This window comes from Hypanus sabinus, chromosome 13 (genome assembly GCF_030144855.1).
Source record: "Hypanus sabinus isolate sHypSab1 chromosome 13, sHypSab1.hap1, whole genome shotgun sequence".
Lineage (NCBI taxonomy): Eukaryota > Metazoa > Chordata > Chondrichthyes > Myliobatiformes > Dasyatidae > Hypanus > Hypanus sabinus.
This window is the reverse complement of record NC_082718.1, coordinates 36525811-36669989: the sequence shown is the minus strand read 5'-3', so window position 1 is coordinate 36669989 and position 144179 is coordinate 36525811.

The following is a 144179-nucleotide window of genomic DNA, read 5'->3' as shown; positions in this document are numbered from 1 at the left end:
ATGTCCAGACACACTATGTTCCTTGGGCTTTACACATTAATTACATTAAAGTTTACACCTATAATTGATAAACCTGAATCCAGACAGACATTCACATTTTAAAGGTTACTCTTTTATTTTCTTATTCACTCATGTCCAGACACATAACTTTTCTTGGGATTACAAAATCAGACGGAGTTAGGTTGTCATTGACCTGAAACATTCATTCAATGTTTTACAAAATCTTTATGGTTTTCAGTGCTAAATTTTCCCACTATTTCCTGTGCCCCCAGAATGTCCTTTCCACCGAACACCTCCATTTGGCAAACTGCTCATGCAGTTATGCCGGATTTTGGCTCTCATTCAGGCATTCAGTATGTCCTAAAGATGCTTTACAACAAACAAATGCAGGTTCAATGTGTAATCACTGCATATATCTTGGATAGGCAGGAATCACAAGAGATGTGGATTTTTAGTGAGGCAATAAGATATATTTTTATTTTTAAGTTGCTTTCAATTACATTAATTGAGTTTTAGTTTCTGAATGCCCTTTTAAGCTTTAGAATCAGGTTTATTGTCACTCTTTTATATGATGTTGAATGTATTGTTTTGTGGCAGCAGTACAGTGCAAGGCCATAAAGGTATAAATTACAAAATAAATAGTGCAAACAAGGCAGGTTATAAAAGTGAAGGGAAGAATATTATTTAACTTACTACTTAGTGCACCCTAAAATTGCTGTTTGTGAATATCAGATGTTTAATAGCTCTAGTAATGAGGATTGTTTTGAATATTTTGAGTCTGCAGGTGCTGACTGTTCAAGCCATTCTGTGAGTGTAGCACACTGTACTGAGGCAGGGTCTGTACTGTGCTGGGCCAGGATGCAGTCTCTTGGATAAGAACACAAAAATGGGGCGAGTATTTTCATAGCAAGATTAAATGAGTAAATATGGAACCTCCAGATAATGGGAAACAGTACTAAATATTCATAGAAATTGTTAAAATATTGGATTGGCCGTGTTAGTTACAGATGATCAGATATTACTAAAGAAGGGCTTTTCTTTGAAACTAACAACAGCATTCCCTCCAGCCTGCCTTTCCTTGATTTCTTGCTTTCATTTTGTTTCTTTCTACTGATCAACAAAATTGTCAACCTGTTGGATCCACAACTATACTATTAATGAACTTCATTACTGTCGGTTGAAGGATGAATGTTAGTGAAGAGCAGATTAAAATCAGAATCAGAGTCAGGTTTATTATCACAAGCATGTGCTATGAGATCTGTTAACTTAGCAGCAGCAGTTCAATGCAATACATAATATAGAAAAAGAATGAATAAATAAATAAATAAATAAATTACAGTATGTGTATATTGAATAGATTAAAAATTGTACTAAAACAGAAATAATATATATTTTTTAAATGTGGTGGTGTTCAAGGGTTCAATGTTCATTTAGGAATTGGATGGCCGGCGAGAAGAAGCTGTTTCTGAATCGCTGAGTTTGTGGCTTCAGGCTCCTACTTGATGGTAACAGTGATGGTACCCTGGGTGCTGGTGGTCCTTAATATTGGACGCTGCCGTTCTGAGACACTGTTCCCTAAAGATGTCCTGGGTACTTTGCTGGCTAGTACCAAGATGGAGCTCGCTAAATTTACAACCCTCTGCAGCTTCTTTCACTTTGCTTTTTAGATGTTTTACTTTAAATCTAACCTGGGCTTGACTCAGTGTACATTGGCCGCTTAACTTATTCTTATTCTGCTGATATGGAAAGCAGCCATTAACACTTCCATCTTGGATTCATCAGCAGCAGCGCAATTCCAAATAATACAGTTAATCATGGTCTCATGACCAGGATTGTTTTTGGCAAATTTTTCTGAAGAAGTGGTTTGCCATTGCTTCTTCTGAGCAGAGTCTTTACAATATGGGTGACCCCTGAGATTATCAGTACAGTCGGCCATCCTTATCTGCGGGGGATTGGTTCCGAGACCCCCCACGGATACCAAAAAACACGGATACTCAAGTCCTTTATTTAACCTGGTCAGAGCGGAGTTCTTTAGGACCCAGCGGAACCCCGGACTTTATTTAACATGTCTCAGTGTGGTGGACATTAGGACCTGATGCAGCTCTGAATCCTCAGTGCTTCTATTCATGAAAATAATCATGATCACGAATGAAAATAAGGTGGAAGTAATAAAGCAATCGGAAAGAGGTGAAACGCCATCGGTCATTGGAAAAGCGTTAGACTACAGTCGGTCAATGATTGGAACAATTTTAATGGAGCATGTGAAAGGCCCTGCCCCGATGAAAGCTACAATTATTACTAAGCAATGCAGTGGTTTAATTATTGAAATACATATATTTCTTAAGTGTTTTATATGCATAGAAAGGTAAAATATGTACTATATACCAAGAAAATCATTAGACTGACTGACGCTAAATAATACCGGATGTACCTGTTCCGACTTCAAATCTGACTTAAAGGAGGACTCAGGAATGGAACTCATTCATGACCCGGGGACTGCCTGTACTTTTAAGTCGTCTCTAGATTACTTATAATACCTAATACAATGTAAATGCTATGTAAATAGTTGTTATACTGTATTGTTTAGGGAATAATGACAAGAAAAAATAGTCTGTACTTGCTCAAACAACGAGTGCTGGACAGCGAACTTCTGGGTTTTCCCGATCCGCGGTTGGTTGAATCCGCGCATGCGGAATCTGTGGATAAGGAGGGCCAACCGTAGACCTCAGCAATAGTCTGCCTGGCTTCAGTGTTCACATAATCTGGACTTGTGATCTGCACCAGCTGCTCATACGACCATTAACCACCTGCTCCCAGGGCTTCACGTGATCCTGATCGGGGAGCTAAGCAGGCTCTATACCTTGCCCAAGTGTGACCTGCAGGCTAGCAGAGGAAAGGCACCCTAACACCTCCTTCTGTAGAACATATCTGCACCCCACCAGCCACATCTTGGATTACATGCGCACTTCCATCCAATAATGTTGAGAGCTGGCTGTGTACAAGCATTGATTGGGAGATCAGCTTTCACAATGTCAAATTCTAATAATATTATAACTGGTGACACATTTCTTTCTTTATTGCATGCAAACCAAGCATTAGCTAATTCACTTACTCATTCTTTCTTGGGACACAGAGAGTAAAAAATAAAATTTCGAAAGATGAAAACAGCTCAGAAAACAGAACTCAGCATCTACTAGCAGTGGTTGTTAACAATAACTACCAAGTGTGGAAATCAATATTTAGTATTGTCAACAGCAATTGTTTACTAACATGCTGTGAGTTAAGTTTCCTTTGGTATAGGAGACTGACTAATGTCTTGTACTTTTGCATAGAAGTTTTCCGAGATGAGAAGCTTTGACAATTTATGAAATAATTCACTTCCTTTTTACAAATAACTTTCATATCATCCAAAGAGAATGCAGAATTACTCTGCAAAGCAGCAGACCTGCTGTTAACATAAAATTTTGCAAATCTATTTTACTACTTTGAAATGTGATATGCAACACGAATGTAGCTCATTCGGTGATTCCCAATAAAAGCACATTTTCATAAGGCTAACACCCAATAGAGGTGTGTGTATATATACTTAGCTAGGATGCCTAAAACTTTTGCACAATGCCATATTCGTCAATGTGGAGCAGAGAGCGAGTTTGTAAATCTGGTGGGAGCAAAGGATATTGGGAATCGCAAGGGTGAAGCACCATGGGAGGGGCGTGAGATGAATGGTAGGGAAGGTGTGCCAGAGGTGGGATGTGGCATGAGTGCAGACAAACCCAGCTCTGAGACACCAGGCAAGGTGATTTGATTCCAAACAATTGGTTTATTAATCATTACAGAATGTCTCTCTGGCGCTTCCTGCTCCCTCCCCTTTCCCTTCCCTTTTTCCCAACCATGATTCCCCTCTCCCTGCATCCTTCCCACGCTCAGTCCACAATAGAGACCCATATCAGAATCGGGTTTATCATCCTCACATATGTCATGATTTTTTTCATGGCAACAGTGCAATGCATAAAATAACCTCAGTACTGTGCAAAAGTCTTAGGTATATATATCTAAGACATTTGCATTGTACTGTATTTTTCCCAAAAAAATGACCATTTTGTGGTTTTGAGGTCACAGTGAATTTGTTGTGACATCTTATGATCTATCTTTTAAAATATTTTTGAAAAATTCTTCAAAGAACTATAACTATATATTTCAGTTTTAGGTTTTAACCTGTCATAGTTGAACACAGTTGGATTAGTCAGTGTGAGTGGAAGTGAGAAACAGGAAGTGAGCAATTACTCTATTAGGGGTATTCTGTAGATCCACCAATAGCAACAGAGACATTGAGGAACAGACCAGGAGGCAGGTTTTGGAAATGTCCAAAGGGTCCAAAACTAGTAGGGTTATTGAGGGGCTTCAATTTCCCTAAAATTGGTTGGTGCCTCCTCAGTGCAGACAGTTTGGATGGGGTATAATTTGTTAGGTGAATCCAAAAAAGCATCCTGATTCAATGTGTATGCAGACTGACTGGAGGAGAGCCCATACTGGATGTGGTACTAGGTAATGAACCATGCCAACCATCAGATTTCTCAATGGGGGAGCATTTCAGGGACGGTGACCACAACTCCTTGGATGATGGGAGCAGACAGTATGGGAATGCATTTAATTGTGGGAAAAAACTGTGAAGCATAAAATCTGGAACAAATGTACTCAGCTGTTTAAAGGGGCACTTCCCGGGGATTCTGGATATGTAGTGAAGCTATTAATGAATAGCTTGTTTCAGTATTCACCAGTGGGAGTGACAATGATGTTTGTGAGGACAGTGCAACACAGGTTGATATGCTTGAACATGCTGATGTTCAGAAAGAGCATGTGCTTCTGGAAAAATATTTGGACAGATACGTCCCTGGGGCCAGACAGGATATATCTGGGTTACCATAGGAAGCACTGAAAGAGGTTGCTGCACTTTGGCAATGATCTTTGCATCCTCACCGGCTACAAGAGTAGTACTAGACAATTGAAGGGTGGCAAATGTTATTTATTTGTCGAAGAAAGAAAATAGGGATAACTCTGAAAATTATAGACCAGTGAGTCTTACCTTAGATTATTCAAGAGGATTCTTAGAGACCGGGATTACGAGTATTTGTGGAAGCATTAAGGATAGTCAGCGTAGTCAGGTGAATGCCATCATTGCTTACAAGGTAAAACTAAATGATGTGTATGACACAAGGTTTCACTCCAAGATGAGGCCAATGCCTTTTATACTCACTTTGACAAAACATGGAAGTATTTTCATGAACTCACAGAGCCCCCAACGGCCGTGTGACCTCAGTGATATGAGAGCATCCTTTAGGAGCGTGAAACCATGGGAAGTATCTGTCCCTGGGGGTCCTTAGCTGAGTACTAATGACCTGTTCTATTTAACTGCCTGGAGTGTTTACTGATATTTTAAGCTCTTGCTTCAACAGTCCAAGGTACCCACTTGCTTCAAGCAGGCTTCATCTTTACTGGTGCCCAAGAAGAATGTGGTAACCTGACTCAATATTTGCCATCCAGTAGCACTTACATACATGATAATGAAGTCTTTTGAGAGGGTGGTGATGAAATATATCAACTACTACCTGACGGGCAACTTCGATGCATTCTAATTTGTCTACCATTTGAACAGGTCAACAGCAGATGCCATTTTATTCATTCTCCACTCAACCCTGGAGTAGCTGGACAGCAAAGAATACATCATACCTCATGTTGCTCTTCATTCTCTACAGCTGTACATGCAGCACTATTATCCCCTTGAAAGTGATCAATAAGCTCCAGGAACTCTGCCTCAGTCCATCCTTGTTCAACTGAATCCTTGATTTCCACACTCGCTGACATCAGTCAGTTTGGTTTGGTAACAACATCTCCTCCACAATCTCCATCAGCACAGGTGCACCACAAGGCTGTGTGCTTAGCCCTCGGTTCTACTCGTTTTACACTTGTGACTGTGAGGCTAAGCACAGCTTCAATATCATAGTTAAATTTGCTGATGACACCACTGTTGTGGGCCGAAATACATGTGGTGACCAATCAGGAGGGGAAATTGAGAATCTGGCTGAATAGTGCCACCATAACCTCTCACTCAGTATCGGCACAACCAAAGAGCTGATTATTGACTACAGGAGGAGGACACTGGAGGTCCAAGAGCCAGTTTTCATTGGGGATCAGAGGTAGAGATTATCAGCAACTTTACATTCCTCAGCACTATCATTTCAGAGGATCTATCCTGGGTTCAGTGTGTGCCATTAAAAAGAAGGTATGGCAGTACCTCTGCTTTCATAGAAATTTGAGACCATTCAGTATGCCCTCTAATACTTTGACAAACTTCAATTGATGGTGGAGAGTATACTAACTGGTTGTTTCACAGCTTAATATGCAAACACCAACACCCTTGAACAGAAAAGCCTACAAAAAGTAGTGGATACATTCCACTTCATCACAGGTGAAGCCCTTACCACCGCTGATTATATCTACAAAAAGTGCTGTAGCAGGAAAGCAGCATCCCTCACCATCTAGGCCATGCTCTCTTCCAGCTCCTGCCATCAGGAAGGACATAAAGGAACCTTAGGTTGCACACCTCCAGGTTCATAGAACATCGAACATAGAAACCTACAGCACATTACAGTCCCTTCGGCCCACAATGTTGTGCTGACCATGTAACCTACTCTAGAAACTGCCTAGAGTTACCCTACCACATAGCTGTCTATTTTTATAACCTCCATGTACCTATCTAAGAGTCTCTTAAAAGAAGAGACTGTTCAGGAACAATTATTTCCCATCAGCCATCAGGCTTTTCAATCAGTGGGGATAAATTAATTCATATCAACACTGAACTGATTCCAAAACCTGTGGGCTCACTTTCAATGACTCTAAAACTCATGTTCTTGATATTTGTTTTTTATTATTTTTGTATTGCTCAGTTGTTCTTGTTTTACAGATTTGTTGGTTGTCAGTCTTTGTTCTCTGCAGTTTTTCACTGATGTCATTGTATTTTGTTGTATTTACTGTGAATACTCACAAGAAAATGAATCTCAGGGTAGTATATGGTGGCATGTATGTATTTTAATAATAGTTATTTTGAACTTTGAAATTAATTTCACAATACTTCAACTGTAAAATGACCTAGTACCTCTACAAAGGTATAACTGCTGGAAAGGAGTCTGAAAATAATTTAAATCCTTGAAATTATCAGATCCCTCCATATGATCATGTATTGAGCATAGCTCTTCCACAACATATTGATGACCAGAAAATGTAATAACGTGATAACATCAATGATAAAGATATTTTAAAATGTCTTTGCTTTTTTGCAAGTATTTTTGTTAATGTTACAACTTTTAGCTAGAAATCACACCTAATTTTAGATAAATGTATTGTTCTGTCACTCTCTGCTTTCTGTACAGAATTTGAATTGAGTGCATTCTTAAAGATTTAACTGATTGTATGAGAAATTCAAATCAAATCAAATTCAACTTTAGTTATCATTCAACCATACATGAATACAACCAAACAGAACAGAGTTCTTCTGGGACCAAGGTGTAAAACATACCCTACACATTCAAAACCGTGAGCACACATAGAGTTTCAGAAAAAATATGTACATAGCCCAAGTCCCTGAGTACTGAGTAACATGTCAGACAAATTGATGGTATGGTTCCCAATAGTATGCAGACGAACACACACACACATACACATACCTTGTCATTCCACCGATCAGAAACTGGGGGAAAGCAGCCATGGGAGGGGCTTGCCCTCAACTGAGCATGGACACCATACTACACTGCCTCCAGCATCTCCTCTCCTGAACTGCAACAGCAAGAAAGCCTGAAGCTTGAGGCCTAGTTCTCAAAACAACCCAGGCCACGCAGCTGCACCACCCACTCACCCCCACTTGTCTGTTGCGCCACCAAACAAGGAAAACAGGCCTGTGCATCTTACATGCAATCGCAAATAAGACATAGGAACAGATTTAGGTCATTTGACCTATTAAGTCTACTCCACTATTACATCATGACTGATCCTTTTTCCTCTCAGCCCCAGTCTCCTGCCTTCCCCTAATATCCCTTCATGCTCTGACTAATCATGAATCTATTAACTTCTGCCTTAAATATAAATACATGGCCCCCATAGCTGGGCTGTGGCAAAGAATTCCACAGATTCACCATTCTCTGGCTAAAAAAATTCCTCCTCATCTCCATTCTAAAAGGACATTACTCATTCCTGAGTATGTGTTCTCCAGTCTTAGACATTCCCACCACAGGAAATATTCTCTCCACATCCACTCTATCAAGGCCTTTCACCATTTGGTAGGTTTCAATTGGGTCACCCCTCATTCTTCTGAATTCCAGCGACCACAGGCTCAGAGCCATCAAACACTCTTCTTATGGCAAGCCCTTTAATCCTGGAATCATTTTCATGAACTTCCTTTGAATCCTATCCAGTTTCAGCACATCCTTGCCAAGATAAGGGACCCAAAACTGCTCATAATACTCCATGTGAAGCCTCATCAGTGCTTTATAAAGCCTTAACATTACACCCTTGCTTTCATATTTCAGTCTTCTTGAAATAAATGCTAACATCACATTTGCCTTCTGCACCGTAGACTCAAGCTGCAAATTAACCTTTAGGAAATCTTGCACAAGGACACCCAAATCCCTTTGCACCTCAGATATTTGTATTTTCTCTCCATTTAGAAAATATTTTATTTCTTCTGCCAAAGTGCATGGTCGTGCACTTTCTGATACTGTATTTCATCTGCCACTTCTTTGCCCATTGTCCTAATCTTTCTAAGTCCTTCTGTAGGACTCAAAACTCAAAACTAATTCCTAAAAACTACCTGCCCCTCCACTTATCTTCAAATGACAAGAGAAGCGTGCAAGACAATCACCCATTCACACTGAATGCCGTCTTTGCGCACCAAACCTGATGCCTTCAAATCACAAAACTGTTAAAATATGATGTGAGTTGAAGTTTTAAGTTGAACCTTCATCTCCATTCAACTTACTAGCTAAGATTACCCAAGTGTACTAGACAATTCCTTTTTAAAAAGTAATACTTGCCCTTAAACTGTCAGATTAAAAGCTATGATCTAGACATGATCATCTTGGAAGATTGGCTTATTAAGTGGTCTGTTGGGAATCTCTAACCCATATCTGTTCAACATGGAGAAGGAAAATTCAGGAAGGCAATGAATGCCTCCGTTTCCATGGGGAGGAGGCTTAAACACAAAATAACTGTGCAAAAATTGTATTACCTCCCACCCTATCTCCTTCCTCCTCTATTGTGTATCTTCAACCCCACTTGTGGTAGGAAATATGCATACCTCTTTGGCCTCATCACTTGCCTCCGAACCCACAGATATGGAATGCAGTAAAAGTATCATCATCTCCAGCGTCTATCATAGGAAGGTAACAAGAAAAAGGAAAGCAGGTTTAATGATCCAGCAGCTCTGCACATTTCTTTAAATGTCATAACATTAGAAATTAAGAAATGCTACGATTTTATAATAGAAAAAGACTGCTCCTTCATATGCAATAACCTGGTTAAGATTTCCCCTGCTATGCTGCGGGGTAGTTTATATTAGCAGTTTTCTGTAAAAGCAGTGTGTCATGCTCGAAGGTGTGCTTTGGTTTTGGCTAAGTTAAGGACCCATGTTGTCCACCTTAGGAATGTGAGTCAGCCGATCAGTACTGTGGGATGTGAGAGAAAAATCTAGAGAGCCATGGCAATGAATTTTTAGAAGGACAGGAGTCTGGTTCGGGGTCTTTTGGCAGGAGCCACGGAGCGGGGCATGAGGGAACATGTTGCAAAATGTTGTTAGAAGGAGAGTCCCCGTTGCAAGTGCTTTGTGCAGATGGATGGCTCCAAGGAGGAAGGGCCAATACTCCTGAGAGACAGAGCCAGTTTTCATGAGATGGCCTTTGAGGGGAGTTCAAAATGTGATGAGTGTTCTCGCGCAGATTGTGGGTCCAGTGCATACGTAAGAGACACACCCCTGAGTAATCAGTATGAGCTCCAGTGTTGATGTGCATTTTGGACTACTTGGACTATAATGTGCCCTTTTCTTTTTCTGTAACTGTTTATTAAAGTTTAAAAATTTGGTAAATCTACTTTCTTTATAATTTTATGCTGGTGTATGATCTGTCATTTCTGGACTACCGATAACAGTGTATGGGCAGTACTTAGTGAGTATTCACTCAAATTGTGGTTTCTTTAATCGGAAAATCACAATGGTCTTGCTTGGTTGAGCCCCAAATCATACTGACACAAGATGGTTATTATTTATGAAAGGTGGCCTTCAGACCACTGAATCACATGGCTCTTAGCAGAGTTAGCTACTGAGCCAGGTCTGTATATGAGTCCCAGTGAGAGAGTAACACATGGAATAGGCGTCACTATTAAAGTATCTTCTAAGTCCATTTTTAATTCACTTGTACAAACTCCTTTTGTGATTTCACTCACACAAATTTCATTAATCCTCCTACCACAACATCCCCAAGGAAAATGGCAAAATATAAAAGGTTTTCTTTGTTGAGCCTCTTCCTTGCTTTGATATTTTTTATTCCTGATAATGAAATTCACATCCACCACTTCATTTAAGTCCACAGTTAAAATACAGCTGGGCCTTAATTATACAAGCAGGCTTCAATCTGTTTGCTTAAAGAAGTATTCTGGTATTTCTGCATATGATTCTGAAGCATGCACACTGCAGGATCACAGTCATAAATCCAAGACCTAATTTTATCTCTGTCGTTGGGATATCCCGTTGTTCTGAAACATCCTAATTTATTGTTTGCCCCCTCCTTACTTCCACTACATAGGCAGAGTTAATTTTCAAAGTAAATCTTTGCTAATAACCTGTCCAAAAATATATAACATGTGACTTAGTAATTCAAACTTGCATTGCTGTTTACAGCAGAAATTTTCAATTTGAATATATCCTTTTGTCAGAAAGAATCCACTAATTCCAGTCAATTGGTTGGCACTTCAAGTTCTGCATGAGGCAGTGCAGAGGAAGTTCACCAGGTTGATTCCAGAGATGAGGGGATTAGACGATGAGGTGAGTTTAAGTCTCCTGGGACTGTACTTGCTAGAATTCAGAAGAATGAAAGAATGTCTTATAGAAACAGATAAAATTATGAAAGGGATCGGTAAGATAGGGACAGGAAAGTTTTTTCCACTGGTATATGAGACTAAAACTAGGGGACATAGACTCAAGATTTAGGTGAGTAGATTTAGGATGGAGTTGAGGAGGAACTGCTTTTCCCAGAGAGTGGTGAATCTGTGGAATTCTCTGCCCAATGAACCAGTAGAGGCAACCGGAGTATATATATTTAAGGCAAGGTTGGATAGATTTTTGCATAGAAGGGGATTTAAGGGTTATGGGGAAAAGGCAGGTAGGTGGAGTTGAGTACATGGCCAGATCAGCCATGATCTTATTGAATGGCAGAGCAAGCTTGGCAGGTCAGATGGCCCACTCCTGCTCTTATTTCTTATGTTCTTATGCACATCCATAGACTTTAAATGCTGGATTTGAATCAGTCATCATTAGTACTTTGTGTTAGTAAAGGAGATTCATCTAGAGTGTTCTGATGAACAACTAATATAGATGAATCCTGAGATAACCCATGATTTTATTGCAGAGGGCAAAACCTCCATCCTTTGTGTCACTTTCACAATATTGATGACCACCAACAGTACCTATCCCAGCACACATGGAAAAAAACACATTCTGATTAAAGGCAAGACGAGGCAAGTTTATTTGTATAGCACTTTTCAAACACAAGGCAATTCAAAGTGTTTTACATAAAACAAGATATAAGGATCAAACATCAAATTTCAGATAATATGAAGAGAACAAAAGCACACATAAAAATAAAGTGGAAGTTACAGTGCAGAAGATTCTAATTAAAAACTACAACAAAAAGAAAAGTTTTAAGCTTCTATCTAAAAGAGCTTAAAGTTGAAGCAAACTTCAGATCATATGGAAGGTTATTACAGGTATGTGGAGCATAGTAGCTAAAAGCTGCTTCATCATGTTTAGTTTTAACCCTGGGGGTGGTAAGCAGACCCACCCAAGATGACCTGAGAGCTCGGAAAGGTTCATAAGGCTACAAGAGAACAGAGTTGTATTTTGGTTCCAGGCTATTCAGTGTTTTATAAACCAGTAGTGATATTTTAAAGTCAATTATCTGATGGACAGGAAGCCAGTGGAGCAACCTGAGATATGTCCTACTTTCTTGTTCTTAGTGAGGACTCTGGTAGCAGGGTTATGAATGATCTGCAGCTGTCTGAGGAGTATTTTACAGACACTTGTGAAAATGCCCTTACAGTAGTCAAGCCTACTTAAACTCCCAAACTCGTTGACTTTGGACTATTCAGCCGAACAATGAGATCGGCTTTCGATCTCCCCAAGTTCCTAATGGTATTAGAGTTTGGAATAGTGCTAGATGGAAGACATTCCTATCCTCAGATGCTCCAAGACCCAGATCGGCTAACCATTTGATGTCCTGGTGGCACCAAATATCACAACCTCTAACTCTTCACCCTACAAGGGATCCATTGGCCTGGAGGATGCTGTTCCTCTCCAATTCAATGTAGCCCTTTCTGATTTTCCATTCCATGACCTGGTTTTCTAACTACACAATAGAAACCCACAATAGGACTTCCACAATCTGCCAATCCTTAGACCTAATCTTTGACACGGGCAAAGATTGCTTTGGCTTCCATAAACCTGTATTTTTCTTTGTCTTCCATTAACTTGTACTTGTTTCTAGACTTCTGTCCATTATATGTAATATTCCTCACTTAGCATAAAAGTTTAACATTACCTTGTAATGATAAATGATCCCAGGATACTTTACAATAGCAGTTAAGACTGAAAATTAATACAAAGAAAGAGCACCCAGTGCTTTGGTTGATCAAACTATAATCAGGTTTATTACTTGCAAGGGAAGGTCTACTTGTTATGTTGCTGGGTAGCTTTAGTTTTGCAGCTCAGAACAAACCATTTTTATACTTTTAAAGACACCAGCAATTCATCAACAGTAAGTCTTTGAAGTTGTTCCATCCTATGATGGCATTCCTTACTTATCTACATTTGAGGCATCTGTTCTTTAATCAGTCCATTTATCTTTTGAGCTTCTTCCCTTCATGACAGCTGTATCCTGTTTTTCTCTATTGTAAAAACACTGTCTGCCATAAGCACACCCCTGCTATAAAACACACACAGGCTTTTTGTATGCTTCCCTTTCAACAAACCAACAAAGCACTCTGGGGTCACACAGGTTCCATTTTGTCACATTATGTTTTACAACCATTATAAATTCATTAAGAATTCAGGGTTACAGATACAGTATATTTTCACCTGTGTAAGAGCAAAGGAAATCTAAAGCACATAATGCTCAAATATCTTTTGATAATAATTCCTCAGTCAACCTCTGCGATTTGCCTAGGTCAGATTTTGGATACGTAGACGTCTGCATTCCAAATGTGGAAAATTATACAATATTGTAAGATTGGACTGCCAGAAATGGTAACAATTTGATTACATGAATGCCAAAGGAGCATAGTTTTCATGTCTATGCAGAATTTTTTTTAGGGAAAATTTATCTGTGGACACTTATCATAGAGATAAGATGATAGTGTAATATATGTCTGGAATTTAATGAGAGTGTGCATGTCATCCAATTGGTCAATAAAGATGAAGCCCTCTGTGTTTTGAATGCTAATGAATTCTCAGGGACACATGGATAGCTTTGTGAGCTGAATCTGATCTAATCATTCCACATCTGTGAACCAGAATATATTCTTGTTTCTTTTTTGCTTTAGAACAGTTAAAAAAAAACACAGAAAAACTACTGTCAATTATCCTTATTGTAATTGAATGCAAAAGAAATACTGATCTGTAATTTATTTATATTCTGTAAAGGAATGTTCTTCTCAAGCAACACACACAAAATGCTAGAGGAACTCAGTAGGTCATGGAGCATCCATGGAAATAAATAAGCAATTGACGTTTTGGCCTGAGACTTTTAATTGGGTATGGAAAAGACTCAAAAGATTCAAAGACAAAGCACATTTATGATCGAAGTATCTATGCAGTATGTAACTCTGATATTGGTAATCTGACAGACAGCCACAAAACGAAGAAATATCATGGAACATGTTCAAAGAAAAAATCAAACATCCAAAGTACCAAAAAAAGAACAACTTGTCCAAATGGAAAGTACAGGCAAAAATCACAGAATATAAAACAACAAGCCACAGAGTATTTGAAATAGTGTAGGAATGTTCAGTTTAGAGTTCAGTTCAATTTTGACCTGTCATTTGCTGACTGCAGGTCACAGTCTGCACAAGTGAATATATCACAAAATAGCAACTAAAAAAAAGGGTAACCAAAAAGCAGAAACACATGATTATGTGAACTACAGAGTCAAATCCACAAACCGTGTTGATTAATCCTTGGCCAAGATCGAAGACTCCAGCACTATACTCCAGATGCATCGAGTGAGAAAGAGATAGACCAGTCAGACACAGGCTCCTTCCTCTGGCAGAAATGAATATGAGAGAGAACAAAATGATCAAACACAGGCAGACTGCGCTGAACACCCACTCACCTTCTGCTTTCATTCTCATTGATTTCAATCTTGCTGGACACTTTAATCAACTAGATCAGTGAGAAATTGAGTTGATCATGAGCTCACACCCCATCTCCAAGCTTCTTGCCCTCTAGGCTGCGCTCTCCACTAGAAACCTCATCGAAATCTCTAGGAGATAGCAGTGCGCTAGATTGCTCAATCAGTCTGAAAACACATCAGCAGAATGTAACTTGCAGGTTCCAAGAGTAGCAGATTCATATTTGAAAGAAGGAGAAGTAAAAGAAGTCAAATAAGTAGTTTTGTAAATTATCTGAATGGCGTCACCTTTGGTCGTGTTGTTCACTAGCGTCAACTTCAGAAGCGGGAAGACAAAATTCTTCTCAATCTTTAAACTTGGAAAAAAGAAAATAGAGCTACAAGGCTGCATTTTTGGAAAGAAAAATCAATACTCTTTTGAGATTATGAGGATGATTCAGTGGACGAATTCCTTACATTGACAACAGTTAACTAAAGTAAAAATAGCCAAGTTAATTAGAACTTGAGGTTCTAATGCTTTGATTAATTGGTGATCAGTTGTTTTAAGGACAGTGCAGAGTTGGAACTAGTAACGTTGCTTCCTCACAGTTTAATCAAAATCTTTGGTGGAGTCTGTGTGGAATTTAAACATTCTCCCTCTGACTATGAACAATTTCTTCTGGTGCTCTGGTTTCCTCCCATATGTGGGGTTGGTGGGTTAATTGGCCATTGCAATTAGCCCCAATACATATGGGTAGTTGAATCATAGGGAGAATATGTTATAAGGAAAATATATTGGAGCATAGGGTTAATTCCATGAGTCTGCATAAAGTTGATAAGCTAAATATCTTCTATGTCCTAAGGAAATCCGGAAGTGATATGAAAACCGTAGTTATCGATTGACTCTAGATCAAAGTGTTTTTGCGGGCAACTGGTATTGCTTACATGGTGGGAGTGAAGGTGGGGGGGGTGGAGCTTCTACTGGTATAAGTGGAGGAAGGGGGAAGGGAGGAACTTTACTTCTGCTGCTGCTTGTGCATGAGATTGGGGAAGGGGGCTTTGGCGTTCTGATGTTACTATTATTCAATCTTTGGTGTTTCTTGCTTCATGCATGTCTCTGTGAAGAGTAAGAATTACAAGTTGTATACTGTATACAGTCTCTGATATTAAATTGAACCATTTGAACTATTTGAAATTAGCATGGAATGAATGGGTGGACCAGGGAGCTAATGCCAAGGCACAAAATTAGCTTTATATAGTCTGTTAAAGATTTTTACAGCTGAAAAAATATTTATTAATTTTTTTTCAAAAACATACTCAGAAGACAATGTAATAATTTGTAAAATAGTTTTAATACCTATCTATTAAGCTGCCTTTCCTGTACATACTTACTCCTATATTCCTACATATAATCTGAGTGGTTACCCTTTGAATTGTGTGTTTTGATGTTGTATGGAGTGATAATGTTGGATTTAAATCTGCCTGTGCTAACTTCTGTGCAGCCTAACTAGAGAACGGCACAGCTGGCAGGACCACTCAGTGCTCCCATCTTCACATCAGGGTAAAGCAAATGCTCACAGCATCAAATTAGCTTTATAATTCACTTAGCCATCTGCTATTTTCCTGGTAAGCAAGAAAACAAATCGCATGTGTTTCTGCAACATGACTAATCTAAAACAGAGCATTTGTGCATTCGGGGCTCGGTTGTTTGTCTGTTTTGTGCCATGGCATATGATGTGGGCAGTCATGGTCTTTCCATGACCACGATTGTTCTTGGCAAATTTTTCTACAGAAGTGGTTTGCCATTGCCTTCTTCTGGGCAGTGTCTTTACAAGATGGGTGACCCCAGCCATTATCAGTACTCATCAGAGATTGTCTGGCATCAGTGCTTACAAAACCAGATCTCGTGACATGCACCAGCTGCTCATATGACCATCCACCACCTGCTGCCATGGCTTCACGTGACCCTAATCGAAGGTGGCTGGGCAGGTGTACACCTTGCCCAAGTGTGACCTGCAGGGTAATGGAGGAAAGAAGCACCTTACACCTCCTTTTGTAGAGACATACCTCCATCCTGCCACTGTTCTGGGCAACTACATTATGGTTCAAAATACATTTATTATCAAAGTATGTATACATTATACAACCTTGAGATTCGTCTCCTTACGGGCAGCCACGAAGCAAAGAAAACCAAAGGAACCCAAGAAAAAAAGATCGTCAAACAACAAATGTGTGGAGAGAAGAAAAAAACAAATCCTGCAAACGGTAAAAGTAATCAAATAACATTCAGAACAAAAGTGAGCCCATAGCCACAAAGCTCAGAGCAGCAGGTGCAGGCCACAGCCTCAGGTCAGTTCAGTGGAGAGCCAAGTAAATGTTGCAGCACCCTCAGACATGGAGCCCGGAGTGGCCTCTACAAATAAGCACCTTTACAAATTTACATTCCACATCCTAAGGTGAATTTTCTGCTTTTAGTTAGGTTGAGTTAGGTCTTCAAAATTTTTACTTGTCCAGTTCTTAAATTGCCAGATGTCAAACTAATGCCAGGTTCTGATGCAAAATTAGTATTCTAATGTACAGTTGAGAATATATAATGGATATAAAAACACTAAATAAATAGTTAATTACAGATTATATTACTGGTGAATTTTTGAAATCTCTATTTACGATACAAGCCATTAGGCTCCCCATCGATAGGGTAATTACAAAAAAATTGATCAAAATTTTAAGTATGTTTAAGAAATGAACCATAACATCAAAAAAGCAAAATTCATCTTTGAAACATCAGTTGAATAGATGGTGTTGAGCCATTTGTTCCAGATTGTTCTTTTTGCTCTTTTGCAGGATAGGTGTATCTCTGAAATAGAGTCGATAAATCGGTAAAGTTGGTTATAATGAAAAGTAAGTCATACAGAAGCCTGATTCTAATCAAGCTACATCAATTGTGTTAGCATTGATAGTACATAAAAGCTGACAATTCATTTCAGATTTGATGGTGCATACCTAGAAATGTCAATATTTGGAAAATTTTAAATGTGCAATTTTCATCAACTGCACAGAAATTAAATCAATGCACAGCTTCTTACCAAGCATATAAAACTCCTCCATATTCCCTAGTGGAATGTTATACTTTGTGATTGTACACTTGCCTTTAAAAATGTAAAATCAAAATTGTATTGCAAAGGCTTCAGCACACAGATGCTCCTTCCTGACTACACAAACAGCTCTGTTACCCTGAGAATCTCTTGGCCAAATTTTTAAAATATCATTCTTCCATTTCAAGAAGAAGAGAAGAGATTTTTCAACTTCTCAGCCAACGTATATCAAAGGATCTGGACAAACCAAATGAGTAAGCAAAACTATTGAAACCAAGCATGACTAGAAACTCTTAGGGTTAATCTTAGTTCATGCACCAACTCTGGAGAAGGATCTGAGGTTTCAATGGCATGATGGGACATACAAATTAGAATGCTAAGATAAAGGTAAGAATTTCCTATAGATTATGTGTCCTTTTTTAATTATACATGTATTTAATTATTTCTGTTCTGTGTGCTTATTTAACTTTATTTCTAAGTATTTATTTCATGTTTACTATTTTGAATGGGTGGTGAGGTACGTCTCTACCAAAGGAGGCGTATGGTGCTCTTTCCCTCTGCTAGCCTGCAGGTCACCCTTGGGCAAGGTTTAGCACCTGCTTAGTCCCCTGATCAGGGTCACATGAAGCCACGGGAGCAGTTGGGGGATGGTCATATGAGCAACTGGTGCTTATCACAAGTCCTGGTTATGTGACCACTGACACCAGGTAGACAATCTCTGAGGAGTATTGATACCGGCTGTAGTCACCTGTCTTGTAAAGACACTGCCCAGAAGGCCACACTGGTAACTGCTGTGGAAAAATTTGCCAAGAACAATCATGGTCATAAAGACAATGATCACCCGCATCATATGATGTGGCACATAGTGAATGATTGAACTATTTTGAAATGTTTCAGCTGGTAATGCCATTTACAGTTTTGACAGGAGGCAAAGCTTCATCCCGAGCTGAGCTTGCAGTCAATGGTTATAGAACTGTTCTGGGCAAAGCACTACAGTATTACACCAAATAACATCTACTCATGCACACTTTAATCTTTGGTACATGATTTGAGCATGCAGAACCTGCAGAATAGCCTCACCCCCAGATTACGTGAAAGTGATGTGCAGGGACCATGGGTGGTGACCCAAGGAAGTGAGCTGGATCCCACATGGTGCAGCCCTGTTAAGGGTGATGAAAAATTTAGACCATAACACATGGGGAAAAGAATGAGGCCAATTGGCCCATTGGCTACATTACACCACTCCATTACAGTTGAGTTATACTTCCTCTCATCCTCATTCTCCTGGCTCCTCTCCATAACCTTTGACACCCCGACTCATTGAGAACATATCAACCTCCGCTTTAAATAGACCCAATGACTTGGCCTCCACAGCTATCTGTCACAATGAATTCCACAGATGCACCACCCTCTGACTAAAGTTTGGTCAAAAACTCCTTCTGAGGAAGGCCCGAAGTGGCGAGAGAAATTGCGGAATGTTAGGCGAAGAAATTCTGCAACTTGGAACTTTAGTATCTGAAAGCACAAGATGTTTGGAACAAATAGCCTGTTCTCTTTAAACAGCTATCGTAAATGCATGGGAGTTATTTTTAAAAATGCTTACCCCTAGCATAAAAGTATTACAACAGCTTCAAGATAACACTTCACTCACAGATCAATGTATGCTTTAATTAGCCACAGTCACTTCTTGGGCAATTTGCTGAAGGATTTGTTTTTAATGTTAGGTTCACTTCTGATTCTTTCTTGGGACTATAGTGTTGTTGTTGATGCAGCATTGAAGGGCTGCAATTGCTTATTGGTTTAGAGCCAGAAAGACATCTTTAGAGGCCTCAATTTCCACTGGAGTGGCATCCAGAAATTCCAGTGGAGGTTCTATTCACATAGTTCACTAAACAACTAATGCAAGATATAAAATAATTCTGGATGGCGGGATGGAGATACGTCTCTACCAAAGACAGTGTAAGTCACTCCTTCCACCATTAAGCTGCAGGTCACCCTTGGGCAAAGTGTAGCACCTGCTTAGCTCACCCCACCGATCAGGGTCACGCGAAGCCATGACAGCAGGTGGTGGGCAGTCGTATGAGCAGCTAGTATGTATCACAACTCCTGGTTATGTGACCACTGATCCCAGGTAGACAACCTCTGAAGAGTAATGATCACCTGTCCTGTAAAGACGTTGCCCAGACGAAGACAATGGCAAACCATTTCTTAGAAATAGAACAATCACGGTCACGTAAAGCCTTTGATCACTCATGTCATACAACATGACATAACAAAATAATGGATAAAATGATTGTCAGATTTTATACCACCACAAAAATGTGTTTCTTCCATTGGGCAGAATGTGTTTCTTCCGTTTTTCCAAAATAGGAAGCCGGAGAGAGCATAATGCAATGATATGGAGGGAGATGTTTCATTCAATTGGCTCAAATATTACAGGCCTTGGTCAGAAAGTGCTGAGTTAGTTCTTCTGAAAGGGAAAGGTTTGTGTTAAATATTTTTGAGTGGCTGGTCATCGGAAATATGGACTCAAGCCCATTTTGTTTACTGCAGATGTATGGTTTACTAGTGATGAACTATCAGCAAATTAACTAATCCTGCATGGAAGTATTAATCTATTATATCATTTGTAACTGTTAATGAATTAAAGACATGAATCCATATCATACCTGATGTGTTTCTTTAGAATATTCCAAAACACTTTACAACCAATGATAGACTATATTTTAAAGGGTGCACATGTTTTTCTGGGATGAACAGTAGTCAATATATACATTTAACCCCGGTTTAATGGTAATTCATTTCAGAAATATTGATTGGTGGTCAAATATTATTCAGGGATTTTACACCTGCTGCTCCTAATTAAAACATCAAGGCATTGCTTATGACCAACTCAAAGTAATTTAAAGTTCAAAGTACTTTTTTATCAAAGTACATACATGTCACCATATACAATCCTGAGATTCACTTTTCTTGCCAACATACTGAATAAATCCATAATAGAATAATAACCATAACAGAGTCAATGGAAGTCTGCCCCAACTTGAGTGTTCAAGCAGTGTGCAAAAGACAACAAACTGTGCAAATAAAATAAGGAAGAAGTAATAATAATGAATAAATAAGCAATACATATCAAAATCTAGAGTTGAAGAGCCCTTGAAAGTGAGACCATAGGTTGTGGAACATTTCAATGGTGGGACAAATGAAATTGAGTGAAGTTATTCCCTTTGGTTCAAGAGTCTTATGGTTGAGGGGTAGAAACTGTTCCTGAACTTGGTAGTGTGAGTCCTGATGCTCCTGATAGCAAGAAAAGACCGTGTCATGGGTGGGTGGGGGTCCCTGATGGTGGATGCTGCCTTCCTGCAACACCGTTTCACATGTCACCCAGACAGATCATTCCTTATATCGGCACATCGAATCAGAAAGGTGGCACCACCAACACTATTATGCTCCATCAGCACTCTATCAGAATCTCAGGCTAGGTTTACATTGAAGACTCTGGAGTGAACATTGAACCATTAGTCTTCTAATTCCCAGAGAATCCCAAAGAAGACACAATTATTTTGTCTAGGTATGGATTTAAAATTATAAATTAATGTTTCAGATTTAATATTTTATATAATAAAAATACAGGGTTTTTTTGTTTTGCCAGATCTGCTCTCTAGATTTCTAAGCGTACTTTTTTACCATCGCTATTTGTAAAAAAAAAGTTCCAGAGAGTTACTCCATTAATGGGTTTTAATGACTCCCCTTGTGCAGGGGTCAGGCCCATTGATTTAAACCATAGAAAGAGGTTGTGACATTAGGAATTACCTAGGGAACAACTCTGTGATAACTGGAAGATCTGGGCATTAGTGATCATTGAAGTGGATCTTCACTGTTAGCAAAGCTAAATCCTCAGGATCAGCAGAAAATCCAAACCTAACAGCTTTTGGAGATTTATTTATAACAAGATCCGTGACAATCTTTAGAAAGCTTTGCTTCTCAATAACTAAGGAATTGGTGCTCACCAATAAATTCCCTTCTTTACAATTTCAATCATTTACAGAATAGATATGAGTATGTACAGCTGTGCTTTCATTTAACACATACTAGTATAGAACTTCTTAGCTTTAGCAGTCTATGGAGAAATCCCAACCAACACACTAAAATATTAGCTGAATTATGGATCGTGGTGTTGCTATCTGTGCTTATTGTCATAATGAAATTAATTAGATAACATGGGAGGCACAGTAGATAGCCCTGAGGCTTCAAAGCTTCAGTGACTCGAGTTCAGTCTCAACTCTTCTGCCTGTATACATTGTGCATAATCATCTGGTTTTCCTCAGTCATCCAAGTTTCTTCCCACACCCAAAGACGTGCCATAGTTTAATTCACTACTGTATTTGGTGTAGGTGGATGACAGGAAAAATATGGTGAAGTTGCTCAAGATATGAGAGAGAATACTTTAAAGGGAGGGATAGTATTATTAGGATTACTCTGTGACTATCATAAATTGGATGGTTTGTGTGGACTTCTACGATGCCACACAACTCATCTTGGGTTGTGTGGCATTGAAGAAGTCCACACAACATAAGAAATCCAAGAAATGGAAATATGATGATTTTCTTTGGATTGGTTTCAGTTTTTTTTTGTTTCATGGCTATCTGTGGGAAGGCGAATCTCAGCATTGTACACTGCATACATACTTTGATAATAAAGCACTTTGAGTCTTTGAAGCCCTTCATCATCTGCTCTATAAAAAGACCAGTGATGGGTACAGCATTGAAATCCATGTGACAATATGATATTTTAATACTTTCCTAAGTTACTGTGAAATTAGAGCCATCTGTGAAATAAAGTGGCCATAGTGAGCTCCACAACAAAGTAGATGAAAAAATTGATAGTCACCAAAGTCACACCCCCAGCCTTTCTAAATCTCAAAACTGTCCAGATTATTGAATGAACTTATTCATTTCCATAGATGCAGCGTGATCCGCAGGGTTACTTCCGAATTTAATGTGTGTTGCTCTGGATTTCCAAATGTAAACAATGTGAACTGTCACCAGTCTGAGCTCCATTGCTAAAGGGTATTGAGCAAATTCATTATGAGGTTTGAGCATCTGCAGACTATGGTGAGCCTCCATCCAGAATATAATTTTGAAAGCAGCCGTTTTGAGTTGTTGGTTAAATTAGCCGACACTGACTCATTTAATTATCTTGTAAAGAACTTGAAATGACCCAACATAAAGGGTTTAAATAGATCATAACTAGATCAGTATTTTTCCATGGAGATTTTGTTAAGAATAATTTATCTTTTACACTTCGAGACCATTCTAATGTTCTCTATTTGATGTCATTATTAGAGCAAATTGTAATTCCGCGATTTAAGAGAATTATTATTTATTGTTCACTTCTTACATTGGACCCCAGTGCTCCCATTATTCTAATTCTCAGACTGCGGTTCATTGAAGTAACTAAGATGTAATGGCTAAATCTGTCACTGTTACAGAGAGATCCTCCATTTACTAAGGGGAGATAAGATCCAGTTAAATCACTGTACCTTGAGGAAAACACTAATACTGATTCAGTATTTTCATAGGACTTCAAAGTTTCCTGAATAAAGCAATAACTAATTAATTATCCATGAATTAATTTGAAACTCTGAATGGAAGACCAAGCAAATGCCAACAAACCTGTATTTAAAAGCTATTCAATGAATCAATGGCAGCTTTCGTAGGTGGAATTGTTGTTGATGCTCTTTGAACTAGAATGTTTCTTCACTCTTGTAAATTCAGAATCAGAATCAGGTTAAATATCAACACCATATATCATGGAATTTGTTGTTATGTGGCAGCAGTACATTGCAATACATTATAATAAATAATGTAAATTAAAGTGTGTGTGTGTGTATTTTTCAGTTAAATTAAATAAGTAGTGCAAAAACAGTAGTGAGGTATTGTTCATGGTTTCAATGTCCATTCAGAAATCAGATGGCAGAGGGAAAGCAACTGTTCCTGAATCAAAGAGTGTGTGCCATCAAGCTCCTATACCTCCTCCCTGATGGTAGCAATGAGAGGAGGGCATGTCCTGGATGGTGGAGGGTCCTTAGTGATGAATGGTGTCTTTTTGTTCCTCAAAAATTGTTCCTCAAAGATGTCCTGGATGTTGGAGAGGCCAGTGCCCTTAATGGAGCTGACTGAGTTTATAAGTTTCTGGAGTTTATTTTGATCCTGTGCAGTTGACCCCCCCCCCCCCCCACCCTGCACCATACCAGATGATGATGCAGGCAATTAGAATGTTATCCAGGGTACATATGTAGAATTTTGTGAGTTTTTAAGTTACCAGTTGTTCAAATATGATATGAATGTTGAAATTACTTTGCACTATTATTAATTGAAATGTAATTTTCCATACATATTGAACCCTGTGAGTCGTGTAAAAGGATGCAGTGCAAAGGCCAGCAAGAGTAGCTAAGTAATATGCAAAGGAAGAATTATTTGTTTAAGAAATAGAAGAGGGAGCTTATGCTAATAAGGTGGATGGTGTTGGTTTTCTGTGCAAAGCTGTGCAGAGCACTCACAACAGATCAGGCCACTTTGCTTGTTGACTGTTCACTTCAATTATCAAATTTCTTTGAGCCAGTTTTTGGCCAACCTCAAGTTAGTTGTCATTTAACCACACATGAATACCCATTGTTGTGTTTGTTAATCGGTGGGTCCTGGGTTCAATGCCATTGATCATGGACCGAGGGTCAACTCAGAAGTCCAGAAATCGAAGTCCACTGGCTGGAGCCCAGGTCTGCAAATCCACTGGGGAAGTTGAAGGCTGCTGGAGGTTGAAGATGGCCTGGGCTGGGGCTTGAGGACTGAGTATGTGCATGGGAGGCCAGGAGGAATGAAGGCTGTTTTGCCATTGTTGTTGTTCTGTTGTGTTTTGTGCTTTGTTTTGTTGTGATCTGTGTTGTTCTGCTTTGAAAGGGAGAATATAACTACCGCTGTGAAGATCCCTGCTGCACGTAATGACCTTGTGATCTCTGTCTCAGAGGCCGATGCTAGGGTGTCTTTAAAGAGAGTAAATCCTCACAAGGCAGAAGATCCCTGATGGAGTATCTAGTAAGGCTCTGAAAACATGTGCCAGCCAACTGGTGGGAGTATTCAAGGACATTTTCAACCTCTCACTGCTATGGGCAGGAGTTCCCACTTGCTTCAAAAAGGCAGCAATTATACCAGTGCCTAAGAAGAATAATGTGAGCTGCCTTAATGACTTTCGCTCAGTAGCACTGACATCTACAGTGATGAAATGCTTTGAGAAGTTGGTCATGACTAGACTAAACTCCTGCCTCAGCAAGGATCTGGACCCATTGTAATTTGCCTATCATCACAATAGGTCAACAGCAGATGCAATCTCAATGGCTCTTCACATGGCTTTAGACCATCTAGACAACACAAACGCCTATGTCAGGATGCTTCATAGCTCAGCATTTAATACCATCATTCCCAGAATCCTGATTGAGAAGTTGCAGAACTTGAGCCTCTGTACCTCTCTCTGCAACTGGATCCTCGACTTCCTAACTGGAAGACCATAATCTGTGTGGATTGGTGATAACATCTCTTCCTTGCTGATGATCAACACTGGTGCACCTCAGGGGTGTGTGTTTAGCCTAGTGCTCTACTCTCTGTATACACATGACTGTACGGCTAGGCATAACTCAAGTACCATCTATAAGTTTGCTGATGATACAAACATTGTTAGTAGACTCTCAAATGGTGACGAGAGGACGTACAGGAGTGAGATATGCCAATGACTGGAATGGTGTCACAGAAACAACCACACTCAACGTCAGTAAGATGAAAGAGCTGATTGTGGGCTTCTGGAAGAGTAAGATGAAGGAGCACATACCAATCCTCATAGAGGGATCGGAAGTGAACAGAGTGAGCAGTTTCAAGTTCCTGGGTGTCAAGATCTCTGAGGATCTAATCTGGTCCCAACATACTGATACAATTATAAAGAAGGCAAGACAGCAACTATACTTTATTAGGAGTTTGAAGAGATTTGGTATGTCAACAAACACACTCAAAAACTTCTAAAGATATACCTTGGACAGCATTCTGACAGACTCCATCACTGTCTGGTACGGAGAGGCTACTGCACAGGACTGAAAGAAGCTGCTGCAAAGGACTGTAAATTTATTCAGCTCCATCTTGGGTACTAGCCTACAAAATACCCAGGACATCTTCAAGGAGCTGTGTCTCAGAAAGGCAGCATCCATTATTAAGGACCTGAAGCACCCCAGGGCATGCCCATTTTTCACTGCTACCATCAGGTAGGAGGTACAGAAGCCTGAAGGCACACACTCTGTAATTCAGGAACAGCTTCTTCCCCTCTGCCATCCGATTCCTAAATGGACATTGAAACCTTGAACACTACATCACATTTTAAAATACATATTCTTTCTGTTCTTGGCACAATTTTTAATCAATTCAATATACGTATACTGCAATTGATTTACTTATTTATTTGTTGCTATTATTATTCATTTTTCTTCTATATTATGTATTGCATTGAACTGCTGCTGCTAAGTTAACAAATTTCATGATACATGCCGGTGATAATAAACCTGATTTTGATGATTTTATGAATTTTTGTTTGTACTGTTGCATTTAAGAACCTAAAGACTGAGTCACAGTTTCTAATTCATTTTAGTAAGTTATTTTTTTCAGACTTATTCCAAACATAATACAGTATATGAAATTAATAGAAATATATTAATAAGGATACAAGCGTATGAAGATTTTGTTTTCTTCTGGAAAATCCATAAGAAATAAAATGTATTAACAAAATTGGGCCAATTAGGCCCATCCAGTCTTGGCTGATACATTTTCAACTCTATTTTCATGCATTCTCCCCATAATCTTTAACCCCTGTACTGATCAAGAAACTATCAATCTCTGTCAGAAATACACAATGACTTGGCCTCCATAGTCCTCTGTGGCTATGGATTCCACAGACTCACCAATTCAACTCAATTGTAATTGTCAGTCAACCATGCATGAATACAGCCAAGCAAGACAACTTTACACTGGGGCCAAGGTCCAAAACACAGTACCAACAGTCACACAGCACAAAGCACACACAGCACGTACAAGAAACCGAACACATAAAGATATCAGTAAAATACAGCCACACAAAACACCAAAAACAAAAGTCCAGACCCAAGCCATGAATGCCACAGAAATCCGCAATCCAGTCCCTAGCTGAAGAAATTCCTCTTCATCTCAGTTTTGAAGGGATATCCCATTTACTCAATGGTTATGTCTTTGGATTATAGATTCTCTTACCATTGGAAATACCCTCTCCCTGTACACACTATCTTAGCCTCAATGGGTTGTCCTCCCCACACTCATCTCCATCAAATACCGGCCCAGAGCCATCAAACCCTCCTCAGAAAGATGGTGTCACACAGGTGTTTGACTTGGAACCATGCTTATTAAAAGATAAACATCATCATCATCATCATTATGTGCCATGCCATATAACATGGCCAATCATAGTCTCATGACTATGATTATTCTTTTCTACAGTAGTGATTTACTATTGCCTTCTTCAGGGCAGTGCTTTTATAAAATGGGTGACCCCAGCCATTATCAATACTCTTCAGACTTTGTCTAGCTGATGTCGGTAGTTGCACAATCAAGACTGCTGATATGTACCAGCAGCTCAAAAGACTATCCACCAGCTGCTCCCATGGCTTCACATGACCTTGATCGGGGGGCTAAGCAGGTGCTCCACCTTGTCCAAGCCTGATTGACAAGCTAGCAGACAGAAGGAGTGCCTTGCACCTCCTTTAGTAGAGATGTATCTCCACCACACACACCGCCACTCATATCAACAGGAATAATCCAAAAGATGAACGCCCTTTCCAAGTATTTGTTAATTGACTGCATCTGTCACCTGCATTCTCAACCTACCTATATCTAGAGTGCCTAAGTCTTTTGCACAGTACTGTATTTGTCAACGTGGAGTGGAGAATGAGTTTGTAAATCAGGTGGGAACAAAGGACATTGGAAATGGTGAAGGTGGAGTGCGGAAGGAGGCATGAGGAACAGGTGGCAGTGCCAGGGGTGGGGTTGATGTGGGCGTGGACACACCTAGCCCTCAGCCAACAGGCAGGTCATTTGCTTCCAAACAATTGGTTTATTGTTCATTCTAGAATGTCTCTGGAGCTTCCTGCTCCCTTCCCTCTCCCTTTTCCTTTTACCAAGCATGTTTCCCCTCTTCCTGCCCCCTTTCTACTGTGAGTCCACAATAGAGACCTATATCAGACTCAAGTTTATCATCACACACATGTGTCGTGAAATTTGAATTTTTTGCAGCAGCAGTATTACAGTGCAATACATAAATTACTAAGATACTATGCAAAAAGTCTTAAGCACCCAAGCTATATGCATGTGCCTAAGGCTTTTGCACAGTTCTGTGTGTCCTTTTGCAATCTGAATGTTCCATTATTTAGAACACCCTTCAATTTTGTACTGACAGTTTTTTGGTAGCTCAGGACATGGTAAAAACAGATTGTTCCAAAGCAGAACCCAGCAGAACACCGCTTGCAGTTCCAGCGCAAATGACATATTTATAATCACATCTTTGCATTTACCATCAAATCAGCTCTTCATTTAAATCCACTAAGTTTGATGTGTAGGTTAAATACTTGGGCAAGTTAATTTAGCCTAAAAATTGATGACTAATTTTGTAGCTACCTGTTAAATGGTTCACAAAACAGTGACATTTCAAATTAGATCTGCACATGGAATCACAAAGTATTCTTGCATAAGTTTCTGCGTGACGGTTGGGGCATTAGGATTCGTATCATACTGGTAGGAAGGCAATGTGAATTTGTTTGTCCAGAGGGTGTGAAGCTGATAGATGCATTAATTCACCATAGCCATGGGAGTGAGTTCATTGAACGATCCGTAGCATTGTATACAGGGCATGGAGGCATGAATCCATACATTGTTTATCAGTGCCATCACCTTCCACTGTTTTTAAGAATCTTTAGGAGTGTCTGGAGCACCTCCTGGCCTTGGCAGGTATGAAGCATCATATACACAAGAGATGTTAGAAATCCAAAGCAACACACACAAAATGCTGGAGGAACTCAGCAGGTCAGGCGGCATCTATGGAAAAGAGTCAATAGTCCACATTTCAGGCTGAGACCATTTTTCAGGGCTGGAAAGGAAGGGGGAAGATGCTACAATAAAAATGCGGACGGTGGGGAAATGAACAGTGAGAAGGTGATAGGAGAAGCCAGGTGGATGGGAATGGTAGAGAGAAGGGAATCTGATAGGAGAGGAGAATGGACCATGGGAGAACAGAAAGGAAGAGGGGGCCCAGGGGGAGGTGATAGGCAGGTGAGAAGAGTTAAGAGCCAGAGTGCGGAATAGTAGAGGAGTGATGGAGGAGGAACTTTTTTTTTAACTGGAAGGAGAAATCGATATTCATGCCATCAGGTTGGAGGCTCCCAGATGGAATATAAGGTGTTGCTCCTCCACCCTGAGGATGATCTCATCTTGGCACAAGAGGAGGCCGTGGACCAACATGTCAGAATGAAAATGGGAATCAGGATTAAAATGTTTCCCCACAAGGATGTTCCACTTCTGGCGGATGGAGCAGTGGTGCTTGACGAAGTAGGCCCCCAAGGTCCCACCAACGTAGAGCAGACTGCATTGAGAGCACCGGACACTCTAGACGACCCCAGCAGTTTCACAAGTGAAGCATTGCTTCACCTGGAAGGACTATTTGGGGCCCTGAATGGAGGTGAGGGAGGAGGTAAAATATCTCTTGTTCGCTCCCTCCCTACCTCCTTCATCAGCATGTCCAGCGATATGCTTTAAAGTAATGGAGCAAGTTATCTCTTCCATTCTTGATTCAGCAGGTCACTGTCACCTCCAAACGACTTGCACTGCTTGCTGCAGCCACAGTGCGCCTTTCCTCTGAATGATACAGGCTGGTTTTAATCAGAGATGCACATTGACAAAATTGAGCACCACGCTGGGGCAATGAGGTAATCAACAGCATGGTTAGAGCTGTCTGGCACTGAAGTCATTATAATAATCAGGCAGCATCAATTTGATGCGATCCCTGGATCATGTTAAACAGGCACGTGTTAATTATCCATCTCAACTTCTAAATCTATTTCTGGGTCTATCCAACTCATGTTGACAAGTCCATTCTAGCAAACCTGTAAAGCTGCACACAGCAAACAATATAGCTCAAGTTTTTTTTTGATCTCCAGTTCTCTTGATATTTAGTGCATCCACATATGGAGTAAACATTAACAATAAACAAAATTAAAGGAAAGTAATCAGAATATCTAAATTCTGACAAAAGAATTGTTGCTTTGGATTTGACTTGCAGGACTGGAAAATTTCAACAATGAGGAAAGTTGTGGGTACTTTACCTGGAAAAAGGGGAGATTTACTTGAAGTATATACAATTACAAGTACAATAATGGCAAAAAATGGGAAAATCAGTTTTTCTCATAGAATCTTGGAAAGTATGTGATGCAGAAGCAGGTTTCTTAAGCTAGTGTGTTCCTGCTGGATTTATAAAAGAGCTATTCAACCTAATCCCATCTTCCAGTACTTGGCACTTAGCCCTGCAATATTGGTCCTTCAGCTTCAAGTCCAAGTACCTTGTAAGATCATCTAAGGAACTTTGCTTCACCCAATCCTTCAGGCAGTGACTTTCAGCCCTCTAACTTCCTCCAGCCTCTTGGAAATGTTTTTTTTAATCTCAATTTTAATCCTTTTACCAATTCCTGTACAACTTTCTCTTTGGATTTTGGTTCATTGGTGATGATCCACACTTCTTTTTTTCTCTCTCTTTAATCTATCTGTTTTGTGATTTTATACATTTCAATTAAGACTCCTCTTTTTCCAAAGAAAACACCCACAACTTTCCTCATTGTTGAAAATATCCAGTCTTGCCAAGACACATTGTTCAAATCAAATCGAGAGCAACACACCTTTTGTCAGAACTTAGATGCTCTGGGCTTGTTTTCCTTTTACTTTGGTTAAACTTTATATAAAATAAGTAAGTAATCAGTTCATCTTCCCACTTCTGAACTTCAACCACTGTACTCCTCACCGAATCTGGAACCACGTCAGATTTTGATGACTCATTGTGTCTATTTTCTTTGCGAATCTTGAATGGTTCAATATCATTTCCTTCAGTAGAAACTTCCTATATACCCTCCATTTCTGCACTTTACTCAACCACCAACACCAATGGTCTATTCCAATTACCCTTCGCCTTTGCTCACTGTGACGGAGAGCACGTGGTAAACAAGCTCCTTACTTCCGTGCATTTGCATGCACGCGAACATTGTCTTGTCATTCTGATGTCATTGAGCCAATTGTATACACTTCAATGTCTTCTCCAGTGTATTCTCATAATGAGTCCCAAACTGGCTGATATGATCTGGCTGGCTTTATTGTGCCATTCCTGCCATAGACGGCAGAATATTCCATTTCTTTAGTAATGGGGATGTGTAAATATGAATATGTTGTTTGTATATGACACTTAAGGTAGATACTTCTGTTTACTTTTGGTAATAAGAGTGTAACTACATTGTGAGGTGCATCATATTCATATGTAGTCTTAAGTGAACTTTGTTGGTAATTAAAGATGGCATGTTCTGGTGCTGAATAAAAAAGAGCTGCCAGGAGTTCGAATTGGACAAGAATCTAAGTATGTGGATATTTTGTGCTTTCTTTTTGTAAATATTAGCAGTTTTCTTTTCACTATTTTTGCTAATTTTTGTAAGTTTGATTTTTGACACACCTAATAAACACCCTGGCACTAAAGTGCTAAGTGACTCCAGCCAGTTTTCTTTTGGTCATAATGCACATATCGAACACTCACACATCACATTAAAACACCTGTCTTTTACATCAGTCTTCGCTGTGGAAGACACTAGCAGTGTACTAGATGTTGTAATGTGTGAGGGAGGAGAAGTGGGTGATAAGGGAGAAGGTGCTCAAAAAGCTAAAAGACTTAAAAGTACATAAGTCACACGAACCAGATGAACTGCACCTTAGGGTCCTGAAAGAGGTAGCGTTAGAGATTGTGGTGACATTAGAAACGATCTTTCAAAAATCCTTGGACTCTGGCATGGTGCCAGAGACTGGAAAATTACAAATGTCACTCCACTCTTTAAGAAAGGAGGAAGGCAGCAGAAAGGAATTTATAAACCACTTAGCCTGACCTCAATGGTTGGGAAGATGTTGGAGTCAATTGTTAAGGATGAAGTGATAGAATATTTGGTAGCACAGGACAAGAAATGACAAGGCCAGCTTTCCTTCAGGGAATGCTGGAAATCTGAAATAAAGTGCCAGAAACACTCTGCACATCAGGAGGCATTGCAGAAAGAGAAACAACATTTCAGATCAAAGATCGATCATCAGAACTAGGAAAGAAAGATTAAAAATAAAAATAAATATAACTTTACAGAAAGTTAACAGAAAGGATGGATTAGACAAAGACAATATCTGTGATAAATTGAGGCCAGGTTAAAAGGGCGAAGGAGGTCAGTTCAACAGTGATTATATTTCTTTGTCTGTATTATGTACTGCTGATAGCTTTGGTCAGTGGCAACAGGTTAAGCTGTACTGATGTTCAGACTCTCGTTTCCTTCTCCAATTTGGCAATATATAAGTAATGACTTCATTAAGTAATGACTTCTACACTGATGATTCAAAGATTCAAAATACATCTGTTATCAAAGTATGAATGCAGTATACAACCCTAAAATTCATCTTCCACAAACAGCCACGAAACAAGGAAACACCGTGAATCACCCCCTACACACACACACACACACACACACACACCAAGAAACACAAAATGTAAAACACAATATTGAAAGAGTCCAGGCATATTCAGTTATATTCAGTTCAGCTCAGTGTTTGTTATCTGCAGGCCACCCCAATTCAATATCAGATGCAGACTCAGTTTATTGTCATTTAGAAACCACAAGTGCAATGCATTTAAAAAATGAGACAACGTTCCCCCAGAATGTTATCACAAAATCATATGACAAAACAGACTACACTAGAAAATCCATGTAACATTTGGCAATCCCCAATCCAGAGTCCGGAGAGGCTGCTGCATATTACTATCGCACCACCGTCTAGCACATTCCCCGGAAAGGAGCTCCAAATCCACCAGACAAAAACAAGACCAAAAACTAAAGCTACAAGACCTGCACAAAACCATATAATTACAACATATAGTTACAACAGTGCAAACAATAGCATAATTGATAAAAAAACAGACTGTGGGCACAGTAAAAATAGTCCAAGATGTTAAAGGGCTGTAAGTTCAAAAGAAATCACCACAGTTTCTACAAGTCCCCAGGGTCCCGACAGACTCGCCAGTCCACGCCAGTGGCAGAAGGGTTTTACCCCGCTATGGACTACCAAGACGCCGCCCGACTCAGCCTCGCAGACACAGCACACAAAGGAAGCTCTGTCAAAACCAGCCTCACAGATGCAGCACACACTGAAAGCAACCTGAGTCCGTCAAACCTCCGAGCCGACGACCATCCCCTCCAACGCAGCTTCTCCGAGCTCCATCCTCTGCCGAGCGTATTAAGATGGCCCCGCCCACGGCCATCAGCAACGCGACCCCAAGGACCGGGGGCCTGTTCTTCCCAGCAGAGACCTGGACCTCACAGCAGCAGCAGCAACGAAGAAGGTCTTCCTGGAATTTCCCGATGTTTCTCCGTGCTTCCAAATCTGTTTTCAATCGATTATGATTGCGCACGGCACCCCACTTCACAGATAACAGATAATCAGCTCCGGAGTGGCCTCTGCAAGCTGCGTCGCGCCGCCATCTTGGATCAAGATCACCCAAAGTAGCAACAAAAAAATGAGCCAGCAGAAATCAGACGCACATCAAAACCTGAACTACAGAGTCCAATAAACAAATAGCATCGATCAAATCATGCTTCGGCACCATCCTCTGACAGCATTGAAGAAGAGAGAAATCATTCGAATGTAGGGACCTTCCTTTGGGAACAGCGAGAGAGAGAGAGAGTCCATCACACACAGACACTTTCCTCCAGCAGCACCTAGCGAGAGGATGGTAGAGAGCACTGAACAGCCACTCACCTCGTGAGTTCAATCCTCCACAGCATTTTAACGGCAAGAAACAGTCAATCATGGGTTTGTGTCCCATCTCCATGTTCTAGACAGCCATGAAACAAGGAAACACCATGTTTCTTGGCCTCAAAGCCATATGCTTTCCTTGAAGCCTCATGGAACCCTCTCGGAGACAGACACACCGCAGAAATGTATATCACAGGTGCTGAACAGTAGATCACAGACTCTAACAGTAGCAGAACCACATTTGAAAGGAAAAGAAAACAGAAAAGTATTGAAAGAAGTACAGTTGGCCCTCCTTAACCATTTGACTAACTGATGCTAAATAATACCGGATGTACCTGTTCCGACTTATGTACAAATCTGACTTAGGAATGGAACTTGTACATAACCCGGGTACTACCTGTACAACTTTTGAAAGTATGTGGAAAATTTATAGCTCTCCTCTATATCAATTAGCTGTAGATTGAAATATTCTGCCAAGTCCTGAACTGGCTCGAAAAATCTGAAGAAGGGTCTTGTCCAGAAACATCAACAATTTTCATTCATTTCCATAAGTCGGATCAGTTAGTCAAACGTTTGTCTTAGTACATAGTATATATTTTACCTTTCTATGCAGATAAAAAATCTAAGAAAGTATATTTCAGTGCCGGGCTCAGGAAGTTCCCGAGTTCGATCCAGTGACGGATCAGTTTCGAGTGCACGCTCCACTGTGTCGGGTTGATGTGGAGGATCAAAAACCCAAAAGCCCAAAATCCAATAATTAACCCATTGTGTTGCTTAGTAATAATTGTAGCTTTCATCGGGGCAGAGCCTTTCTCACTTCATCCTTTAAAATTGTTCCGATCGTTGACCGACATAGCCTAGCGCTTTTCCAATGACTGATAGCATTTCACCTCTGTCCCATCACTTCATTATTTCCACTTTATTTTCAATCGTGATCGTGATTATTTTTGTGAACAGAAACACTGCGGATTCAGAGTGTTGCCGCCGGGTTCTAATTTCCACTGCACTGAGACAGGTTAAATAAGGTCTGCGGTTCCACTGGGTCCTGAGGTCCACCATATTGAGACAGGTTGAATAAGGGACTTGAGCATCCGTGAATTTTGGTGAATTGGTTCCGGGACCCCTCGCGGATAAGGAGTGCCAATTATAGTACTGTGAACCATCTAGAGGATGTTGATCTTGGTCATGTTGTTTGCTGGAACCGTCTTCTTCTGGAAGCATAAAGCAAACATTATGAGACATCTTTCTTAAAACCTTAATAGATGATCTTTGTTTAGTTACTTTTTCCTGAGTATACCACTTTATTATATTAGTTTTCAAAATCTTGAGTGTCATGTTGAAATATATACGTGTGTGTGTATATACACACACAAAAATAGTAAAGAAGGCATATAAGTTCAATAGTAGAACGCTTTTCTGGCATTGATTTAAAAGATTTAATAGATAGAAATTTTCCTTTGGTCACTTGCCCAGAACAAATAGTGCAGTGTCACCTGCTGTTCCTTACCAGGGTTCTGTATAAAGAGCACACAAGTGCAAAATGCTGCTGCCCATAATAAAAAAAAAACATTGTCCCTCCAAGGGCAAGGTGCAGGTAGACCAATAGCTTAACACAGGTCATTCAGTTTCAAGGTTCAAGATTGCTTAATGGCACTTCCAGTACACAAGTATAAAGGAGAATGATATAATTGTAACTCTGGATCTGATGTCTCGCAAAAATAAACAATTAGATAAAGAAAATGATAATAAAAAGTGTAATGAATAGCTTATATACTTGAATGCATGTCCATAAAGTGGAGCTAGGCAGGGAGGAAACAGTACATCAGGTGACTGGTTAGTGGGTAAAAATGTTGATCAGCCTTACTACTTAGGGAGAGTAACAGGTTTTGGTGGTCCTGGTGTGGATGCTACGTAGTCTCCTCCCTCATGGGAGTGGGGCAAACAGTTCATGAGCAGGGTGGTTGGGATGCTTCATGATATTGCTGGCCTTTTACCGGCATCTTTCTGTATACATGTCTTTGATGGCAGGTAGGCTGGTGCTGGTGATGTGTTGCTCATTGTTGACTACTTGTTGTTGACCCTTCCTGTTCATCTCAGTGCTGTTTCCGTACGATGCAGTGATACAGCGTATTAGGATGCTCTGTACCGCATGTTTGGAGAACCTTCTGAGTATTGATGTGCATAGCCCAGCTTTTGTCAGAGTCCTCAGAATGTAGAGGCATTTCTTGGCAAGATGCAGTATTATTCCATGAACCAAGATCCCACACAGAAGATAGCCAGAGACCCACAGTAGTCTGTAGCTCATTCTGCCAATTTACCAAAGGCTCATTTACATGTTCTTGTTATGTGTTGTGTCATGTGCCTTGGGCAATCATAGTCTTTCCATGATCATGATTGTTCTCAGCACAGTTTTCTACAGAAGTGGTTTGCCATTGCCTTCTTCTGGGCCGTGATTTTACAAGACGGCCATTATCAATACTCTTCAGAGATTGTCTACCTGGTGTCAGTGGTTGCATAACCAGGACTTGTGATATGCACCGGCTACTCATACGACCATCCACCACCTGCTTCAATAGCTTCACATGACCTTGATTAAGGGCTAAGTAGATGCAACACCTTGCCCAAGTGTGACTTGCAGGTTAGTGGAGGGCAGGAGCATGTTACACCACCCTGCCATCCCACATTCATATGTACAGTCTGTAAATAAGAAGTTGCATTGTAACCTGGGGAGGAACTGTGTGCTTTTTCAAAGTACTGTATGGCAAGAAGGGAAAACATTGTTGAGCAAACAATATGCCTCAATGGAGTAGATTTAGAGTGCATGCTTCTCATGGTGGGGGGAGGGGTTCTAAGATCAGTGGACACAGCCTGAGACTAGAGGGATGAACCATTTAAAATGGAGATGAGCAGGAATTTATTTATCCAGAGTATGGTGAATCTGTGGAATTCGTTGCCACAGGTGGCAGTGGAGGCCAAGTCATTAGGTATACTTAAGGCAGATGTTTATAGATTCTTGGTGAGTCAGGACATGGGTGAATACGGGAAGCGGATCAGAGATTGGAGCTGAGAGGAAAAATGGATTAGCCCTGATGAAATGGCGAGCAGACTCGATGGGCCAAATGGTCTACTTCTGTTCCCATATCTTATGGTCTTATGGTCTAATAACACTTAGTTTTATTGACTGGCAACAACATTCCGGTACTAACTGTTCCTCAGGCCACACTAAATGATACCAAATACATCTTTAGAATTATACTTTGCAACAAGTCATCACTTAGAGCACCCACCATAGTTTTAAAAACAGATTTCCACCTGGTGGTTCCATGTTCCAGAATCTTCATGAATACTTTCAGAATTATGAACTTGTACTCCACAACACCTACAATAACATAGAAATCAGGGTGTAAACCTTTTGCTCTGAATTGTCTAAAGTTGGTATACCTTATTTAATTATATAATTATAATTATATATATATATATATATATATATATATTATATATTATAATTATTTAATTATAATTATTTCATCCACTTAAAAGGATGAAAAGATTAAAGCCATCTCCTGACATGTTAGACAAGTAATGGTCCTTTGATTTTCATTGATTTTAATTACACTCTAATAAATCCATGAATACTTAGCTCAGAGACCTATCTGCTTTAATAGGCTTTTCTGTTTGGATTCAGAAACAAAGAGACGTGTATTTGTACTTCATCTTTCGCACTCCTTGAACACACCCTGAGCACACAAGTATTAACACAACCTGCCGTATTCACCTACGCAAGTCTTAGCATTCTCTCAATTATATTCTTTTCACCCCCATCTACTTCATGGTTTATAAAATCTCTTCAAAACCTTTGACAAATTTTGTGACCCTAGATCCTACATTGATCGCATTTGTTGAGGAAGTTGAAACATTCTGCGACATAATGGGTATCATAATCTTCTATTTCTTTATAGGTAGGTAACTGTAAAATGTAGGGAAAATATAGCTAAACTGTACCCAAAACAGTAATGGGATGAATGACATTCATTTGTTATGTTCTGTATCTTACAAAGTGGGTAACCATGGTCATGACTATGATTGTTCTTGACAAATTCAACAGAAGTGGTTTGCCATTGTTGGCTTTCTGGGCAGTGTCTTTCCAAAGCAGGTAAGCCTAGCCATTATCAACACTCTTTAGAGATAGTCTGCCTGGTGTCATTGGCTTCATAACCAGGACCAATATGAGTCTCAAACAACCATTCACCACCTACTCCCATGGCTTCATGTGGCACTGATGATGGGACGGGGGAGCAGCAGCTGAGCAGGTGCTACACCTTACCGAAGGGTGGCCTTCAGGCTAATGGATGGAAGGAGTGCCTTACACCTCCTTTGGTAGATCCATATCTCCACCCCAGCACCCAGAAATGAAGGACAACATGGTGGAGAAAAAAATAATGGACAGGTTAATAGTAAAAACATTTAAATAGAATTTTAAAAGATCTAATTTGTTTTAATTTGAAAGACGTGAAATAATAGGTTCACACACACTCAAACATCCCCAACTATCTTACAGATGATATTTCTTCAGTATTGCTAGGGAAGGCTACATTACACAATCACCACCTTTTATGATATCTAGTTACCAATCAGAAGAACCACATGGCACTTCTTTGGGTAATGGAGCTAACTGACAATACAGTCATAATTAAAATTTGTTCTGGAGCTATATTGGGAACCTGCCTGATGTAGCGAATCAACTGCAGAGAAAAATATTAATAAAATTCCAATCAAATTGTCTGTAAACAAGCTGAACCCATTGACCTTGATGGTCTAGAGCAGATGAGTTATGATGTGCTACCTTTTCAATTAGCAAAACAACAAATGTATTCATTAAAAATATATACAATTTAGAATTAGAGAGGGCAAGTCTTGTAAGAGATGATTGTTGTGAAATAAATTGCTTTGAATTGGTGCACACATAAATTGTAAACAGTATTGCTGGGCAATAATTATTTGAGGCAAATATGGGAGAAACACAGAATTAATAATTGCTGCAGCAACTTTCCAATCTAAGTAATTAATAGACTTCATACATTACAGTATCACATTACTGATCTAACATAGAAAAGAATGGTGCTTCAGAAATATTCCCTCACCAATTGTTTTTCAGTTACAGCTGTGGTTTATGTTTATTATCATAAAGTCAATGTGAAAGTTAAGTTGTGTGACCTTTTAAATATTTTAGGTTCCAGGATAGTAGAGATTTTTAGCGCATTTATTGATGAGCTTTTATGTTTTTCTCTCTGCATTTTGCCCGTTTGCAAAAGAATAAAGGCTGTATGAGAGTGCCACCTAGGGGGCTATAAGAGTTTGAAGAATGTTTCTGAGTGGCTACTTTGAGAAATTTCAGAAAGAACCATCAAATAACAGTATGCATAATTCAATGGCATAAAGTACTGTGCAAAATGCTTAGGCACATATATATAGCTAGGATGTCTAAGACCTTTGCACAGCACTGTAGTACTTTTATGTATTGCACCGTACTGCTGTCGCAAAAAAGAAACAAATTTCATGATATATGTTAGTGATGATAAACCTGATTCTAATATGGGTCTCCATTGTGGACTGAGAGTGGGAAGGGGCAGGGAGAGGGGAATCATGGTTAGAAAAAAAGAGCAAAGAAGAGAGGAGGGAGCGGGAAGCACTGGAGAGACATTTTGTAATGATCAAAAAAACCAATTGTTTGGAATCAAATGACCTTGCCTGATGTCACAGGGCTGAGTGCGTCTGCACCCACACCACTCCCCACCCCTGGCACTCCTTCCCTGCCAACTGTCCCACACCCATCCCACGGTACTCCACCCTCGCCATTCCCAACATCCTTTGCTCCTGCCAGATTTACAAACTCGCTTTCTGCTCCACGTTGACAAATACAGTACTGTGCAAAAGTTGTAGGCATCCTAGCTATATATATATATATGTGACTGAGACTTTTGCACAGTACTGTAATTGTTTCAAAACTGTTTATTTGCTTAGCTTCTATACTTAGCTCAGTAATTTTGTTAATGCAAATATAATCAAATATGAATACAAGAGACTTTGCAGATTCTGGAAACTTGGAGCTGAGGACACAAAATGTTGAAGGATCTCTGCAAACCAGGCAGTATCTTTGAAAGGGAATAAACAGTTGATGTTTCAGGCCAAGACATCGATGAACAGCATTATAAATATAAAGATACCATTGGTGGCAGAGAGACATTTTCTTAAATAAAAATAGGGAAGAATTTAAAGATATGATGTAATGTATTATGTTATTTGTTTATATAGAAGGTATTCCTTCATTATTATATTCCAGAGTATTTCAGAGCATTCATGAGGATGTGTTTGGAAAGCATTTTGCATTCCAAAGATTTCATGAATACTTCCTTATAAGAATATAAGATTCATTAACCATCTTTAATATGATTTTAGATCAAAGCTGCTAGGAAGTTACAACATACAGTAATTTAAGGATGATGCAAAAAAAACATTTACATATATATTTTTCACTTCATTTCTTTGCATGACTAGTATATTTTTTCTTTTTCTTGCACATCAGGTGTTGGCCTTTCATTTTTCTTTTTCTTTTTTTAAAATTGAGTTATTTGTGGTGTCTTGCTTTGTGGCTATCTGCGAGCAAGCAGATCTCAAGGTTGTATGATTTATACAGTACATTCTTTGCTAATAAATGTACTTGAATCTTGAAACTATAGTGACAAGATGAAAATAGTCTTGTCTCATCATTTTATTCTGTTAATATAAAATTGGTAAAGTCAGTGATCATTTATCTATTATCATTGACAAGTAGATTATTTGGAGAATCAGAAGTAGCAAATGTTTTATTTATTTTATTCAGCGATTTTAAACTTGCCTGTTAAGTTCATTGAATCTGTTGGTGCCAGTCATTAGATGAAAACATGACGGGAGCTTGAAGTGGTAAAATTTATTGATTTTTAATTACTGATACAGTGCAGACTCTGGCTCTGTGAGCCATGCTGCCCCAGTAACCCCTGTCAAACCCAATTAGCTCTAACTTAACAATGGGGTAATTTACAACGACCAATTAACTTACCCGATACTTCAGTGGGCTGTGGGAGGAAACCGGACAACCTGGACAAAGCCCACATATTCCACGGGGAGGATGGACAGAGACTCCTCATAGAACAGTGCTGCAATTGATCTCCGAAATCCAGAACACCCTAAGTGGTAATAGCATTGCACTAATGTCTACCCTATTTTATATGCTCTATGTGGTCTATTCTTTCTTATATGATAAACCAATTTTATCATCTGAAGTTCCCCTTAAAATGTTAATGCAAATGTTAATTTGGGAATTTCATAGGCCAAGCATTACATAACAGTTGGAGTAAATGGTTGTTACTTCTAATGTGCAGTGTCTTCAGTTCCTAAGGAGACTGAGGAACGTGATACTCTTCAACACCCCTGCCCCGCCACCCACATCTTAACTGCATTTTATCGGAGCACCATTGACAGTCTCATCTGGTATGGGAGCAGCTGAACATCAGACTAAAGGCCCTGCAAAGGATTATGAAAATGGCTGAGAGGACCGCAAGGGTCTCCCTACCATCCGTCGGGGACATTTATCAGGAATGCTGGGTATACAGAAACTTCGGTATTATTAAGGATCTATCCATCCACCCAGCATCCTCTTTGACTCTCTACCATCTGACAGGAGATGCCGATGCATAAAAATAAGAGCAGTCAGGATGGGAAACAAGCAACAGAGTCAAGATGCTGAAGGAAATCAGCAGGCCAGGCAGCATCTATGTAAAAGTGTACAGACGATGTTTCAGGCTGAGACCCTTCATCGGGACTGAAGAAAAAGATGAGGAGTCAGAGCAAGAAAGTGGGGGGAGGGGGAGAATGAACCATAAGGTGATCTGTGAAAGCAGGAGGGAGGAGGGATGAAGTAAAGAGCTGGGAAGTTTATTGCTGAAAGAGATACAGGGCTGGGGAAGGGGGAATCTGATAGGAGAGGGTAGAAGACCATGGAAGAAAGGAAAGGGGAAGGAGCACCAGAGGGAGGTGGTAGGCAGGTAAGGAGATAAGGTGAGAGAGGCAAATGGAAATGGGAATAGTAAAGGAGTTGGGCGTATTAACGGAAGTTCGAAAATTGATGGTCATGCCATCAGGTTGGAGGCTACCCAAACGGAATATAAGGTGTTTCTCCTCCAAACAGAACATGGCCTCATCATGGCAGTAGAAGCCTTGGACTGACATGTTGGAATAGAAAGTGGAATTAAAATGGGTGACCATTAGGAGATCCAGCTTTTTCTGACACACAGAGCATAGGTGCTCGATGAAGTGGTCTCCCTATCTGCATCAGGTCTCACCAACATACAGGAGGCCACACCAGTAGCACCAGATAGAGTAGATGACCCAAACAGACTCACTGGTGAAGTGTCGCATCACCTGGAAGGGAAACGGTTTCTTCCCTCAGGCCATTAGGCTACTGAACTACCTGCCGCATCGCATTCAAAGTGTCTCTGGTTAATCTGTTCTGTACCTTACTTTCATAAGTTACTGTGTGTTATATGTGTATAATGTATACTAAAGTGCTTTACACCCTGGTTCAGAGAATCGTTTCATCTGACGGATTACATGTATACAGTATAGTTAAATTAAATTCGACTTGACGCTTTTTTGTGTGCAAGATGGATACAAATGCTGCAGGATCTGTGCATTATCACATTAAGGAAATAGGAGTGGGCAATTTATTCTGAGGTGGGGCGCGAGGGGGGAGGAAGACCAATAACAATGCAAGTCAGAGTCTTGTCATTGCAGTTAAGCTCACTGAGTATCCTGTTGGTATACTTGTTAACACCCAGCTGCAATTATGCAAGCAGGTCAAAGATTTACCATGTAGGTAGCTGTACAATGCAAAGTGAAAGACTGCTTCAGACAATATTGTGAATAAAGTGCTACTTAATTTAGATGATAAATCCATACAGATTACCAGTACTGATCTTTGGCACAGGTGGACCAGGCAGTGATCCATTGCTTCCAAATTAAAATAGTATAAATTTTAGGACTTTGTGTTTTAATGAGCAATTCCAAAACCTCAAAGCTTTTGGTATTCTTGCTTATTGGTAAAATTATCTATGTTGAAGCATTAGTTTTAATTTGATTTTATTTGTGGAATTTACAAAGACTTTGATGTAAAATGATTTGAGTTTTTGGTTGCAATGTATGCATTCTGCTTTTTGAGAGGCATTTAGAAGTTACCTTTTACTGACTGCTGAAACAAAAGGAAATGTCATTTTTATTCTGGTGTAAGGATGTTATTCCTATGCATTTAAACTTGGGGCAAATTACATTTTCAATCTCTTGTGTCAACCTTGTCTCTGCCCTAGAATTGTTGTCACTGCATCTGAAGGTCATTGTATGTTTAAGCCCTTCTCTGGAGACCTGAACACATAATCTAGCCTGGAATATCAATGGAGTACTGAGAGAGAAATATACTGTCGGAAATGGTGTCTACTCAAAATGTCATCACATTTTTTGTTACAAAAATAATTAATTCACAATTCATCATTTTAAATCTTTGAAAGTAAGTAATTTTTCTTGCCTTGTTTCAGGGCTCTGTCAAATCTAGCCATAAACTGGACCAGTGTTTCCTTTGATCTAGTGCAGAAAGAGAATATGCAGTCAGTTCACACCTATTGCATGAGTTTATTTTGTGAGGACATCAGAATCAAAATCAAGTTTAAAATCACTGGCTTATGTCATGCAATTTGTTAACTTTGTGGCAGCAGTAAAATGCAATACATAATAGTAGAGAGAGCAATAACTGTGAATTACTGTAGGCATATATATCTTAAATAGTTAAATTAAATAAGTAGTGAAAAAAGAGAATTTTTTTAAAAAAGTAGTGAGGCAGAGTTCATGGGTTCAATGACCATTCAGAAATTGAATGGCAGAGGACAAGAAGCTGTTCCTGAATTGCAGAATGTGTGCCTTCAGGCTTGTGTACCTCCTTCCTGGTGGTAGCAATGAGAAGAGAGCATGTCCAGGGCGACAGGGGTTCTTAATGATGGATGCTGCCATGTTGAGGCATCACTCCTTGAAGATGTCCTGAATACAAGTGGAGATGACTAATTTTACAACTCTCTGCAGTTTACTTTGATCCTGTGCAGTAGGCCACCCCCCCCCCCCCACCCCACCCCATACCAGATGGTGATGTAATCAATTAGAACGCTCTCCACAGTACATCTGTAGAAATTCACAAGTGTTTTGCTTATGGCTGCATTGAGACTGCATTGCTGGAGGAAGAAATAAACTGCATGTGTTACAACGTGAGTACAGCTTTGACGTGTGGATTTGCTACTTACTTCTTTTTTGAAAAGGTTGGTTGATGTCTTGGTGACTGAACTTGCCACTTAGTGTTATAATTACAGTGCCTACATTTATTTATGCGACTAAAATTGTGTGATAATACCAACCAAATGCTATCTTGAACATTTTCTTAACAAAATTCTGTATTTTACTTTAAAATTGCTTTCAAAAGTATACCCCAGACCAAGTTAATAATGCAGTAGAATTGAAGCAACATTAATGGTCCTGTCACACCTTAATGTCCTTTTAATGCCTTGGGTAACTCATTTCAGTTCGACCTCTACAGCTGGGCACTGCAAAGACTGGTGACTCACCATGTAGAAAACCTCAGCCCACTACAGACTTGTTCACTGGTCCGCATTTGAACCAAAATGCAAAGTTAACACAGGGGGGCTGCTCCAAGCAGAACAGATTTTTCTGACGGTCCTGCTTAATGTGATTACAGCCGCCTTTTAATTTCTTTTTCATGGTCTTTCATTTGGGAATAAAACCAGAAAATGCTAAGCAGGTCAAGCAGCAGCTATGGAGAGAAACAGAGTTACCATTTCAGAAAGACGACCTTCTGGTTGGAAAGCTTGCTTCATCAGATTGTAGTCTGCAAAACTTACTGGGGAAGTGGAAGAGGTCATTGTTGATTTATTTATTAAGGTAAAGTGCAGAAAAGGCCCTTCCGGCCCTCTGAACCGCACTGCCTGGAAACCCCCTGATTTAATGCTAGCCTAATCATGGGACAATTTACAATGTCAATATGTCTTTGGACTGCGGGTGTGGGTGGGGGATGGAATCCAGAGCATCTAAAGCAAACTCGCTTCTAGGTTCAAATGGTCTCTCTCTCTCCCTCTCTCTCAATGCTGTCAGAGGATGATAGTGAAGTTCTTGGCCTGCTGTATATGGATTGGACTCTTTCAATTCTCATTTTTTTTATATTCTGTGTTTTCGCCCATTTTTTTGTTGCTTTCTTATTGCACGATTTGATTTTTTGCATGAGGGGCGGTTTATCACCGCTTGCATGATTCCTATTTTTGCATATGGGTGAGTTCATGTTCTTGTTACCATTTGGACAATTTGTTTCTTTTTACGTGGGGGTTTGTTGTTTTTCTTTGAAAAGCTTCAATGGCTTTCTTTGTTTCATGGCTGTCTGGAGATGTCGAATCTCAGAGATGTATACTGCAGACATACTTTGATAATAAATACACCTTGAACCTTCATCCTTACTGACAGCGGTGGGAAGAATTGAATTGAATTGACTTTATTATTTACATCCTTCATGTACATGAGGAGTAAAAATCTTTATGGTACATCTCTGTCTAAATGAGCAATGTGCAATTAATAGTAATTTATAATAAACCTGGAGAGGGATGGGCTTTGCCAGGTTTCAGATGCCCGAGACATGCCGGACGATGAGCAATCACCAAAAAGTTCAGTGCAAAAAGCTTGTCTTGACAGTGCCCCAATGACTCCACCAGGAGTTAAGTGCACGTGCGCACACACACACACACACACACACACACACACACACACACACACACAATAAATATTATGTACAACAGGATAGTCAATATAAAATAGAAATATGGTTGCTTCAACATAAAATAAGCAGTCTGATGGCCTGGTGGAAAAGGATGTCCTGGAGCCTTTTGGTCCTGGCTTTTGTGCTGTAGTACTGTTTCCCAGATGGTAGCAACTGGAACAGTTTGTGGTTGGGGTGACTCGAGTCCCCAGTGATCTTTCGAGCCCTTATTACACACAATTTGTGCATATGATGATTTCAGTGGTTCTAACACTCTTGATCCACTTGTTGAATCCCAAATGCATGATTATGAAATGCAAATTTAAATGTCCTGAATAGTGGGAAGTTCACATCTACAGCTGCGCTGGGCTGTACACACTACTCTCTGCAGAGTCGTGCAGTTGAGGGAAGTACAGTTTCCATACCAGGCAGTGATGCAGCCAGTCAGGATACTCTCAGTTGTGCCCCTATAGAAAGTTCTTAGGTTCTGGGAGCCCATACCAAACTTCTTCAACTTTCTGAGGTGCAAGAGGTGCTGTTGTGCTTTTTCACCACACAGCTGGTATATACGGATCACATGAGGTCATTGGTGATCTTTATGCCAAGGAACTTAAAGTTGTTCACCCCCTCAACCCCAGATCCAATGATGTCAATATGGGTTAGGCTGTCTCCATTCCTCCTGTAGTCCACAACCAGCTCCTTTCAGGGCCGGATTAAGCTAGTGCAGGGCCTGTAGCATATGTTATAAAGGGGCTCTAAATTTAAAAAATGCACATAAGTATTAAAACATAAATTATTTACATGCATAGTAAAGTAATTCCATCTTTTCATTTGCTACACAGCCAGATTATATGACAAATGTCTGATGCTTCAGTAATAGTATTACTTACATGTAGGTATCAATTTCAAATGTCAAAAATAACAAAACTACAATTTAAAAGTTACATTTTCTAGATTTAGCATGAGTAAATGTGTTGATGATACTGGAAATGTCTATTTCATGCAGAAGTTCATGTTCAATGCTTATTAGAGTGTAATTGTTCAATCTGTTTTGACCCATGGTGCTCGTCAGTTCATTTTTAATCCTCTTCAGTTTTGAAATTGAGCATTCTCCACTGCAGTTGGTAACCATGAGTGACAAGTAGATGCGCAAGGCATTTTCTACATTTGGAAAAGATGACTCCAAAGAATTGTCAGTTATCAAACGGTACAACTGTACCTCTACGAGGTTTTGTTTGGCACCAATATGAGAAACAAGATCAGTTTTCCACAGTTCAGTAAACAGCACAAATTCTTCATCAAGACTTTCTTCCCGATCTTCCGGATATGATTTAGTAAGATTTGATGACCTCTTTACGATCTCTTCAGGTGTAAACGACTGTAACTGATGAAGGAATCCAAAAACACCATTCACCTTTAGATAAGCTTTTTGCCATTTTGACAGGGCAGAAAGCAAGCTGTCAATAATGGCGAGAAATGATTGGCTTTTAAACTTCTGAGAAGGCATTTTGGATTCAACAAGTGGATCAAGAGTGTTAGAACCACTGAAATCATCATATGCACAATTTTGCCTGTGTTTTCTTCAAGTTTACTGCTGATAATCTTCACACTTAGTCAGATCCTTGGCTTTTTGCTCAATGTCTGAAAAAGTAGACTGCACAGCTTGAATATATCCATGCACGGATTCATAGAGTGCACAAGTTGTGTTCAAGTCTTGTCTAGAAGATTGCAAAGAAGCACTGGTCATTTGAAATTGGTGTAATACTTGATCCCACAACATGACCATTATTCCTGTTTCCAACTTCATCATGGTTGAAAGCAGTCCACGAGCCTGTTGTCGACGCTTTTCCTTCTGATCATTGTTATTTGAAATGTCATCCAAGACTTGTTTTATTGCAGAAAAGCTGTGTAAATGTGCTTTTGTTGCATCTGCACGAGCTGACCACCTGGTATCTGACATTCTTTTCACAAAGGGCAAATGAGCACCACCACCAGATAATGCAGCAGAACGAAGATCCCACCGATAAGTAGAAGCAGAAAAAAATGTGTACAGGCTTTCTACAAATTGAAAGAAAATTAATGCTTCTTGACAACATTCAGCAGCACATTTTCCAACCAAATTTAGTGAATGTGCAAAACATGGAATGTCATCCACAAACTCATTCAGCTCTTTAATTCGTGCTTGTAAGCCACTCACGTTGCTGGCATTGTCATAACTTTGACCATGGCAGTCTTTTATATCAATGTAATTTTCCTTTAGAAGGTCAAGTAAACTTTGAGCGAGCTGTTCAGCACTATGACCTTCCATATCCAAAAACTTCACAAATCTTTCAACTGCTCCAGACAGCAAAACACAGTGCACAGTCAAAGTCAGCTGGTCCACATTAGATATATCTGGAGTAGAATCCAATGAATGAGAATAATACTTGTATTTCTTCACTTCACCAGTAATGTGATCCAGTTTGCTGGATCCAATCAGATTGATCAATTCCTCACATGTTGTTTTAGATAGGTATGATTTATGTCCCCTTTCTTTGCTTGCATGAGCATTTATATGCTCTGCCAGCAATAACAAATTTATGTGACTGTTGTGGCTATGAGTGCGTGTGGATCACATGCACTCAACAACCAACTAGGAACAATGTTCTGAGAATTATCTGTTTAGGTGCTTATTGAAACTCATTTCAGTTGGGAAATACAGGTTGAAACTCACAGTCTAATCCGATCTTGTATGCTCCTCAGCTGGTTCGGACTACATAAAATCAGGAAAAGAATGAGGAATCATGAACTGGGTCACATAAAACTGTTGAGTCACACATCCCTTGCCGTAGGCTCACCGCGGTGGCACACGCTGCAGCGGCTTGGGAGCATGGGAGATTGCACAAAGGTCACCAAGACACAGCAAGAAGCCAACACATGCCAGGCAGCATGCAGCTCCCCTGACATGAAAACAACAGCGTTGCCGGATCGTCGTGAGAATACAGTGAGATGCTGATTTCACCAGTCTGCAGCTTGCAAGCATTTAGTGTGGGGCCCGTAGCATATGCTACTTTTGCTGCTGGGTTAATTCAGCACTGGCTCCTTTGTGTTTTGCAACTTTGAGGGAGAGGTTGGTTTCTTGACTCCCACTGTGTCGATGTGATGACTTCTTCTCTGCAGGTTGCCTCATTATTATTTGAGACTAGGCCAATTGGTGTAGTGTCGTCAGTAAATTTAATTAGCGGATTGGAGCCATTGGAGGCAACACAGTCATGAGTATACAGAGAGTAAAGGTGGGGGCTTAGTACACAGCCTTGAGGGGCACCTGAGTTGAAGGGCAGAGGGGCAGAGGTGAGGGAGCCCACTCAGAGGTGAGGGGGAGCCCTGAGAAATGAACCTCAGTATAATTTGAAATGAAGTTCTTAATTGCAATTTAAATAACAGATCTTGGTTGGAAGCTCTGATGTTTGTGGACTGGGATCTAATGATTGTCTAGGAAATCAGTTGATAGTAGCTATAGGAAACTAAGAGCTTGTGAATGGCTCAATCATTATGTGCAATGTTGAATATTGTGGGCGATCATGGTCTTTCCATGACTATGATTGTTCTTGGCAACTTTTCCACAGAAGTGGTTGCCATTGCCTTCTTCTGGGTATCTTTACAAGATGGGTGACACCGGCCATTATTAATACACATCAGAGATTACCTGCCTGATGTCAGTGGTCACATAACCAGGACTTGTGATTTGCACTAGCTGCTCATCCGACCATTGACCACCTGCGCCCATTGCTTCACGTGACCCTAATCGGGGGCTAAGCAGGTGCACACATTGCCCAAGGATGACCTGCGGGCCAGCAGAGGGAAGGAGCGCCTAATACTTCCTATGGTGGAGACATAGTTCCACCTGCCTCCCACTGGATGGAAACACTTAAAAACAAAAAGTACTCTGCAGGGTAGATGGCATTGGTGTAAAGAGACACAGTTAACACTTTGGATTGACTGTCTTTTGATGGAATTGAGAATGAGAGGGGAAAAAAGATGTTGCACAGAAGCTGAGGGGAGATGTGACACAGGGAACATTTGTGGTAGACTGAAGCTACAGTTGCTTTGGCAATGAGTTGTTAATGGTGACGATTAGAGGGTGACTAAGTCATTTAATGTGATCATTCCAAATAACTGATCAGAATATAATAATGCAGCAAAACCAGCAAATATTTTCTCTCTCATTATTATGCCCTGATGGAGATTGGAAGCTAATCTATTCATGGACCATATATCTAAAAAAATAGATAGTTGCATCTAAGTTGAATTCTAAACCTACTGATTTTTGGGAGTTAAGATTGACACTTCAATGGAAGTGGAATAGATCGATTTATTAGTGCAGGTGTGGAGAAAGTGTGCCACACAGTGGTAAAAATATGCATGTACATTAATGCACCTCCATTTACACATCATTAAAACTTTAAAGCTCCTGAAAGGTTTCCTTATGTGGTCCAGTAAACTCTATTAAAAATTAGTCGCGTTTACGGTTATTATTCACTCTGAAAGTAATTTCAAGCATCTCCTCATTTTCTGATCAGCAATGGTACAATTTTCAAACTAGGGCAGATTATCTGCTGTTAGCAACACGAATACCTGTTCATGTAAAGGTTGCAGATGACAGCACAGCTGGTGAGGAGTGAATAATATCTCAAGTCCTTTTTATTAATCAGCTTCAATTTTATCTTGTTGCAAGAAGATTAAAAGTGAGTATATTCCTTAACATGTACTAATATCTCAGAACTGGTTTAGCCTATAATCTGTTTAATATTATTTACTGAGCCCTAGAAGACTCCTGAACATAACTGAATGTACCGATGGGCAAAAGTGTTAAGTTATATACAGTATTATGCAAAAGTCTTAGGCACATATATATACCTGGGGTGCCTAAGTACTGTATTGGTCAAGGTGGAGCGTAGAGCAAGTTTGTAAATTTGGCAGGAGCAAAGGATGTTGAGAATGATGAGGATGGAGTGGCACAGGAGCGGTGTGGGACAGGTGGTAGTGAAGGAGTTCCAGGAGCGGAGGGTGGCATGGGTACAAACACACCCAGCCCTGAGTCATCAGGCAAGGTCATTTGATTCCAAACAATCCATTTATTGATCATTACAGAATGATTCTTTGGTGCTTCTTGATCCCTCCCCTCTCCTTTCTCCTTTTACCAACCATGATTCTCCTCTCCCTGCCCCGTACCCATTCTCAGTCCACAAGAGAGACCCATAGCTCAATCAAGTTTATCATCACTCACAATTTTTTGTGTGGCAGCAGTACAGAGTAATACATAAAATTACTGCATACTGTGCAAAAGCTTAGGCATGTTAGCTATATATATATATGTGTGCCTAAGACTTTTGCACAGTACTATAAATAATACAATTTTAATCCCAAGGTTTTAAACTTGACTCTAAATACACTGTATAATTCACTGAGCCTATTGGTGCCAGTCATCAGATGAAAACCTGATGGGAGTTTTAAGTAGTTAAATTTATTTATTGTTGCTTAGGGATACAGTGTGGAATAGGCCCTTTAAGCCCTTCAAACTGCAAGACCCTTCAACCCTGATTTAACCCTAACCCAATTACAATACAATTTACACTGACCAATTAACCTACCTGGTATGTCTTTGGACTGTGGGAGGAAACCGGAGGACAGGGAGAAAAGCCATGCATTCCACTAGGAGGTCAGACAGACTCCTTACAGAAGATACCACGCCTGAATTCCAAGCACCAACATCCCAAACTGTAATAGCAACGAGAACATTCATCACTACGCTACCGTGGTGCAAATAATAATTGCATCAAAAATATACATTTTTTATCTGTACCAACTTGCTTTGATTAATTAGAAACATAGAAAACATAGAAACATAGAAAACCTACAGCACAATAAAGGCCCTTCGGCCCACAAAGTTGTGCCGAACATGTCCCTACGTTAGAAATTACTGGGCTTAACTATAGCCCTCTATTTTTCTAAGCTCCATGTACCTATCCAAAAGTCTCTTAAAAGATCCTATCACATCTGCCTCCACCACCGCGGCCGGCAGCCCATTCCACACATTCACCACTCTCTATGTTAAAAACGTAGCCCAACATCTCCCCTGTTCCTACTCCCCAGCACCTTAAACCTGTGTCCTCTTGTGGCAACCATTTCAGCCCTGGGAAACAGCCTCTCATAATCTTATACTTGTTTTGATTGATAGCTGGTCACTCTGAAAGATACAGCTGGCCATCAGGCACTTGCCACTCCGCACATCTGGAACTTCTGCAGGCATCCAGTCAAAAGTAGGGGTCACGTTGGAGGTCAAGGGGCCTGCATATCTGGAGCCTTTGCTCCATCACTGGTGCCATGTTGAGCCCAGCAACATGTAGGTGAACTGACAACAAGGTCAACATCTACCACAGCTATTCCTCAGCTGTATCTGAGGGTGGTTTGACTTTGGAGAAGCCTTGTAGTAAAGACAAGTGCCAGTGAGCCACAGGTTCACTGCTATTACTTTGTATTAATGTATTCAATTATTTATGATTTTTATCTATCTTAGTTAAGAGAAAGAACAAACTATTACAGAAATAATTATTTGAAAATCTGCATTGTTTTAGTATATCTTTCGGCTATCTAATTTGCTCAGTAATAGCAATCATTGTCAAAGACTGTTGGGGTGAGCTTTCAGAATCCAGAGCCTTAGAGGGAGCCTCATCTACCTTATGGGATGGCTGTTGTTGTGGAATTTCAAATTGTCTGCCTCTCTGTATTTTAACTTTCCAATTGACAGTGATCTGATATGACTTAAATACTCTGGATCAGCTGAACATGTGGGGACTTTGCCGAATGTTTTTCCTAAAATCCACGTAAGCAATGTCCACTGCCGCACCCTCATCGATCAGCTTCATCGCTTCCTCAGAAAAAACTGAATTAAATTGGTGAGGTAGAGCCTCCTCTGCAAAAAATGCCATACTGACTTACCACAATAATTCTGTGCTTTTCCAAATGCGAGTAAATCCTGCAACTAGAAATCTTCTCCAATAATTACTCTACTCCGGAAGTAAAGCTCCATTGTTCTACTATTTCTAGTTTGTCCCTTTTGGTGCTCCAGAGGGTTTCTCTAGAGCATCAAATGTTGAGTGGTTACCTGCTAGAAGTATTTAAAATTTTGAGGGGTATAGATACAGTAGATAGGATTCTTTGAAGGGATTGTTTGTTATGTCATGCCTTCTCTGGACAGTGACCCCAGCCATTATCAATGCTCTTCAGGGATTGTCTGCCTGGCATCAGTGGTCACATAACCAGGACCTGTGATATGCACTGGATGCTCATACAACCTTCACCACCTGCTTCCATGGCTTTGCGCGATCCTGATCGGGAGCTAAGCTTGACTAATCTGTTGGAGTTTTTTGAGGGTGTAACAAGGATGTTAGACGAGGGTAAGCCAGTGGATGTTGTATACCTAGATTTTCAGAAGGCATTCGATAAGGTGCCACATAGGAGATTGGTGAGAAAAATCAGAGCTCATGGCATTGGGGGCAGGGTTTCAACATGAATAGAAAACTGGTTGGCAGATAGAAAGCAAAGGGTAGCAGTGAATGGGTGTTTCTCGGACTGGCTGGAGGTGACGAGTGGGGTACCACAGGGCTCTGTATTGGGACCACAGCTCTTTACGATTTATGTCAATGATTTAGATGAGGGCATTGAAAACTATATCAGCAAGTTTGCTGACGATACTAAACTGGGTGGCAGTGTGACATGCGAAGAGGACATTAGGAGAATACAGGGAGACTTGGATAGGCTGGGTGAGTGGGCAGATACTTGGCAGATGTCATTCAATGTGAATAAATGTGAAGTTATCCACTTTGGAAGCAGGAACAAGAGGGCAGAGTATTGTCTGAACGGTGTAGAGTTAGGTAAGGGAGAAATGCAAAGAGACCTAGGAGTCCTAGTTCACCAGTCAATGAAGGTGAATGAGCAAGTGCAACAGGCAGTGAAGAGGGCAAATGGAATGTTGGCCTTTGTTACAAGGGGAATTGAATACAAGAGCAAGGATGTCCTTTTGCATTTGTACAGGGCCCTGGTGAGACCACACCTGGAATATTGTGTACAGTTTTGGTCTCCAGGTTTAAGGAAGGACATTCTGGCAGTTGAGGAAGTGCAGCGTAGATTCACTAGGTTGATTCCTGGGATGGCAGGGCTGTCTTACGCAGAGAGATTGGAGAGATTGGGCTTGTACACGCTGGAATTGAGGAGATTGAGAGGGGATCTGATTGAAACGTTTAAGATAATTAAAGGATTTGATAGGATTGAGGCAGAAAATATGTTCCAGATGTTGGGAGAGTCCAGTACCAGAGCGCATGGATTGAGAATAAGAGGTCAGTTATTTAAAACAGAGTTGAGGAAGAGCTTCTTCTCCCAGAGAGTTGTGCAGGTATGGAATGCACTACCTCGGAAGACGGTGGAGGCCAATTCTCTGGATGCTTTCAAGAAGGAGCTAGATAGATATCTGATGGATAGGGGAATCAAGGGATATGGGGACAAGGCAGGGACTGGGTATTGATAGTGAATGATCAGCCATGATCTCAGAATGGCGGTGCAGACTCGAGGGGCCGAATGGTCTACTTCTGCACCTATTGTCTATTGTCTATTGTCTAAGCAGGAGCTACACTTTGCCCAAGAGTGATCTGTAGGCTAGCAGAGGGATCGAGGGTCTTATTCCTCCTTGGTAGAACCATATGTTCATCCCGCCACTCATTACTTGGGGGGGTGGAAAGGTCAAGTACTAGAGGAGATAGGTTCAAGGTGAGAGGGGCAAAGTTTAATGGAGAAATGCAGAGTATTTCTTCTCAGCACACAAAGTGGCAGGCAGAGAGCTTTGTCCAGAATGTGCGGTCATTAGAGATAGTAGAAGAGATATGATATGATGACATTTAGATGGATGCACACACAGCCAGGTCTGGACTGTGTGTAGGCAGTCTTGATTAATTCAGACTGCCATCCTAGTCAAAACAGACATTTTCCTGTATCATACCATCCTAAAGTCTGTATATTACTTGATAGAGAATATAGTTGAAAAGTTTCAATTCTCCATTTCACTCTATCAGTAGATAAGAATGTGATGACCTGCATTTTGTGATCAGTGGTAAAAGAGCATTGTTCTTCTCGTTGCACTTACTCTTGTCTGCAGACTATCTGTAGACAATGTATTCGATGATATACGGCAATTATACCGCCTGAAGATGAAGTGCCACCTTCTACAAGGGATTTAATACCTTAGTACCTGTGTTGAAAGATGACAGTTCAGCTGATCAGACAGGCAGAACTTTAATGAGTAGACCTGGTGACTGAGGTTGATTGCACTTGAAAATGGACAGCACCATTACAATGTATGATGAACTTGCCTCAGTTGGTGCAATGCCAGCAGGGAGCCAACTCTGTACTATGGGCTCATCATAATGATTTCAGCAACCAACCAGCACTAACTATCCTGCTCATTAGCTGTTCAGTTCAGCTGGGTGCAAACATCATGAGTGGCCATCACAGTTTAAAGCGATGGCAAAACGAAAGTGTAAGGGCTTGTAAAATGAAATAAACTTGGAAAATACTTTTTTGCAGGTTATTTTCCACTGATCTCAAGCACCTGGTGCAGGTTAAATTCTAATACATCCAGAAGCTGCATGAAATACTCAGTGGGTTAAGCAGCATCTACAAGAAGCATCCATTGAAACGATCCTTCAGCACGAGGTCAGGCTTAAGCCTGATGGCCCACCAACTCTGGATGAGGTCAAAGCCACCATTTCCAAGCTGGAATGCCATAAAGCCACTGAAATGCCACTGATTACATTGACAGGAGCCCAGCAGAAGCATACAAAATGGGCAGAGACATTTTCCTGAGCGAACTCACAAACCTGTTCATGCTCAGTTGAGAGAAAGGTTCAGTCCCAAATGATGTAATCGATGCTTTAATTGTCTTCCTGTAGAAGAACTGGGGCGAGGGGGGATATCAGATTGCTCAAACTTTAGAGGCATTCCCCAGCTGTCCACTGCCAGGAAGGTCCTCACCAGAATCCTCTTGGACAGAATCATCCCTACCATCGCCACAGGTTACCTCACAGAGAGTCTGTGCAGATTCAGAGCAAACGGAGGCACATCCAATATGATCTTCATCCTGCACCAGATACAGGAGGAGTGTCCTAAGCAGAACTTGGGACTGTAGGCGACATTCATTGTTCTGACCAAGGGCCTTTGATACAGTCAGCAGCGATGGTCTCTGGAAGATTCTGTCGAAGCTCGGCTGTCCTCAAAATTCCTCACCATCCTGCAGCAGCTCCAAAACAGTCAAGTTAAGCGTAATGATGACCTGTCTGACCCATCAGTACTGGCGTGAAACAAGGCCATGTTTTGGCACCAATGCTCTTTGCCATCTTTTTCAGCGGAAGTGAAAGAGACCACCTCACAGAGCGCCTACATTCAGTTCCACACCGACAGAAATATCTTCAACTCTATCCCTAACCCGAACAAAAACCATGTGAGAGCCCATTCTTGAGCTACTATATGCAGACGACTGTACTCTCCTCACACTCACGGTCATTCTGTTCGCCAAGGCCACAAGGGTTTTCATGTTAATGGTCAGTCTAAAGAAAACAATGGTCCTAAATCAGAAGCCCACTCATGGTGTTTACAACCCACCTTAGATCATCATTGACAACCTCCCTCTCCCTACGGTTCAGCAGTTCACCTGTCTGGGCAGCATCACCTCCAACAATGCTATGGTAGTAAGGGATGTTGACAATCAAATTGCCAGAGCTAGCAGCGCCTTTGGGCTCCTCCAGAAGAACCACAAGGTCCAGGTGAACAGGGCTGGCATTGTAAAAACACTACTATATGTTTTTGAAACCTGGGTCTTGTACCACAAGCAAATCCAGCTGTTCAATCTGGTTGTATCCATTGAAGCTGCCTCCGTTCCATCTTGGGTCTCAGCTGGCAGGATTGTGTCTCCAACAACGAGGTTCGGGAGAAGCCTCAACTTCCAAGCATTGAAACCACTTTGCTGCTGAAGCAGCTCCACTGGCCAGGCCACCTGTCTCACATGGACAACTCCTGGTTACAAAAGCAGTACTCTACAAAGAACTCTCTCGGGGCAAGAGAGGTCGTGGTGCCCCATGCAAGAGGTTCAATGATCAACAGCAGCTCTCTCAGGCACATGTCGAGGCCAATGGGTGGCAGCAGTGACAGAGACCGCAGAAGAACACCGATCCATGGAGCAGCCAAGGATTTTGAGGAATCCAGAAGAACGACTGCTGAAGAGAAAAGGAGATACCAGAAAGAACCGGCTAACAAAGTGCCCACCTCCAAGTTGTTCCCATGCCGCTACTGATCCAGAGTCTGCAGATCCAGAATTGGCCTCTACAGTCGCCAGAAGTTGTGCTGTAGCTCCTGAGGCCTCTTCCCTCTTGCTCTTCACAAGCAAAGAAAGAGCCATGTTGGGAGAGAGAGAAAAACAAACTTTGTACATTAACACAAGAGGTTCTTCAGATGCTAGGAATGAACAGTTGTGGTTGTCCATCATGTCCATCAATGACGGGGGTTAGCATGGATTGAAGGTGAGGGGGGTAGGTTCAAAGGGGATGTGAAGGGTAAGCTTTTTACACAGAGAGTTGTGGATGCCTGGAATGCCCTGCCTGGTATGGTGGTAGAAGTAAATATATTAGAAGGTTTTAAGAGACATTTGGATAGGCACATGGATGTAAGGAAGATGGAGGGATACGGACATGGTGTAGGTAGGAGGGACTCGTGTTTGAGTGTTACTGATTTATTTTTTAGCTGATTCGCCTCAAAATTTGGGCTGAATGGCCTGTTCTTGTGCTGTACTGTCCTATGTTCTGTGTGGGGGAATATTTAACGTGGAAAAGCTGTTACACTAAGGCAGCTCCACTCTCTCGACCTCAGAAGTCAGGGTCCAGTGGTAAGAACAAGTGTCACAATCTGCGGTTTTCCTTGGTTGCAGTGGATGGCCACGACCTCTGTGCCTTGTCCTGCTCTTCACTCTCCACAGAGCATTACAGTTTAACCTTTCTGGCCATTCGATCTCACTGTAGATCTCATCCACCCAGTCCACCGGAGCAGACTTTGCATGCTAGGTATGTCCCTATTTCACCAGGGTGCGAGGCCATCAGCTACTCTCGCCTGGATTAGCACATGCAAACAACTGCTTGAAGCCGCAGGTGAGAATTGAGTGTCTGGTGAGGACCAAAGGTGAGTGGGCTGCCCCAGAATGGACATGAAGAGTGCTACCCCTCCCTGGCCAAACTATATATTCCAAAGAAACCCAGAGTAACACACAGATACAAAAAAAACTAGAGAAATTTAGCAGATTATGCAGTATTTTAGGCAGTCAATATTTCAGACCGTGACCCTTCATCAGGACTGGAAAGGGAGGGCAAAAAAGCCAGAATAAGAAGGTGGGGGGGGAGGGGAAGGAATAGAAGCTGAAAGGTGATAGGTGGAGCCAGGTAAGGGGTAAGGGGGAATTGAAGTGAGAAGCTGGAAGGTGATAGGTGGAAAAGATAATGGGCTGATGAAAGAATCTGACAGGAGAAGAGAGTGGACCACAGGAGAAAGGGAACAGGGAGGTGATAGGCAGAGAGGAGAAGAGAAGCAGTAAGAGGAGAGCTAGCATATGGAATAGAAAAGGAGAGGGGGATTGAATTACCTGAAGATGGAGAATTTGATGTTTGTGTTGTCAGGTTGGAGGCTACCTAGATGCTATAGGAAAGTAAGAAAAAAAACAACTGCAGATACTGGAAACCTAAAATAAAGAGCTGTTGCATTTATATGAGGTATTGCTCTTCCAACTTGAGAGTGGCCTCATTGTGGCTGTAGAGGAGGCCATTGACCGATAGATTAATAAGATTTCTGAGGAAAGTTCAAAGTGTAATTTGGTTTCTCTCTCCTTAACTGCTGAGGAGAATAGCTAAGTTTTTCCAGATTTCCCATTTTTATTGCAGGTTAAAGTTCATCTCCAGTAAGTAGTTTGGTGATTGATGAAGAAACCTGCTGAGCATTTCCAACATTGTTGCTTTTTTTTTCAGATTTCCAGCATCTGCAAGGTTTCACCTCTGTCTGCTTAACCCTTACATACTGTTCAGGTCAAATTTGACCCGTTTTGACATTTGACAGCAGTAAAAACACCCTAAATGTCAATTTCAGCCAAAATTTGATGATTTTTTCCTAAAGTGACCCAAAATGCGCAGAAATGAAAATATTTTTAAAATTTATACATTTGTACAGGTGCTACAAATTTTTGTACATTGAGGCTGTTCCGGGACAAATTTGACCCATGTCTATTGAAATAGATTTTAAATCTCTGATACATTAATTAAGGATTAATCACCCATTAATGTCAGATAGGGTATTTTTACATTCCAAATAGATCTGTGATTCAAAATTTGGTATAGACACTTGTTATGAGGGGGGATTCTTGGGCTGGGTCAAAATTGACCCAGACCATAGTGTGAAGGTATAGAATATGAACAGGTTGCCTGGGTTAAAGCCATTCTGTGCTTAAAGGCCTGGCACTTTGCACTTACAGTACAAGTGTGTCACCTCGTACTCGTATACAATGCCCCGCTTCAGGGAGACGGGGCAGAAATTGAGCAGTTTGCACGTTGTGGGGAGGGGCGTGTTTTGGGTCTAGCCACTCGAAAGGTCAGGATGGAGTGGGAAATGGTGTCTGTCCGGACAGCTTCAGAAGCCATATTGTTGATTGGCATTTTCAGTTCAGGAGTTGGCAAGGTCCTGCTGTGCAGAGCAGGCCAGAAGTTTGATGGGGAAAGGATGGGCATGGCGTGGTGCGGTGACAATCCTCTGTGGAAAGGTTTGATTTAATCTTTGGATAATTGAGCAAGAAGTTGCCCTTTCCCAGTCAATAAAAACTTCTCATTTAGAAGAACAAAATTTCGTAAACACCTTGCTAACAGAACTTCATTCTCAGAAAAAAAATACAAATATTGCCTCTGGGGATCGATTTTCAGACCGTCATTTCCAGGAAAAATTGGACTGTGTTTTGTTAAAATAGAAATGTCATCCTCTTACTAGTATCAGCCATTATTAAAGGTTATAGGGAGATAACCTGAATAAGAAAGCAGAGCAGTGCCTCCACTTCCCGAGGAGACCCCAGCAAGCGAGGCTCCCCCACCATCCATCTGAACTAAAGTTTACAGGAGCATCATTGAGAGCATCCTGACAAACTGTGTCTCCATTTGATATGGGAGTTGAAGACCTGACAAAGGGCTGTGAGAACGGCTCAGAGGATCATGGAAGCCTCCTTACCATTCACTGGAGACATTTATCAGGAGTGTTGTGTACGCAGGGCCTTTACTATTATTAAGGATCCCACCCATCCATCCAGCATCCTCATTGACTTTCTACCATCAGACTCAAATACATAAAGATAAGAACACTCAGGATGTGGAACAGCTTCTTCTCTCAGGCCACTAGGCTTCTGAACTCCCTGCCACATCGCTCTTGAGGTGTCACCAGAATTGCACCGGACTCTACAATATTTAATTTATGTACTTTACTTTATCTATGCGTAATTCTCTTGTAGGTTTAATTCTTACTTTCCTAAGTTATTGTGTGTTATGTGTACTTTACACCCTGATCTGGAGAAACTTTGTCTCATTTGGTAGTATACATATATATATAGGTAAAAGACAAAAAAACTTGACTTGACCCGACTTGAATTGACTTGAGCATAGTTAGGACATTTTCAAATGACTCTCACAAAGTAACTTTAAAGGTATTTGGAGTGCAGAGAGACATCTTTGGTTTGGTTTGCCAGCATCTATCGAAAGAGAAGCTGTCAACTTTTCAGGTCTGTGACCCTTCATCTGTACCTGGGAAGGGAGAGATGAAAGTTTGTTTCTAGTGGTGGAGAGAGCTAAAGTAATATATTTCTGTTTTGATCAGGTCTAATGAAGGGTTTGATATCTAAACTTGAAGCTATTTCTCCTTCCACAGGCGTGGCCTAACCTAAAGAATTTATCCAGTATTATCTCGTTTTGTTTCAAATTTCAGAATCTACAGATTTTTTTAAATTTTATTTGATCCTGATATGCCTGAATGTAGACATTTTCATTTTGAAATAAGCATTATCCAAAGAAATCCAAAGAATCACCATTATCTTTTGGTGATATATAACTTTTAAAAAAGCTTTCACTGTCCTAATTCATTTATTTGAATTTTATTTTGTATATTTATTTCTGTTTTAAACAATCATGCATTTTAGTAGGTGAGATTTTGTTATATTTCATTTTAGCTTCCATTTAAATTTTAAGAAAAAATGAATAGAAGTATCTATATATTTTACAATAATAGCAACAAACAGCTTGGCTGAGAAATTTAGCCATGCAAGAATGGTTTTTAAAAACCATGTGACTGAATTGTACCATAAAATGAATTGAAGTTGAAGACCTTACTTTCTGTATAGTCCATAATGTGGCTTTTGATTGCATTGCTTAATTCAGCTAAACTGCTGGACTGCACATGTATGAAGCAATCAGAATGGTGGGAGACAGGTCAGTGTCAGTTGATACCTTCTCTCTGAAACTAACTCACATTAAAACAATGAACACCCGGAAAGCAAATCTGAACAGCAGGAGTGAGTCTTGCAAGTAGATTTCTAAAAAGAATTGTCAATTACTTGCAGGTCTTTAGGAGAGTCACTTGAAGCAGAACTTCACCCATGCAGATCAGATGCACCCACACTGAGCTTGTCAACTTCATTAAATTTCCCTCTAATTTCCTTCCTGCCCTTAAATTCACTTGGTCCATTTCTGACACCTCCCTCCCTTTTCTTGAATTCTGTCTCCTGATGTGGCTTCCTCTAACTTGTAACTCTAACTCTAACCCGTAGCTAGAATGAAAAGGTGGGAGGAGTAGTATGAGCTGGTGAGTGAAAGGTGAATCAGGTGAAGGGGGATTTGAAAGGTGGTGAGAGGGAATGATGTGAGAAGCTACGAGGTGAAAAGTGAAAGAAGTAAATGGCTGAGGGAAGTTTCTGATAGGAGAGAGCAGTTGAGCATGGAATATAGGGAATTGGATTAGAAACAAGAGGGAGGAAAGTGTAGGTGACTGGTAGATCATCAGAGAGAAGCAGGAAGTGGGTTACAGGAATGGGGGGACAGAAAGGATTACTTATTGGAAGTTAGAGAAACTGATCTTGATGCCATCTGGTTGGAAGCTATCAAGACAGAATATGAGATGTTACTCTTCCAATCTACCTGGCCTCAACATGGTAGTGGAAGAGGCCAGGCCATGGACAGATTCAGTGTGGGAATGGGAAGCGAAATCAAAATGGCTGACCACTAAGAGATCCTGCCTATCACAGCTGATGGAGTCAAAGCAGTCAATGAAGCCAACACCCAATTGGCATTTGTTCTCAATAAAGTAGCGGAGGTGGCACTGGATAAAATAAGTGACCCTGTTAGATTTACCTGTGAAGTTCTGCCTCGCCTGAATGGTAGTAAGGGAGGGAGAAGTGTAGGGCCAGGTGTAACATTCAGCTCCAGTGTCATGGATAATTAGGTTAATCAAACTATATGATTCCCAAAGTGATAGATTAGTACAAAATGTGAGATCCATTTTCGTACTCAAATATATTCTTTTTCTTGTACATTCAGGATTCTCTGCAAAACACCAAAACGGATGGTTCCATAAAGTTCAATGTTCAAAGTAAGTTTATTATCAGAGTACATAGATGGCTACCATATACAACCCTGAGATTCATTTTCTTGCTGGCATTTGCAGTAACTACAGAGAAGCACAATATAGTCAAAGGATGACAACCCCATACAATGTGAAAAAAAACAAACAATGCAAATACAAAAAGAAAGAAATAATAATAAATAAATAACCAATAAGTATTGAGAACATGAGATGAAGGGTCCTTGAAAGTGAGTTCATAGGTTGTGGGAACAATTCAGTGATGGGGTGAGTAAAGTTGATTGAAATTATCCCCTCTGGTTCAAGAGGGGTATTGGGTTCTATGAAAGACTTCCTGCTTGGTTCCTGTACCCAAGAAGATGACTCCATCTGAACTTAGTGACTACAGACCAATTGTCCTCACATCTCAAGTGATGAAGGTGCTGGAAAGGTTTGTCCTGACTTACCTCGGGCCACAGGTGAGATCTTTATTAGACTTTGTCCAGTTTACCTACCAACCTTATGTGTGTATAATATCATCATCTACCTGTTGCAGAGAGCTCACTCCCACCTGGATGTCACTGGTGGAATTGTGAGAATCACATTTCCAGATTTCTCGCGTGTAGACACTTCTTCTCAGCAAGGAGCTGCAAAGGATGGGCGTAGACAAATCCACTATGTCCTAGATTACTTACTCCCTGACAGATAGACTCCAGTTTATATGGCTGGGTAGTTCTCTACCTGAAATGGTGGTGAGTGACACTGGAGCACCACAAGTGACTGTCCCGTCTCTGTTCCTGCTCACACTGTACACCTCAGACTTACAGTACAAATCTGAGTCTTGGCATTGCAGAAATTCTCTGATGACTCTGCAGTGTTTGGGTGTATCAGAGGTGGGCAGCAGTCGGAATACAGAGGACTGGTGGACAAGTTTGTGGAGTGTTGTGGGAGGAATCACTTCCTCCTGAATGTGGGCAAAACTGGGGAGATGGTGATTGATTTTAGCAGTAAAAGGACTGTAATGAGTCCTGTATACATTCTGGGAGAAGAAGTTGCCGTGGTGGAGGAGTACAAATACTTGGGTGTTCATCTCGACAACAGACTTGACTGGAAAACCAACACCAAGGCTGTTTACAAGAAGGGGATGAGCAGACTACTTTTTAAGGAAGCTGAGATCCTTCAATGTGTGAGCAGGATGTTGGAGATCTTTTACCAGTCTGTTGTAACGAATGAAGTCTTCTTTGTGGCTTTATGTTGGGGGAACAGCATCGGTGGTGGTGATGCAAAAAGACTAAATTAACTCATCAAAAAGGCTGGATCTGGCGCAGACTCTTTAGAGTTAGTGGTGAAGAGGAGGTCGCTAAACAAAATGTTATCCATTATGGACAATCAGGCATATCCTCTCTATGACCTACTGAATAAGCAGTGAAGCACCATTTCCAACAGGCTCTTTCAGCTCTGCTGTCACGAGGATCATCATAGAAAATCTTACCGAACATAATAAGCATATTCAGCCAACCCTTCTCTGTGTGACAGTAGAACACACATCATAGTACAATAGTCTCTGTTTTATTATTTTGTCCATTACTATTGCACATTACTGCACATTTGTAAATTATTACTGTGTATATTATTATTCTGAACTTTATTATCAGTTAATGTTATTATTATACTATATGTATTATTATTGCTAACTGTGTTTTAAATGTTGCTCTGTATTGAAATGATTTCCCACAGGATCAATAAAGTACTTATTATTATTAATAACTTTTTCTAAACCTGGTGGTGTGAGTCCTAATGCCACTGTACCTTCTTCCTGACAGTAAGACTGAGAAGAGAGTATGCCCTGGGTAGTGGGAGTCCCTGATGTTCGATGCGCTCTCCTGTGAGAGTGTTCATACTTCATCCCCAGATCTACACTATGATGACAACACAGAAAAGCTCTGTCTCTCCATTATTTTCCATGGGATGCTCCATCGCTGTTAGTTTTCATAGAAACTGTACTGTATGGCCTACAGTATAATAAGCGACTACTTTAAGTTTTAGGGACACGTTGTGGTGTGCGCTATTAGATGTGTATTGGTCTCTACATGTGTGCCGAGTTCGGATTCTGCCAGTAAAGAACCATGAAACTTAGCTCCCGTCTCCAGCGCTTTCATTAATAGCATTGTTGTGTAACCAGGCCACATACACAACACCTCAGAAAGGTGATGTCCATTATTAAGGACCTCCATCACCCAGGTTATGTCCTGTTCTCATTGCTACCATCAGGAAGGAGATTTAGGAACCTGAAGGCACACACTCAGTGATTCAGGAACAAATTCTTCCCCACTGCCACCCGGTTTCTAAATGAACATTGAACCCATGAACACTACCTCACTACTTTTTTATTTCTATTTTTGCACTACTAATTTAACTTTTTAACATATATACTTAATGTAATTCCCTGTTTTTTTTTCTCTTTTATTATGTACTGCTGCCACAAAGTCAACAAATTTCACAGCATATGCCAGTGATATTAAACCTGATTCTGAAACATTAGTGGGGATTGAGATTGGTCTGTCAGCTAGTATGGTGTTGTTAGGCTGCAAACACCTTCTTCTGAGCTGTAAGGAAACAACTTATGTGAAATATCTACATGGTTTGAACAACATTCCAAATTGGACAATGATATAAGAAAGGAAATTGGCATTCAGATGGACTCTTGACCTCATGGTCTACCTTGATATGATCTTGCATTTTATTTTCTGCATGCACAGCACTTTCTCTGTGTCTGTGGCATTTTATTCTGCATTCTGTTAATCTTTTACGGTGTACTACCTTAATGCAATGTGGAAATGAATTGGTCTGTATGAGAAGCGTGCATGCAAGCTCTACACTGTATCTTGGTACACATGACAATAATAAATCAGTTCCAGTAACAACTCTGAAAAAAGGGGAGGAATGCACTGTATAGCCTACAGTATACTAAGGGACTACTTTATGTTGTAAGAACACGTCATTGCATGCGCTATTCGGCACGTATTGAACTGTACATGTGTGCCAAGTTCGGATCCTGCCAGTAAAGAACTATGAAACTCAGCTCCCGTTCCCAGAGTTTTTATTAATAGCAACAGAAACATAACTCTGACAGGCTCTTACCCAAACAGACACTGCAAGTACAGTGAAAGGAGATTAACCACACTGAAGACTGTTCATACACTGAGGCAAATTTTCACCTCTATTAGCAAATGGAAAAAGGTAAAGCAGATATTCTGCATTATGATGTAGTGGCCCTTACGGAGACTTGGCTGGCACCAGGGCAGGAATGGATTCTCAATATTCCTGGATTTCAGTGCATTAAAAGGGATAGAGAGGGGGGAAAAGGGGAGGAGGGGTGGCATTACTGGTCAGGGATATTATTACAGCTCCGGAAAGGGTGGGTAATGTAGCAGGATCCTCCTTTGAGTCTGTATGGGTAGAAGTCAGGAACAAGAAGGGAGCAGTTACTCTACTGGGGCTATTCTACAGGCCCCCTGGTAGCAGCAGAGATACCAAGGAGCAGATTGGGAGACAGATTTTGGAAAGGTGCCAAAATAACAGGGTTGTTATCATGGGTGACTTTAACTTCCCCAATATTGATTGGCACTTGATTAGTTCCAAGGGTTTAGATGGGGCAGAGTTTGTTAAGTGTGTCCAGGATGGATTCCTGTCACAGTATGTTGACAGGCCGACTAGGGGGAATGCCATACTAGATCTAGTATTAGGTAACGAACCGGGTCAGGTCACAGATCTGTCAGTGGTTGAGCATCTGGGGGACAGTGATCACCGCTCCCTGGCCTTTAGCATTATCGTGGAAAAGGATAGAATCAGAGAGGACAGGAAAATTTTTAATTGGGGAAGGGCAGATTATGAGGCTATAAGGCTAGAACTTGCGGGTGTGAATTGGGATGATGTTTTTGCAGGGAAATGTACTATGGACATGTGCTCAAAGTTTAACGATCTCTTGCAGGATGTTAGGGATAAATTTGTCCCAGTGAGGAAGATAAATAATGGTAGGGTGAAGGAACCATGGGTGACAAGTGAGGTGGAAAATCTAGTCAGGTGGAAGAAGGCAGCATACATGAGGTTTAGGAAGCAACGATCAGATGGGTCTATTGAGTAATATAGGATAGCAAGAAAGGAGCTTGAGAAGGGGCTGAGAACAGCAAGAAGGGGGCATGAGAAGGCCTTGGTGAATAGGGTAAAGGAAAACCCCAAGGCATTCTTCAATTATGTGAAGAACAAAAGGTTGACAAGAATGAAGGTAGGTCTGATTAGAAATAAAAGTGGGAAGATGTGCCTGGGGGCTGTGAAAGTGAGCAAGGTCCTCAATGCATTCTTCTCTTCGGTATTCACCACTGAGAGGGAACTTGATGACGGTGAGGACAATATGAGTGAGGTTGATGTTCTGGAGCATGTTGATATTAAGGGAGAGGAGGTGTTGGAGTTGTTAAAATACATTAGGATGGATAAGTCCCCAGGGCCTGATGGAATATTCCCCAGGCTACTTCACGAGGTGAGGGAAGAGATTGTTGAGCCTCTGGCTAGGATCTTTATGTCCCCACAAAAATAAAACTGCAGATGCTGTGGATCAAAGAATACATACACAACGCTGGAAGAACTCAGCAGGTCAGGCAGCATCCATGAGAAAAGAGTAGCTAACATTTCAGGCCGAGACCCTGAAGGGCCCGAAATGTTGGCTACTCTTTTCTTATGGATGCTGCCTGACCTGCTGAGTTCTTCCAGCATTGTGTACCTAATCTTTATGTCCTTGTTGTCCACAGGAATGGTACTGGAGGATTGGAGGGAGGTGAATGTTGTCCCCTTGTTCAAAAAAGATAGCAGGGATAGTCTGGGTAATTATAGACAAGTAAGCCTTACGTCTGTGGTGGGAAAGCTGTTGGAAAAGATTTTTAGAGATAGAATCTATGGGCATTTAGAGAATCATGGTCTGATCAGCATGGCTTTGTGAAGGGCAGATTGTGTCTAACAAGCCTGATAAAGTTCTTTGAGGAGGTGACCAGGCATATAGATGAGGGTAGTGCAGTGGATATGATCTACATGGATTTTAGTAAAGCATTTGATAAGGTTCCACATGGTAGGCTTATTCAGAAAGTCAGAAGGCATGGGATCCAGGGAAGTTTGGCCAGGTGGATTCAGAATTGGCTTGCCTGCAGAAGACAGAGGGTTGTGGTGGAGGGAGTACATTCAGATTGGAGGGTTGTGACTAATGGTGTCCCACAAGGATCTGTTCTGTGACCTCTACTTTTCGTGATTTTTATTAACGACCTGGATCTGGGAGTAGAAGGGTGGGTTGGCAGGTTTGCAGACAACACAAAGGTTGGTGGTGTTGTAGACAGTATAGGGGATTGTCGAAAATTGCAGAGAGACATTGATAGGGTGCAGAAGTTGGCTAAGAAGTGGCAGCTTGAATTCAACCCGGAGAAGTGTGAGGTGGTACCCTTTGGAAGGACAAACTCCAAGGCAGAGTACAAAGTAAATGGCAGGATACTTGGTAGTGTGAAGGAGCAGAGGGATCTGGGGGTACATGTCCACAGATCCCTGAAAGTTGCCTCACAGATAGATAGGGTAGTTAAGAAAGCTTATGGGGTGTTAGCTTTCATAAGTCGAGGGATAGAATTTAAAAGATGTGATGTAATGATGCAGCTCTATAAAACTCTGGTTAGACCACACTTAGAGTACTGTGTCCAGTTCTGGTCACCTCACTATAGGAAGGATGTGGAAGCATTGGAAAGGGTACAGAGGAGATTTACCAGGATGCTGCCTGGTTTAGAGGGTATGGATTATGATCAGAGATTAAGGAAGCTAGGGCTTTACTCTTTGGAGAGAAGGATGAGAGGAGTCATGATAGAGGTGTAACAGATATTAAGAGGAATAAATAGAGTGGACAGTCAGTGCCTCTTCTCCAGGGCACCACTGCTCAGAACAATAGGACATGGGTTTAAGGCAAGGGGAGGGAAGTTCAAGGGGGATATTAGAGGAAGGTTTTTCACTCAGAGAGTGGTTGGTGCGTGGAATGCACTGCCTGAGTCAGTGGTGGAGGCAGATACAGTAGTGAAGTTTAAGAGACTAATCGACAGGTATATGGAGGAATTTAAGGTGGAGGGTTATATGGGAGGCAGGGTTTGAGGGTAAGCACAACATTGTGGGCCAAAGGGCCTGTAATGTGCTGTACTGTTCTATGTTCTATGTTCTATATTATTATCAGTTTTGTTATCACTAACATATGACATGAAGTTAGTTGTATTTTCAACTTTGAATCCACAAGTTTCATAATTCCTTAATTTGGCTTACTTATAGGATTAATAATGTTTGTTGATGTTGAATTCATTTATATAATTTGGCATATTTGATTACATTTTATTATATACAAAGTTTGTCTTTTTTATGATTTTTAATTTTTGTCTTGTATTTCTATGAGTACATTATGACTGGTTAATATTGTACCTCTACTTAAAAAGGGAACAAGGGAAAATCCTGGAGACTATAGACTGGTGAGTCTCACATCAGCTGTAGGGAAATTGCTGTAGAAATTTCTCAGGGATAGGGTATATGAGCATGCGGAAACTCATGGCCTAATTAGGGAGAGCCAGCATGGCTTTGTGTGTGGCAGGCCGCGCCTTATCAACTTGATAGAGTTTTTTGATAAGGTGCTGAGAGAGATTGATGAAGATAGAGCTGTGGATGTTGTCTGCATGGATTTTTGTAAGGCGTTTGACGAAGTACCCTAGGATCTTGAGGGATGTTAGTGTAGAAATAGCAGGGACTATGACAGAAATATTAGAAATGGGGATGGTGTCAAGAGGATTGGCGTATTGCTCATATGGTTCCATTGTTTAAAAAGGGTTCTAAGAGTAAACCTAGCAATTATAGACCTGTCAGTTTGATGTCAGTGGTGGGTAAATTAAAGGAAAGTATTCTTAGAGATGGTATATATAATTATGTGGATAGACAGGGTTTGATTAGGAACAGTCAACATGGATTTGTGTGTGGAAGGTCATGTTTGACAAATCTTATTGAATTTTTTGAAGAGGTTACAAGGAAAGTTCATAAGGGTAAAGCAGTGGATGTTGTCTATATGGACTTCAGTAAGGCCTTTGACAAGGTTCCGCATGGAAGGTTAATTAGGAAGGTTCAATCATTGGGTATTAATATTGAAGTAGTAAAATGGATTCAACAGTGGCTGGATGGGAGGTGCCAGAGAGTAGTGGTGGACAACTGTTTGTCAGGTTGGAGGCCGGTGACTAGTGGTGTGCCTCAGGGATCTGTACTGGGTCCAATGCTGTTTGTCATATACATTATGATCTGGATGATGGGGTGGTAAATTGGATTAGTAAGTATGCAGATGATACTAAGGTAGGTGGCATTGTGGATAATCAAGTAGGTTTCCAGAGCTTGCAGAGATATTTAGGCCAGTTAGAAGAGCGGGCTGAACAATGGCAGATGGAGTTTAATGCTGATAAGTGTGAGGTGCTACATTTCGGTAGGAATAATCCAAATAGGACCTACTTGGTAAATGGTAGGGCATTGACGAATGCAGTAGAACAGAGTGATCTAGGAATAATGGTGCATAGTTCCCTGAAGGTGGAATCTCATGTGGATAGGGTGGTGAAGAAAGCTTTTTGGTATGCTGGCCTTTATAAATCAGAGTATTGACTATAAGAGTTGGGATGTAATGTTAAAATTGTACAAGGCATTGGCAAGGCTGAATTTGGAGTATTGTGTACAGTTCTGGTCACCGAATTATAGGAAAAATGTCAACAAAATAGAGAGAGTACAGAGAAGATTTACTAGAATGGTACCTGGTTTTCAGCACCTAAGTTACAGAGAAACATTGAACAGGTTAGGTCTTTATTCTTTGGAACATAGAAGGTTGAGGGGGGACTTGATAGAGGTATTTAAAATTATGAGGGGGATAGACAGAGTTGACGTGGATAGGCTTTTTCCATTGAGAGTAGGGGAGATTCAAACAAGAGGACATGAGTTGAGAGGTAGGCGGCAAAAGTTTAGGGATAACACGAGGGGGAATTTCTATACTCAGAAAGTGGTAGCTGTGTGGAACGAGCTTCCAGTAAAAGTGGTAGAGGCAGGTTCGGTATTGTCATTTAAAGTAAAATTGGATAGGTATATGGACAGGAAAAGAATAGAGGGTTATAGGCTGTGTGGGTCAGTGGGACTAGGTGAGAGTAAGCGTTCGGCATGGACTAGAAGGGCTGAGATGGCCTGTTTCCGTGCTGTAATTGTTAAATGGTTATATGGTTATACCTCATGGGAAGCTAATCTCAAAGATTAGGATACATAGGATCTGCAGCAAATTGGCTATTTGGATTCAGAACTGGCTTGTGTATTGAAGACAGGGTGCAGTAGAGGAAGGGACTTATTCGAGCTGGTCATCTGTAATTACTGGTGTTCTGCAGGGATCTGTGCTGGGACCTCTGCTGTTTGTGATGTACATAAATGATTTGAATGAAAATGTAAATGGGTGGGTTACTAGGTTTGTGGATGATACTAAGACTGGTGGAGTTTTGGATAGTGCAGAAGACTGGCAAAGAATACAGTGCAATATAGATCAGTTGTAGAAATGGGCAGAGAAGAGGTGGAGCTAAGTAGTTATGGCACCCAACAGAGACTTCTTTGCTTGCATCTTCAAAAACAGTCCTATTTCCATCCTTAATATCTCTATTTTTCCCTTTCCGGGTTCTTTAAAGACCCTGACCTGGAGTTACATGCTGACTACGGTTCTTTGTGGGAATGGGACCCGCTCTCGGGTTTCCACAATCGGCCACTACTCAGCATGCCAAAGTCTCGGCCTAAGATTTCGGCACGGTTTCAGAAGCCTAGGATCTTGAGTAACTGGAGACGGGCGAATCAAGGGTCGGTGTTGCCACAGGAGATCCTTGTGACGTCGGGGGAGTCTGCTGTGTACCTGGGGACCTGGGGTCCTTGACATCTCCAGGCACAGAGCTCGAAAAAAAGCAACATAATGGACATCGTGAAATAGCAAGTTGTTTGTTATCTCTCCCACTCATTAGAAAATGGAATGAAGTCACCTCTTTCTCCCTTATTAGGAAAGAGAGAGAGCCTGCAGCATGGTGAATTATTGGGTGAACAATATAGTCTTTGGGGTTACAGCAAGTCTGTGTCTTTGCTATTGCTTTGCGCATGCCTGAGTGCTGGTAGAGGGTGCGCTTTATTTTTGCCGGTCGGGGAGGGAGAGGAATTGTTGCTTGCTGCTGCCTATGCGCGGGAGGGAGGAGAGCTGGGGGAGGTCTTTGGGGATCTAGCATTTAACTATCATTCATTCTTTGGGGCACTCCTCTGTTTTCATAGATGGTTGCAAAGAAAAAGCATTTCAGGATGTATATTGTATACATTTCTCTGACATTAAATGTACCTTTGAACCTTTGAAATGGCAGATGGAGTTTAAACCAGGTGTTGATCTTTGGTAGGGCAAATGCAAGGAGACAGTACACTCTTAAGGACAAGACTCTTAACAGTGTTACTGAGCAGAGAAATCTTGGGGTCCAAGTTCATATTCTCTTGAAAGTGGCTGCACAGGTCAATAGAGTGGTTAGGAAGGCTTATGGAATGCATGTTTTTATTATTTCAGGAAAGGTTATTTTTCAAATTTATAGAACTCTGGTTAGGCTACATCTGGAGTACTGCGTACAGTTCTGTTCACCCCACTATAGGAAGAATGTCGAGGCTTTGAAGAGGGTGCAGAAGAAGTTTACCAGGTTGATGCACCATCAACAACTCTCCGAGACGTGAGGCGAGATATAGGCTTTTATTGGCCGGAAGAAAGAACAAGCAGCAATTGACCACCATACTACATCCTGGAGACTGAGGCCGGGGCGGTGTCCCCTATCGCCTTTATACTGGGGTCCGTGGGAGGAGCCGCAGGAGCAGTCGGGGGGGGGGGGGGGCTTGTCCAGACAGGTATATTTAGTTCACCACACAGGTGCTGCCTGGTTTAGGTTTTGTCTGAGAGAGTGAGCAAACTTGTGATGTTTTCTCTGGAGCATCAGAGGCTGAGTGGAGATCTGGTATTAGTTTATAGGATTATGAGAGGCATAGACAGGGAGTATCTTTTTCCCAAGATAGAAATGTCTAAAACCAGAGAGGATACATTGAAGGTGAGAAGGGATAGGTTTAAAGGGGACGTGAGGAGATAAGATTTTTACTCAGAGAGTGGCGGATGCCTGGTATGGTGGTAGAGGCAAATGAATTAGAGACTTTCAAGAGAGGCCTAGAAAGGCACATAAAGATGTGGAAGATTGAGGGATATGGGCAGTGTGTAAGTAGGAGGGATTAGTTTTGGGGGTTTTTTAATTTACTTCTTAGCTGGTTCAGTACAACATTGTGGGCTGAAGGGCCTGTTTCTGTTCTGTACTGTTCTATGTAGTGATTGATATTCGCTGGCCAAATGTGCCTCAGTACACCATGGAAAATAAGTACAATGAACCATTTTAAGATGACATGTCAATCCATGACCCCTGCTGCTGCAAGGAGTCCACACTCAGGCTGGAGGAGTAACACCTTATATTCCATCTGAGTAGCCTCCAACCCGATGGCACAAACATCGATTTCATGAATTTCCGGTAATTGCTCCCCCCTCCCATCATTCCTTATTACTGTTTCCCTCTCTCACATTATCTCCTTACCTGCCCTCACTTCCCTCCGGTGCTCCTCCCCTTCCTTTTTGTTCATGGTCCTTTGTCCTTTCTTTTCCAGATGCCCCATTTCTCCAGCCCTTTATCGCGTTCACTAATCAACTTCCCAGCTCTTTACTTCATCCCCTCCTCCTCACCTCATTTCACCTATGCCTACCAGATTTTACTTCTTCCTCCCATCCCCCCATATTCTTACTCTGTTATCTCTTCCTTTCCAGTCTTGATAAAGGGTCTCAAACCGAAACGTTGACTGTTTACTCTTTTCATATATGCTGCCTGGCCTGCTGAGATCCCTCAGATCTTTGTGTGTGTTGCTTTAAGAAGACTGAAGGAGATTTAATGTTAAAAAATAATGAAGAGGCCAAGTACAGAAATAAATAAAATTAGTTGAGCAAAATACAATGAAAGATAAGCAAACTCAAGGAATGCTACCGAGAAAATAGCAATTTATCAAAGCACTAACAGCAGATGGAAACCAGATTTTGCACATCAACCATCTGACAAAATGCATTTACACTGACCTTTACAAGATAATGTCTTATCAATAACATATTAAGTGTCAGTCTTTAGACTCTAAATTGATGCAAAATTCTTTGTCCTTGACTCACCTCTATTTACGTAAATATGGCAATGATAATGATTTAATGCGAAGAAATCTGTTTGCCGCTATGCATTCATTCAATAGCTAAAAAAAACACTGTTTTCAAGCAAACTTACATCAGCTAACATAAAGGTTAACACTTCCAACTTAATAATAGGTGCAAATTAGCTTCAATAGAACATGCTCAATATGCATGAGAAGTTCAACAACAACTGTATTGACTAAAATTATCTTAATGTTTCTATAATAGAACCCTTATCAACACTTGAAATTTAGTGTAAGGAGTATTTCTAGTTGGATAAAACAAAATGATTGGAAAGGGAGGCTGGGAAGAAGGACAGAAATAATAAGAGTAGAACATGAATCAAGAATAGCAACTACTGTTACAGAAGAATGGGAATGGAAAGAACTGATTGGAAAGTGAGACAGGAAGAATGAGTCAATGATATGGGATTAAACAATGGCTGGTTGGTCTATAGTACCACCGAGAGATGTAGTCCGACTGGTAATCAAGCATAGGAAATGTAAGTAGGCCTAGATGGCAACCTTGACCTCTCAATCTACCTTGTCTTACACTTTATCGGCCGCCTGCACGACATTTTCTCAACATCTGTGACTTTATTCTGCAGTGTGTTATTGCCTTGGTGGAGAGGCTTCAGAGTTCCTGTGATCCTGAGAGTGACACCACCAGTTTAAGCATAAACACATGAACATCTGCAGATGCTGGAAATCCAAAGCAACACACACAAAAAGCTGGAGGAACTCAGCAGGTCAGACAGTATCTATGGAGATGAATAGACAGTCGATGTTTCGGGCCGAGACCCTTCATTAGGTTTCAATTTAGCCAACTGGCTGTAAGGTGAAGCGGGAGACTTCAGACAAACAGCGACCCAACCGAGACCTCTACGGTGGAGCTGGCGGAAGATGATGACACATCACAACAATAGTGAAGGCAGAGGAAGGCTGCAGAAGAGAAGGGTCTCCTGTCTTCTTGCATTCTATGCCATTGGACTTTAACCCCAATCCGTCAAGGACCATGTGGTGGTTGCCAGTGCATCAGCCTTCCATGTTAAATGAAGTCACCGCACAATGGTTCTCCATTAAGGAAATCCACCCGAACATCCTGGATTAAGTTCGAGTATATGATACTCATCTTAAGTGATCACGCCTCAATATACTGTTGTAATGAAGTTATTTGTATGGATGGCACACAAAACTAAATTATCCACTATACCTCTGTGCATATGACAATAATGAACCAATTTAGATTACCCTTGGATTGGGAAAAATCGTAAGAGCAACAGATATATGTCCATGAGAAATTAGCTTCCAAGCAACTCACAAGCTACTAAATCAGGTTTCCCCATCCTGCAGTTCATGGTTAATTGTATTAGTTCATGGGTTGGGAACTCCTGCACTAAATGAAGAATAGATATTGCCCATGAGCTACTGAATGGTTTGCAAATCTCTTTCTGAATTAATCAGACCGCTCACTAATGACTAATTAAATTCTATGGAACCACTTCCATGATTATGGGTATTTCTATCCAATTATTATACAAAATATTCAAACATTATAGTACAACTATGCAAAACAAGTAGGCCTTCTTTCAAAACTGGATCACATCATGTGCAGTTTTTAAAAATATATTTGAAAAGCCATGCCTTAGGGCAGGGATTCTGAACCTAGGGTTCATGGCATAAAATTTTGGGAACCCCTGCCTTAGAGTTTTAGCAGCAAAAGACTCTTACTGTATATATGGTAGCTAATGATTTGTATTAATGAGACATTTCTACCATACCTGTTACGACACACGCCCAACTGTGCCCGCTCTAACTCTCTAGAATATGGATAGCTGGCATTTCCACTTTAAAGATTCAGGACCATTCCGCTAATTGACAATCATGTTTTGGGTGCCAAGGATTGGGTAATTAAGCAACACCTGAATGGACCCTCAGTCCATTTGGGCTTAATCATAAGCCCAAAATGAGATATCGTCTAGTGTTTTGTTTTGTGCTCACTTCTCGATCTAGTTTTATTCCATGTCACGATCCTAGCTTCGGATACTCCAGTGTTTGGGGTGCAAGGCATCATCATCACGGACTCTCATCACAATGCCATTCCTCAGCTGAACTTGCTAATGTATCTTTGCAGCTCCATTGACCCTTCATGTTCCAACAAACTGAGACTGGAATCAGCATTCTTGTTTCTGTAGCCTTAACTATTTATACCTGCAGTCTTCAGCAGATTCCTATTCTGGTCTTCACTCTACATTCCTCTAACTTACCACCAAACATTCCATCCATTTTGTAGAGCCGTCTGTGATCTAGAAACAAACACAATAGCCCCCTTTGCTTTACTCTTGCCCTCCAGTGTTTTATGTTAAACTCCCTTATAATTACTTTCTTTTTCGTGAATAAACAGAGGCTTCAAGGGTTTCACAATTTCTCAGCAAGTGCCAGCTTTATCACATAAAGCTCCGGGCTTCACGTCTGAGGATTCACTTTCTAAATGCTATTTGCTTGCATTTATTGTTTGCACAATGTTTTTTTTTCTCTCTGCACATTGAGTGTTTGTCATTCTTCTTCTTTTTAATGAGTTCTTTTGGCTTTCTTACTTTGTGGCTGCCTGTAAGGAGACAAACCTATAGGTTGTATAATGTAAATACTTGGATAATAAATGTACTTTTAACTTTGAGATCACTTATGTCCGTATGTGGATTCAAACATTTAAATATGATTGAAATTTCAAAGTCCTTCCCTAAGATTAATTCAGTGTATTGAATTGAATTGACTTTTTAATTTACATCCTTCATATACAAGAGGAGTAAAAATCTTTACATTGCATCTCCATCTAAATGTGCAATTTATAGTAATTTATAATAAATAGTATGTACAACAGGAGTGTCAATATAACATTGAAATACAGTTGCGTCAGCATGGTGGAATCTGATGGCCTGGTGGAAGAAGCTGTCCCGGAGTCTGTTGGCCTGGCTTTTATGCTGCGGTACTGTTTCCCAGATGGTAGCAGCTGGAACAGTTTTTGGTTGGGGTGACTCAGGTCCCCAATAATCCTTCGGGCCAGCTTGCATCTTGTGGCATCTAATTTTGAACTAGAAGCCAGAAATTGTAAGAATTCCTCAACTAGTAGTCTCCTTCCCCAGAAACATCATCTGAGAGCAGAGACATTTTCAGCCATCTCCTGACAGTTTAGCTGTCGAACACACTCCATCTTAAAGCAAAAGGTTGTGTCCTCCAGCAAGCTCTTTGAAGTTATCTGAGTACATTTTGGAGATTTCAGACAGCACAGCTAATCCATTGAGAAACAATATGATTCTCTCTATTAGCAATGCTGTTCCTGATCAATTGTCCACTTTGTTTTCTTCATGATCCAAAAGGTTTTTTTAAATGGTATTGAGCATTCATGAAATGCTCAGAATGAGATTACTGACAATGCATGCAAATCTTTAAGAGTGCCTAGTTTTTGTACACTTATCTCTTTGGCACTCTAAGTTCTAAATACCAAAATGTCTTTTCAGCATCAAACTGACATCCACATGTAAGATGCTTAGAAGTTTTAACAATGCCTAGTACATAGTAGGATTCTGAGATGATAACGCATTAAGGACTTTTTTGACATGCAATTTGTTGAATAAACCTAAAAATGGCATTTCCTTTTGTCTTTCTTTCTAAGGAGGATTGATTTTTCTCCTCCTATGGAAGCAAACATTTCAAGCTATTGTCTAACGTCAAAACTAAGCCAAATGTGGACTGTTGGTTGTTATTATCATCTAGCCCAACCAATCAACTTGTTGACAGCGCAGACTGTGCTGTGAAAAGAAGACTTCCCTTGCTTGCCAGTTCAACACAAAGAAAGGACAAAGGTTAAATCAAGTTACATTTAATGGGTGGCGGGTGGAGATATGTTTCTAACAAAGGAACCGTAAGGGACTCTGTCCCTCCTGTAGCCGACAGGGCTCCCTTGAGCAAGGTGTGGCACCTGCTTAGCCCCAACTCCCCCAATTATGATCACAGGAAGCCATGGGAGCAGGTGGTGGATGTCCGTATGAGCAGCCAGTGCATATCACAAGTACTGGTTATGTACAGGCAGATAATCTCTGAAGAGTACTGAAAATGGCTGAAGTCATCCGTCTTGTAAGGACACTGCCCAGAAGAAGGCATTGATAACCCACTTGTGCAGAAAAAGTTGCCAAGAACAATCATGGTCCATCCACATCATACAACATGGATCATAATGAAAGAACAAATGGTATTTAATCATCTTTTATCTCTAGAAAAAGAAAAGCCGTTGGTTTTCAAGAGTCAGTCTGTGGCATTTGACCTTCTCCTGACATAATCTGCCTTGAGATCTGAAGTACCAGCAATAGGGTAATCCCATATTTAGGTGTTGATTTTGTTTGAGATTTTAGGTTGTTTATGGAAAGAAAAGACTAGGAAGGGGCAAGATATCTGGTTGCTGCTTAAGCTCTTTTGCTTCTATGGACAAAACTGAAATAAATAGTAGAAAAAATACACCTAAATCTCCATTTATTTGCTTTCGATGCTCCTTCTAAGCTCTAATATGTGAGTAGGAAGAGGCATGTGCTCTCAGAAACGAATCTTGGAATGATGAAGAGAAGCATAACTTATTAATTAATGGTGACATATTCATTCATTTACGCAGAGTTGACAGATTAAGACCCGATTTTAATAAATTTGAATAACTAAAATGGCAAAATGTGCACTTTATTGTCAGCACAGTGGGCCAGCCAAAGGGGAGTTATAGTAATTATTGTGGAATATTTCCAGTTAAGTGCACTAAGCATCCATTTAAAGTCAAGAAATAGTACAGAGGAGATAACGTGCAGCTATTAAATTGGGGGGTTTATTATACCATTTCCACCTCCAACAACTGTGGACCATCACTGAGAAAAAACATCCCTGTATAGGAGAGGCATTACTGGTCATTATGTGACATTAGCTCTGTTGGAGAACCATCATTGAATATCTTAACTGATCATTCAAGTGATACTAAGTACCACTTACTTTACAAGTTTGTTTGCTGCCTGGAGTTAACTTCTGCACTGCTGCCAATCCTGTGGACGTTCCTTTAGATCAGGTGTTCCCAACTTTTGTTATGCCATGGAACAACACCATTAAGCAAGAAGTCTGTGGACCCCAGGTTAGACAATAGACAATAGACAATAGGTGCAGAAGTAGACCATTCGGCCCCTCGAGTCTGCACCGCCATTCTGAGATCATGGCTGATCATTCACTATCATTCACTATTAGGAAACACTGTTTTAGATTTTCAGCTACAAACTAAGCTGATGGTTCCCTTAGTGGTTTTTTTTGCCTTGAAGTTACGAAGAGGAGGTGCTGAAGAGAGCTGATGCATGGTAACCAGTGTCAGAATCAGAATCGGGTTTAATATCACGGGTATATGTCGTGAAATGTGTTGTCTTTGCGGCAGCTGTACAATACCATTCATAATAATAGAAAAAAAATTGTGAGTTACAGTAAGTACTGTGTATATGTGTGTGTGTGTGTGTGTGTGTATGTATATATATATATATATATATATATATATATAAATAGTTAAATTAAATAGGTAGTGCAAAAATAGAAATAAAAAAGCAGAGAGGTAGTGTTCATGGGTTCAATGTCCATTCAGAAATCGTATGGCACAGGAGGAAGAAACTGTTCCTGAATCATTGAGTGTGTGCCTTCTGGCTCCCCTACCTCCTTCCTGATGGTAACAATAAGAACACAGCATGTCCTGGGTGATTGGAGTGCTTAATGATGGACAGTGCCTTTTTGAGGCATCGCTCCTTGAAGATGTCCTGGATTCTTTGGAGGCTACTGCCAATAATAGAGCTGACTAAGTTTACAGCTCTCTGCAGCTTATTTCCATCCTGTGCAGTAGCACTCCTGCCCCCACACCTGTGACAGTGATGCAGCCAGTCAGAATGCTAACTGGAAACATCTGTAGAAATTGTGAGTGTTTTTGGTGACATACCTAACGCACACGATAGTCAAAACTCTGATCTGAAAAACTGATGTCAAACTACCAAAGATATAGTGAGCCAGGAACATCATGACAGACAAAATGGATACCAGCTGAAAATGATTGTTCCCCCTCCAGCATATACAATGAATATTTCTCAAATTTGCTGAAATGAATTCTCCTTCACAGAACTGATATTTCCCCCACTGGCATATGTTCACCTTGTCCTTTATTATTCTGAGTACTTGGTACTCAAGTGTTCCCCAAAAGGCTTTGAACCCCAAACTATTTCCTGTTACTCCTCCACCCCCATCCTGAATGAGAATAACTTCTGCACCAGCATCCTCAGCATGACAAAGAGATCTGGACAGCACATTTTGCAACTGCTTACCCAGGGATCTACTGCATATTGCTTTAAGAAGAGTTGCATGTTATGAGTGAAGGTGGCCAGCTCCGTCATGGGCACTAGCCTCCATAGTATCCAGGATATTTTGAATGAACAATGCCTCATAAAGGTAGCAATGACGCAACCTCTCATTATTGCTAGCATCAGGAAGGAAAGTAAAGGAGCCTGCAGGCACATACTCAATGATTCAGGAGCAGCTTCTTACCTTCTGCCATCAGATTTCTGAATGGACATTGAACCCATGTACTCCATAGGTTCTAACATCTGATTCTATTCTCACCTTCAAACCATCCAACAGAAACAGGCAATGAGTAATCCTGGCTGCATGGCTACCACATGAAAGTCAGCGAACAATTTCTTATGCCAAAAAAATGAGCAGAAAACTGAAAACCCCACGCTTGTATGCATTATTGAATACCTAGAGTAAATGCCCCTGAGAAGCTGTGATAGAAAGAAACATTGGCTCAGTGGCTACTTTATTATGTACACTTTCTTGTCAATGGAAATATCTAATCAGCCACTTATGTGGCAGCAACTCAATGTATAAAAGGATGCAAGCATAATCAAAATGTTCAGTAGTCATTCAGATCAAGCCCCAATATGAGGAATAAATGTGATCTAAGTGATTTTGATAGTGGAATGATCATTGGTGCCAGATAGGGTGGTTTGAGTATCTCAGAAACTGCTGATCTCCTGGGATTCTCACATAGAACAGTCTCTAGAATTTACAGAAAATGGTGGGAGAAACAAAAAACATCCAATGACTGGCAGTTCGCTAGGCTAAAGTGCCTTGTTAATGAGAAAGTTCAGAGGAGAATGGCCAGACTGGTTCAAGATGATTGAAAGGAGACAGTAACTCAAATAATCACATGTTAAGGCTGATTTATACTTGTGCGTATGGGCTACGCTGTAGCCTACGGCATAGGCCTGATTTTCACTTCTGCGTCGCTCTACGCCATAGCGAGCTTGCGTTGGTGTGTGCCAAAACGCTAGTTGGCGGCGGGGTTTCTATGCCACTGTGCTGAGTTCCTTCGTGAGAGACATGGACAAGGAAATGTATTTCAAACATGTTTGCACGTCGGCAGGTAGATTTGACGATTCGGTTCATCTATTTTGCATCGGTGTACAGACATGGCGGAGAAGAAGCAACCGGAAATGCGTAGGAGGAAATGCGATGCTACCAAGCGGACCAATCACAGTTGTTGCAGTCTGTGTCGCCACAATACATGAGTTACTTTTTTGGAGAGGTTCATGTCACCCTACGGTGTAGGGTACGTGGTAACTATGGCGTAGATGCGACGCACAAGTATGAATCAGCCTTTACAATGGTGGTGTGCAGAACAGCATCTCTGAATGCACAACACATCGAACCTTGAAGTGGATGGGCTACAGCAGCAGAAGACCACGAACATACACCCAGAGGTCACTTTATTAGGTACAGGAGGTAATTAATAAAGTTGCCACTGAGTGTAGATCTTAGAATCAAGTTACATTGCCCTATCAGCAAACTGCTTTCTCTCCAAGCTTTGCTTCCCTACAGGGGTGCAAATGAGTCGCAACGAGACAAGCAAGTTGTGAAAGCTTTCTTCATTTTGTGGACAAAACATTAAAAATGTTGAATTACTGAAACATGCAAAATAAAGGTAGTGGAGAGCCATGAAAATCTGCGGTGGTGAAGCAATCATGATGCTGGGATACATCGTAGGATGCGCTGAGACACATCACAGTGATGAAACTATGGGGTGACTCTGAGCCAGACTCCTTTTGCATCACACCAGGAGTAAATCCTGTGCACTGTTTAGTTCTCTCCTTCTCCAGGCATTTCACCTTGACCAGATGTATTTTTAGGCTTCGGATATTCTTGCTGCAAGTGCATCTCTCACTCGTAATCAATGGTCCATTCTCAAAGGTTGTCATTCTTAGGTCTGTCCTGGTGGGGTGTCCATCCTTTTCCCCACCTTTCAAGTGAAGTTAAGTCAATTTTATTGTCATCTAGCTATGTCCATGTATACCTTCAAATGGGACAATGTTTCTCTGGACCAGGGTGGAAAGCACAGTAGGACACATAGCACATATGTAACACACAATAACCTTGGAAAGTAAGAATTCAATCTATAAATGAATTATGCATAAACAGAGTAAAGTGCATAAATTAAATATTATAAGTTGCAGAACAAAGTAATTGTTCACACTTCAAATTCAATGCAGCAGGGAGTCTTAAGCCTAATGGCCTGAAGGAAGAAGATGTTTCCCTTTCTGACCGTTCTTGTCTTGTCTTTAAAGATCAGAGTCTCCTGTCTGTAGTAGAAAATCAAAGAGGATGCTGGATGGACGGATGGGATCCTTCATAACACTAAGGGCCTTATGCGTGCAACACTCCTGATAAACGTCTCCGACGGATGGTAGGGAGACCCCTTAGATGCTCTCGGCCATTCTCTCATGCTCTCCCGGGGGGTATGATAAAACAAAAGCTGAATGCTCAATACAATGTCTTTCCACTCAATATCTGGGGCAAGTTCATAACACTTGCTTCAAGCCTAATGGTGAATGGTTGACTTAAACTGTGCTTTAGGTCACTGAAGGTTAGCCTTCAAAGTTTCAACTGATCCCATTTAGAAGGAAGTGACACTAATAGAATTTTCCTAGGGGGCCCAGATTATTGCCTGCTTCACTGTTTTGATTCTTTCAAGTGTCCTTTCTTGCTTAAAAATAGATATCCCAATGGTGATGTAGCGAAATATTATTTTCTCACAATAGGCAACTGCTTTCCAGCTGCAGTCAATGTAGTTAATGGTAAAAATGTTTCATTTTTCATTTCATGAGTTTGTGCTGACATTTAAAGGTAATTTTGTTCTTTTAAACAAAAGACAATAAATTCCAAAAAAAGGGAGCCATTCAGTTCACTAAATGACATAATTATGTGTGGAATTTAGGAAGTTTTACCCTGTGCCCTATCAAACATATTGAGTTTCTGTGAGCCTGTACTCACCAGAATTTAGAAGAATGAGTCATTATCTCATTGAAACCTATTGATTGTTGAAAGGCCTAGATAGAGTGGATGGGGGAGGATGTTTCAAATGGTGGAGGAGTATAGGACCAGAGGGCACAGCCTTGGAATAGAGGGACGTCCATTTAGGATGGAGATGAAGAGGAATTACTTTAGCCAGAGAGCGGTGAATCTGTGGAGTTTGTTGGCTCTGGAGGCCAAGTCTTTATGTATATTTAAAGTAGAGGTTGATAGCTTCTTGACTAGTCAGTGCATGTAGGATTATGTGGAGAAGACAGCAGATTGGGGCAGAAAGGAAAATAGATCAGCCATGATGAAATGGTGGAACACACTTGATGGAACAAATGACCTACTTCTGCTCCTATATCTTATGGCTTTATGGCGTTATTTTAGTGGGCAAATTTAAAATACTGCCTTTTCATTGTTACCATTCAAGAGGAGGCAGAGAACTCTGAAGGTCCACACCTCAAAGTTCAAGATAATTTTCTACCGCACTGCCATCAGGTTCTTGAAATTGCCTGAAAAACCATAATTTTACCCCAGTTTATATTTTCTTTAATTTGAACTATTATCATTGTTTATTTTTCTTCATTTTGTCATGTAAGTCATGTAAAATATTGTTGTTTTAAATTTGTGTAATTCATATTTATCATGCTTGTGTTCCTGCTGCAAACAAGTTAATTTTCATAACACCTAAGCCCTCAGTACATGTGCCCATGGCAATAAAGTTGACCTTGAATAATTATGATGTGACCATGCAAAATGACATTGATTTTAAGGAAGGGAATGTTAATCTAATATGTGTGCACTGTCAATCATTTTCCAAACTGGAAAGACAAACTATGAAAACTTAAGTAATGCACAGGTTCATATTTTTTACTGTTATTCTGTATGTATTTCATTTTGTGCTGTTCTGTGCAGAGCTGCTTGCTTTCAGCGAATGTTTGGGTTATTGTTGAGGACAAGAGAGAGGAGAAACGTGTGCTATCTAATTAGCACAGTCGGATTAAAGGGAGGTTTCTCTGGTGAGGGACAGTAAGGTTGGGCTTGGACCTTTCGTTTGAGAGGCGATGAAGGGAGAAGACACTGGGGAGAACCAGTCGTAGCATTCAATCTGGTGGGAGACCCGCTTGTTCAAGATGGATTGTGAGCGACGTTCGGAAGGTGCTGAGTGCTTTCATGTTGACCGAGGGCCCAGCGCGTAAGTGACAGAGAAGTTCTAGATGATCTCCAACTTGTGCACATTTGACTGTTTAATTAGAATGGGCCATTTTCTTTTCAATATTCTTTACTAACCCTTTAGTTAAGATTCATATATATAATTCTTTTAATCATATGCAGTGTACTGTCTGTTATTTCATGGCATTAGTTCGAAACAGGGGTAGCAAATGTCACAGCATCCACACAAACCGAGGTTTGTGGTGGGATCGAGTGTGCCTCAATCTCACAAGTTTGGCAGGGCCGGAGGATGTCTCCCCTAGATTTACACAGCCAAGGAAACCAGGATGTTTTGTTGAAATGCAATTAAAGTTCAAATTTCCAATTAAATCTATTATCAAGGTTCATATACACAACTCTAAGATTCATTTTCTTGCAGGCATATTCAATAAATCGGTAGAATAATAACCATAACAGAATTAAAGAAAGAGCACACCAACTTGTGCGTTCAAGCAGCATGCAGAAGACAGCACATTGTGAAAATGCAAAAAGGAAGAAAGAATAATAATAAATGAATAAGTAATAGATAACGAGAATATGAGATGAAGAGTCCTTGAAAGTGAGTCCATTGGTTCTGGGAACAATGGCCTGATGGTCGAGGAGTAATAACTGTTCCTGAATCTGTTGGTGTGAGTCCTGAGGCACCTCTACCTTCTTCTTGATGTCAGCAGTGAGAAGAGACCATGACCTGCATGGCAGGGGATCTTGATGATGGATGCTGTGTTCCTTCAGCAGTGTTTCATGTAGATGTGCTCTATGGTGGGGAAGGCTTCACCCATGTTGGACTGGGCCATATCCACTACATTGTGTAGGATTTTACACTCATAGGCATTGGTGTTTCACCTAAAAGCACTTAAGGAAATAAATGCATGAACAGTGAAAGTAATCAATTTCTTTCACTGTTGCTTGAGAAAATAAAAGTTATATAAATATTTAGGCTGAGAGATGTTGTCGCAGAATTTCACTGTAATTTTGACGTTAGACTAGCTTCTATCTCCTACAGTGTGAGATCTGTGCTTTCATTTCTCTACAAAGACTCCAAAGGAGTTTGGCAAGAACTGGGACCAGAGAATCAGTTGAGCACCAGTAATAAATCGTGCACAAATTACAGAAAGAACTGAAATTGGGGCTTGGACCTTAAAAAATATTATAAACTTATTGCTGGTACAAAGTACATGTAAGCTTCAATCTCCTGCAAATAGGAGCACATGGAAAGCAAACCCAAACATCAAAGATCCTCCATCCTGAGCTTTTTATTGTGATATGCTATCCAACGGCTGTTTAACCTACAATTAATTTTTTAATGGATTCACCTTTTAGTACTTAAATCCCTTCACTGTGAAAAGAAATCCATTCACTTCATATTATTATCCAGATACATGTCTGCTTGGTTCCTTAAGGTTATTTTAGCCAGGGTAGGTAATGGGGATAAGTTCCCACTACCTATTAAATGCTTCCAATGGTGTACACCCCAAATAGCCTCTGACAACAAAGTCCAGCTCCTAGCCTTCACACACGACTTAGCTACTAAGCTTGGTGGAACTGTTTCTACTGACTAGACAAGGGGCAAAGACGGGCAGTCGCTTTGCACAGGTGGGGAACATCAGCCATGCTTGGCAGCTCATCGAGAAGGAAAACTCTGATCTCAAACCTCTGCTGCCTTGTGGCCAAGCCTATTCATTGGGAAAGCTTTGGGAGCATATCCAGAGGGAAAAAAAAATCCAGAACTGGAGTCCCCAGTGCAGCCCTGCATTGAGTACAACACTGACTGGCAACTCCTGCAACACCACTGGTGCCGAAACGCATTGGTCTCTGCTGTTCCTTTGGGTTCATCAGATGAGTGGAAGGGGGAAGATTTCTACATGAGCAACAGCTTGCTCCCCACATTGTACTACCCTGGCTTGCATACCTAGACAGCTAGAATGCAACATCCATGTCATCCCTAACCAACAGAGGCCTCATATCCATCTGTATCCCTGGAAGAAAGATACTGCATTTCATGCCGTTGATGTACATCAGATTCTCAAAGCTGCTGGAAAAGAACTTTGATACATAGTTTTCTGATGAAAATCATCTGCAGTTTATCAATAGTCACTTTGGTTGTGGTTGGTGGAAGTGTGAACAAGCTGCCAGTGCAATGTTTAAGTGAAGTTTGGACAGACACATGATTGAAAGGGGTTATGGAGGGTTATAGTCCAGGTGCAGGTCAATGGGAGTAGGTAGCTTAAATGGTTCAGCTCTGACAAGTTGGGCTAAGGGGACTGTTTCTCTGCTGTCCTTTTCTATGACTCTGTGACTCCATGACTTTTAAATCGCATAATTTGTTGGCTATTAATCTGAGGACACTGTTTGACCCCATCTAACAATATTCAGTATGAGCCTTTAGGAATGGCATTTAGAATGCAGATTCCTTTGATGTTGAATTGGAATTCTTTGAGTTTAAGCCCTACAAGTTTGCCACATTGAACAAATGATAAGCACACTTTCCAGATCATGGTCTAGCTGAGACCAATAAACAAATACTTGCACTGGCAAAAAAAAACCTGCAGATGCTGGAAATCTAAGCAACTCACACAAAATGTTGGAAGAGCTCAGCAGTCCAAGATCTATGGAAAAGAGTATAGTCGATGTTTCTGGCTGAGACTGTTCATCAGGAGTGGAGAATAAAGATGAAGATTCAGAGTTACAGGATGGGGGAGGCAAGGAAGAAACACAAGGTGAAAATATGATGGGGGAGAGGTGAAGTAATGAGCTGGGAAGTTGATTGGTGGAAGAGATTCAGGGCTGGAGAAGAGGGTATCTGATAGGGAAGGGCAGAAGGGCTTGGAAGACGGAAAAAGGGAAGGAGCACCAGAGGGAGGAGAAATTATTGAGAGTGAGGACAAGTTCCGCCAGATGGAGGAGAGTGGTGGGATATGGGGAATTGGTTGGGCCTGGTGTATAGAAAGAAATGGAGGTCTTTGAGGCTTTCCTGGTGGGAGATGGATATGTATAGGGACTGGACATCCATACTAAAAATAAGATACTCAGGGCCAGGGAACTTGAAATCATTGAAAAGATCAAGAGTGTGTGAAGTGTCATGGATGTAGGTAGGATACTTACACTACTACTTTTATAAACATTTTACCATAATGCTGGGCATAACCCATACTTTGAGTTTCATTTTTGAGATAATCTACAGAAACTAACCCCTTCTAACACACCTTTTGTCTAAGACAATTCAAGTCATCTGTGGTAGAAAAGTTGATATCCTTGCTGACAGTAACATCAAGTTCTTCCTCTACTTGATTCCTGAAAACACAAAAGCCTCACCTACTTCAGTAAAAGATCAAGTTTGCATTTTATCAGATGGGAATGTGGGTTTTGTTTCTCCACCATTGCCAATCTGGGAATTCTTGAAAGAGGTCCTTCTTTGCAAGTAGAATCTTATCCAAGCCTAATTGTGCTACCCCAAGATCTGAGTCAAATTGAAGTTTATTATCTTCAGGCAATCTCGAGCCAGAAACTTAGGTCTATGGGTTTAGTCTGCCGTGCCCATCGTCAGTTGGGATATAGTGAAGTATAGGTCCTTCCGGCGCATCAAGACACGCTGCACAGCAAACCCTAGGCTTATTACTGGAGAATTTACAATGACAAATTTGCCTAACAATCAATAGGCCTTCGGACTGTGGGAGGACACCAGAGCACTGGAAAATTACACGCACGGTTATGGGGAGAATGTACAGACTTCTTTCAGGCAGTGGTGGGAGTTGAACCCAGGTAACCTGTACTGTAAAGTGCTGTGCTAACCACTACACTACTGTGTCGCCCAAGAAGAATGATGGACATTATCTGCTGTAGTAACTTTGGCACCTCATCTGTGTATGTGTGTTGTGTCAGTTGCAGCTGAAGATATAAACTTTCACTCCAAACACGTATGAGATAATTCTCAACTCTCTTCATAGACACTTAATCTTTCAAATATCCAGCATGTTGTTTAGCTTCACACTTTTCCAGAAGCTCCATTTTGCATTCAGAGCTCATGAACTTGTAGAGACGCAACATTTCACTTGTTATACTCTTGAGTCTTATCATCTTGTTTCCTTTTGACTATAATGAATATTCTATAAAGTACACATTCTGTTATTTTTATCCCTCCTCCTTCCCCTCTTCTTCTATTCCCCACTCTGACCTTTAACCTCTTCTTGCCTGCCTATCACGTCCCCCTGGGTCCCCTCTTCCTTCCCTTTCTCCTGCGATCCATCTCGGCTTCACCTGCCAAAAGCAGAACTTCCTGGTGGCCAAACATTCCAATTCCGATCCCCATTCTCATTTCGACATGTTGGTCCATGGCTTTCTCTTGTGCCAAGAGGAGGCTCCCCTCCGGGTGGAGGAGCAACACCTTCACATTCTGTCTGGTTAGTCTCCAAACTGATGGCCTGGATGCTTGTTTCTCCCTCCAGTGAAATGTACTTTCTCCCCCATCCTCTCTGCTTCTATTATTCACTCTGGTCTTTTACCTCTTCTCACCTGCCTATTACTTCCCTCAGGATCCTCTCTGCCTTCTTTTTATCCTATAGTCCAGTCTCCTCTCCTATCAGATTCCTTCCTCCAGCGTTTATTTTTCCTACCCACCCTGCTTCTCCTATCATCTTCTAGCTAGACTCCTTCCCCTGCCCCCTCCCTTTTGTTCTGGTGTCTTCCCCTTTCCTTTTCATCCTGAAGAAGGGCCTTGGCCCAAAATATTCATTTCCACAGACGCTGCCTGACCTGCTGAGTTCCTCCAGCATTTTGCATATGTTGCCTTGGATTTCCAGCTTCTGCAGACTTCCTCATGTTTGTAAACATTATCCAGACAGAATAATTTTGTTAAAAGCAAAACACATCTTCACCATGAGAATAATTCTAACTCTTCTGTGGAGTCCAAGTGATTGGGTATATTGAAGGCTGAGGATGGCAGATTCTTGATCAGTCAGGGCATGAAAAAATATGGGGAGACTGGGGCTGAGAGAGAAAATGGATCACCCACGATGACACAGCAGAGCAGACTCGATGGGCCAAATAGCCTAATTCTGCTGCTATGTCTTATGCTGTTATTGTCTTTTTAACATGCCAAAACTGGTATAGGCTGCTACCTCTTCAGTTATGTCTCTAATATGTTAACTATGAGTATCAAACAATCCCACATTTTTCTTAGATTAACAATCACTGTTTAACTTTTACAAAGTCATTATAGCAGAAAGGATTGCATAAAGTATGTATGATGAGAATTTGCTTCAGTGCCATAATGAAGTCACTTTGATTCATTGTTGTGTACTAATAACATTATAAGTCATGATTGCAAAAGCATATATCAGCTAAAATTAAGAAAGATGCAACTATTATCTGAGCCCTTCAATTGCTAAATAACTTAATTTACATACATCATCTAGTTCACCCAGGCAAACTCGATAATTCATTCATACCAGCAACATGATATTGTTAGCAGTTACCATAAAATAATATCCATCAAACAAAAAAGGAAACAATGATAAGAAGAATGGCATTGAATTCTAAAACAGAGAATGAACATAAAGGAAATATATTTGTTGCTTTTAAAGATGGAACATTAACTATGGATTCCAAATAGCTTAGAATATATCAGTAATTGATTAGCTTCAGAGCTCACTCTGGAAGATAAGGAAAATATGAACATTTATTCAGTGATTCCATATCCTCTGCACATCCCAGTTATGTAATTAAAGGAGGTTATAAGACCATAAGATATAAGAACAGAATTACACCCTTGGGCCTATTGAGTCTGCTCCATCATTTTATCATGGCTGATCCATCATCCATTCCCTCACCCCAATCTCCTGCCTTCTCTCCATGTCCCTTCATACACCGACTAATCTAAAATCTATCAGCCTCTGCCTTAAATAGACCCAATGACTTGGCCTCCACAGATTCAGTAATCACCAGTAATCCAAATATAAAGCAATTTTATTAACCTTATTGAACATTTGGTACATAGAATTCTGAGGATAGAAAAGGCAATTGATGACAAGGACAGATTAAAAACTGTAAATCTGTAGTCCTTAAATATAATTAAGAAAATAGTTGTGGATATAATTTAAATTTCTGCACCTAGATGACAGAAGATTGCCATATAAAAAACCCTTTAAGTAATCGGCAATGCATTTGTAGCCTTTGATACAATTAGCTAAATTTAGCCCAGTTATTTTGCTAAAAATAATGTGTTAGACCAATCGGAGTAGCAGGACCCTGCTGCCACACATAAAAATAACAGTAGACAACAAATTATTTAAAAACTGTTGCTTCCTCTGAAATTTGTTTTGTTTATGATCGACTGCTTGAAGCTGAACACAAATGTAACTTCAGACTACTTGTATCAGGTAGGGATTTGGAGAAACAAGAAATAAACTTTTATTGAATATAACATCTTTAAATGTATAACAGTGCTGATGCTTTGCAATAATTCAACTAAGCCAAAATGTTTTGTTGACGATTTTCATTTGTACTCAGTGTCTGAGACTTCTCGCTTAAGTGTCCAACAATAATCAGCCAGCATTGATCGATTCCAGTTGCCCTGATGTCGTTTCTCCATGATCGCAATGTCCTGGTGAAACCGTTCACCATGGTCGTCATTGACAGCATTAAGATTTGCAGAGAAGATCTGAATGGGAATGCAGAAAGGGAATCTTTAGTGACATGTCGCTCTTCTTGGTTTTGTATGCTTGGGGAATGTTGTCAACCAGCTGCATGTAGTTGGGTGCTCTGCAATTGCCAAGAAAGTTTTCAACAACATTCTTGCATGTCTTCCATGGGATTTTCTCTAGTCCCATTAGAAGTTCTTCAAATTGCTTGTCATTGATCACCTGTTTGATTTGTAGACTAACATAAAGGCCTTTCTTAATCTTGGCATTGGTTATTCAGACTTGAATTATGAATTGAAATAATAAATATAGGCGATTTCAAAAAAAAACGGTGCACAATGTTGAAATTCCATGGTGATTTTCATGATTAGCAGCCCCAAATCGATAAGATGCATCTAAAAGTACTCAGGAAGCAAAATCTTTGTTATTCAGTGCAATGGAAAGGCAGAAGAAGGAATTCCACTTATCCCTTCTGGCAGATATAGAGAACAAGATAAACGTCAGAGATCCATGGATGCAGTCTAATGTATCTGTGCACTCTGTGTGAGCCACTTAAGCCCAAAGTTAAAGGCCATAGGCTATTAAATATTCACAGTGAGCTAATGCTCCAATCGAGCAATCAGAATGTTCAAAAGACGACAAAATTACAATAAAGTGAAACGATTTGAAATGCTCTAGTACACAGTTGCAGATAAGGTCTTTCTGCTACACTTAAAATGGGTGTTATTTTACAAATGAAGTGATGATCAAACATCAAGGAGCAGTTTCAGATTTAGAAATGCTGTTAATGCAGCAAGTAAAATCAAAGTCTGGTTGTACTGTGTGCGAGTTAAGGTCATTTTTCACAGAGAGGGAGATGCTGGTTGCCCTGGACAGAGATAAAAATTGGATAAAGGGCAGAGGCGTCATCCAGACACAAAGAAATATAAGCACAGAAGGTTTTCAGACCATGGTAGTGCACTTCTCCACAAAACAGATTACTGTTCTGATCATTTGAATTCAGCAGCATTCAATAGAATACAGAACTGTGCAGAAGTCTTAGGCACATATATACAGCTCAGGTGTCTCAGACTTTTGCACAGTACTGTAATTTGTCAACAAGGAGCGGAGAGTCAGTTTGTAAATCTGGTGGAAGCAAAGGTATTTGGGATGGCAAGGTTGGAGCACCGTGGGAGGGGAGTGGGACAGGTGGCAGAGGAGTTCCAGGGGCGGGGGGTGGTGAGGATGCAGATCTGAGACACCAGGGAAGATCTTTTGATTTTCACCAGAATGTCTTTCCGGTGTTTCCCACTCCCTCCCCTCGCCTTTCCCCAACCATGATTCCCCTCTCCCTGCCCCCTTCCCACTCTCAGTCCACAATAGAGACCCATTTCAGAATCAGGATTATTATCATCCACTCATGTTACTTTTTTTTGCGGTAGCAGTACGGTGTAAAACATAAAATGAAGAAGTACTGTGTAAAAGTCTCTCTCTCTCTTGCACAGTATGGTATATCAAAGCTGAAGTGTTTTGTTAGTAGCTAATCTAGCTAAGCAATGGTGGTATTTGGTGCTCTTAATTTGTTAAAAGTAAATAATAAATAATAAGTTTTAATTTAAAGCCTATGAAGGGAAATAGAGTCTGGAAGCTGATTAAGTAGAATGCAATAAATGATGATAACGTAATTGGATGGTCATTCCCTGATGGTTATAAAAATAGGTAATAGGACGAATAGGATCACCACAACATTGGCTGAGATATTTAATACACACGTGGAGTACATTAAGGTATTTGTCATGGCAAACAATACCATAGATGCTTTGGGATGTTATGCTGAAGTTGTATAAGATGTTGGTGAGGCCTAATTTGGTGAATTGTGCAGTTCTGGTCACCTACCTACAGGAAAGGATTGTTGCCAGATCTGGAGGACCTGTATTATAAGGAAAGATTGAATAAGTTAGGAGTTTATTCCTTGGAATGTAAAAGATTGCAAGGAGATTTCATAAGGGTATACAAAATTATGAGGGGTATAGATAGGGGAAATGCAGGCATTTTTTTTCCATTGAGGATGGGTTAAGGATGAAAGATGAAAAATTTAAGAGGAACATGAGGGGAAATTCCTTCACATGAGGGTCATGAAAGTGTGCAACGAGCTGCCAATACAAGTGGTGTGTTCAAGTTCAACTTCAATTTGGATAGGTACTTTGATGGTAGGAGCATGGAGGGCTATGGTCCCGGTTGGAGGATGATGGAGGTACGCAGCTGAAATGGCTTGGCATGGACTGGGTGGGCTGACAGAACTTTTTCTGTACTTTTTTAAGAATCTGTGACTCTATAGACTGTAAGTTTCTGACCACTTAAACCAAAACTACATTTTATGAAACATAAACTCAAGAGATTCTGCGGATGCTGGAAATCCAGAGCAACCCATACAAAATGCTGGAGAAATTCAGTACAGCAGGCACCATCTATGGAAACTGTCGATGTTTCGGGCTGTGACCCTTCTTCAGGACTGGAAAGGAAGGGGGAAGATACCAGAATAGAAAGTTGGGGGATGGGAAGGTGGGCAAGCTAGAAGGTGAAAGGTGAAGTCGGGTGGGTGGGGGAGGGTGGATGAAGTAAGAAGCTGTGAGGTGATCAGTGGAAAAGGCAAAGGACTGGAGAAGAAGGAATCTGACAGAACAGGAGAGTGGACCATTGCAGAAAGGGAAGGAAGAGGGGCACCAAAGGGAGATGATAATCAGGAGAGGAGAAAAGGTAAGAGTGGTGATAGAAGAAGAAGGAAAGAGGAGGGAAAAAAATTACCAGAAAGAGAATTTGATGTCTGTGCCATCAAGACTTCATGATGTCACCTATGAGGTGTTATTCCTCCATATTGAGAGTGATGTTATCATGGAAGAACATGTCAGAACATGAATAGAGACAGGAATTAAAATGGTTAACCACCGGACAACTATTTTCATTCCTATCCACCCAAAATAATCCACTTATTACAGATGAATTGGAGATACTCAACAAAGCAGTCTCCTAATTTACATGGGTCTCACCAATGTAGAGGAGGCCGCATTGTGAGCACCGGGTACAGTCAATGACTTGTACAGATTCACGGATGAAGTGTTGCCTTACCTGAAAGGACTGTTTAGAGCCCTGAATGGAGGTGAGGGGGGAGGTGAATGAATAGGTGTAGCATATCTGTCATTTGCAGGGATGTCTGCCAAGAAGAAGATTAGTGATGAATTGGCAAGGGAATCATGTAATGAGCAATCCCTGCAGAAAGCTCAAGAAGGCGGTAAAGATGTGTTTGGCGATATTAGATTAGATTAGATTAGATTAGATTCAACTTTACTGTCATTGTGCAGAGTACAGATACAAAGCCAATGAAATGCAATTAGCATCTAACCAGAAGTACAAAAGAATTGTGTTATTTACAAAATAACTGCAAATAGAAAGTGCTACAGCATAGAAATATAAAAGTACTGAGACAGTACAATGTGGGTGCAATACTGCTTAGCGCTGTGATGTGAGGTTCAGCAGGGTCACAGCCTCAGGGAAGAAGCTTTTCCTGTGCCAGCTGGTGCGGGAGCGGAGGCTCCTGTAGCACCTACCAGATGAGAGGAGAGTAAAACGTCCATGGTTAGGGTGAGATGCATCCTTGATAATGCTTTTCACCCTGCCCAGGTAACATTTAAGGTAGATGTTCTCAATGGTGGGTAATTGGATGCCAATAATCTGCTGGGCAGTTTTCACCACACGCTGGAGTGATTTGCGGTCTGATACGGGACAATTGCCATACCACACTAAGATGCAGTTGATGAGTATGCTGTCAATGGTACAGCGGTAAAAGTCCGTCAGTATTCTGGGACAGAGGTGAGCTCTTGATGCTCCTCAGGACAAAAAAAGGTGCTGTTCCGCCTTTCTGATCAGGATGGAGGAGTTCAGGGACCAGATGAGATCATCGGAAATGTGGACACCAAGGAATTTGAAGCTTGATACACGCTCCACTACAGCTTCATTGATGTAGATGTGAGTGTGGCTCCTAGCATGCCTGAAGTCCACAATGGTCTTCTTGGTGTTAAGGGCCAGGTTGTTGTCGGCACATCACGGGGCTAGTTGCTGAACCTCATCCCTGTAGGCCATCTCGTCATCCTTCTGATCAGGCCAACCACTGTGGTGTCGTCTGCAAACTTGATTATGGAGTTAGAACCATGTACAGGAACACAGTTATAAGTAAAAAGGGAGTACAGAAGAGGGCTCAACACACATATGTTCCCATTGAAGGCCATTTGGCCCATCAATTTTATCATGGCTGATCCATTTCCCTCTCTTAGCCCCAATCTCTTTCCTTCTCCCAGTATCCCTTCATGTCTTGACTCATCAAGAATCTATCAATATCTTCCTTAAATATCACAAATACTTTCTTCAGAACCTATTGTAACTGGTAAATTGCTCAAAACAGCAGAAAATTCTTGTCGTGCTTACAAAAATTTGCATTGTAAACTCACTGTGTGCTGTATGTTAATTTCTTCTCTCACACACATTCTGACATGAAGGATAGGGACCTGGGGATTCACCATCAGTGCTCTTGAATTTTTTGGCATCTCAATAGAGCAATTCTGCCTGCAGGACCAGTCAGCTCATGCAGTGCAGAGCAAATCTGCACAGATGGCATATCAATTTAAGTCCTTTACCACCTTTGAAGAGAAAACTGTTGGTGTGTGAAACTAGAATTGTTTTCCTTTAAATTGAGAGCTAGTTTAATTTTCTCATTGTAATCGCAACTTTCAAATTGAAGGCTCTTATCAGTTGCTCTCCATTCAATCACTAACCTACTCAATCTCATTTAAGCTAAAGAATGCCATGCATTTGACAAGATATCCTGAAGCCAATACTCTAACATCAGGCGAGTTTTCAGGAATGTTGAGTTGTCCAGCATCAACAATCAGTAAAAAAAAAGATTAAATGGGTCACTGAAGAGATCTTCATCTTAACCAAGGCATGAATATATACTTCTCCTCACTTAAAAGGAATCTTTTCAACCACTACTATACACTAATTCCAGATCCTTTTGTAATCTTCTCTTTATTTATTTATTGAGATATAGGGCAGAATATCCCCTTCTGGCCCTTCAAGCTCCCTGATTTAACACAAACCTAATCATGGGACAATTTACAGTTACCGGTAGGTCTTTGGACTGTGAGAGGAAATCAGAACACTTGAAGGAAATCCACATGGCCACGGGAGAACATACAAACTCCTGATATTCAGCAGCAGGAATTGAACCCAGGTTGCTGGTACCGTAAAGCATTGTGCTAACCGCTATGCTACCATGCTGCCCTTCTCTTCTCCTTTCAGAATACTCCAGTGATGTACGTGTCTGTTAGTTTGTTCAGCTGAGCTTTGAATGTGAAGGCTGAGTATTTGACCTGGGAGGGACTTCACAGCCAAGTCTGAACTGATGTCAAATACAATTCTCCAGATTGTTATCCAGAGCACGGATATAAAAGTTAAATGTAAATGCCTGTGTGTTTTACCGCAATGTTGCTGAACTCATGTGGGCAGAAGAATAGAACACTTCCACACACTTGCCAGATTTCCCTTGAGGCCAGAGGTTAACTATAGAGGACCTACATTAATGTGCCAACAAAGACATGATAATTTTGTGATTTTACCCAGAGGAGTATTAGCATAAATGAAACATAAGTGATATAATCAGAAACCAAAACAGCAGCTATTAGCTACTTTAGTAACGGATCAATAAGGAGCTTTTAAGTAAGTTACACAGTCCGATGACTTAGAGAAACAACAAATTATATCTTCTTAACATTCCATTTATTCCGCTAGCACATTGAATAGATTAAAAACTAGCAATAGGAAAATAAATAGGGTAAAATTGTTAAGGGCAATTTTGTGGCTAATTATACATCTCATTGTCATGATCAGAAGACCTCACTCTAAAATGTCCATTCAGGTTAATAACAGCCAACCCACGTAAAGGGAATTGATGTGCAGGTATTTTTCACTGCTCAGAAATAGAGTGGAAGCAAACCATTAGAATTCTGAATAGTTTATGTACCCATGAACATTACATCACTGTTACTTTTTTCAACTATTTGTTTATACAACCAGCAATTCTTAAAGTTCGTAAAATAAGTCATGAAGCTGTTTTCTTTTAATATTATACAAAATACTTTATTTTACAATATTTTCTGATACAAAGTACTTGTCTAATTAATATTATACAAAATCATATTGAAAGCTTTCCTTTTAATAGCAACAACATCGAAAGCTAGAACATGGAGCTTGCATTGGAAATTTGTAGAGTTTGAGTGCTGTGTAGATTTCTGGTCATTATCTTTGAAGAAACAATCCAAAGCCATACTGGTCAATAGGATAATAGGTCATTTTAACTTGTCCCATGAGTGGGCTAGGGTTAAAACAAGGGTTACTGGGTGACTCGACTCGAAGGCACTACTCCATACTATATCTCAATAAATAAATAAAAAATAATATTGATTCATCTGGATGGAGTAATAGAGGGGATATTCCTTTTACAAATGGGTTAAAAACCTAAAGGAATTGAGTTAATCTATAGGAATGGGAAAAGATAATGAACACAATGGTAGAAGTCCATAACTTAATTTCTTGAAAGAATAGTGGAGTGCTGTCTGCTCTGCTACTTGCTGAGTCATTGCTGTCTGCTCTGCTACTTTTTGAGTCAGTGCTGTCTGCTCTGCTACTTGTTGAGTCTGTGCTGTCTGCTCTGCTACTTGTTGAGACCGTGCTGTCTGCTCTGCTACTTGTAGAGTCAGTGCTGTCTGCTCTGCTACTTGTTGAGTCTGTGCTGTCTGCTCTGCTACTTGTAGAGTCAGTGCTGTCTGCTCTGCTACTTGTTGAGACCGTGTGTCTGCTCTGCTACTAGTTGAGTTAGTGTTGACCGCTCTGCTACTAGTTGAGTCAGTGCTATCTGCTCTGCTACTTGTTGAGTCAGCGCTTTCTCTGCAAAAAAAAAAGCAAAAAAAAAAGAAAGAAAGAATAGTGAAGCAAAAATCCAACCAGGACATCTGCATTATAGACGAAACATGTAGGTCAGGCAGCATCTGTAGATAAAGAACTAAGGTTATTAGCTTATACTCTAGCTCTGACTATGCACAGGAGCTCTAGATGTTAAAATTCCCCTTGACCTCTACATATAAATTGGCTTTTCACATCTTTTTATTCACAGTTCCACCAATCCCTTTACAATCTCAAACATCACAACAACTACTCCAACATCCATTCAGTTTCCCAGGTTAAAACTGAGACCAGCAGAAATAAAATGCTGCCGTTATCAGCCAGTTTGCATCCGTCCCTCAAAACAAGCAAAAGTATTGTTACATCTTCCACAATTATAATCTCCAAGATTTTATTTACTTGCATTTTTGGTTAATATTATGCATACCCAAAGGCTAGGAAGGAGGTACTGCAACGCTCCATGGAGAGTAAAGGACATGACAAGACACAGAAGACATCATGGTCATCCACTGCAATCAAGGAAGACCTAGTTGGTGATACTTGTTCGTCCCACTAGACTTGGACGTCTGAGGGCGAGAAAATGGAGCTGGCCAGCGCAACAGCTTTTCCACTTTAAAAACACTCCCGCACAAGTTTCCTGTCATTGTCAGACATGATGGGCAACCTCTCCATGCTATATGATTCAAGATCTCATAGGGAAAATATAATTACATTTATCCCTATACCTGCTTCTTTTCATTCATATTACTTGTTAAAAATAGAGCTGTTCTTTGAAATGCGGGAGAACCATATTCAAACATGATGTATCAGCTATCAACTGAGGTCAGTGAACCTAAGAACTTAATTTAGCCATTGCTTGAACCAAAATGCCTTTAAGAGTTTCAGTAGACATCATTCATTTAATTATTAACATTCCCTCAGGTTGACATCATCTGAGTAGGCAGCTTTTGTTGATTTTATCAAATACAATGCATGACAATCTTTTGCATGTCCTTTCACAAGCACTCACCTGTGAAAATCTTTTCACTAGTAAATCAGAATAGTTTATGAATCATAATTTTTCAGTTATTTTGTCTGGATTTAAGTCTGCAATGCAACTGAAGAAGTATTGATTTTCCTTCTGTAAAACTTTTATCAGAAAGGATGTTTAACCCATCCATAATGCATTGTATGCTGAGTGCTTATAAGCAAATAGCATGCTGGTTTTCTGTACAATAAGACCCTCCCTCAATTATGGTATAACCATTCATGCAGGTACATCGAGAATGGCTGGTTTTGCACTCTGATAAAATGTGGATAACATCTGCTATTGCAGACATTATGCAAAAAAATTGTCATCAGAAAGCAATAAGTGGAAAATCATTATGTCAGGTGGCAATTTTATGACACTGGTTTGCAACAATTTGACAATAGACATTATCTTGGTCAGACGTATTCCTTGCTTGTTGAACTTGTTGATTGCGGTGGAAGGTAGATATGAATTGAATTTGCAATAAGTGTATGCTGAAATATATTAAAATGTAAAATTACAAACTACTTATTATTCTGACTGAACTTGTCTGAAAGTAATAACTAATTTGTTTTTTTTGGTCTTGGCAGAGATTTGATATTTTCTTTGAACAGGTTCCATGGTTTTCTTTGTTTTGTTTTCTCTGTGGGGAGGACAAATCTCAGGATTATATACTACGTACATACTTCGATAAATGTACTTTGAGCATCTGAATCCTTGAATCTCTTTTGTCCATTCACCGCCCACTGTCCTTGCCCACCGATCATCATCTGGCCTACACAACCCCTTATGGCCCATCCCACATTCTGGAGTTGGTGGTAAGGTCTCAGAGTTTACTAGGCCTAAGCTGCTGTTGTTCTTGATGGGGTTCGACAGAAAAGACATCAAGAGCTGACAATCCTAATTGAAATGACTGAGATCTCTGAATCTACAGTACTGTGAAACAGTTTTAGGCGCACACACACACACACACACACACACACACACACACACACACACACACACACACACACACACACATATATATATATAAAGCTCCAGAGAGACATTCTGTAATGATCAACAAACTAATTGTTTGGATACAAATTACCTTCCCTGGTGTCTCAGAGCTTGGTGTGTCTGCACCCAAGGCACCAACACCACCCCCCCACCACCCGGACACTCCTTCTCTCCTACCTGTCCCACACACCTTCTGTGGCGCTCCACCCTCACCACTCCCAACATGTTCGTTCCCACCAGATTTATAAACTCGCTCTCTGCTCCATGTTGACAATACACCACTGTGCAAATATCTTAGGTGCCCTATCTATTTAGATATATGTGCATAAGACTTCTGCACAGTACTGTATGGCCAATGAAATCTCTTCCTGAATGAATCCTGTTTGTCTGTAGTTGTGCCATTTGGCTATAAAACATTTCTATTCATGTAGCTGTCAACATGCCTTTTACCCCAGTATAATTGTGCCTGCCTCTACCATTTCCTCTGGCATTTGACTCCATGTAACCATTATCCAGAAAAACATCGCTCCCAGGTCTCCTTTAAATCGTCCCCTTCTCACCTTAAACCTGTGCCTTCTGGATTTAGAATCGCCTACCCTATGAAAAAAAAGTATCAAACTTATCTATCCCAATTAAACATTTATAAACCTTTATGAGGTCACCTCTCAGCCTTCTTTAGTGCAAGGAAAATATTCCTAGCCTACCTGGTCTCTCTTTATAGCCACTTTTCACTCACAGGAACATCCTTATATATTTTTTCTTCGCTGCCTTCAGCTCAGTCTCATCTTTCCAATGGAGAAACAACCAGAACTGTACAGATTACTCCAATGTGGTCACACCAACCTTCATCAGAGGGGTCTACTTAATGTTGTTCTGTTCTACGCACTCTCCGGTGCCTGTCAAAATACATTTTGTGTGTTTTATTAATAATCTTTTGATATGCATCTAGAGTTTATCAGCAAAATACAGTTGGCAGAATTATAAGCTTACAAATATTTAAGTTGTGGACTTATATGTCTGCTTTATTTTGTTATGTTTAAATAAAGGGAAGTTGGCGGTTTCTGAAAATGGTTATGTTGAACAATTCTGAGAATTACTATGTTTACCATAAGTAAAATTCAGCTCTATAAGAAATGGATCAATCCCAGAATTTCATAACTGGCTAGATGATCATTAGAGTCCTTTTCAGACCTGAGTTTACATCAGTCTTAACAGGTCAGTCTTGTTTACATGAGACTAGGCAATATTATTTGGCATTCTTATTACTACTGAAAATACAGTACTGTGCAAAAGTCTTGGGCACATATATAGAGTTAGGGTGCCTAAGACTTTAGTACAGTACTGTATTTGTCAATGTGAAGTGAAGAGCAAGTTTGTAAATTTGGTGGGGGAGAAAAGGATGTTGGGAATGGCGAGGGTGGAGTGTCACAGGAGAAGTGCAGGACAGGCAGCAGAGAAGATGTGACAGGTGTGGGGTGGTGTGGGTGCAGACTCTCCCAGCCCTGAGAGACCAAGCAAGGTCATTTGATTCCAAACAATTGGTTTACTGATCATTACAGAATGTCTCTCTGGTGCTTCCTGCTCCCTCCCCTCTCCTTTCCCCTTTTCCCAACCATAATTCCCCTCTCCCTGCCTCCTCTCACTCACAGTCCACAACAGAGACCCCATATCAAAATCAGGTTTATCATCACTCACATATATTGTGAAATTTGTTTATTTTTGTGGCAGCAGTACAGTGCAATGCATAAATTGCTACAGTACTGTTTAGAAGTCTTAGGCTCCCTGGCTATATTTATGTGCCTAAGACTTTTGCACAGTACTGTACATATTGCATGTTTTTTGTTAAATAATTGATGATATGGTTCATCTGTGCAATGTGGGGTTCATATCAATAAATTAGTCTTTGATGCATAAGGAATCACATTATTTATTCCTTTAACTTACAAATAGAAAATTCCCGCAGGCTGTATATAAGCACTGGCGGGTAGACATATACTGAAGCTATAGCAAGTAGTATTAATGAAAATAGATTGGCCAACACAGAATAAAGACAACATCCTCACCATTGAGTACATTCCCAAGGAGCGCTGCCATGAGAAAGCAGCATCCATCGTCAAGGACTCCCATCATCCAGCCCATGCTCTCCACACTGTTGCCATTGGGAAGGAGATACAGGAGTCTTACGTTCCACACTATCATGTTCAGAAACAGTTATTACCCTTCAGCAATCAGGCTTCTGAATAAACGTGTTTAATTCACTTACCTTAACACCAAACAGATGAACACAACCTAAGATCTCACTTGTTTCTCAATATTGTTCTTTTCATTTTTTTGTGGTTGTACAGTTTGTGCTCTTTTGCACAATGTTTGCTTTTCTGTCTTGGTGTGTTTCCATTCATTCTATTGCACTGCTTTGTTCTACTGTGTATGTCTACAAGAAAATAAATCTCAGGGTTGTATATGGTGACGTATATGTACTTCAATAATAAATTTTCTTTGAATATTGAATTTCTGTGCCTCTAGCCTAACTCCTTTTTTTATCATCTTATATAAACCCTGGGCAAAGAGCTAAAATGCTATTTTCAAGGATTGCAAACATTTTACTTGCATGCTGAATTTACCCTAAAATATGGAGGCTGTCTGTTTGCCCTGATAATCTTGAAGAGATTTCCCCCTCAATCCTGGCATATCTCATTAGTGAAATGAGATGAATCCCTGATTCCAGTCTGCGGTTGGATTATGCTATAAAATCTGTTGAAATCCTTCCCCGCTAGAACATTCCCCTTGGAAGAGGATTCCTAAGTCAAGAAAGAAACAAGTCAAGCTTGTATTTTTTAATGCATTTTATAAAGGACAGCTATCCTTGGAGTAATCAAATTCTAAAATTGCATATTGAACTGATTCATTATAGTTCAGCTGAGCATTCTGTTCAGAGGTCCTAGTCACTGGTATTATTTGTTGAAATATAAACCTGAATCTAAAAGGCTTTGTTGCCAAGGCAGACTCTGTCCCATTTAATTCAAACTGACTTCCCAATTCACATATTTATCACCGTCCACAAGCATATGCTCTGTCTCTGGTATAATGCTTTTGGGACGAATTTGATATTGATATTGATTACAGACCCTGGAGTCACATCATTGTTGAAAAGGCACTTCCTCCAGTATTTTATGAAATTGTGTTTCTTTTTTAATAAACTCTAAAGCAAAAATATGAACTGGTGCCATAAACAAGATGCCATTGCAAACCCTTTCTTTAGCTTGATGTTTAATATATTTTTCATAAGCTTTTATGACCACATACATCCTTTCATTTTTAAGTGAGAATTACTTGAGGAGATGTGAAGATAAGAAATGCGTTTTCGTGAAACCTAGACTGGGAGCAATTGCAACAAAAAATAATGCATCTCAGGGTTTCATGAACTCTGAAGGAAAAGGTCAAGCCATTCAACATCTATGGTTTGGAAATTCTATCATCGCAAAAGTTAATTTGTGTTATGCGGCAGAGTTCAACACAGAAAGCCAAACATGTAGCTCTTACTTTCTTAATTCTGAAATCCGCAGTTTGCTTTCTGAATTTTCCCTGTACCTGCAGAGACAGTTGGACAGTTAGTCTGGTGGATATTTGATCACCATTGTGGCATAAATAATGTGCCTACCCTCTCATGTCAACGCAGCCCTTTAACAAGACATCTACTTGAAACGCTGTCAAAGGAAAGCAGCATCCATCATCAGGGAATGACCCCCCCCCCCCCCACAACTACACAAGACACGTACTCTTCTCACTGCTGGCATCAGAAAGAGTGTACAAGAGCCTCAGGACTCACACCACCAGATTCAGGATCAGTTACTACCCCTCAAACAGCAGGCTCTGGAACCAAAGGAGATACTTTACTCATCTTCACTTGCCCCATGATTGAAATGTTCCCACAACTAACAAATTCACTTTCAAGGACTCTTCATCTCATGTTCTTATTATTTATTCCTTATTTATTGATTTTTTTTGTATTTTTGTATCTTTCTGTATTTTCACAGTTTGTTTTCTTCTGCTTTCTGGTTGAATGCCCTAGTTGGCAGTCCTGCATTGATTAAGTTATGATTATTATTCTATAGATTTATTGAGTATGCCCACTGAAAAAGGAATCTCAGGGTTGTCTATGTTGTGTATGGTGATATATATGCCCTTTGATAACAAATTTAACTTGAGCTTTGAAAGGAGGTTTGCCTGAGTAGTTCCTGTTTGTTGAGTCCAGTCTGGCGAACTGGCTTCAGTCTACCCGTGCTCTAGTTATGCTTCTGAACACTCAACACCACCTCCACTGTCTCAAGACCCTCCCTTCCCCACCCTCCCTCCCACCGCCACCACTACACTCAATTATCCCACCAAATCCCAAGTTCCACCTCCAACTCAAGAGTAATCATTACACCATTTCCCACCCCACATTGCCCGTGAGTACCATACCCACATAAAGCTAGAGCTGACATCTTGGGGCCCACTCTTTCATTAACCCTAATCTACTGTATATCCTAGCCATTCACTTTGCCTTAGTCTGTCAAAATGGACACCTCGAGGAAGGCCATTAAGATATTAATTGGGTAAATTTGCACAATTTCTTAGGAAATGTCCACTTTTTCACACACACACACACGTATTTCTGTTAAGCCTGAGACAAAGGTGAATCTGGCACACTGCCCAACCGGGGCAGTTTGATCATTAAGCTCAAAGATCTGCCCAAGATACACTGGATTTGTACCAGAAATAATGCTTGCCGATGCTCTAATCAGCTAACTCTATTAAAGTTAATTTAATGAGTTTTAGAAACAGAGTGCTATCTGTTGACTTTGTTACAGATAGAGTTTTACTGGGATTAAGCTCCGGGCAACAGGGTCAGCCCATTAAAATAACTATCAGAAATGAGAATTAAATTTGATAAAGCTTTTCCTCTTTATTTGTATATAGAACAGTACTTAAGGCTCCTTAAGGCTTTTATAGCTGGGGGTGATAATAGGGACAAGCTCCCATTACCTACTAAATGCTTCCAACAGTGTGTGCCTCAAATTGCTTCTGACAACCAAGTCCCACTCCTAGCATTCACTTGTGGCTTGGCTACTAAGCCCAGCAGAGTCATTGCTACTGACTGGAAAAGGGGAAAGGGTGGGTTACTGGTGCCTTAAAACCAGTCGCTTCAGGCAGATGGGTATTGTCAGCCATGTTATAGCTGATTGAGGAGAAGGAAAACTCTGATCGCAAACCTCCACTGCCTAGCAGCAATACCTACTCATGGGGCAGGCTTTGGGAGTAAACTCTGAGGAAAAATTCTGGAGCTGGAGCCCTTAAGCTGGTCCTCCATTGTGTTCATCGTTGATTGGCAACTCCTGCGATGCTGCTGGTGCCAAACAGTATCGGTCTCATGTTCCCTTTAGTTCAACAGATACATGGAGAGGGGCAGCCTGCATGTTGCACTGCCCTGGTTTGCTTAACTAGGTAACTAGGATACATGGTAGACTCTGACCAATGGAGGCCTCAGAACAGTACAGGTTAGAACAGGCCTTTGGCACATGGCATTGACCTGACAATTTAACCAACTCCACAATCAATCTAACCATACCCCCTACACAACAGTTTTTCTTTCATTCAAATGCCTGTCTAAGAGTCTTATAAATGTCTCTAACTTATCAGACTTTACCACCATCCCTGGTAGTGCATTCCCGGTATTTGCCATTCTGTGCAACAACCCTACCTCAGATATCTCCCCTAAAATTTCCTCCACATGCCTTAGAGGAACATCCCCTGGTAACTCTGATAAGTTTGCTGTACATTTGATGGAAAACTCTGGTGTGACTATAATATGAAAGGAATGAAATGGCTAACGTGTGAGGAATGGTTGATGGTTCTGGGCCTGTACTCACTGGAGTTTAGATGAATATGGGGGAGTTCATTGAAACCTATCAAGTATTGAATGGCCGAGATAGAGTGGACATGGAGAGGATGTTTCCTATAGTTGGAGAGGGGGTTCTAGGATCAGAGAGCACAGTCTCAGGATAGAGGGAAGTCTATTTAGAGCAGAGATGAGGAGGATGTTTTTTATCCAGATCATCTTCCCCTAAATGGCTTTAATGGGACAGAGTCAGAAAGGTCTTTCACCCAATGATTGGTTCCATTAGCTACTAAATATCAGTTGGAAATTAAATTGTGTAGCGGTTTTATTTCCTGGTTCTTACTTCATCAACAGAAGAAATTCTGCCTGTGCTGGAAATTCAAAATGCTGGAGGAACTCAGCAGGGCAGGCAGCATCTATGGATATGACAAAGAGTCGACGTTTCGGGCCGAGACCCTTCTTCAGGACTGAGAAGGAAGTGGGAAAACGCCTGAATAAAAAGGTGGGGGGAGGGGAAGGAGGACAACTAGATGGTGATGGGTGACCTAGGTGGGTAGGAAAGATAAATGGTTGGAGAGGAAGGAATCTTATAGGAGAGAAAAGTTGACCATAGGAGAAAGAAAAGGAGGAAGGGATCCAGGAGAAGGTGATAGGCAGATGAGAAGAGAGTACTCATAATTATGCTATCCAATACTGTTCATCTTCCAAATACTGATCCTTACAGGGAAGACGTAGTCACCCATCTCTCTGAATATTGTGCATTTGGTAAGAAGGTGTGGAGAGAATGCATTTATCCATGTTCTAGTTCACCCCAGCAGCTGTGCATCAGTGGACTCTCTGATCAATGGACTGTTCCTGGGGACACATACAGAGACAGAAATCAAGTCCTTCTGGAAGGTCATCAGCTCAGTGACAGACACCCTCAGGTCTGCCAAAACTTATTGCTGCTTCCAGTACTGCACATGGAGGGGTGGAGTTGGGAAGGGAAGTCCCTCAAACAATGAAAAGGGTGTATAGGTCCAGCAGGCCACACAAGTGATAATGGTGTTGTTCGTTTTCCTTCTTTAAAAAAAAAGTTTTACACTACTGCCATGATTGTAGAAATTCTGTTCCACTTTCCTCAGTGGCCACTTTATTAGGTACCTCCTGCAACACATTCTGGAGGAACTCAGCAAGTGAAGCAGCATTTACGGAGGGAACAAACATTTGATGAATAGTTTTGAGCTGAGATCATTCATCAGGACTAGAAAAGAAGTGGCAGAAGGCAGGATAAGATGGTGGGGTAAGTTGTACAATCTGGCAGGTGATAGGTGGAACCAGGTAAGGTGTATAATGGATGGGTGGGGGAAGGGGAATTAAATATTAAGCTGGGATTTGATGGGTGGAAGAGATATGGTGCTGAAGAAGAAGGAATGTGATAGGAAGGGATGGTGAATCATGGAAGAAAGGGAAAGAGGAGGAGAACCAGGAGGAGGAAATGGACAGGTGAAGAGAAGGGCTGAGTGGGGAACCAGAAGATGGAAGGGAAAAATAGAGGAAGGGGCAGGGGTTAGAAATTACTGGAAGCTTGAGAAATCAATGCTTATGCCTTCAGGTTGGAGACCTCCATAAGATGAAACAGTAACACCTCACATACCCTTTGGGTAGCTACCAACCTGATGGCATGAAAATAATGAAGCTTATTTCTTTCAGTCAAAAGATAACAAAAAGGATATTTATTATATTATTATTATTATTATTATCATCATCATCATCATCATCACTATTACTAAGCCTCTGTTATTCCATTTATCAACCAAAATGCATATATGATTTCATGTGCAAAGGAGCTGCATTTGTGGTAATGCTTGCCTTAGTGTTTAAGTCATTGGGCAATGAAGCTCAATACTACAATGATTGGGAGTGGAGAGGGGGGAGCATTCTACATGGGCTACAGCTTGCTCTTTATATCGTACTCCCTTGGCTTGTGCACTAGCTTGTGTATCATGTAGACAGCTGAAATGCAACATTAATGGTCGACCCTGACCAACAGAGGTCCTCAAATTATACTGAATCCTACATTGCACATTTGGCACAAATCCTCATAAAAACTCATAATATTCTTAATAGAATAACAATGTACTATTTGTGTATTATATTTACAGCAGGTTTTCTTATCAGGAAAGTGCAAGTAGGCATGTTGGCACTATAGTTATGCAAAGTCCCCTCTCCAAACATTGGAACGTATTTCATGTCAGAGACTGGACTCTGTTTTGTTTGTTATTAGCACATTAAATGCAAATGGGGGAAAGTTAATTTACTTCCTGGCTGCTAGCCATAGCCTAGTGCTTAACTGGTGCATTCATGTCAATCCTGGATCCAAAGGTGTCATTTGTGCCTCTGAATCAAAAGTGGTTACTTGACACCATAGACCCTGCTGCTATGGGAGCTTTATGTTTGTAGATGTACTCTTCCAGAGAAAATTTTCTGTTAATGTTCCTTTGCCCTTCAGCAATTTTCCTTGACTCGAGATTCTGCAGATGCTGAAAATCCAGAGGAACAAGCAAAAAATCCTGGAGGGACTCAGCAGGTCAGGAGGAATGAATAGTCGATGTTTTGGGCTGAGACCCTTCACCAGGACCTTTTCAATGAATTATTGAATTCTCCTTGGATTATGTTGTGTTTAGAGAGTGTCCAAAATCATGTTTATTTCCTCAGAAAAAAACAGTTTCTCTTGAAATTGTTTCATTGTGGTCAGGTTGCTGTTTTCTTATATTGCTTGCTACATTTCATAAGCAGTCTGAGAAGATTTGGTATGTCAATGAAGGCACTCACAAATTGCTATGGAATCATCACCATCTGCTTTCAGTGGGAGGGCAACCGCTCAGGATCAAGATACGCTGCAGAGAGTTGTACACTTAGTCAACTCCATCATGGACACCAGCCTCCACAGCATCCTGGATGTCTTCAAGGAGCAATGCCTCAAAAAAGCAGCATAAATCATTAAGGATGCCCATCACCCAGGACATGCTCTCTTTTCATTGCTACCATCAAGGAAGTACAGGAGCCTGAAGACGCACACACAACAATTCAGAAACAGCTTCTTACCCTCTGCCAACCAATTTCTGAATGGGCATTGAAACCATGAACACTACCTCACTACATTTTTATTTTTTTTGTATGACTTATTTAATGTAATGATTTAATATACTGTATACATACTTAATGTATTCAGTTTTTTTCCTTATTATTATGTGTTGCATTATCCGGATGCCACAAAGACAATAAATTGCACAACGTATGACAGTGATATGAAGCCAGCTTCAGATTCTTATTCTGATAATGCATGCCACTCGTATAATCTCACACAATATTTAGTGGATTATTTTGTTATACTGAAATTATAATTTAAATCTTTGTATTTTTATTCCAGAGATTCCATCATATCTGATTGCTATCATTTACCCAGGTTAATTTCCAATCCCAGACTGGGAATTTGTGTTTGGTTTATCTTTATTTAAGGTATACTTAAGGCCTTTGGCTTCAATTAGTTCACGCTTTTCTCCAATGTAGTACATGTTTCGAGATATTCTTTCAGCTACAGAACATTTGTTCTTTTATTTCGATAGTTAATACGGTTCTTTGGACATTGTTCTATGAAAATGACTTTGCACATACAGAAATTTATGTTTCTGTATAGGCAGCATGGTAGTTTAGCGGTTAATGCTTTACACTACTAGCAACCTGGGTTCAATTCCAACCACTGCCTGTAAGAAGTGTTAACATTCCCTCCCTGACTGTGTGGTTTCTTCCTGGTGCTCTGGTTTCCTCCCATAGTCCACAGATGTACCAGTTGGTAGCTTAATTGGTCTCTGTAAATTGTCCTGTGATTAGGCTAGGATTAAATCAGGGGTTGCTGGACAGTGCGGCTCGAAGGACCATAAAGGCCTATTCTGCACTGTATCTCAATAAAGAAATAAATATTTTTAAGATAGGTATTATTATTAAAGTATAGGTATACTTTATGGATCAAACATTTATTGCTTTGTTGCTAATTCATAGAGAAATGGATCCATCTCAAAGAGATAAGATGCAATCATAAACAAAATTTCCCATATTTAAAAAGAATCTATTAATTAACAAGTCTACAGTGAATAACAATGATCTATGTTAAAATAAAATCATGCAGCATAGTGCTTCCTATTATTCAATGCGAAAAACTATTAGAGTATTATCTAATGCATTCCTGTTGTTTAAACACAATGGTTAGTTTTGTAGCTGACAAGTGATTAATTTTCATTGAAATCAGTGCACCTATTTTATTATTTTTCCTATTGTTCCCTTAATTTATAAAGAGACAATGCAACCTCTTATTTGTTAGACTTGAACAATAGATGGCAAGTATATATTTATTTCAGGTTTAATTAGACCTTCCATGCAAGGGAGCACCACTCAGTGAAATGTTGCAGCATCGGGAGTGTGTTCATAGAGTCTAAACATTTAATTAATCTATTAATTATTTTGGTAATGGAACCAAGTCAGATTATTCTCTGCTGAAAATCAAAGACAATGCCTCAGCTGGCTGTTGTGATTATTTACCAGCCACTTGTCTTATTAACTGATCTCCCATGAGAAGCAGAAAACATTCATCAATGAGTCGCGCTCCCTCTCTCCTCTCCCCCAAGACTCCACGATTATCATAGAAGAAAAGGTAATTATTGGCAGAGATCATTTACCCTTCACAATGGTTGATCTTTTTGTTGCTTGCTTGAAAGAATATTTCTAATTGTCAATTCAACAGTGTTGCAGTATTGTTTTTCCATGAGCTGTTTATCTGCTCATTGGAGTGTTGCACAAAATATAAAGTTCCCTTGCTGCACTTACTTTATTTTACAATTTGGATTTTTTGGTTTTCTCAATGATTGCAAAAGTCACAATTGGTCAGAACCAGATTGCGTCCACAGAATTGTTAAATTATCCTGAAGGAAATGTCTTTCCAAGCAAATTTTTAAGCCGTTCAGGATTTCAAATCCAAGGGTCCATATTATAATTGTTTTAATTGCACTGAATAACTTGCACATCACATGAAATTGAAACACTAGGGTTCAGCTCAACTGCTCCATTTATACACGCTGTGATAGAAACTACTGTCAGGTCTTCAGCTCAGACTAAACTGAAAATCAGCCCAAAGAAATATCCAATCATCAACTGTTTACCCTTTACAGTAGATGCTGTCTGACCTGCTGAGTTGCTCCAGCACTCTGTGTGTGCATCCAAGTGAAAGATCTTATTTTAATTACAAACAATGGAAATGCTGGCAAGATGAGGATTTTGTAACCCGTGCTTTTTAATCCTGCTGAGCATCATCAGCCATCACCAATGCTCAAAGATATCCTGGGGGATAAAAACGTACATCATACTGTCATGACCCGCTATTCCTATCTATTGAAAATAGTTTAATGTGATGTAAATATATCCCTATTGCTATCTGAGAGACAGACAGAGAGATAGACAGAGATATAAGGACAGAGATAGAGATAGAGAGATATATAGACAAAGATAGAAAGAGAGAGAGAGAGAGAGTCACAGTGTTCGCTGGCAACGACTGTACGGAGGAAAGACCGAATCCCATGTAGAAATGACAAGAGTTTATGCATAGGAACTCCAGCAGAATGTCAGTGGTTCAGTTGAGCGACGTTGTGAGACATAACATTTTCAAAAGTTGAACCCCACAAGAGGCGCTAAGAAATGTCCATTTAAATGGAACAAGTGACCCTGAATTTCCAAGCCTATCAAAACAAATTTAACAAGCTTAAGCAATCAACAATACACAAACAACATTTACCCAAAGCCTGGTGAAGCTGGCAGAGTTTGTCATCAAAATGGTGGTTATAATTGATACCTGTACCAGGCTGAAAGCCCAAGAAGAGTTTATTCAACAATTAATCAATTAAGGTGAGAGAGAGGTAAAGAAATGGAAAGGTTGCCGCCTGACGTGCATGGAAAGGAACAACAACACGTTTTGATGTACACATGATAAATTAACTAGAATCTTGATTTGCGATATAGAGATATAGACAGAGAAACAGACATCATAGGTATATCACATCGTCAATAGTATCTGCAGGATTCACTGTCACAAGGAGGCAACATTTATCGTCAAAGATCTCAAACATCCAGGCTATGCCATCTTTTCAGAGCTAACATCAGGCAGGAGATACACAAGCCTGAAGTGCAACACAACCATTCATTTCATGGATCAACCAACAAAACCATAATCACTACTGTTTACCAACAGCAGAATCACTGTTCTCCTCCTGGTGAAAAAATCCCCCCCCCCTTCAATTCCCCACTGTGACCTTTCACTTCTACTCACCTGCCTATTATTTCCCTTGCGTTCCTTTCTCCTATGGTCAGCTCTCCACTCCTATCAGTTTTGTTCCTCTTCAGCCCCTTATCTTTCCTACTCACCGAGCTTAACCTATCACCTTCCATCCAGCTTCTTTCTCTTCTCTGCCCCCACACCTTTTTATTCTGGCATCTTCCCCCTTCCTTCTCAGTCCTGAAGAAGGGTCTCGGCCCAAAAATGTTGTCCTCCTGAGCTCTTCCAGCATATTGTGTGGGACTTTCAGCATCCGCAGACTTTCTTGTATTTGTGACCATAATCACTTAGATCTTTTTACACTAAGATGGACTTTTTGTTCTGATTGTGTTTTTTTCTGGTTAAAAAATCGTGTATGAATTATATTTAGTTTTCTTTTCCTGCACCATAATAGCATGACGCTATCACAGCCAAAGTTCGGAGTTCAATTGTAGTGTCACCTATGAGCAGTTTGTATATTCACACCGTGAAGCATGTGTTTCCTCGGGGTGCTTCCGTTTTATCCAACAGCCCAAAGATGGCGAGATTGGTCATTGTAAATTGTCCTGCGATTAGGCTAACGTTAAACAGCTGGGTTGGGGGCCAATTGGTCTCATTGGGCCAAAAGGGCCTGTACTGTGCTGCATCACTAAATAAAAGTTAAAGTAAATAAAAATAGACTCTGCTTATATAATGCAATGCTTCGGTGATGTTGATGCAGATGTGTTTTTCATTGCACCTGTGCAGAGGACAGTAAATTCGACTTTGGCTTTGAGAGAGATTCAAAGACTAGAGGGACACAGCCTGGAAAAGGTCATCAAAACCATGACAATAACCAACCATTTATTTTTTACTCTAATCCTGTCATTGTGCCCTTCAATCCAACTGGTCCATGGCAACCACAGCATCAACCCTGCTAGTCGCAGTTGTCCTCATTCAGTCCATAACCCTCCAAGCCCATCCCCTTGATGTACCTATCCAAATGCCTCTTAAAAGTAGCAATTGTACCCCCCCCCCACCAACTCCTTCTGGGGACCCACTAACTTCTGTGTAAAAAAGTTCCCTCTCCGGTCTCTTTTATGTCTCTCCTCTTGTACCTGTGCCCTCTAGTTTTGGACTTACCAACCATGGAGAAAAGATTATGGACTGTCTCTTTTATCCATACTCCTCATAATTTTACAAACTTCTCATTTTCCTGAGTTCAAAGGAAAACAAAATCCCGTTTGATCAATCCTATTACTTAGGCCTTCTAATTTTTGTATATCTCTTCTGCACCCTCTCGAGCTTGACAATATCTATCCTATGCTATAACAGGGTGACAAAAGCTATACATAATACTCTAGGTGTCCTCACCAGTGGCTTATTTAACTGCAAAATAATGTCGCTGCTCCTAAGCTCGATGCTCTGACTGACAAAGGTCAGCACACTTACAGCGAACTGTGCACTTGTACTCCAGGTCCTTTTGTTCCGCAACACTCATAACTGCCCTGCCTTTCACTGTTTAATTCCTACTCTCATTTAACTCTCTAAAGCGCACCACCTCACACTTGTGACTACAAGACACATGAACAGAATTAGGCCATGCGGCCCAGAGTCTGCTCCATCTTTCCATCATGACTGAGTTATTACCCCTCTCAAACCCGTTCTGCCTTCTCCCTGTAACCTTTGACATCCTGATTAGTCAAGAACTTATCAACCTCTGCTTTACCCATTGTTCTTTTATAGTAGTGTTGTCACTGTCCGCTCCTTGAGACATGCAACCTTGCTGTTCCTTCAGCATTTGTCTGTTTTTTATACGAGGCTGAGTTGCTAGCTCAAAGCCCAACACAGCACAGACGGAAAATGTGCAATGAGCCGGCAGAATGCTAACTCAGGACCACACACTTCAAAGTCTGGTGTGGATGCCATTACACCACCAGCCAGCTTTATTGTAGTGGGATTGCTGCAAATAACAAAAGCCATGTTTCTAGTTATGCTTGTGATTAGTTCTCCCCAAGATTTATAAATAACTCAGGAGTCAAAAGTTGAAGAATAATTATTGCTCTGTGTGATGAATTGCTTATGTATGCTACGTAATGCATGTTCTACATCTGTTTTCAAACAATTGTCAATATTAACCTAGGATATATTCCAAAAGTTTAGTTAATAACACTGGACACAAAAGATTTTGCTTCCTGAATATATTTGGGAGCATCCCATCTATTTTGGACTGCTGATCATGAAAATCACCACAAAATTTCCTTATCATGCACTATTTTTTGTAAAATCACCTTTATTTGTTATTTCAATTCATAATTCATGTCAGAATAACTGATGTCAAGATCTATTGCTTCACAAATCAAACATTCACAATGACAGGCAATTCAAAGAATTTCTGGTGGGACTGGAGAAAATTGCATGGAACCATTCAAGGATGTTGTTGAAAATTTTCTTGGCAACTACAGAGCACCAAGCTACACGTAAGTGGTTGACAACATGCTTCAAGCATACAAAACCATGAAGTGCGACATGTCACTAAAGGTTCATTTTCTGGATTCCCATTTAGGATTTTTCCCTGCAAATCTTGGTGCTGTCAGTGATGAGCACAGTGAAATGCTTCATCAGGACACTGCAATCATGGAGAAATGGTATCAGGGCAACTGGAATCCATCAATGATGGCTGATTATCATTGAAGACTTAAGCGAGAAGCCTCAGATACTGAGTAGAAATGAAAACCATCAACAAAACTTTTTTTATATATTTATTTTTATTGAAGTACATCATCAAACATTTCCATAAGTTGTATTTCAGATACTGTACATGTATATCATTCATTGAACTACTGCAAAGTATCAGCACCATTATGCAATTAAATGCATTATAGTCAATAAAAGTTAATTACTTGTTTCTTCAATTTCCAATGTGATACAAGTAGTCTGAAATTATATTTGTGTTCAGCTGCAAACAGTCTATCATAAAAAAAGAAAAAAATTCTGAGAAAGCAACATTTTCAAAAAAAAAATTATTGTCCAGTGTCATTGGGTTCCCTTCCGGAATTCATGGGGAAACATGCTTTTCAAGATATTTCCAAGTTCTCCCTCGTTAAATTTGCTTTATAATTTTGTGTTAGAATTGCAATTAAAGTGAGGACTTTATATTTTCCAGCTGTATTGTATGACAAATTTGCCAATTTCCAATCTTCAGAGATCTCTTGGAATCTAAGAAACTTTTAACAACATCAATTAAAACTTATTTTGTTTTAGACTTCACAGTCTGTTGAGGCCGTTTAAGTACAAAAGCAAATTTAAATTCCAAGTTATAAATTGGATGAAAAACTGTACTGAATAAATCATATGTTGGATAATTTTGTAACTAGGTTCTTGCTTTCTCCAGCAATCTATGCTTAATTAATCTTAATGTATTTTTTTCCGCATCAGCAATAGACCATGAAAGTTCTAACAGTGCAATGAAAAGGAATTATAACATTGCAGCTACTTAAGCAGTTCATTTAATGTAACGGCAGAAAGTTAAAATGAGCAGTTCATAAAAAGCTGAGTTTGAACTGAACATAATTTATGTACTCTGGCTCTTAAATCAGTAAGTTTGTGGCTGAACCGGTAAATATGAAAACTGCTTGCTTGGTATGTGATGTGACAGAAGGCAATGATCCTTCAAGTTAAACAATAATGCATTGTGTTGGCAGTTCATTAAACAAAGAAGACAAAAGATTTTTTTCAAATTGATCCATAGCATACCCATGGAACACCAACAGAGGATCATTGGAACAATGAAATTATAGCAGCTGTTCAAGCTTTAAAACTAGTTTGAAGTTAACAGTTTGTTAACAAAATAATGGTCCAAAACTCCAGTCGATATGTCTATTCAGCACTCGAATTGGCTACATCACTGTCTGGTTTGGAGAGGGAGGAGGTGTGGTTGGGGTACGGCACAGGTTTGAAGTAAGCTGATTAGTGTTGTAAAATTAGTCAGATCTATCATTGGCACTTGCCTCCGTAACATCCAGGATATCTTCGAGGACTAATGTCTCAAAAAGGTGGCATCCATCATTAAGGACCGCACTACCCAGGTTATGCCCCGTTCTCACTGCTACCATCAGGAAGGAGATAAAGGAACTTAAAGGCACACACTCAGTGACTCAGGAACAGATTCCTCCCCGCTGCCATCCAGCTTCTGAATGAACATTGAACCCATGAAAACTACCTCACTACCTTCCTTATTTCTGTTCTTTCACAACTCATTTAATTTAACTATTTTATACATATACACACAGACACATATTTATATACATACTTAATCTAATTCACAGGTTTTTTTTCTATATTATCATGAAAAGGGTCCATGAACTTTTTTTTAATTGCTCTGACTCTTTAGGATAATTACCCCTAATTATGGAAACTTTAGGCACAATTTCTTTAACACTCACTTCAGAACTATCGGATAGGGAGATTAGTCCCTAAACTTATTTGCAATTCATCAACATTGGAAATTCTCAGTAATTTCACTTTTATGTTCTTCTCGCTATCGTAACAGATCAAATTTGTGAAACAACAATTAGGAAGATAAGCATTTTCTTCAGATTATAATTTATTTAAAGTTGTTTTGCCATCTTCTCATTACTATCATCAGGGGGGAATTACAGGAGCCTGAAGATGCACACTCTGTCACGGTCCCAACCGTTAATTCCTCTTATTGTCCTTACTTCCCTTTTCCCCGTGTTCTCCTGGGCTCCTTGATTGTGACACCTGATTCTCTTCTAAGCCTGATGCATTAAAAACCCCTGCTTTGGATCCACTCATTGCTAGATCGTTGCTTCAGTCAGCGAGATAATCAACGTTCCCGGCTGCTTAGGCTTGTGTATTCTAAGTTTTACTTCAGTACCGAAATTTACCTGTGAAACTCAGTCTCTCCATGTCAAGATAAGTATTGTAAGTTTTACTTCAGTACCGAAATTGTTAAGAAAAGTTTAGACTGCTTCTTGCCTTTCTACGCTCCGTGTCAAGATAAGTGTTGCCTGCCGTCAGTCTCTGGTTTGCCGTTCAGCTCCAGCAATGCCCTGAGTCAAGAAAAGTTTTGCCTGCCTCCTGCTCCTCTGTTCACCCACACTGTTTGCCCGTGTTAACCCTGTCTCTCGGCCGCTTAGAATCGTGTATTCTAAGTTCTGTTCCCTCGCCATTTGCCTCTCTCTCTCGGCGGATTAGAACTACGAATTCCTATTTCTGTTTCCACACTGTCTGCCTGTGTTAATTCTGTCTCTCTATATTGATAGGAGCATTGCATGCCGCCTGTCCTCCCGATCATCCTTCTGCCTGCTGTTCTCCTCAAGCCACGCTCGCACCCTGCCACGCTCTGCCTCGTTCCGCTGCCTACCTACACTCTCCATTGGCTCGGTGGTTAAACGTCGCATTCCCACTGTAGCGACCCAGGTTCAATTCCCGGTCAAGCCTTCCTCGCTCCTCGGCTTTCCTCTGCCTAATCCTCAGTCCCTGGCCTTTCCTGTGACCATTAATAAACAGTTTACATTACCCTACCTCTGTGTCTGTGTCCTGTGTTTGGGTTCGCCCCGCTCCATTGCAACACACTCTACGTTTCATGTCATCAGATTTCAGAATGGTTCATGTACACTTCCTCGCTATTTTGCTCTCTATTTGCACTTTTTATTTATTTATGTATTACTTATTGTAACCTAGAGTAATTTTTGATGTCTTTCACTGTGCTACTGCCCCAAACAGCATTTCATGATATATATCAGTGATAAAAAAACCTGATTCTTATTCAGAAGTTGGAGTGGTGGTTCATGATTCTATATTAAAAAATGTCATTTTTAACACCTCACCAAGTCAAATTTGATGCAGTAATCGAGATTTCTTGTTGGATGTTCACTCTTTCAAAAGATTAAATGACCATATTAGTACTTTGAGTGGAGGCATATGACACTACACAAATATCGAGAAAGAGGGGAGAAAGGAGAATGGAGGGAGAGCGGACAGAGAAAAAAAATATTTGGCGCTCTTCCAAGCTCTTATTTTTAAAGACGGTTCCTTGGGGTTCACTTTTTCATCCAGCACCACAAGAACCTGAGTTGCTTATTGATTGTAAGACACCATTTAGCACCAAATCACAGGCTTATTTTCCTCTCTAAAACTACAGGTTGCACTTGAGAGTAATTTGTTATATTTGAAGCAATTTCAAGTGTTTATGAGAGGTGAATGATGTCTCTAGTTTTATCTAAACATTTTAGTAAATAAAATAAAAAATATTATTTAAATGAAATAGTTATTTTGTATATTTAATTGTAATTTTAAATTATTCAATCATTTTATATACTGGACTGGCAAACATAGAGACACCATAAAATTGGTGTGGTGAATAATGTACTTCCGCAGGAGAAGATATAGAAGGAAATCCACAGCTGTGGTCTTATAGTGAACTTTATCTTTATGGGGCTGTTTTTGTGGATGACAGCTCCTTGGTGGATATTTAATGCAAGACTAAACTAGAGAATGAGTCAATGATAACTGTCATGTTTTGCAACTTCAAAACATTAAAATAATTCAAAGGAAGACAAAGGATTCAGGGAATACAGGTCTAACTTCATGTTTTCTTTAAGTGAGGCACACATGTATCTTGTGTTAGCGTGATGATGTATGCAATTTGGGTATTTATCCATATAACCCATAATGAATTATTTAAATGAACAAGAAAGCTTAATCAAACAATATATAAGTATTACCCAAACATTAAATACACAACAATAACCTGCAGCTTGGCTCCAAGCAGCTTAATGACTGAAGGTGGAATGTCCTTGGTTCTGGGATGGAAGTGATGGAAGTTTTCCATTCCTTTTGTAAAACAGTTCTTTCCCAGGAGGAGCTTGCTGAAGGTGACATGCAATATTGCGATGGTAAAGGTGAGAAGAGGCTTGGAGTGATGATCCCGCCCTACCTGAGCTCAATCGGCACTAGAATTGTATCTGTGGTGCATCTGTTGGGTAGATTCAGGGCTTTAAGGCCTTCAAATAGTAGCATTAGAATGGAGGTGATTTCTGAAGGCAGACAGATTTGAGGAGGATCATCCACAAATTTTCTCTGTTGCAGTGGATTGACTAAAGTTATATGAACCACCTGACCGGAGGTAACGGATTAAAGGAAATTTTACTTTTTTTCCCAGAGAAGGTGGCTGGATCAGTGAGCAGTTTTCCCTCACTGCTCCGCTAGCCTGCAGGTCGCTCTTGGGCAAGGTGCAGCAGCTGCTTATTCCCCTAATCAGGGTCACATGAAAACATGGGAGCAGGCGCTGGATGGTCATAGGAGCAGTCGTTGCATATCACAATTCCTGGTTACGTGACCGCTGACACCAAGCAGGCAGTCTCTGAAGAGATAATGACTGGGGTCACCCATCTTGTAAAGACACTGCCCAGAAAAAGGAAATGGCAAAACTTTTCTGAAGAAAAATTTGCCAAGAACAACCATGGTTATGAGACCATGATTGCCTATGTCATATATGGCACAGCATATAATGATGCAATGATGCTTGTTCTGTACTAGATTTACTTTTAGACCATTAGTCCAGTCAACAAGGAAGGATATTTTAGGCAAAATTTGTAATAATCAAAGCTCAGTGAAATTCTTTTTTTCAAAGATGTGCAATATGAGCAATTTTCTAACTCTCCCTCACAAAAGGTTGATTCGGAAACTCCAAAGATTTTTGTTCAGTTTTATTATCTTTGGAGTGGAGGCAGCCACAAGGACACTCAACATTTGAAGCAGGACATTTCCGGGAGACGTCCAGTTTTCCAATTCATCCATGGAAATGAGGAAGGTGAGTCACATCACCTACTCTTTACACTGATGATCAACATGTGATGTAGAATTCACTGTGGGGTTATCTTGCAGAATTTGTTCAGAAGCTCATAAGCACACAATGTTTCCTAATCAGTGAATATTGTGATCACAACTGTGAATTGAGTGGTGAACTGAAGTCGGATCTGTTGACTGGATCTATTATTTTACCAGTTAAAGTTCCACATTAAACCAAAGGGGCTAACTTCACTTGCCCCAACATGGAAATGTTCCCACAAGCAACGGACTCAATTTCAAGAACTCTTCATCTCGTGTTCAAATTATTTATTGCTTATTTATTTATTATTATTTCTTCTTTTGCATTTGGTGTCTTCTGAAATCTAGTAGAGCAGTCTTTCTTTGATTCTGTTATGGTTTTTATTCTATGGATTTATTGACTATGCCCACAATATAAAGTATCTCAGGTGACATATGTACTTTGATAATAAATTTACCTTGAACTTATTTGAATTTTGAATGTTAGTTTTATTGCAATGGTTCGTCAATACAACCATAGCAGAAGGTGAACTAGATACACTTTGGTCTTTTATCTCCTAGCATAATCGTTTCTCTTGAATATTTTACTCTAGTGAAGCAATGCAAACTATCTTTACTATTGTAAAAAAAGATAGGTAAGTATCTTTTATTATTATTTAGTGCAAAACTAGTGGAGCTATATCAGCCATTAACAGTACTGTGCAAAAGCCTCAGGCACACACACAAACACACACACACACATACATTTATATATAGGAGGGGTGTGGGACAGTTGGCAAAGGGGTGCCAGGGACAAAGGAGGGTGTGGTGTGGGTGCAGACACACCCAGCTTTGAGACACCAGGCAAGATCATTTGATTCTAAACAAATGGTTTATTGACCATTACTGAACATCTCTCTGGGACTTCCTGCTCCCTCCCTTCTCCCTTCCCCTTTCCCCAACCATGATTCACCTCTTCCTGGCCCCTTCCCACTCTCAGTCTATTAAAGACACCCATATCAGAATCAGGTTTATCATCACTCACATATGTCATGAGAATTGTTTTTCTTTCATAGCAGCAGTACAGTGCAATACGTAAAATCACTTCAGTACTGGGCACCCTGTGCACCATCACTTCAGTCTTAGGCACCTTTGCTATCTATAGGCGTCTTAGACTTTTGTACATTATTGTAGTTATTTTACATTCCACAGAGTCAAGTACATATAAATAGATTTACAACATATGTCATGAATATATGATTCAACTTAAGTGTGAGTCCTGTATTACAGGCTTCTTATAAAGAAAGCAGATGTAACATTTATCCTCAAGACTACTTTTAAGAAGATACTTCCATGTAATTATGAAGACTGTACCATCAGATTCCAGGGATCCAAAGGAATGCCTATTGGGACTGAATTTTAGAATTTAATTTACGTGTAATCCTGAGTGAACCTTGTGCTACCTTCGTTATTTACTTATTTAGAGATAAAGCATTCTTCGGTCCAAAGAGCCCACGTTAATACCAATGTTAATACCACGTTACCCAGGTGACATGTTAACCTACAAACCCATACATCTCTAGGAAGTGTCTGGAATCTGGAGCATATGAAGGAAACCTATGCAGTTATGGGGAGAACGTCCAAACTCATTACAGTCTATGGCGGCAATTGAACCTGGGTTACTGGCACTAAAAAGCATTACGCTAACCATTACGTTACTGTACCGCCACATTTTTGACCTTAACTACTTTATCATCATGAACATGTTTACCAGTAAATATCCAAACTTAGTCACAAAAGCAACTCCAGAGGCCCTTATATTTTAGACTGTGCCCGAATGCCCGAAAAATAATAGTCTAAAACAAGATCTACAAATAGGGGCTCATATTTCCTGCTTTTATTAGTTATAGCCAAGAATCACAGAATGTTGCTGCACTGAGCTAATGATTTTGTGACAGTTTAAAAACTTACTAGAAGTATTGCCCTGTACAGTCTGTCATCCAGCATCCATTGGAAGTGGATGTGTCGGTGTCAGTCATATAAGAATTGCTCAAAAAACACTATGTATCACTTACTGCAGTTTAAATGCATATGGCGGCTGTCCATTAAGTATGGAGATGACAGGAGTCCTGAGCAGCTGTGTTTTTAAAATGTTAGAGCTGTTGCATTGGGACAGCTCCACTCTTGCGACCTCAGAAGTCAGGCTCCATTGGTATGAACAAACGTCACAGACTGGGGTTGCCCCGGATGAACATGATAAACATCCAAACAGCTACTTGGAGCCACAGGTGAGGACCAAAGTTGAGTGTGCTGCCCCAGAAAGGACATGACAAGCCCCTTCACCAGAGATGCTACACCTTGCTGGATACCTCATGCTACAATTTAAATGCATATACACTACCTATAAAAATGTTGCTGTAACTATCTCTTGTAGCCTTACACTTCCAAACACCAATGTTTTACACTGAAATTCTACATTTAAGGCTAAATAGTATTAATATAAAGTGCAGAAAAGTTACAACAAATGAAAAACTGTTCTCAAAATCTTATTTTTTGTTTGCTTTTCAATGTTGCTGCTACCACTAGAAAACAAATTTTTTTCAAAAGTGTAGTTTTTTTTTGTTTATGATTGACTGCTTGAAGCTGATCACAAATATAACTTCAGACTACTTGTTTCATGTAGAGATTTGGAGAAACAAGAAATAAACTTTATTGAATATAATGTCTTTAAATGTGTAACAGTACTGATACTTTGCAATAGTTCAACTAAGCTAAAAATCTTTGTTAACGATTTTCATTTGTACTCAGTGTCTGAGATTTCTTGCATAATTGTCAAACAATAACTGGCCAGCATTGATGTATTCCATTTGTCCAGATATTGATTCTCCATGATTGTAATGTCCTGGTGAAACCTTTCAACATGCTCATAACTGACGGTACCAGGATTTGCAGGGAAGAAGTTTAAATGGGAATGCAGATAATGAAACTTCAGTGACATGTTGCACTTCATGGTTTTGTATGCTTGAAGCATGTTGTCAGCAGTTACATGTAGCTTGGTCCTCTGTAGTTGCCAAGCAAATTTTCAACAACAGCCTTGAATAACTTCCATGTGACTTTCTCCAGTCCCACTAGAAGTTCTTCAAATTGCCTCCTCACTGATGACCTGCTTGATCTATGGACCAACCAAAATGACTTCCTTAATCTTGGCACCAACTATTCTGATTTGAATAATGAATTGAAGTAACAAATATAGGTGATTTTTTTTAAATGTTGCGTGATAGGAAATTTCTGGTGATTTTCATGATCAGCAGCTCAAAATCCATAAGGTACACCCAGAAGTATTCGGAAAGCATGGTCCAGTGTAATTGGCCTACAATTCCCCAACTTTCTATGTATACAAGCAAATAAATTAAAGATTTTTTTCACACTTACTTTGCATAACACTTAAAAGCAAAATTCAACATCTGAGTTTCAGTTAAGCTTAAAAAGTTTTGCTGCTTTCATGAGAACTCAGGATGCATAAATATGGGATAAACATGAGATTTAATGCACCAAGCATTCACAAAGTGTGAGGATAATTGCTATTTGCTTGTCAATGATTACTGAGGAAGCTGTGCAGTACGTTTGCCTGGAGTTCTGCATAAGTACATTCCAATGAGACAGGGTAAGGATGGAACCATGGTGTATAAAGGCTGTTGTAAATCTAGACAAGAAGAAAAGAGAAGCCCATGAAAGGTTCAAAAACTACGTAATGATAGAGATCTAGAAGATTATAATGCTAGTAGGAAGGAGCTTAAGAAAGAAATTAAGAGAGCCAGAAGGGGCCATGAGGAGACCTTGGTGGGGAGGATTAAGGAAAACCCCAAGGCATTCTACAAGTATATGAAGAGCAAGAGGATAAAACATCAGAGAATAGGACGAATCAAGTCTGACAGTGGAAAAGTGTGTATGGAACCGGAGGAGATAGCAGAAGTACTTAATGAGTACTTTGCTTCAGTATTCACTGCGGAAAAGGATCTTGGTGATTATGGGGATGACTTGCAGTGGTCTGAAAAGCTTGAGAATGTAGATTTTAAGAAATAGGATGTACTGGAGCTTTTGGAAAGCATCAAGTTGGATAAGTCACTGGGACAAGGCAAGATGTACTCCAGGCTACTGTGGGTGGCTAGGCAGGCGATTGCTGAGCCTCTGGCGATGAACTTAACATTATTAATGGGGATAGAGAGGTTCCAGAGGATTGGAGGGTTGTGGATGTTGTTCCATTATTCAAGAAAGGGAGTAGAGAGAGCCCAGGAAATTATAGGCCAGTGAGTCTTACCTCAGTGGTTGGTAAGTTGATGGAGAAGATCCTGAGAGGTGGGATTTATGAACATTTGGAGAGGCATAATATGATTAGGAATAGTCAGCATCTCTTTGAGAAAGGCAGGTCATGCCTTACAAGCCTGATTGAACTTGAGGATGTGACTAGGCACATTGATGAAGGTAGAGCAGTAGATGTAGTGTATATGGAAGGCATTTGACAAGGTACCCCATGCAAGTCTTATTGAGAAAGTAAGGAGGCATGGGATCCATGGGGACCTTGCTCTGTGGATCCAGAACCGTCTTGTCCACAGAAGGCAGGTAGTGCTTCTAGATGGATCGTATTCTGCATGGAGGTTGGTCACCAGTGGTGTGCCTCAGGGATCTGTTCTGGGACCCCTACTCTTCATGATTTCTATAAATGAACGGGATGATGAAGTTGAGGAATGGGTTAGTAAATTTGCTGATGACACCGAGGTTGGAGATGTTGTGGATAGTGTGGAGGACTGTCAGAGGTTACAGCGGGAGATTGATAGGATGCAAAACTGGGCTAAGAAGTGGCAGATGGAGTTCAAACCATATAAGTGTGAGATGGTTCATTTTGATAGGTCAAATATGATGGCAGAATATAGCATTAATGGTAAGGCTCTTGGCAGTGTGGAGGATCAGAGGGATCTTGGAGTTGGAGTCCATAGGACGCCTCAAAGCTGCTGTGCAGGTTGACTCTGTGATTAAGAAAGCTTATGGTGCATTGGCTTTCATCAGTTATAGGATTGAGTTTAGGTGTGAAGAGGTAATGTTGCAGCTCTATAGGACCCTGGTCAGACCCCACTTGGAGTACTGCGCTCAGTTCTGGTCGCCTCACTACAGGAAGGATGTGGAAGCCATAGAAAGGGTGCAGAGGAGATTTACACAGATGTTGCCTGGATTGGGGAGCATGCTTTATGAGAATAAGTTGAATGAACTCAGCCTTTTTTACCTTGGAGCAACGGAGGATGAGAGCTGACCTGATAGAGATATGTAAGATTATGAGAGGCATTGATCTGATCATGAGGATAGTCAGAAGCTTTATCCCAGAGCTGAAACAGCTAGCACTAGAGGGCACAGTTTTAAGGTGCTTGGAAGTAGGTACAGAGGAGATGTCAGCGGTAAGTTTTTTACAAGGAGAGCGGTAAGTGAGTGGAATGGGCTGCCAGTGATGGTGGTGGAGGCAGATACAATACTGTCTTTTAAGAGAATCCTGAAGACTAGAGGGCTATGGGTAACCCTAGGTAATTTCTAAGGTAAGGACATGTTCGGCGCAGCTTTGTGTGTGCTGTAGGTTTTCTGTGTTTCTATGTTTTAATCATAATTCCATAAAACTCCAGTTCTGGTTTGTTGTATCTGTCAACAGCTAGATAAATAAACAGGAAAGAGTTAAATATCACTACAGCAAAGATATGAACATACATTGCGGCTGGGGAGCAGTTGGCAGCAACATCCTGTAGATATACCAGAGAAGAATAATACATCAACAAAGACCAGGCGCACCAAGCGATCCATGAAATCTTCTAGACTGTTAAAAATTGTCAGCCTTTGCTTAGTCTTCAAACATAGATTCATTCCAACCAAATGTAGGTGATATCTGTGAAGTCATGCACCTTAATTTTCTTTTTGGGATTTCTCTTTCAGATCAGTTAATAAACATATTAGCAATAAATAAAGTAAAACTTTTACTGATGGCCTTGTGCTGTTGATCACCTTTGCAATGATCTTGTCCAGTTACCTTTCTACTGGAACATACATTGATAGTACTGGGTGGTGGGGTGGAGATACATCTCTACAAAAGGAGGTGTAAGGTACTTCTTCTCTCCACTGACCTGCGGGTCATCCTTGGGCAAGGTGTAGTACCTGCTTAGCTGCCCCTGCCCCAACAATGCAGCTCACGTGAAGTCATGGGTGCAGGTGGTGGATTGTTGTGTGAGCAGTTGATATATATCACAAATCCTGGTTATGCAACTACTGGCGCCAGGCAGCAATCTCTGAAGAGTATTGATAATGGCAGGGGTCACCCGTCCTGTAAAGACACTGCCCAGACTATTGCACAGTATATACATCAGTATGAACTATTCCCCTTACATTTTAATACTGATTAATTTTAACCCACTCAGAAAGAAAAGGAAGGAGGCAAATTGGACCAGTTTCTAATTTTACTAACTGTGCCTAACCTCTCTTAGCTATGTTCAGTCGTTCCCTGTAAGTGATAATTTCCTGCTGTTCACCAACGTCTCAGAGAAGTCGGCACCAGTTTCCTGAAATGCTTAGGCGCGTATCATTTGGGAATTGCATTTGTGGTTACAGAAATTTCTTTAACAAGGAATGTCAAAAGGATGTGCTCTTCCATTATGTTTTACTCTCAAAAGCAAAGTTTCCAGCTTGTCAAGGCTTTGACTCTTACAATATTCGTCCAAGTGGTTGTCAGTCTCCCCAGTTGTCAAAACTGACAAACCAGCATCAGCAGATTGGCGAAGTTACCACACTACCTGTGCTTTCCTCCTCATATGTCTTGTGGATGTTCATGTCATCACCTCTTACTTTCTTTGCTTGTGATATGACCACCTCCTGCAGTACAATTTCAACAGGACTGTCAGACTCCAAGCTGAATTGCAATGGCACCAGCTGTACCTTAATCTCTGAAACCGTGAGCTTTAGCTTGAGTGAGTAGCAGTACCTTCAGCACACATGGCATGCCTCACAAGGATGCTTGAGTGCCCTTGAACTTCTAAATAGAAAAGACTGTGCAGCTATTTGTCCATAAGGTCATAAGACCCAGGAGCAGAATAAGACCATTCAGCCCACTGGGTCTGCTACACCATTTCAGTGTGGCTGATCCATTTCCTTCTCTGAGGATCTACCCAACATATCAATGCAATGAAGGCACAACAGCAGCTATTAGGAGTTTGAGGAGAATTGGTATACCATGAAAGATGCTTGCAAATTTCTACAAATGTATCATGGACAGCATTCTAACTGGCTGCAATACTGGTTGGTATAAGGAATGGGCACTGCACATGCTTGAAATAAGCTGCAAAAAGTCAGAAGTTCAGTTAGCTATATCATGGGCACTAGCCTCTGTGGTATGCAGGGCATCTTCAAGGATTGATGCCTCAAAAAGACAGGATCCATCATTAAGTACTCCCATCTTCACACCCAGAACATGCCTTGTTCTCATTGCTACCGTCAGGGAGAAGGTACAGGAGCCTGAAGACACACCCTTAACAATTCAGGAACAGCTTCTTCCACTCCCCCAACAGATTTCTGAATGGACATTGAAACCACAAACAGTACCTCATTACATTTTTTATCCACTACTTATTAAACTTAACATATATATAGATAGATAGATATATTTACATCTTATTGTAATCCACTGTTTTATTATTATATATTGCAATGTACTGCTACTGTAAAATAACAATTCTGACAATGTATGTCACTGATATTAAACCCAATTCTGATTCTCTCAATGCTATTCTCCTGCCTTCTCCCCAGAACCTTTCACGCCCTGACTAATCAAGAACCTATCAACCTCTGCCTTAAATGCACCAATAGTTGTCTGAAGCGATTAATTCCACAGATTTACCACCTTCTGGCTAAGGAAATTCCTCTTCATCTCTGTTCTAAATGTTTGCCCCTCTATTTTGAGGGTGTTCCCTCTAGCCCTAGGCTCTCCCACTTAAGGAAACCTCCTTTTCACATCCTCTCTATATAGGCTTTTCAACATTCAATAGATTTCAATGAGGTCCCCCATCATTCTTTTAAATTCCTGTGAGTACAGGCCCAGAGCCGGCAAACGCTCTTTATATGACAAGCCATTCACTCCTGGAATCATTTTAATGAAACTCCTTTAAACCGTCTCCAGTTTCAGCACATCTTTTTTAAGATAAGGGACCCTAAAAACAATCACAATACTCCATATGCGGCCTCACCTGTGCTTTATGAAGACTGAATATTACATCCTTGCTTTAATATTGTTATCCTCTTGAAATGAATGCTAACATTGCATTTGCCTTCTGCTCCAGACACAACCAGTAAATTGCACAAGGACACAAGTTCCTTTGCACCTCAGCTTTTTTCTATTTTCTCTATATTTAGAAAATAGTCAAACCTTTCATTTCTTCTCCCTAAGTGCATGACAACAAACTTCCCAAAACTCTATTCCATCTGCCAGTTTTTTGCCCATTCTCTGAAATTAAGTTCTTCTGTAGCCTCTCTACTTCCTCAAAACAACCTGCCTTTCCTTCTGTCTTCATATAGTCTGCAAACTTTGCAACAAAGCCATCAATTCCATCATTCAAACCAATGAAATATAAAAATAATTGATCACAACACAGATCCCTGTGGAACACTACTATTTTTTGGCAGCCAAGCAGAAAAGGCTCCTTTTATTCTCACTCTTTGCCTCCTGTTAATCAGCCACTGCTTTATCCAGGCTAGAATCTTTCGTGTAACACCACGTGCTTGTAGCTTATTAAGCAGCCTCATGTGTGGCACCTTGTCGAAGGCCTTCTGAAAATCCAAGTATACAACATCAGTTGATTCTCCTTTGTCTATTTTGCTTGTTACTTCTTTTAAGAATTCCAACAGATTTTTCAGGCAAGATTTTCTCTTGAGGAAACCATGCTGACTAAGGCCTATTTTATCACTTACCTCAAAGTACCCTGAGGCTTCATCCTGAACAATTGACTCCAACATCTTCCCAACTACTGTAGTCAGACTAACAGGTCTATAGTTTCCTTTCTTCTGCCTCCCTCCCTTCTTAACGAGTGGAGTGACATTTGCAATTTTCCAGTCTTCTGGAACTATTCTAGAATCTACTGATTCTTGAAAGATCACTTCTAATGCCTCCACAATCTCATTAGCCACCTCTTACAAAACCATGGGGTGATCACTATCTGATCCAGGTGACTTACCTACCTTCAGACCTTCCAGTTTCCCAAGAACTTTCTCTCAAGTTATGGTAACTTCACACAGTTCATGACCCCTGGCACCCGAAGCTTCCACCACACTGCTAGTGTCTTCCACAGTGAGGACTATTTCAGTGCCATTTCATTGTTTCCCATTATTACCTCTCCAGCATCATTTTCCAGTGGTCTGATATCCACTCTCAACTTTCTTTTACACTTTAAGTATCTGAAGAAACTTTGGTATCTTCTTTACTATTATGGGCTAGTGTACTTCCATATTGTATCTTTACCTTCTTAATGATTTTTTAGTTGCTTTCTGTTGCTTTTTAAAAGCTTCCAGATCCTCTAACTTCCCACTAATTTTAGCTTTATTATGTGCCCTCTCTTTGGCTTTTGTGTTGGCATTGATTTCTTTTGTTAGCCACAGTTGTGTCATCTTTCCTTTAGTATACTTCTTTCTCTTTGGGTTGTCTATATCCTATGCCTTCCAAATTGCTTCCAGTAATTCCAGCCCTTGATGCTCTGCTGTCATCCCTGCCAGTGTTCGTTTCTAATCAACTCTGTCCAACTCCTCTCGTATGCCTCTGTAATTCCCTTTACTCTACTGTAATACTGATACATTTGACTTTAGCTACTGCTTCTCAAATTTCAGGGTGAATTCGATCATACTATGATCACTTCTCCTAAGGGTTATTTTACCTTAAGCTCTCTAATCAATTCCAGATCATTGCACAACACCCAATCCAGAATAGCTGATCCCCTAGTGGGCTCAAGCATGAGCTGTTCTAAAAAGCCATTTTGACAGCACTCTAGAAATTCCCTCCTTAATCCAGCACCAACCTGATTTTCCCAATCTAACTGCTTATTGAAGTCCCCTTTGACTGTTGTAACATTACACTTTTGATATGCATTTTCTACCTCCCATTATAATTTGTAGGCCACATCCTTACTACTGTTTGGGTGTCTGTATACAACTCCCATCAGGATCTTTTTAACCTTGCAGTTCTGTAGCTCTATCCATAGTGGCTCAACAACTTCTGACCCTCTTTCCAATGAATTGATTTCATCTTTTACCAACAGAGCAACGTCATCCTTTCTGCCTTCCTGTCTGTCCTTTCAATACAATGTGTATCCTTGGACATTAAGTTCCCATCTATAATCTTCTTTCAGCCATGATTCAGTGATGCCTGCAACAACATACCTGTCAATCTGCAAATGTGCTGCAAATTCATCTACCTTATTCCCCTATACTGTGCACAATCAAAGAAAAAACCTTCAGTTGTTATTCACCCTTTTCAATTTTGTCTGCCTTTTACATTGTAACTCATCCTGTTAACTACAATTTTTCTCAATCAAGAGCCTCTTCTCACTACACATTGCCTCCATTTGTAAACCATCATATATTTAAGCCAATGGCTTTTCAAATTACATCTGAAAGGCTGAGACATGAGAAGAACATTACGTAGCTGAAAAAGCATGGGAGGAACTTCTGTAAATTCCAAACACAACAGAAATTACCTCAACTCAACAAGAATTTTAATAGCGATTAGATACTTGGTAGTTAAGATAACTTGCTGCTATAAATTACCCTTGGTGCATAGGTAAATGGTAGCATCGGGAAGAAGCTGACAGATGCTTGTGTGAAGAATGAAATGTTTTAGTGAAGGATTAAACAGTTACTTGTTGGTCAGTATGAACTGAGGTAAGGCCAAAGAAGTTGTTGCCGTGTTATAAGACTATGATTCTATTTCTCTCCCAACCATTCACACCCTCTCACTACGGCAATGATGGCACTTTTGAATTTCTTCTGCATTTTCCTGTTTTGAGGATGTAACTTTATCCTCTAGTCTTGCTTTTTTTGTTGCCATCTCTGTTCCTACTGCTAGTTCTCTTGCCTTATTTGTTGACTTCCTGAACCTATGGAGTGACACTCCTGTAACCTTCTTCCTGATTCCAGCAGCGAGAAGAGAGCCTGTCCTGAGTGGTGGGGGTCCCTGATGATGGATGCTGCTTCCTGCGACAGCATTTCATGCAGATGTTCTCAAATGTGAGGAGGATTTTAGCTGTAGTGGACTGGCCATATCCACTACTTTTTGTAGGATTTTCCGTCCAAGGGCATTCGTGTTTTTGTACCAGGCTGTAATCCAGCCAGCCAATAGATTCCCAACTATGCATATATAGAAGTTTGTCAAAGTGTTAGAAGCCATGTCAAATTCATCTTTGGGTGTAGACTGTGGTGAAGATGGTTAAAAAAAGCCCAAAATATGTTTCATCCCTGGCAGGATTATGACCCTTCACCGTTCTGTCTCAAGATCAGAGAAACAAAGACATAAGTAATCGGTTGTTTTTGTTAATGAACTTGAATATTGTTTTAAAGAACAGTACAAAAGTTGTGCTGTGGCGTATTAAGTTTTGTGAAATACTGGATGAAATTCTGAACAACTCCAAGTGACACTTTTAACTTGTTGTGAGCTCACAGCATGTAAGGTGTCAAGGTGTCTGTCCAAGTTAAACACTGGAGGTTTGGTAAATGTTTGCTGATAGCAGCTGGATTCTTTCAGACCTCAAGGCACCAATGGTATCATGATGCCTGCTGATGGACACATGAGTTTTTTGAATGAAAGGAACCATGTAGAGCTAGTGGCATGAGACTAGAAAATCAAAGAGCTTGCCTGTCTCAGTGTGTCTCGCTTTGCTTGTGGATTGAGCCATGGTTTATTGAAGCACCTTTTGCTCAGTTCTTGGGACTTCACCTTGCCCATGTAATCACAATCGATCAGACCAAGGGTGATTTCATGAGTAAAAATGAGGAGTTCCCCCGACAACAGTGACAATTCAAGTGGAGGCTACAAACTGAGAGCCCTGAGATCTGTGTAGTGTACTTCATGATATATTTCTGTTCTCTATTTTATGATAATGAATTAGGCTTAAGTTACCTTGTTGTGCTTGTGTGCTTATTACCATGTCTCCTGAACACTCAGAGTGTTTGGGTCTTTTGGGTTTGATCTATCCACCCAATTACAAATGCCCCTTTGAGAATTTGGTTGAAAATAAATGCAACAATGAGGCAATATTATGGAACATCTGCAGTAACAATGCAATGCCATGCAAATTACTTCAGCTGAATACAATGAGATAACATTAGGGATATATGTTGAATCACTGGAGACATTCATAATTTTTGGAATATGAAATAAGTGATAATCTAATTACAATTAATTATTTTTGTCTAGACATTGAAATATTCCTTCAGTAGCTGAAGAATTAACATGCACTGAACAGCTTTGTTCTAAAAATGATACATGACAATGAGTTCAAGTTCAAATTCCAGCTTAATTGTCATTCAACCGTACATGAATGCACATGAATATAGTCAAATGAAAGTGTTACTCCGGGGCTAAAGTGCAATATACAGTTCCAACAGACACACACAGCACAAGTGCTATAAGATACAAGTCAAATACAGTCACACAAAAAGCATATGGTCTAAGGCCCTGAGTCCATGAATGTTGCAGCAGTCTGCAGTTGAACACAATATAGCTTGTTTTCTGTTGAGTGAACACTGGGAGGCAGCACTAACTCCAGTTTGGACACTATACCATGTCGCCCCCATGCACTGACTCCAGCTTGGACACCATACCATGCACTGACTCCAGCACCTCCCTCCTGGGCAACTGCAAGCAGGTGACATCACAGCATGAGCCGTAGTCAGGATGGGTACTTGCAAGCAACCTAAATGACTTGAAGAAATCATTGAGAATCTCAAGCTTTTTGATGTCACATTATATTTCTTGTGGAAGCAGGTTAGCATGGGAATAGAGGATCAATCGTAACAGGAATCAGAATGTGCCATGCCATATTGACAATAGGCCATTATAGTCTTATCCCTGACCCTGATTGTTCTTGGCAATTTTTTCTACAGAAGCAGAATTTTGCCTATTAGGGGAATTAAATGTTATGGGACAAAAGGCCAGGTTTGAGTCCATGGCCAGGTCAGCCATGATCTTGTTGAATGGTGGAGCAGGCTTGATGGGCCAGAGAGCCTAGTCCAGCTCCTATTTCTTATGTTCTTACATATTATGAAATGGTTTGCCATTGCCTTCTTCTGGGCAGTGGCTTTACAAGACAGGTGTCCGGAGCCATTATCAATACTCTCCAGAGACTGTCTGCCTGCTGTTAGTTGTCACATAACCAGGACTTGTGATATACACTAGCTGTTCATACAACTGTCCACCACTTACTCAAATTGCATCATGTGACCCTGATCCAGTTGTGGGGGGGGGGGGGTGACTAAGAGGGGCTACACCTTGCCCAAGTGTGACCTGCAGGCTAGAGGAAGGGAGAAATGCTTTACACCTCCTCAGGTAGAGTCATACCTCTACCCTGTCACCCAACAGCAATAGCTCATTTAAGTCCTCCATGATTCAACTGAATTATGACAAACTCCTTAATTCTATCCACATCCATATGCTCTTTCATCCAACAAAGTTCTATTGATTTCATTACAAGGAATAGTGCTGTGAACTTAGCTGCTCACAAACATAGCTGAAAAAACACCGTAGACTTTGTCAACTGATAGGGCACTTGGCCTGAATATTATCTGGCAATATTAGCAATCGCTTTCCATTAAAAAAGACAAATGTGCATGCTCATCCCAAATCTTCCAATCCCTTCAGGAGATCATAAAATCACTAGTTCATTTAGACAGTTCAAAAGTACATTTCTTAAAAGGTAATTACAGGCTGCAGATTGCAGCAATTGTAGCTGAAAAACTGTAGATTCAATATGATATCTAAAATTTAACAAATTTCTATAGATGTGCAGTGAAGAATATATTGACTAGTTACATCACAGCCTGGTGTGGTAGCACCAATGCCCTTCATCGAATGCAACATCTTACAAAGAGAAGTGGATATAGTCCAGCCCATCACGGGTAAAGCCCTCCCAACCAGTCAGCACATTTACTCAAAGCAATGTCACAGGAAAGCAGCATCCATCATCAGGAACGCAAGCACCCAGGACAAGATCGCTTCTCGCTGTGGCCATCAGGAAGAAAGTACAGGAGCCTCAGGCCTCACACCACCAGGTTCAGGAACAGTTATGACCCCTTGTCCATCAGGCTCTTGAACCAAAGAGGATAACATCACTCAACTTCATAAGCCACTTCCCTGAAATGTTCCCATAACCTTTGGACTAACTTTCAAGGACTCTTCATCTTATGTTCTCAATATTTATTGCTTATTTGTTTATTATTTTTACTTATCTCTTTTTGCATTGCAGAGTTTGCTGCCTTTTGCACACAGGTTGAATGCTCAAGTTGGTGCAGTGTTTTATTGATTCTGTTATAGTTATTATTCTATGGAGTTACTGCATATGCCCACAAGAACATTAATCTCAGGGTTGTATATGGTGACATATAGACACTTTAATAACAAATTACATTGAACTTTGAACTTCAAAAGGAGTATTTTTAGTAGTTTTGTGAGCTGTCTATCACTCTAACTTGCCTCCTTACCCTCAACCCACTTTTTTATTCCAGCATCTTTCCTCTTTGTTTCCAGTCCTGAAGGAGGGTCTCAGCCTGAAACGTCGATTGTTTACTCTTTCCTACAGATGCTGCCTAACCTGCTGAATTCCTCCAGCATTTTGTGTGTTTTACTCTTGATTTCCAGCATCTTGTGTTGATGCTAGACTCCATTTTGGAAACAGAGTTACTGTAACAAGTAGGTAATGATTTGGAATGATGAGACCAAATTGATGAAAATGTTCTTTCTTTATCCAAAATAATTATTTTTTGTCCGTTAAAACCATATGGATTAGTCTGTGTAACAGTTGTCAAAACTAATATCTGTGATGTTGAATTATTAAACAATTACAAATTGAATGTCACATAAGCAACATAAAATCAAAACAATTGTGCAAATATCACAATCTATTGACTTTGTTTAAAATTTTGAGAAGTCACTTCAGTACAACATAATAATTTTGATGAAAAGAGTGCTTGGTTGTTAAAGTAATTTCAAATAATATGGAGGTTTCAAACTGAGAGATTTCAATTTCAGTGTGTTCAGAATTGACTATATTATATGATGCTGAGAATAGTTAACCCTACTGTTAAACACATCAGCATGTGGGATGAAATTTTAGTTTAATACTTCAGTACCTCTTGTTTTGGTAAGTTCTAACTATTCAGTTTAATTGTATTCAGTTTCATTACTTTTCAAACAGAAATGAAAAATAATTGCAGTCTTTTTTCCCTTATTTCTCAGAAAAGGAACATATTCAATTATTTGGATGCTTCCAAAGCAATCAAAACAACTTTGAAATTTGCACGCTGGTCAAATTAAATCACAGTGTATTACTACACATATTTTCAAATACCCATTTCCTGGGCTTAGTTTTATTCCAGATTGGCACCACTTAACACTGTCAACCCCAGGTGTCATGAACTGAATAAAGATCAAACCATCAGACATCTGGAAAGACAGCTCATTTATCATCCTTCAATAACTGTGTCACCAGCTAATCTTCAGCAGTTGGAGATAGTGCCACACATTGAAAGGTTAATGTATTCAAAGCAATGGATTTATCTCAACGAGCATGTAATGATGCTTCAGCGCAGCAAATTCAATTTTTATTCAATTGTCTGGAATGATATTTGTGGTTTCAAGTTCTAATTACTAGATTTTACATGCCAGCACTGTAAGGATCTGCTACAGAGGTCAAGATTACTTCTGGCAAGAAATTACAATCAACTGCACAATATGTTGCATTTTAACATAATGGGGACACACTATACATCACATAGCTTGTTTCTAATGTGTTCTTACACCATTTGCTTTAACTAAGTCAGTTACTTTTTTAAAGTGTCAATTTACAATGCCATTGGTATGTCTCCTTATTTAGTTGCTAGTTCATTGATCAGCAGAAAAAGACTCTTTCCTGTCAAAGTGAGACCAGATCTCCACAAAGTGATCTGAATTAATTACAAATATTAAACACAATATAATTGATTGCAAAAGTATTCATCTCCTTTAATATGACACACCAAATCGTCACTGGTGCAATCAATTGGTTTTAGAAGTCACATAATTAGTTAAATGGAGATCTGTTTTTTGAAGACCAGCATGCAGTCAAGGTGATTCAAGTGATTGTAGTAAAAATACAGCTGGGCCTGCAAGATCCAACTGCTAGTGAGTCAGTATCTTGGCAACATCTAGATAACGACCCCAAGCATAAAGCAAAAGCTATGCATGAGTTGCTTAAAAACAAGAAAGTTAATATCCTGGAGTGACCAAGTCAGATTCCAGACCTCAATCCAATTGAGAATTTCCAGCTGGACTTGTAAAGGGCTGTTTAGTCAAGATCCTCATGCAATCTGACAGAGCTTGAGCGGTTTTGTAATGAGGAATGGGGAAAAATTACAGTGTCCAGATGTGCAAAGCTGATAGAGACCTATCCACACAGTCTCAAGGCTGTAATTGCTGCCAAAGGCACATCTACTAAATACTGACTGGAAGGGGGTGAATACATTATTTTGTGTTTTATATTTGTATCACTTTGTAGTGATCTGTTTGCACTGAACAGGAAAGAGGCTTTTTCTGTTGATCAATAGCAAAAAAAGCCAAATTAAATCTAGTGTGATTCAATGTTGTAAAACAATAAAACATGAAATCTTCCAAGGAGGGTGAATGCTCTTTTAGGCACTGTATATATGTGCCAAAGACTTTTACACAGTATTGTATGTGTCACCACATATAACCCTGAAATGCCTTTTTCTTGCAGGCATTCACAGTACAGCAAAGAAATACAGCAGAATCAACAAAAAAAATTACAAAGTCTGACAAATAAGAAATGTGCAAAATAAGATAATCTGCATAAGTACAAAAAAACACAAACATTAAAATAATTTAAGAACATGAGTGAAGTTATCCACATTGGCTAAGGAGCCTGATGGTTGAAGTGTAATGACTGTCCCTGAACCTGGTGTAGCGGGATCTACGTTTCCTGTACCTCCTTTCCAATGGCAGTGGCGAGAAGTGAGCATGGCCTGGATGGTGGGGGTTCTTCATGATGGATGGCACTTTCTTGTGGCAGTGCTCCATGTAGATATGCTCAGTTTTGGAAAGGGCCTTTCCTGTGATGGACTGGGCTGCATCCACTGATTCCAAGATCGCACTGGGACAAGTAATGAGCTCACAACATTGTTGTGAGCCTGAAATCCGGTAGAGTCACCTGATGGGGTATCATTGGCAGACTCGCTTCCTTAAAAGACAATCCCGTAGTCCAATGTTCACCATGACTGATACTTACTTCTTTATTCTGAGTTTATAATTCACAGAGTACAAGTTGTCCAGTTAGAATTGGAACCCATGTTCCTAGATTATTAGTTCAGAATTCTGGATGACTGCTCTAGGAATAGTTACTATGTAACTTACAGATGGGCAAATGGGGCTTGTCAGCTGTGGTTGGCAGCTCATCTAGGAGAAGGAAAAATCTTATCTCAAATCTCTACTGCCTAGCAGCTATACCCACTGATGGGGTAGGCTTCAGGAGCCTGACCCACTGAGAGACTCCAGTAACTGCAGCTTGATGGGACTGCTCAAGCCCTTTCTCAATGAGGACAGTAAATTGATTTGAATAAGTTGTCCACTGTTAAAGGGATTTTGGATGTCCTAAATAACATCCATGCCTTTGTTTACAAAAAAACTCACTGAAATCTCCAATGCCTATCAAGAAAATCAATTCACTTCATGTTGCTGATAAGGTTTTTTCCTATGACAAGCAAATATTCAGAAACATTCTTCAATTATCCATTGTAAACATTTACCAAACATCTGAAAGCATGTTTTCCAGGTTACTAAAAATATAGTTCAAAAGGACTGAAATATACAGCACAAAATGCTGGAAGAATTCAGCAGATCAGGCAGCATCTATGGAAATCAATAGATAGTGTACCTTTCAGATCTAGACCCTTCTTCAGAACTGAAAAGGAAGGGGGAAGATTCCAAAATAAAACGGGGTGTGTGATGGTCACCTCCCCTGTCTGAATATGACTGAGCGAGTTCTCTTCCCAGGTCATCGTGCCTGGTCTACTTTTGTGTTTATCACAAGAACAGTGGTTGTTGCGTTAAACAAGCTTTCTTGTCTGTCATCACAGACCAAATGCTCGCCACCTTGGTGTCAGGAATGGGATTAGAAACAGACGACAAGATTGAAGAGCTACAACATCGGATGGAGCACTTTAAAATCCGGGGAATAAGTTGAGGGACTGAACGATATGCCTCCCCTCCCCCACACCCACGGCCAGGCTCATGAAGACATAACCTGGATGGAGGTCCTGGGAACCAAACATTGTGCCCTTCCAGGGAACCTCGACAGAGCGAACATACATAGGCTTCCCAATCTGGGAGACGAGACACAGCAGAGCGCATCACCGGCCTCCCACGTGGCCCGCACCCATGAAACTAGGACTCTGCAGCCATGGGAGGACAGGCAACATGGTAGGCACCACTGGAGCAAGAGGAGGACCAACCGTGCTCAGCAATTCACAGCACAAGGCCCACTCTGAAGCTCCCCAGATACAATATCATTAGGCACCAAGAGCCTTTCCTGGTACAAGTCAGACTTGCTGCATGCCCTGCGTGCCCTCCTCGAACGAATGCCAGCTGAGCAGTGTGACTACAGGGCCCTCATAGCAGCGCTGGAGCAGTGCCTCGGGCAGAAGCCATTGGAGGGAGCAATGATGAAAGAACTAGGCAGCGGGCAGCACCGTGTGAGAGAAAGCCCAGGGGCGATGCAGCAGAGCTCCGTCACTGTGCTCAACATGGCCCTCTAGTTCCCTCCCCTCTTGTGGCCCAGGAAGAGCTTGCCCGCCATTCCTTTGTATTGGCGATGATGCTAGGGCGCCCTTGGCAGCATGATCACCCGACTTCACTGTCATCGCCAGCCAAGTCACTGGAAGAGCTGGAGAGGACAGAAGCAACTTTAGACCCCCAAAGCATTCCAGTGTCACCCTGCACACCGCAAGCCCGGGCTTGTGTCACCAAGGCAGAGGAGGAAACTGACGGGGAGGACCGACCAGCACTTTGCCGGCCCCGCCACATGCCGCGGAGTGATCTCTGCTACCAGTGTGGCAAGACAGGCCATTGCCCCTGTACCATACCACGGTCCAGCACAACCACCGGGAAATGCCAAGCAAGTCGAGTCCATCCATTGCTGCTCCTTAAGGTGGGCTGTTTGGGTGCAGAGCAATGCAGATAAGTGCATCAGGTGCCATGCGTTGTTGGACACAGATTCAACCATCACCATCAACCATCCAGGAGTCTGCCCCAGCACGGACCAGTCAACTCTGCCTGGGTGCAAAACGATGGCAGTCTGGCTGGCTACGGTCACCGGCAACTGTAAGGCGATGCGAGGAAAGAGGAGGCTTCGCATCACGGTGGGGAAAAAGAGTGGAGCGTGAGGTATGGCTCGCTGACACCTGGGAGTCTTGTAGTGTTGGTCTGGACCTGCTGTCCCATGGGGGGTCAGGGGCAACACTCTACCTCAGCATTGAAGTCACGGTTCTCTGGCAGGGCAGCTTCAGGAAACAGACCAGGTGGGCGCAGCAACAACCACCACTGGTCCGACAGCATCCTACCACAGTGCACCACCACCCCCCCCCCACCACCCTACAGCAGACCAACGCAGCATAGTGGGACCAAGGGAGGCAGCAAAGTTGGTGCTTCAGCTGGCAGCCTGCGGTGAGGTAGCCTTTGCCACCATTGACCAGCAGTTGTGCAGCGAACAGGTGAGCGAAAGGTGCTGGCCTGGGTGAGCGGACGGCAGCCGGAGTGGGCAGAAGTCTCTGCCCTAGATCCAGAGGCCTAAGATCTACTGGCCAGGTCTCTGCCCTGTACTTTTAATGGGGAATGCTGGAGTTGCACGATGGGTTGCAGTTCCAGTGGTGGCAGTTGTCTGATGGCAGTGGACATCTCCTGCAGCTTGTGTTCCCCTGCGTCACGGTGCTGTGGTTGGCGCACAGGCAGGTGGGAGATGGCCATTTCAGCCTTGCAAGGACATTGGGCAAGCTAAGCAAACGCTTTTACTGGCCTGGGTACAGGTAAGAGGCAGAGCTGTTCATGCAATACTGTGACTTGCACATCCCAGAGGGTCTGGGCTGCAAATCCAGTGCACCAAAGCAGCAGCCCATGGTGTAGGCCACGGTACAGTCTACTGACCCTCTTGGAAGAAGGAACTATCCCCCAAGCTGGGAAGCCACTGGAAGGGGCTGAGAGAGGTGCTCAACTGCATCTCCAATATGGTATATCAGGCATGGTTGCCTGAGCGATGTGAGGCAGTCATACTGCACTGGGACGGCTGGCATAGTATCGGCCTTGGCCGTTACCGACCCAGCAAGGCTGAAGGAAGGAAGTGACACTCCAGATACCCTGTCTCTGGCCTCACCAAACAGTGCTGCCCCTGTGCTGGCTCCAGAGATCCCCCAGTGCCCCAAGCAGCAGTGTTGACTACCACCAGGACTTTTGGACTTTGTTGTGGGCTCAGGGATTGCAGGGGATGACTGACTCCTCAGGTGGGAACAACAAGGTGTTCCGGGGAGGGGGACATGGCCGACAGCCAGCCCCAACATTCCTGAAGATCAGAGCTATCTTTTCTTCTTGTGTTAAAATGCTTTTGTGGGGTTATGGTGAGAAGTTCAAGTTCATTTATTGTTACATTTGAGCTTGAGTTATACCATTATTCACTTATGTATTTGTGGGTCACCCTGGTGATGGTCAACTTCCCCTGTCTGTATGTGACTGAGGGGGTTCTGTCCCCGGATCATAGTGCCCGGTCTTTTTTATCATTTATCACAATAAAACTGGTTGTTGGGTTAAACAAGGTTTCTCGTCTGTCATGGACCAAATGTTTGCCACAATATAAAAGAGGATACTAAAAGCTTTTTCTGAAACATAAAGAGCAAAAGAGAGGCAAGAGGAGATATTAGGATGACGGAAATTGATGCTGGTGAGGTAGTAATGGAGGATAAAGAAATGGCCACAAACAATAAGTATTTTGTATTCACTGTGGAAGAAATTTGCAGGATGCCTGAAATTCAAGAGTGTCAAGGGGCAGAGGTGCATATAATTGTGTTACTACTAATAAGAAGAGTATGAAAAACAAGGGCAGGGATTAGAGCACCATTGGCAATGATCTTTGCATCCTCAGTGGCCACATGAACAGTACCAGAGGATTGGAGGGTAGCAAATGGTACTCTTCTGTTCAAGGAAGGCAATGGTGATAACCTTGGGAATTAGAAACCAGTGAGCCTTACATCAGTGATAGACAAACTGTCGAACAGGATTCTTAGAGACTGGATTTACAAATATTTAGAGAAGCATCGTTTGATTAGGGATAGTTAGCATGGTTTTGTGAGAACAGGTTGTACCTCATGACCCTATTGAACTCTTCCAGGAGCTGACAAAATAAATTGATGAAGGTAGAGCAGTGGATGTGTTGTTTATGGATTTTGCTAAGATGTTAGACAAAGATCTCCATGGTTCACTTAGCAAGTCAGGAGGATCCAGGAGAAGGTGTCTGTTTGGTTTTGGAATTGACTCACCTACAGAAGGTAGCGGCTAATAGTAGATGGAGTGTATTCTACCAGGAGGTTGGCAGCGAGTGATGTTCTACAGGAATTGAACTGAATTGAATTGACCTTATTACTTACATCCTTCACATACATGAGGAGTAAAAATCTTCATGTTACGTCTCCGTCTTAATGTGCAAAGTGCAATTATAGTAATTTGTAATAAATGGTATGTACAACAGGACAGTCAATAGAGCATAGAAATACCATTGTATCAGTGTGAATTAATGAGTCTGATGGCCTAGTGGACGAAGCTGTCCTGGAGCCTGTTGGTCATGGCTTTTACACTATAGCATCACTTCCGAGATGGTAGTAGATGGAATAGTTTTTGGTTGAGGTGATTCAGGTCCCCAATGATCCATTTTACAATCCTGTCTTTGTAGATGTCCTGAATAGTGGGAAGTCACATCCACAGATGCGCTGGGTTGTCTGCACCGCACTCTGCAGAGTCCTGTTATTGAGGGAAGTATAATTTCCATACCAGGCAGTGATGCAGCCAGTCAGGATGCTCTCAGTTGTGCCCCTTAGAAAGTACTTAGGATTTGGTGACCCATACCAATGTTCTTCAACCATCTGAGGTGAAAGAGGCACTATTGTGCTTTTTTTACCACCACACAGCCGGTATGTACGGTCCATGTAAGATCCTCGGTGATATGTATGCCGAGGAACTTAAAACTGTACACCTCCTCAACTCCAGATCCATTGATGTCTAAGGGTGAGCCTGTCTCCATTCCTCCTGAAGTACACAACCAACTCCTTTGTTTTTGCAGCAATGAGGGAGAGGTTGTTTTCTTGACACCACTGTGTCAGGGTGATGACCTCTTCTCTGTCAGCTGCCTCGTTATTATTTGGAATAAGACAAATCAGTGTAGTATTGTCAGCAAATTTAATTAGCAGATTAGAGCTGTGGGTGGCGACACAGCCAAGAGTATGCGTAGAATAAAGGAGGGGACTTATTACACAGCCCTGAGGGGCACCTGTGTTGAGGGTCAGAGGATGTGTTCTGGGACTCCTGCTCTTTGTTTTTTTTATATAAATGGCTTGGATGAGGAACTGGAAAGGTGGGTTAATAAGTTTACAGGTGACACAGAATTTGGAGGTGTTGTTGATAGTGCAGAAGATTGTCATGGATTACAACAGGACTTTGGTAGGATGCAGAGCTGAGCTGAGAAGAGGCAGATTGAGTTCAGTCTGGAAAAGATTGAAATTAAACACTTCAAAAAGTTGAACTTGAAGGCAGTGTACATGGTTAATGGCAGGACTTTTAGCTGTGTGGAGTAATATAGGGATCTTGTGGTCCATGCCAATATATCCCTTAAAGCTGCCACACAGGCTGATGGGGTGGTTAAGAAGGTGTATGGTGTGTAGACAGAGATTTGAGTTCAAGAGATATGAGGTGGTGTGGCAGCTCTATATAACTATAGTTATTCCACTCTTGGAGTATTCTGTTCAGTTACAGTTGCATCATTATAGAAGGATGTGGAAGCATTAGAGAGAGTGCAGAAGAGATTTACCCAAAAGCTGTCTGGATTAAGGAATATGTCCTGTGAGGATAGATTGTGTGAGACAGGGCTATTCTCTTTGGAGCTAAGGAGAGTGGGAAGTGATTTGACAAAGGTGTATAGGACAAAAAGAGGTAGAGTTGAAAGCTAGACTCTATTCTGGCTAATGAGAGGTGACATAATTTCAAGAACATATGGAGGTAATTGATTGGGGATATCAGTGGTAGCTTTTTTTTAAGCAATATATGGAATTTTCTGCCCAGGGTTATGATAGAGGCAGATACATTAGAGACAGTTAAGAGACTCTTAGAGGGGAACATGTTGTCATGTGGAGGATTAGTCTACTTGTCAGTCGAAAGCCGCTTCTACTGTGCCAATTATTGACTGGCCCATTTGAAATATGCAGCATTTTTTTTCCATTGATTGCCTTATGTGCTACAGACCAGTGTCTGGTTTCAGGTATCTCAGGGGTATAAGAATAGCATGTGTGGCAGGCTCGACCTCTTTTCCTTTTGTTCCTAGGCACTCATTTTCACACTAAGGTTGCAACCAGTTTTGAAGAACCATTGGAAAAGTAAGTTCCAGGTGTAGGAGGGCCCACACACACTCTTAACTAATTATCTGTATGTGGAATGCTTAACTTTGTAGTTGTGTAACTTGGGGGGAGTTAGAGGCTTGGTCGACTGTTGTACTGTGTGTAAATAA